Here is a 144,179-nt window from a genome sequence, read left to right as displayed (position 1 = left end):
CAGGACCACACTGTTCTGACTACAGCGGCTTTACAGTGAGACTCCCAACTTCAATCTTGAGTTTCAAGGTCATCGTGACTCTTGGGGCTTTGTGAGATTCTCTAAATTTATGACAGAGTTTTCTATTTCCACAAATATGACTGGAGTTTGGATGAGGGTTTCTTTGAATCAAAGATCTTCAAGAGTCATACCCTTTTCTAAGATGAAACAAGCTTTCGAGAAAGACCCATCTTCAGTTCAAGCGGTATCCCTAACTCAGCTATCAGGCTTCCCTTGCTGGAGAACACTCTTGGTTCTTTTCTTTGTCACTTGTCCCTACATTAATTTGTCTCATAATCACAAGTCAATGACCAAGAGCAATGGGACATCATGTTTCTCTGTTCAGTTTTAGGTACTTGGAAAAAACAAACAAATAAATGTCCATTCAGAGGAGAAAACTTGTTTCTTACAATCTAGTTGTTCCAAGTGAAATTGACTATTATCCTATTGCCAGTAATGGTGGAGGCAGATACTTTTTACCTCAGTTCCCAAACTGATTAAACAAGTGATGGAGTTACCACAACTAACTTAAGTGAATTGGAGATTCCACTGCACTTACAATGGGCAGATTTCCTGAGATGTTCAGAGAAAGAAAGGTATATATTTTGGCTGTTGCCAGAAGCATTTATGGATGCACCAAGTGTAAACGACCAGTAGTACCCCTAAATTTCTACCTAGCACCTCTGTAAGTGGGTCAGGGATTGTACATAATAAAGAATGTAGTGCCTTTGCTAGACTAAGTCCAAATAGTGACGATAGAATGTGATGTGAAAGGAGAGTAGTACTGTACAGTCAGGTGATTTCACTTAGTGATAGCTGTCGAGTTTGTGAAACCGTCAAGGACTTTCTAAACAGATGGACCAAGCTTTAGGACTCTAAATTCAGACCAAGCAACAAAAGGTTTCTGTTTCATTCTGATGGTGGCAGCCAAGAACTTAGACAGTACGTTCAACTTCTCACAGCTACATTCCATTCTACTTTCTCACATAGTAACATGTAAGAATGCAATACAGCTGGGCATGAGGGCACACACTGTCGTCATCCCAGCATTCAAGAGGCCAAGGCAGAAGGATGGTAAATCTGAAAACAAGCAAGACTATACAAAGTGAGTTTGCAGCCAACCTGAGCTACATCAAAAGACCATATCTCAAACACAGACGCTCACAGAATGCATGGCTAAAAGAACAACTGCTCGTTTTCAATTTTGTTTCATTTCCTTTTTATGTGCATTTCATGAGGCCAACCAGCCTCTTCTAGTACATTCTAGATTTAACGAGTCCTTAGTCCATAGGAATAGAGGAAACAGTCACAGCTGCTCGTTTCCAAAGGCGTCATCGGTCAGGAGTTTTGCAGACTCATCCTAGAAGAATCACTTGAAACTAAATAGTCTGCTGAGAGTAGTATGCAGGTCATTTTCCTCTTTCTGAAGCAGCTGATGCTCCAAAACATGGAAGGAAATGCAAGGTAATTTTTTCTGAAGCTTGGTAATATTTATTCAGTCTGTGTGGCAGCCAAGTTGAGAGAGAACACCAAGGTCTTGGATGAGTAAAGTTTTTTCTGTCCTGTGGACTGGCTAACCAAATCAGCTGTTGTGAGCACATTCCTGTGGGGAAGGGGTGTCGATTTCCAGCATAGAAAAGAAGCAAAGAAAAGCCTTTTAGCTCCTCAAAGGTTAAAAAGTGGCTTAGATCACAATGCCATTACAGTGAGACAGGAACAGTATGGGGGTGGGGGGAGCGTTAGGGAGGGGGCAGGAGTTAGAGAAGGGGTTAACAACTATGGCAGAACTAATTTAAATATATCAGAACCATCATAGTGGTCCAGAAGTTGGTTATGAAGACAAAGCCACTGTCCTACAGAGAGCTGCGTTCAAAAGCTACCTCCCTTTATCATCATCATCATTGTCATCATCATCATTGTCATCATTGTTTTGTGTTTATGGGTGTTTTGTCTACATGTATATCTGTGTACCATGTGCATGCCTGGTGCCCTCAGAGTTCAGAAGGCATTGAATTCCCTTAAACTGGGGTTACAGACAGTTGTGAACCACCATGTGTGAACCTGGGTCCTCTGGAAGAACATCCAGTGTTCTTAACTGGCTGAGCCATCTCTCCAGCCCTGAAAGTTAACTTCACTTTCAAGCTGCCATTCAGGATGTCAAAATGAAAAATCTCCGGATACTGGTTTGTTTCCTATGAACTCTAGAAAATTCACCTTGGGTGCTTATGGTACCTGTTGAAAAGCATTTATCCTAAAGAAGGCCAAGAGTTTGATCTAGAAAGTCAAACAAAACCCATGGATTTGTAATGGGATCATACAAGTTAGGCTGCCTAGACTTCAGGTCTTTGTCCTTTCACTTGGACCTGTGTGTGCTGTAAGCAAGTTAATATTTCTAACACAGCAGTCATTTTGACATCTAGGATGTGTGCACCCTCCTGAAGAGTAGAGGTCTGTTTCTCTAATAACCCCATCGAGCAAAATCACCGAGGAGCGATTCCAGGCAGATCATGCACAACTTATGTTTCCTCACAACCATCCTCTAGCTTCCTGTGGACTCTTGATTTATTTGCGCTGTCAAGAAAACACCTCAGTTTCCAGCAGGATGAAGGATGACTGAGCCACCCACTGCCCGGCTGGCACAGGTCCCAGCCACATGGCATCTGTGAAAACATGAGTGATAAAGTTTTGGTTTCCAGTTTCCAGTTTTTAGCTTTTGGTTTTTTTCCTGTCTGTGTATTGGTTGTAGTCCATTCGACCCTCACATTTTAAAGCCATAACTCCAAGAATGGAAAAAAAAACTAAGGAGTCAAGTACTTTCCTTGAAAAATAAAATTATTTTAAAATATTGGTCTAGAAAAATAACAAGCCTCTAAACACACCCCAAGTGGGCTTAGGAAAACAAATTAGATCTTAAATAACCAAAAGCCTCAAGAAGTAAACTTCTTTTATCCAGGTGGCTTAAGGCATACATATGGGGGGATTCAAATTCAAAAATCTGGCAAGGCATGCGCTGTAGCTGGGCGTACATTAATCAACAATTTTTGAACAGTGGTAAGGAACTTGCCAGAATTGTGGTGCAGGTGGTAGGGGAGTAGAGGGGGACTGGGCTGAAGAAAAAAATGAAGAAACATTTCCAAAAAAATACTTGATTGATTCTAGCTAAATAAAGCCTTAGTAGTTTACTTGGAAGACACCACATCTAGTCATCATATCCATCAAACTTATTTATTTACTTTAGCTTTTAAAGACAGAGTTTTTCTCTATATCCATGGCTGTCCTGGAACTCGCTCTGTAGACCAGGCCAGCTTCAAATTCAGAGATCTGCCTGCCTCTGCCTCCCAAGCTCTGGGACTAAAGGTGTGCACCACCACCACTCAGCTTCAGGTTTTTAATTTGTCAGAAAATTTTCAGGTTTGAAAGTATGTTTGAGAACACCAAGGCACCATCTTAGTTTGGAGACATCAGGGAGACTCTAGTTTGGAGTAGTGAATATGAACACACAGGTGTTTCCAAAATTTCTGCCTGCATGTAGTTGACTGTTAGCATCCTACAGGGACAGAGGGGAATATAAACCCCAACATATCCCATCTGGGAGATAAAGTGGGTCAAATCAAGAGTGCTATTCCCTCACAAGTCAAAGGAAAGCCCATGGGGGAAGAGGTCGGGAGCAGTCTGGATGCTGGCCAAAAGAGGGGGAGGAGTCTAGGTTCTCTACAAACACAGATCCACAGAAGTGAGCAGACTTGTTGTCTAATGAGATGAGGTGGCAGTGCTGTCTCTGTCCCCACAAGGTCATCCCACTCCTTCCTCCCAGCATGTTTCGTAGACAGTGTCATCTCATCACACGCATGCCTGAAAACACCAAATAAAATAATTCATGTTTGAAATCTGAGGAGTCAAACACCCCAAGGTCACCCAAAAGAAACTGCAAATAGCATTCACCCCACACACAGAGAATGCACAGTGTGTAGCGCATGTGTAAAGAAGTCATCTGCTGTTCTCTTTTGTTTACCTCAAGTTGTTTGACTCTACAGCATGGAGGCCAACAGCCTTGAATAAAAATCACTTCGGTTTCATTTCATACTTGACCCACAGCAAGCCCCAAGGGTTGCGTGCCTCATTTAATGGCAAAAGAACCCAAGAGCATCAGGAACCCTACCCACATTTACCTGCATTTCCCATCCCAGACTGTCATTCACTTTGACAAATGAGGAAAGGGAAGCGCACACAAAACTGATGTGTTGTAGCTCAGGGTGGTGTTGACCACCAGGAGGTCTCTGTCCCTGGAGAGCAGAGGATATAGAAAAGCAGTCTTCTAGGTGGTTCTTGACCTGAGAACTTCGTCCAAACCCATTGAAGTGCCCAGATACATCTAGAAGTTGAGAGCACCCTGGTTCTGGTTTAGACAAGTTCTGGATTCTGGGAAGGAATCCACCTGGAACTCCCCTTTCATAAATCTAGGATGAATAAATCTCTTTTCTCTGTAGAGTACTCATCTTCAGGCATTTTGGTATAGTGAGAAAAAGCAAGACAGTAGCCATATGCGGTTCATAGAGCAGCACCAACAGATCTGTCGTTGGCATGCTTGCTTTGATTCAGACAAAGGGACCCTTCTGTGGCACAGTTTAAGGGTTCTGCCCTGAGTATCATTCACTGTGACCCTCCTTAGAATGTACATACCCACAGGACCCACCCACTCAGAACCTGACCTCTATACCTGATTCTTGACTATACCCCCAAGGATCCAGGTGCCCTGAATTTCCTGCCCACTGACCCAGAGGGAATTTTCAGAACCTTTGGTAATCTTTTCCATGCCCAGTCCCCTGGAAGCAGACTGTGCACATCCTTGGGCCCAAGAGAAGATCAGGGGATGTTGTCCACAGAAGTGGCTGGTATTCGTGTAGCAGGCTGATGTAGTCAAGTAAGAGGGATGTTCTCTGGGCTGTGCAGAGCTGAATCCCATCCATTAGAAACGAGGAGGTTGAAAACTCTCACGTTTGCCTTTTTCAGCTGATTAGTAAAGTGTAGTTGTCAAGACAAGAGAACACGATACTTCGTTTGACCAATTACTTGATCTGTAATAATTCACAGGCTTTGAATATTTAGACGTAGGATACTGTGGCTCCACTACACTCATGACACAAGCTCTGCAGTTGTTGGAAAAGGCAGCTCAGACTCCAATGCCAGAAGCAGAAGGGCAGCCAGTGCTCGCCAGGTCACCCCACTCCTGCCAGCGTGTTTCTGTTCTCTCCCCAACCTCTCACCTCGAGAGGTTTTCACCAACACTCCATTTTGCTTAAAGCACGGTAGATTCCTGTGAATTATCAAAATGACAGGGGGCTTCTCTAATACAAGCCCTTCTTTTCCACTAATTGTCTCTATCTAGGCTTTTGGAAAGGATTATATTCAATTCATGTTCAACCAGTCTTCATAGTGCTTGTGGGAGCCCCGCAAGGGGGGCTACTCTCTGTGCTCACAGCCTTGATTAGGGGCCCTCTGTGGAGTGTAACCTGCACAGCTGCAGGTCTGGTAAGTGTTGTTCTGACCACTTCCAGCCAAGGGTCTAAGCCCTAGTCAGTCTGGGGACTTCCCTGTAAATCATCACTGTCTAATCATAGGGCTAGGTATTCTGTCTCTGGGGATGCCCACAGCCCACAGGCAGAAGTAGGAGGATTTAGATGGAGAACATAAAACAATGTAAAAGAACGCATCATGCTCAAGCAGGGGCCCTTCCAACCTAGGTTCAGCTGAGACCTCAGGACTTTCCTGGCCTTCTACCAAAGCAACAAGTATATTCCAGGTCTCCACCTGAGACATAAGCTGGTCTAGAACTATCAGTTACACACACACACACACACACACACACACACTTTACATAGGGGCAGATAGAGATCACAAAGAAAGTCACTCATATTCGTTGTTATTATTAATTGGTAACTAGATATTAGGTGATTTTCCTCTTTCTTGTTAATATTTCATGTGTTTCATTATGTATGCTATAAAATACTAGTTTAATATGTGTTACATTAATTTATGCTGTGGAATATTTGTTAAATTATGCAAAGATGTGTTGCATTATTTTATGTTGCATTTGTTTAACTCTGTGAAGCTGTGTTACTTTGCCTGTCTGAAACATCTGATTGATCTAATAAAGAGCTGAACAGCCAATAGCTAGGCAGTAGACAGAACTAGGCAGGGTTGGTAGGTACAGGCAATAAATAGGAGGAGAAATCTAGGCTCAGGAGACGAGGAGCATCAAGAAAAGTGGAAGGAGAGGAGGACTCCAGAGGTCAGCTTCACAGCCACACAACCAATCACAAAGTAAGAAGGGAGGAAATACATATAGAATAAAGAAAGGTAAAACATAGAAGAGAAACTGGTTAAGTTAGTTAGAAAAGCTGACTAGAAACAAGTCAAGCTAAGGCTTGGTATTCATAATAAGTAACAGTAAGTCTCCATGTATTTATTTGGGAGCTGAGTGGCAGTCCCCCAAAGAGAAGAAGGAAAGAAAGAAAGAGGAAGAGAAAGAAAGAAAAAAGAAAAAGAAAAAATCCAACTATATAGACTCAGAGACCCACTCATTTGCATAATCAGGAATCCCAGAAAAACACTAAATTCTAAGCCAAAGGACCTGTAGGGTAAGAAGAGAGACAAAATAAAAAAAATAAATAAACAAAATATTTAAAAATAAAAATGAGATTTAAAAAAAGCCCTGACACAGTATTATGAGACAAGGAACCTCCAAAGATGCCATTGAAAGTTTATTTTCTCTTGACCATCTACCTACTGCTGGGCATGTAACCACCTTTAAGAGTCGTTTGTTTCCCCAGTGACACTCCCTTGGAGAAAACTAAATTTTCATTTGCAAGTGGTTACCAGTTGGAGCTAGCTTCCAGATTAGGGATGAGGGCTTACATACACTTCTCATTTCAGCTCTAGGAGCCCATCTGATGAAGACCCATGGAAGCTGCTTCTGTCTCTGAGCTCCTATGTGCATCTATCCCCTAGATTTAGCGGACCTTGCTTCCTTGGTGTCTTTCTCTTGAACTCTTTCCATCTCCTCTTGTGGGATTCCCTTAGTCCTGAGTGGAGGGATTTGATGGAGGTATCCCCTTTAAGGCTGAGGGCTCCAAGGTCTCTCACTCTCTGCATAGTGTCTGGCTGTGGATTTCTGTGTTTGTTCCCATCTGCTACAGGACAAAGTTTCTCCAATGATGGCTGAGTAAGGTACTGAACAGCAGAATGTCATTAGGAATCATTTTATTGCTATGTTCTTTTAGTAGAATAGTAGTATTTGGTTTTACTCCAGGTCCCTGGGCTACCTATTCCCAGGTTTTTGGTCACCAAAGCAGCCAGGTATGTGTATTTCCTATGTTTAAACAACATATTTTACATGCGTAAGTAGAGGGACACTTGTGCACGTGTGGGAAAGAGTCTAGAAAAGAAGTTCAAATCCTAACACTGAGTACAACATCCATCCTCCAACACCAGGTTAAGGTCTGTGCATCTCCACCCCTGATATGACATCACAAAAACCTCTCGGGTCTCAAGTGACTGAGAACATCAGAATTACACTCAAATTCATCCCAGACCCGCCACTGTAATTATGTGTTGATATTCCCTTCAAAAAGATCGGTAACAAACCACTCTTTAGCTTTTGTGTAAACTGTGTTGGCCTCAGAGTTGCTCTGCCCTTGGGGATTCTTGGAAGTGCTATGAGCACGGACAAGTGGATCCTTCCACAGAGGAACCCTCACGCCAGGTCTCACGCTCAAGTTGGCAGTGGATTTGAAAGTTAAACCTCATTTTTCTTCCATTCAAACTTTAGGGATATCTTCACAGTGTTCTCAAAGAAAATGCTTTCTTTTTAAGCTTTTCCCCTTCTTGTTTGAAAGAAGCCAAAAATTTCTTGACCAAAATTAGTACATTTGTAGTGGAAATGTATAATTGTATAAACGTCCAGCCTTAATTTGCCTCAATACACATAGGGAGAAAAGTCAAGGTCCCAAGCAAACTAATACTAGGTACAAAAGGAAATCTTGAAGTCAGGCCTTACATTATGGAACCTATAGGATTTCCCCATCTGGGGAGAGAAGGCAAAGGGAAGGGGCCAAGAGAGATGACTCAGTGGGCAAAGTGCTGGTGCCAAAAGCATGGGCACCTGAGTTCAGGTCTTAGGACTCACTTAAAGCCAGTCATGCTAGCAAATATCAATAGCCCAGCACTGGTGAGCGGCCACAGGCAGATCTTGTCAATCATCCTACTCAGTCAGTGAGCTCCAGGTTCAATGAAACACCCTTATTCAAGATGATAGATAGATAGATAGATAGATAGATAGATAGATAGATAGATAGATACATACATACATACATACATACATACATATAGATAGATAGATAGATAGATGATAGATAGATAGATAGATACATCGATACACGATACATAGATAAATAGATACATAGATAGATACATAGGTAGGTAGGTAGGTAGGTAGGTAGGTAGGTAGACAGATAAGAATGGGAGTGATAGAAGAGGGCATCGACACAGACATCTGGTTTCTACATGTGCACATACACGTGCATGAGGAAGTGTGCACATGCACACGGGCATAGACATACATATACCACCCCACCCTCATCCCCCACTCACAGAGAAGTAAGAAGTTTTCCAGAAAAGATAAGCTCCATGCTGAAGAGCATGAGACACAGCCATTTGTTTTTCCCAGATCTGTTTAAACAGACAGAGCTGACTGTCAGAGCCACAGGAGGAGCCTGAATAAGAAGCTGTGTTTGGCAACAGCTACTTCTGGATGCAAGCCATAGTCTCCTGCCTGCCCATATCAGACTTTTCAGACAGTGTTTAATCCTTCTGCATCCTGATTCCCTCACTTATAAGATGGGAATTATAGTAGGACGTTTTATAGTTCTCTTGTTTGGGTTGTTCCATTTACCGTAGCGTGCCTAGAAACATTTAGAATACACGTCTCAGTAATCACTAGCTTTTAGCACTCTACCTGGGTGATATCAGCTTCCTGCCATACAGCATGTTCCTATGGGTCAGACTTATTTTCCTGCCTGGAATAACTTAAAAACAGACAAATTCATGAAAGCAAGCTCTCCAAGATAGCGAGCCCCATGTTGAGATGAACAGCAATCCTGAGAGGTGAGAAACAAATGGAGTGGACTAGAACTTTCCTTGCAGAGGGCAGAGTGGGGGACACTGGCACATTGTAGTCTTCCTGAATCAAAGAGACAAAAGTTAAAGTCTGGGGAGGTCGAAGGGGCTAAAGTTTCAGAGCCAAAAACCAGAGAAGTGCTAAAATTAACCATAATTCACCTAAGAAAGCCCAAGAGAAACAGGTCATTTACTAAGAAACTTACCATATTAGTTAATATAGGATAAATGTGTAGCTAGGTTTATGAGACATAAAAAAAGAGAGTGCAAGGTTTATAAATGTGAGGAATGAGAGTAGTTCTATCACTAAATACTTTAGGGCTATTCAAAGAATAATAAGATGTTGACAACAACTTTATGCCAATCAATTCAACAACCAAGATGAGATAAATCACCAGTGCTACATAGGAAGAAATCGGAATAATTCTCTACCCAATATAAAATTTTTATTTGTAGTTTGGAAACATTCTCACAAGAAAGCCCTGGGGCCAGATGCCTTCCATGGAGAGTTTACATAAGAACAATTCAATCCTAGCAAATTCTTCATGAAACTCCAAGAAGAGGGGGTATTTCTCAATTGGTTGTATTAGCCCATTGTGTCTGTATTACTAAAACCAGACACAAAAGAATAATTAACTGTAACTATCTTTCATGAGCATAGAGGTAAAAAATCCCAAACAAAACTTTAGGAAGTCTAAACAAAATGGGGAAAAATAATAGAAGAGGACCAAGTGGGTTTTTGTCTATCCAGGAATGAAGATTGGTTTGACAATCAAAGCCACCAATATAATTCCCCATTTTTATAAACAGAGGGAAAATAAAGGATTGTCTCAACAGATGAAAAAAAACTATGTTCAACTAAACCCTACATGAACATCCATTCTTAACTTAAGCTCTCAGCAAGTTAGAAACATAGGAAACTTCTAAAACATATTTATAAAAGTTCACAGCTAACAATAAAATACTGTTTTCCCTCGAAGGTCAGAAACAAAATTGAGATGCTTAGTCTCGGGTTTGTAGTCAATGGTTGTATTGCATTTACTAAATAAAACAAATACCCACCATCCAGAGGTAAAAAGGAGTTCGTAAAACTCCGTATTCACCAGTAGTTCAGTCTGATGTGCTATAGGGAAATCTTCCTAATAAGAAAGTTGCAATTAGCATGAGGAGGACGGACCATGCCAAATGTTGGCAAGAATATGAAACAGCTGCAATGCTTAAGGTAAAGCGTTATGGTATACTACCTTGTAAAAGAATTCTTGGAGTTTTCACCATCTAGTCTCTGTGTGAACCTAGAGGAAGGGTCCATCAAAAACCAAACTGTAGTATACCCACACAACGAAAACTATTCGGCAGTCAAGTGGATTCACTGTTGATGCACATAATGCATTTAATCTCAGAATAATTATGCTTAGTAAAAGGAGCCACACACCACCAGTACCTATTTTATACTTCTGTTAATATAAAATTTGTGAAAGGGCAAATAAGTTTACAGTAACAGAAAACAACTAAGGGTTTTCCTGGGAGAGTAGGTGTGAGGGAAGGATTATAAAGGATGAGGAAACTTAGGATCCCTTATAGGAATGCCCATTGTCTTGATTTTGATAATACTCTCCTGTGCCCAAATTAATCAAATTGTGTGGTTTAAATGAGTCTAGTTTATTGCTAATTATATCTCAGCAAAGCCGTTTTCTTAAAGATTCAAGTCTACTCATGTATGAAATCAGTCCAGGTACTCAACAAGAACTAAATAGTTAACTTGTGGTGCAGATAACTAATAGAGTAGCACTAATCGATGAAAAAGAATGAATTGCAATCCTATCATTTTGGGAAAAAAGAGATAGAACTGGAGTATGTTATAGAATCAGATATTCAGCTCTTGGGCAATGAGGTTGACCTTAAGAACATTATGTAAAATGAAATAAACATATGCAGAAAGTCATGCACTATCTCTCATTTATAGAAACTTTAAAAAAAGTTTCCTGAAAACAAAAAGTGGTAACTGGAAGAGTACATAGATTAGGATGAGGGAAAAAAGACTAGATTTGATCAGCACATGTTGTGTCCATGGCTAGAACCATCACTGTACACCCCATTAAAATGTGCAACTAATGCTTGTTAATAAACACGCAGAGAAAAATGACTAATTTAGAGCCTATTTAAAGGCCTAAAATCGTTTTGAGTTTGCCTGGTAAAAGATATTTATGCAATTTATTCACTATCAAGGTTCTTTGATTAATTAAATTTGGTCTTTGGCAATTCCATATGTTCTGTTTCCTTTCCCAACTCTCTGCTACCTCTCTCCCACCCTTGACCTACATGAGGTGGGCACTTGGATCTGAACATCAGCCCTATGAAGAGCAGACAGTTCTCTTAACCTCTGAGCCATCTCTTCAGCCACCAGTCTTTTAACTTAGTTTTATAAATTGGTTTTCAGAGTGGTAGCTTCCCATTGCTACTTCATTTTGATTAACCCTCTCTCCCTCCTTGGTTCTCCCATCCCCCTACACCCATCTCTGCTTAAACATTTCCAGCCATTGTATTCTCCCTCTCTACTTTCCTATCCTGTATATTCCGCTAGCTTCCCTCTCTTAAACTGCCCTCCCCATATTTCCATTCTAGTTTCCTGACTTCTACAGGATAAATACATCCAACTAAGCATTTGAGGCTAAGATCCACTCATGAGTAAGAACATGGTGATTTATCTAGCTGGGCCTGGTTTATCTCAGTGTGCATAATTTTACCTGCAAGTTTCATAATTTTGTATTTTCTTTGCAGCTTAATAATGACACTGTGTATAGGAATGTCATTTTCACCATCCATTCAGCAGGCGAGAGACATTTAAGCTAATTCTGCTTCATAACTCTTGTGAAGGGAGAAAAACGGGAGAACAAGTTTCTTGTAGTAGAATATAGACTTCTTTGGTATATGCCCAGGAGTGGTACAGTAAAAATTACAGAAATAGAGATAAACGTATAACTAAAATATTATATTAAATTAATATTTTAAAAATACACCAAGTTTGTCTGGGAAATGAAACTATGCAATTTGTTAATTGTGGTTCTCCCTCCCCTCCCCGCTTCATTTGGGGTTTTGTTTTTCTTTTGAGATAGGGTCTCACTATAGAACCCCGGCTGTCCTGGAACTTACTGTGTAGACCAGGCTAGTCTCAAACTCACAGACATCTGTTTCCTTCTACCTTCCAAGTACTGGTATTAAAGAATCAGTAAAACCAGTCTAACTCGCTATATAACTTTTAATAACAAAAGAAAAAAGAAAAAATGGCCAATTAAAAATAAATCAAACCATCAATAATGGTGTATCAAATCAAAAGGTGGCTTTTTTTTAAGAGAAAAGGGGGAAAGAGAAACAAGAAACAATGGTTGGTTTCTCTCTGCCGTATTTTGAAAGAAAATGGTCTCCAAAGGGAGTGGCACTATTAGGAGGTGTGGCCTTGTTGGAGGAAGTGTGTCACTGTGTGGGCTTTGAGGTCTCTCTATTCTCAAGTTTCACTGAGTGTGACAGTCAGTTGACTTCCTCTCTGAGTCGAGATGTAGGACTCTCAGCTCCAGCACCACATCTGTCTGCACACTGCCATGCTCCCCACCCTGATGATAATTTGGAACTGAGACTGTCCACACACAACCTCAGAGCTTCTCCAATTGGTACCAACACAGTAAGCATGATAAACCTTGCAAGTACTCTTTTTTTAAGACATTTCCTCTAGGTTTTCGGTATCTGCTGAATCTCTTTATTTCAGTTCACTTTCTAGTGCATCCTGCTGGACTTGACATCTTATGATAACTTTATAATATAGACATAAAGCACTAATAGTTTCATACCATAGATTAAAAATTACTGTTTCTATATTCCTACACAGATAATGAAGGAGTATTCAAGACATTCAAAACACATACATCTGTTTCTTTCTCTTCCTTCCATCATCTCTATTTTCCTCTCTTATAGCACAAACATTAAACAGTTATTGTCAAAAGTCCCTGGCACACAAATAAAAGAAATAAAAATTTTCATTTAAATAATAATAATAATTGTTCCACTCATGTGAAAAATGAGTGGTTAACTGCACTTGAACTCCTTAGATGAGGACATAAAGAACATTAAAAGCATCTCTCTCTCTCTCTCTCTCTCTCTCTCTCTCTCTCTCTCTCTCTCTCTCTCTCACACACACACACACACACAGTGAATATTAAACCTCATTTATACTATCTGAAAAACATTTGCCATGGTTATCTGCCTCACTGAGCCTTCAAAGAATTGTAGATAATAGTATATGAAGAACTTGCCAAATGTCATTTAAAATACGTATTTATGTGCATATATATTCGTATGTTACTTAATGATCCAGGGCATAGATCCATTTTTGTCTGAGATTTAATTTCCTCTTGGTTGCCTTGATCTGTCTAATTAATGTAGCCCGTACACATTCCCAAACTCAAAGGATCTGGCAGAGAGTAAATAGAACTTGTACTTTCTTCTTCATCCATTCAGTCAAAGCTGTTATTTGCTATTTGATTCTTTGTTCATCTGGATCATAAATCTTTCTTATTGAAAAGCCACACATGACCTAGAGCCATTCAATCCAGAATTATGTCCTGGCTATCAGCAATCAAAAGGGAAAACCAGATTTTCTGGCTATTGTGGCCGTAAGTAGCTTTGGGGGAGCTCTTAATTTTCAATGAAAAGGAAAAGGGAGCCCTCAAATAATCAACTCTGTGCTAATAGCTATGTTTGGCTTACTGTATGAATCTGCTGAAGGTTGCTACATTTTGCCTGTCATGTTGCTAGATTAAGTTCTGTGATGGTCCATCCTGATAACATTTTCTTAGAATGGTTTATCCTTCATGCATGGCTTGTACCCTGACTTTTCCAGCAAAGAAAGGTAATTAACTTTCTCAGATTTATTTTGTTAGTGCATTGTTCCTTAAAGTTTCCAGTTTGTGCAGCTCATCTCCAGGACCCGTCTCCTAGGTGTGTGGTCCATGGGTCACACAAGAGCTCCCAGAGAAAGGGCCCTTTGCTTGGCTTAGTGCTCTGACGTTGCCATCTTGAAATTCCTCTTTGTTAAGCAAGGGGACCAAATTGTCCTTTAAAATAGGGAGCCCCTTCCCCAATTCCATGATAAATCCTGCTCAGTTGATGCAATCAATCTCTGGAGTTGGGGCTGGGGGCCTGGCTTGTATGGCTTCTCAACCTTCCTCACCCTTTAATCTAGTTCTTCATCATGTGCTGACCCCCAACAATAAAATTATTTTCATTGCTACTTCATAACAGTATTTTGTTACTACTGCTATGAAACATAATGGAAATATCTTATATTCAGAATATTTTATATGTGACCCCTGTGAAAGGGTGGTTCAACCTGCAAAGGTGTTATGGCCCACAGACTGAGGACCACGAAAGGTTAAGAGCACTCACTGTTCTTGTATAGGACCTGTGTTTGGTTCCCAACACCCACATAGCAACTAAGAATCACCTATAACTCCAATTTCCAAGAGATCCATTGCCTTCTGGCCTCCAAGGACATCATCAGATGTGCATACGGTACACATGTATTCGTGCAGGCACTAACACATACGCATAAAATAAAAACAACTGAAATTCAAAAAACCATTAGAGTTTAGGTTAGTATAGGGGATAATAATGGGGACATTTTTGAGTACTCCATATTAGAACACTAAGAATTTTATGGGCACTGATTAATTGGAAACTTGAACAAACCACTATAAGGGGATATTGTGATAAACTTCATTCACTAGGTGGCAAAATTGAAAAATAAAGTGGATCATGTGGTTACCTGGAAACACTATTAACTGTGGAGCCAAAATTAGATGGAAGACTGTCCAGCTTCAGACCTGTAATTCTAAGACATTGAGACTCATGTAGAGAAAGCCCCAAATCACCTGGCTTCTGCAATGCATCTCCTACTCTGCCCCCCAAAACTTAGAAAGTTAAACTTGTTTTGTGCCTCTGTTTCTCTCACTCAACCCCAAGTTTCAGACTCTGAACAGTAGATATGCTATGGGTGTTTTAGTTGGCAAAATTTATAGGGTGCCCCATTTCTTGGATCTATGAAGTGTACCACCTGCAGCCTGTCAATACCTTTGGGGGAGGAGTGAGCCTTCTGGTTGACTTCCTCATTCATACATTTGCAAACCCAAGAGACACTCTCACTTTTTATTTCTTATTTAAGGTAGCCTCAGTTCCCCCAGCTGCTCTAAAAATTGCATTTTTGCCCCCATAAAACTTGCCCTAGAGACATCTAATTAGTTTACCTTCTGTTGGGAATGGGAAACTGACTTCTGAAGACCAATATTTTTAGGCAGAGATGGTAATAAAATCTGGCAGTCAGCATCTATGGACAAAAAAAAGGCAGAAAGGAATTCACATCTTGTAAGGCAAGGCAATAACTTGAGGCCAAAGCATCTATGCACTTAGCAATTTCTTCAAAGTGCTTTTAAAGAAAAGGTGATGCTGCTTAGCTACCCTACAGGAAGAGACTTGATGCTGGGATGGACTGCTGATATAGGTCCAAGAAACCCAAGGAGAGTATATCTAGGTAAAAGAAGCACCTACTATGTGCCCAGTTTTAAACTAGATTCTAGAGATAGAAAGTACCTGAAAAGCAAACAAACAAGGTGCCCTTTGAGTCACTGTGGCCTTTGAGACTCCAGTTGTATTTACAAACAGAATAAAGGGAAGACACCTAGTAGGTTTTACCATGAACCTATAGTTCTAGTTTTGAAGAATTTCTTGTTATAACCCTTAACTGATCTGGGCTGTCTCCTCAGGATCCCATGACAGCTGCCCTGAGATGTCCATTTCTAGCCACCATTCCTAGGCATGTTCTTTGCTTAGGCAGCCATTTGGGAGACAGTCTTTGTTTCTTTCCAGTATGCCCCATAAACAATTGACCATGTCTTTGTGAAGCTGCCATCTACTGCACACAGCGTCTGGGTTCTCCCCAGATAGTCTTGAGGGACAACATTTCCAAAGTCCTGAACAAATGTGAAAGTGCAGCGTCACTCTTCCCTGAGAATCTGGCTAAGCATGATCCTGTGGTTGCAAACATGCCCCCTTCTGGTCAACTCTATGAATCATCCATAGACACAGTCTCCACAACAACTTTATGAGTGAGTGGCCCTGTGTACAACTTCAGGAGGATGCATGTCTCCCAGTAACGTCAGGTGCATCGTAGTACAGGAAGCCTCAGCTGCTCAGTCCAAACCTTCAACAACGTAGGAAAAACTGACACAGGCATTTTTATTTTCTGTGTGTGAATCCAAATTTTAAAGGTGACAATCTGTATTAATGCGGAGTAAGGAAGCCACCAGATGTTTCCCTGAAGTGCTGTATCTCTTCAGTTCAGCCCAGTTCCACAAATGGATGCACTTACCATCACACCCAGCAGGGACTGGGTTTGAGCTTTTAAGGCAAAGCAGCAGCTGTCCGTTTTTTCCAACTTTAAACACTTGCTCTCTGCCACACTCCAAGTCTAGCAGGTCCACAGCATTAATACTGCCTAGCAGTTCTCTCCTTGGTTGTTAGCCATGCTGTGAGCATCTAAAGCTCTGGCTTGTCCATGCTGATCTTGAGCACATTCTCACAAGATAAGAAGATTCAAAACTAGAATGTCCAGTGTGCAAGAAACGTTGGGACCTGTCTCACTCGCATGGAAATCATCAAGCTGTGAAGCCAATGCGATGGTTAGGAAAGATCTGTAGGGAAGAACTCAGTCTCCTCCACCTCCATTCCACTCTCAAAGCTCCTTTTCATGCCACCATTTCAATAGAATCTTCCTTCGCCCTATTATTAGATGTCTAAGATTTCCAACTAAGAATTTATTTAAGACATGGGGGTGAGCTGGATATGATGGCCAGCATCTGTAATCCCAACACTCCTGTGGTGAGACTGGAGGTGGATGCGGGAGAACCTGCCAACAACTCACAAGCCAACTAGCCCAGAGGATGAAGAGGAGCAAACCAACCAGAAGTACCCTTCTTCAGCGAGGTTCTGACTCCAGAAAGTTGATCTCTGACCTAGACAAACACACACACACACACACACACACACACACACACACACACCATACACACACAGTTGCAATAGTAAATTTTTTAAAGGGCTGCAGGTTAAGGGAGTTTGAAAACTCTTGGTCTGGGACCTGGGACAGTGGCACCAAAAGACAGCCAAATGCTACACCCGGTGGGACTGGACACCACTACAAAGAATGAGAAGGAGAAATGGGAAAGACAGGCAAACGGAGTGGTGCACTCTATTGAGAGAGGCAGAACCGTAGATGGTGAAGATCGGCGTTGACTCTGGGCCAAGCCCTCTTCTTGGCATTGGGGAACATGGCAGACGCACTTTCCTGCTCTCGTGGAGCTTGGCTGATGAAGACAAACTTCAGAAAGTCAGTAGTGATAAACAGAATTGACTCGGTGACAACAAATAGACCCAGCACCTTATAGAGAAGCCACTGTGGAGACTGACTTAAGTTCAGATTCGGTTTCCAGCCCTTCCTAGCAGCAGACCAGGTGTAAGAGACGCTAGAGAGGCTGCCACCCACAGCGCTCGGTGCAGGTGGGACAAGGGCCACTACATTGAGCAAGGGCATACTGGAGAGACGGTAGAGAAAGACAAGCGGAACGATTTGAGCACTGAGAGGCAGAAAGGAAGATGTGAGGGCGGGGAGGAGCAGCCTAATGTGAGTAGCTTGAGGTCATGGATTGCCCCAGCCCATGCTGCTGCCAAGGACCATGTCTGGGTCTGTGACCCTGCAGCAGTAGAGGTATGAGTCCATGCCGGTGGCCCATGTTACCACCAAAGTATATGGATGTCCATTGTCTGGGATACCGCCTGGAACCAAACTGATGCCCAAGGGCTGCACAGAGCTGGTCCCGCCCCTCACTAGCTGCAGCACTCAGGAGAGCAACTCGCCTGGGTAGAGCAATAGAGTCGGCCTTGGTGGACTGGGTGCAAGGTGAACCCATTCAACCTCTTGCCTGGGCAGTGTGGGAGAGCTACCAGAGGAGGAGAAAGCAGGAGAGCTGGCCCCGCCCCTTGTTGCCTGGCACTGGCCCCACCCCTCACCAGGATAATGCTGGAGAGCTGGCCCTGTGATGTACATGCATCCACTCTTCCCAGATACTCAGGCAAGATATCCAAGGATCCCTGCTTGGATCCAGTATTAATAGTGTAACAGAAGCCAGAGGCCTGGAACCAAACCAATGACCCATTCAATGAACATTTACAAGCAATGCTATTTGAACCAAAGGGTATACTAAGTGACACACCATGATGCATTGCAGCTTCCAAGACAAGATTGTTTTCTTTTGTTTGGTTTGCTTTTGTTTTTGTTTGTTTGTTTGTTTGTTTGTTTTCTTTTGGGGGGAAGATTGAAAGGACAGTGGATATGAAGGGATGGGAAAAGAATGGGATTGGAGTACATGATGTGAAATTCACAAAGAATCAATAAAAAGTTTTGAAGAAGAAATTCTTTATCTGGCTCAGTCTTTTATATATGTATATATAGTTTATTAATATACATATATTAATATATTAATTTATATGCTTTATATAGTATTAATACATCATATATAATAAATGTATGTTGGTATGTAATAGTTGAATGATCTATATGGATATGAATATATAGACATATATGGATATATACACATATATCATTCAATTATATATATATGTGTGTGTGTGTGTGTGTGTGTATTTCAATACCCACCCATTCTGTCTTGACTTGGAACCAATAAATATCTAACTATGGAAATCCAAAGCAAGGCAAGTTCACTGAAGACAGCAAGGACCTCCAGGTTCATTTATTCAGAATTCCTCACTTCCTCATTTCCTCCTCTCCCTCGTACTGTCTCTTCCTTCCTTCATTACTCTTCCTAACTCACTTTTTCTTTCTTTTTCTCTGGGGTTCTAATACTTTGTTTTGCTGTTTCATCTGTTTTTAGTGTTGCAGATGGGGCCCTCTGTGCTAGGGAAGTGCTTAAACACTGAGCTATACATGGCTAATCTTTTTTCTTTCTTTCTTTCTTTCTTTCTTTCTTTTTTTTTTTTTTTTTTTGGTTTTTCAAGACAGGGTTTCTCTGTATTGTTTTGGAGCCTGTCCTGGAACTCGCTTGGTAGACCAGGCTGGTCTTGAACTCACAGTGATCCACCTGCCTCTGCCTCCTGAGTGCTGGGATTAAAGGCGTGCGCCACCACCACCCGGCTGGCTAATCTTTTAAGATGTATTTTTTTATTTGTGTATATGTGTGATGGGGGTAAGATTTGACTTCTGTCTTAGTTAGGATTTCTATTGCTGTGAAGAGACACCATGATCAGGGCAGCTCTTATAAAGGAAAACATTTAATTGGGGTGGCTGCCTTACAGTTCAGAGATTCAGTCCATTATTCCCATGACAGGGAGCATGGTGGTATGCAGGCAGAGGGGGGCTTGAGTAATAGCTAGGAGCCCTATATCTTGCAGGTCACAAGGAAGGAAATGAGTGTCACACTGAGTGAAGCTTAAGCAAAAGATGTCTCAAAGCCCACCCCCACGATGACACACTTCCTCCAACAAGGCCACACCTACTTCAATAAAGCCACACCTCCTCATAGCGCCACTCCCTTTGGGACCATTTTCTTTCAAGCCACCACATTCCACTCCTTGCCCCCCCCAAAGGCTTGGAGCCACATCATAATGCAAAAGTCCATTCAGTTCAACTTCAAAAGTCCCCATAGTCTATCACAGTCTCAAACTTATTTAAAAGTATAAAGTTCAAAGTCTCTTCTGAGATTCATGCAATTGCTTTCCCTGTATAATCAAAATTAAAAAAACAGATCATATACTTCTAACATATAATGTCACAGAATATACATTACCATTCCAAAATGTAGGGGAGGGAGCATAGTGTGGAAATATTGGACCAAAGCAAGACTGAAAGCCAGCTAGGCAAACTCTAAACTCTGCATCTCCATGTCTGATGTCAAAATGTTCTTCAGATCTCCAGCTCCTTTCAGCTTTGTGGACTGCAACACACTTCTTTCTCTTTGGATGGTTCCACTCCCTGTTAGCAGCTCTCCTCAGCAGGTGTTCATGGCTCTGGTATCTCTAACATCTTGGGGTCAACGAGACAATCAAGCTTCAACTTCACAGCTTCACACAGTGACCTCTCTGGGCCTTCATTCAATGACATTCCTGATACCCGCCTGGCCTCAGAGGATTTCCTTAGTTTGGGGAGAGGTGAAAATTCCATAGCAGATTTCTTCTATACTGAAGCTACCAGGTTCTGCTACTTCCTGGGGCTGGAGCATGGTCCCCTTGTTCAATTGCATCTTCACCAGCTTTCTGATCTTCACTGCCTAAGCTTGGCTGTCCTGAGACATGCTCTGCAGACCAGACTGGCACCAGACTCAGACATCTGCCAGCCTCTGCTTTCCCAATGCTAGAGTAAAGGCATGTGCCACCATACACAGCTCTAAGATTTCTTTAATTCCTTTTCACCATTTGGAAAGTTATCTGGGTGGGGTCTTGTCCTGATGTCACCATTCCCTTTATTCTGTTTCTTTGTCAGTTTATCTCCTTGAACACAGGACTTAGTTCCACTTTCTGGCACTCATTTTTCTCCTCAAATATTTTTTTCTTGCTCAGCTTGCTCCTTTTCACTATATATCTTCATTAGAGTTAACACACACAGAGTCTATACTAGGCTGCTTGGAAATTTCTTCTGCCAAGGGAATTAATAGAAAACACTTCACTTAGCTTCAGGCAGACTCTTAGGACAAGGGCAAAAATCAGCCACTTTCTTCATCAAAATATCACAAGAATGATCTCTAGGCAACATGCTAAAAATCTTTCTCCTTCAGAACCTCTTGCTCTCCGCAGTTCACCAAATCACACTCAGCTCCAGTGTCTTCCATGCTCCCACTAGTGTGGCCCATTAAGCAGCACCTAGAGCATTCAGTTGTTTTTCTAATCCACAGTCCCAAGGTCCATATTACGCCAAACACCAGCATGGTCAGGCCTATCACAGCAATACCCCAGTCCCAGTCCCTGGCACCAACTTCTGTCTTAGTTAGGGTTTCTATTGCTATGAAGAGACACCATGACCATGGCAACTATTATAAAAGAAAGCATTTAACTGAGATGGTAGCTTACAGTTCAGAGGTTTAGTCCATTATCATCATGGTGGCACATGGTGGCATGCAGGCAGACAGGGTGCTGGAGAAGTAGCTGAGAGTTCTACATCTTGTAGGCAACAGAAAGTAGTCTGAGACACTGGACAGTATGCTGAGCATGTATGTGACCGAAAAGCCTTCCTCCACAGTGTTGCACTTCCTCCAACAAGGCCACACCCACCATTCTGACAGGTGTAAAATGGTATCTCAGAGTTGTTTTGATCTGCATTTCCCTAATCAAAAATACCAATGACAGTTTATGCTGGGGAGGATATGAAGAAAAGGGAACACTCTTCCAGTGCTGGTGGGAATGCAAACTTGTACAGCCACTTTGGAAATCAGTATGGCAATTTCTCAGGAAAATGGGAATCAGTCTACCTCAAAATCCAGCAATACCAGTCTTAAGCATATACCCAAAGGCTGCACATACATGCAACAAGGACATCCATTCAAATATGTTCATAGCAGCATTATTTGTAATAGAACCTGGAAGCAAAATAGATGCCGCTCAACTGAAGAATGGATAGTGAAAATTTGGTACATTTACACAATGGAGTACTACATGGCTGAAAAAAACAATGAAATTTTAAAATTCTCAGACAAATGGATGAAACTAGAAGAAACCATCCTGAGTGAGGTAACCCAGACACAGAAAGACAAACATTGTATGTACTCACTCATATATGGATTTTAGACATGGAGCAAGGGACTATCAACCTACAATCCACACCTCCAGAGAAGCTAGCAAACAAGGGGGCCCTTAAGAGAGACAGATATACATGGACCTCCAGAGAAGGGAAAGGGACAAGATCTCTTGAACAAATTTGGAGCATGTGGGGGATGGGGAGATAGGAGAAAGAGAAGGGAAAAGGGGGAGGGGGAGAAGAACATGAGGGACCAGGAAGGTCAATCTGGGGTAAGAACAGAGAAGGAGAGCAAGGAAAGAGCTACCTTAATAGAGGGAGCCATCATAGATTTAAACAGAAATCTGGCACAAGAGAAATCTCCAGGGGTCCACAAGGATGACCCCAACTAAGAATCTTAGCAATAGTGGAGAGGCTACCTTAAATGCCCTTCCCCAATAATGGGATTGATGACTACCTTAAATGCCATCATAGAACCTTCACCCAGTAGCTGATGGAAGCAGAAGCAGAGATTCACAGCTAAGCACTGAACCAAACTTCTGGAATCCAGTTGTAGGGAGGGAGGAGTGATAAGCAAAGAGGTCAAGACCATGATGGAGAAACCCACAGAAACAGCTGACCTAAGCAAGTAGGAGCTCACAGACCCCAGTCTGACAGCTGGGGAACCAGCATAGGACCGAACCAGGCCCCCTGAACATGGGTGTCAGTTGGAGGGCCTGGGAAGTCTATGGGGCTTCTGGCAGTGGAACCAGTATTTATCCCTAGTGCATGAATGGGCTTTAGGAGCCCGTTCCCTATGGAGGGATACTCTCTCAGCCTACATGATGTGACAGACTTTGAAGATTGGAGGCCTCACCCTCCCTGAAGGGTGGATGGGGAATGGGATGGGGGATTTCATGGGGGGGATGGGAGGAAGGGAGGGAGAGGGAACTGGGATTGGTATATAAAATAAGATTGTTTTAATTAAAACAAAAATTACTTTAAAAAATGGTCCCTTTGGGAACCATTTTCTTTCAAACCACCACAGTTTCTGAGTATGCCATACTGCCACCATCATAGCCCAGTTTGAGTTCTAACCTGAAATGAAAAGTGTTATAGATTAACGGCTCTTTTGTAAGATGAGGGACAACCCATGCTCTAGGAGACAGGTCCTTAAGTGGCCAAAGCATCCCATTGCCCCCTGTCCTGCCTCAAAGCATGAAGGAATTGCCTACAGTGTTTAGAAGCACTACTGTTATTTAGAATGGTCATTTTTTTAAAGATTTATTTATTATGTACACAGTTTCTGCCTACACATATGTCAGCTCACCAGAAGAGGGCACCAGATCTCACTTAGATGGTTGTGAGCCACCATGTGATTGCTGGGAATTAAACTCAGGACCTCTGAAAGAGTAAGCAGTGCTCTTAACCTCTGAGCCATCTCTCCAATCCCTGTAATGGTCATTCTTAAGGAGCAAGCAAGTGTGGAAGACCAGAATAAAAAGGGAAATGCATTTCTTTACAGAGAACCTTCTTGAAACTTTTCTTCCTGCTTCACACAGCTTTCCAAGAACAAAATTTGGGCATTCCTCAGAGTTATCTGACTATGGAACATTCTGCTGGATCTGTTCTCTGTGGATACACTTTGGGAAATATTCTAAAAAGCACTTTAAGAATAGCATCAGCCAAGACTGAATGACTCAGAAAAAGAAAAGCAGAAACTGCCTCTTCTCCATTTGGCCTGGACCCTGGTTAGGGGAAAGTCTCCCCTACCCGCCCCCCGGCTCCTTGGTGTTGAAGAAATGGAATTTCATTAAGAGTGAGCAATTCTCAAGTATAACATCAGAGCCAGGATAAGCAGAGGGGAGACATGCTCTAAGAACGTCCCTTTCCCCAGGAAACTGAGAGAATTTTAGTCCCTTCAGAAGTATATCCTAGATACTGGAGTCAAGAGGGGACAGGCAGTCAGACAGCACGTGGTGTCTGGGGCAGAGATGGGGTCAGTGTCCACGTACATTGAACAGCTGATGGTGTTTAGGACTTTTTCCTCAGAACATCTGATGGCCCACCCCGAGCCTGTGATGAAGAAGCAAAAATATTTTCCTACAACTAAAAAATATAAGTCATATAGCGAAGTGGAAAGTTTTTAACCCCATTTCTTCATAATGTGGGTGGATTTTTTTCTTAATACTTTTCCCGTAAAATTGCAGTGTTTCTCTGCAGACGTCAACAGTAGCCCAAGGGCAGCTGATGGAAACTGTGGCAACCAGACCCTGCGTTGGAGCATTTCTCCATAAAATGTCATGAAACGTCTAGATTTGAGTTAAGCCCAATGTGTGCTTATTCCCAGGGTGGCTGTTATCCCTGTTTCTTGCAGCAAAGGTTAGAATTTGTGTTTGAGCGTCCTGGGCTTCATAAACTGTGGTAAATAGAATCCTTTTTCTTTTTCCAATGTAATTTGGCAACTGAGATCATTGTTTTTGATAGCAGAATAATTAGTTAGCTGTTGACGTGCGTTTCCAGGGCCTGTGACAGGTTTGTAGGTCCCTTTTGCAAAAGCTCCGAGCTTTAAGGTCAAAGTGTACTTGAGTGACCACCACAGTGATTTGTCTTTCCCTTTGTCTTTCTGAATTAAAATCTTAAGCTTTGGTAAATGTCAAGTTTAAAAACTCAAACTCTCTGATTAGACATAAGAAAAAGTTCCATGAATTTGGTCAGCTGAGTGTGAAGGGCCTAAGCCCCTATGAAGTCCTAAGGGAGAGATAAGCACAAACCAATGATCATCCTATCGGTGGGTTACCTGAACAAAGATGGCTACAACTGCACCCAGGACCTTTGCAGAGTGGTCTCCGCATCCAGCCCTTTTAGTGTGGTCTCCTCACCCAGGACCTTTGCAGTGTGGTCTCCGCATCCAGCCCTTTTAGTGTGGTCTCCTCACCCAGGACCTTTGCAGTATGGTCTCTGCACCCAGGACTTTTGCAGTGTGGTCTCTGCTCCCAGGACCTTTGCAGAGTGGTCTCCTCACCCAGGACCTTTGCAGTGTGGTCTCCTCACCCAGGACCTTTGCAGAGTGGTCTCCGCATCCAGCCCTTTTAGTGTGGTCTCCTCACCCAGGACCTTTGCAGTATGGTCTCTGCACCCAGGACTTTTGCAGTGTGGTCTCTGCTCCCAGGACCTTTGCAGTGTGGTCTCCTCACCCAGGACCTTTGCAGTGTGGTCTCCTCACCCAGGACCTTTGCAATGTGGTCTCCTCACCCAGGACCTTTGCAGTGTGGTCTCCTCACCCAGGACCTTTGCAGTGTGGTCTCTGCACCTAGGACCTTTGCAGTACATTATGCACCTCCTATCATTAAGAGGTGTATTCTGGCCAAGCAGTGGTGGTGCACTCCTTTAATTCCAACACTTAGGAGGCAAAAGCAGGCAGATCTCTATGAGTTTGAGGTCGGCCTGGTCTACAGAGCTAGTTCTAGAACTGCCAGGGCTACACAGAGAAACCTTGTCTCAAAAAGCCAAAAAACAACAACAGCAACAACAAAAAGTGAAGTATTCTGTTTCTTCAGTTCCTGCATCTGGGCTAGGCTTATTTCCTTAGTTAATGGAACATGAAAGAACTGACAGTGGTCTAGACTTTCAGAGTACCTCTGGCTTTTTCCATCATGAACAACCCAGGATAGGTAAGATAAATTGGTTGAGGACAAACAGTAAGTATTAGAGCCTAAGAAACTCCCCCATCTTACTTTTGAATCTGAATTTTTTATATTTTGATCCATGAATTATTTTCTTAGAATTTCATGCACAAATAGACTGTATTTTATCACCTCTCCTTATCTCCCTACAGCTCTTCCTCTGCCCCCACTACCATATTATCCTCTCAAATTCATGTCCTATTCTTCTACAATTATTATTATATTATGCACCCACACTGAATCCAATTAGTGTTGCCCATATGCACACAGTTCCCTGATAGGAACCAACAGAAAACCTCTGACAAAAGTGCTACCACCATCCACGCCTGTGTATTCATGATTATAGGGATGGGAGTCTCAAGAAAATAAGGCTAAGCCTGGAGTCACATGGGCTGGAAAACTCGGAGTGGCTTTAAGATACAAAGAGCAAATAAGACTCCAAGGAAAGGGGACAGCAGAGCCAGAGGTGAAAGCAAGCTTCTACATCTGAGGTACTAGTCATTACGTGAGGTTTGTGCAGCTGCTCTCATTTCCATAGTACAAGTTCAGGAGACCCCAGATGACATCCAAGTTCCATAACCATTGGGTTCAATCAAGAATTTCCCACTGAAATCTCCCAGCTGGTTCTGTCCAACCCATCCCAGGCCAATGCAAACAAACTACAGCATCCGACCCTGTAGGAGGGACAGGGTGAAAGTCAGAATGAATGTGGGTCATGGTGGGTGTATTTTCCCAGCAGTGTCTGCAATCAGAAACATTTGTAATTCAAGATTTGCATAGCAGTTATATTGGAGACAAAAATCCATTTTGTCACTTCTGGGTAAGTGTAAAGAACACAGATCCTCCATTTGCACTGAGCTGGTTTCTGTTTGCACACCTTCAGAGGACAGGACGTTTCAATCTCAAGCTCTTGTCACTAAGGATAATTGATTATTTCTAATGAGAACAGTATTGATATTAATGAATTTTCATAATTCACTTTTTACTGAAAATACTATTAAGCCAGTATGGGAGTTAGGAATTATAGTCAACTGTGAGTAGTCTGAGATATGAAAACATAATGGATTAGTCACATTAAGAGTTTATTTTTTCATGTAAAAGAAACATGGAGACAGATGGGCCTTCTAGGGATGATGACACGATTCTAGGAAACCCCCACACCTCTTCTATGGTCCTGCTCCATCCTCAGCTGTGGTTTCCATTTTTGGTTCCACTCCTTCCTGGAGGTTGCTAGAAATTCAGCCAGGACAGAAGAAAGAAGGAATGGAGGCAGAGAGAAGAGGAGGGAAGGAAAAGGAAGGGAAGGGAGATGATGGGAGGGGGTAGGGGAGGAGAGGGGAGGGGAATAGAGATGAGGAGAGGGGAGGGAGGGAAGGAAGGGAAGGGAAGGGAAGGGAAGGGAAGGAAAGGAAAGGAAAGGAAAGGAAAGGAAAGGAAAGGAAAGGAAAGGAAAGGAAAGGAAGGGCTTGTCTTTCCCTCTAACTGAACCTCTTCAGAAATCCTCTCCCAGTCCCTTTACAGAGCACAGACACCAGGCTGCAGTCACAGCACGGGAGTCTCCAACACAGAGAGCAGCTGGCTCAGGGTTCAGCTGAAGGGGTGAAAAATTGAGAAGAGAAAGCACCCACTCTCATCTCCCCACTGTAGCTCCTGACTCCTTTTCTGCTGGTGCTTTTCACTGATGTTATTTTACTTTTTCCTTTTTACTGATGTTGTTCAATAGCATCAGTTCTTTTTCAGATAAAACGTATAAGGATGTATTATGGAAGTAGCTAAGTGGGTACCGTGTGCTTGCCTAGCATGCATGAAGACCAGAGTGATTCCCAGCACCACACGGCAGGTATGATGGTGTGAGCCTCTAATCCCAAAATCAGAGAGCAGGCAAGAGGATCAGGAGTTCAAAGTTGCCACATATTGAGTCCAAGCCAGCCTAGGCTACATGTGATCCTGTCGTGGGAAAGCAAAATTAACTAATCAAAATTCCCAGGGAGGATTTAATCACTCCCACATTTTAGAGCATTGAATTTGACAAGCATATAGTATATGCCATTGTGGAACTGCTTTTGACCCACATCATCTCTGGCAAAGTTGAGTTACCTACTACCAAGTACTGAACTTAAAAATTACCTTTAAAAAGATACTCCACTGTCTTCCATTCTGTTGTTGAAAGTCCATCAAAGGTTTACATGCCCTCCATATGTCGCCATGCAGAAGTGCTATGTAACTGTAGGAAAAGGAACCTATGTAAGATTGTTAGGTCTTGGGGGGGTGCCTCCAAAGCAGACTATTGAACCCCAGCCACTTCCTTTTTTATTTTTTGCTTCCTGTTCATGGGATGAGCAGTTCATTCTGCCACATTCCCCCACCATTGCCATCCGTCACTCAACTTGAGGCTCAGACCATTGGTCTGCCCAGTCTTAGGATGGAACTTCCAAAAGTACAAACCAAAAGAAACTTTGCTCTTTGTAAGTTAGTTATCTCAGGTATTTGGTTATAGAGGTGGAAGGCTGACTAACACACACACCATGTGTAGCAAAAGAGTGAAAGTAATGTTTCACAGGATTTGAAAATTCAAACACCCCAGGGAATGTCAATTAAAATAAAACTTATATTCCCCCTGAAGGTAATCACAATTGGATGTTTCATTGTGCACAAATGGGAGGAGGCTAATGTATGTTATATCTGTTCTTTAGGTGGCTCATGAGAAAGCAGAGTAATTTGTTAGGAAAGAATATGAATGAAGCAGAGAGGGGAAGACTGTAAGAGAGGGGCTGGGGATGTATTTCAGTGGAAGGACACTTACTTAGCATGCACAAAGCCCAGAACTTGAGTTTTCAAAAAGATCACAGGAGAAATCAATGGGATTGACTGAGGAATCCCAAACAGGATGGAAAGGCAAGTAAAAGATCTATCTAGCTCAGAAAAATAACAGCGAGACAAGGAAGAGGCCATCACTGGGAGACAGAAGGTCACAGATGTACCCATCTTTCTACCCTGAGTGAGGGAGAGGGCAGCAGCTAGGGACCATCTTACTCCACAGGCTGGTTAGGGCCCTGTGAGGTGAACTTGATAGACAGTAGATAGAATGTTTAGTCCTTCCAGGGTTCAGCATTCCATCTGAGGTCCCAAGTTTCCTGCCATTGGCCTGCAAGACATTCATCCTGTAGAAGAAGTCAAGTATACCCCTTGTTCCTTTGTACAATGTAGACAAATAGGAACCGGACTGTGCTGTGACCATGGCAAAGAAGATGGAGGAAATGTGGGAGGACATTCAACCCTGACCTGTCAAGAAAGGCTAGATCACATACCAATAACCCATAAATCTCAGCCAAGATTCCAGCAGAACCCCCAAAGAGAGAGCGAGGCTAGTGAAATCTCAGAAACATGACTTATGCATCCCAAAAGATGGGTACACAGACTCATGATGCCCATCCTGTACTCAACTGGGTACCAACAATGGGCATGCAGACTCATGATGCCCATCCTGTATTCACTTGGGTACCAAATGATGGGCATGCAGACTCATGATGCCCATCCTGTACTCACTTGGGTACCAAATGATGGGTACAGAGACTTGGAATGTCCATCCCATACTCACTTGGGTACCATCTTGAAGAAGAGTTAGGGAAAGAAGAGATTTAAAATACTTCAAAATTGTTCTCTCAGGCACTGGATCAAACATAAGGGTTAACAATGGGTTCAGACTGGCTTAGTTAGGGTCAGTTTGCTCCCCGAATGAGAGGACTGAGAAGACTCTGTCAGCATGCTATCAGTCCTGTGTCAATAGAGACACTTTCTTATCTGGGTAGACAGAAGCCATCGTGGGTTTGTCAGAACACTAAATTCTAATAACCTAAGGTCTACACATCCTACTTGCTTCTGTAATGATTCTACTGGGTGTCTCATGTAAGGTGTGTATGCTTGACCTTCCTATTACCATTGTACATATGACAAACGAAGGGACCTGAGTCATACACTAGGAAATGGCATGTCTAGAAGGATTTTATGTCTCCAGTCAGTTCTCTGAACTGAACAAGTGAATGCCACAGCGCTGTTCCACCAAGGACTGCAGAGTCAGCCTGCCGTGGGCAATGGGTGCTGCTCTCTAGACACGCTGCCACCCTCACTCCTCCTGAGAGTAAGTGCTGGACTGAGATGGTCATTGTGCCAAGCCCATCTGCCTTTGCCCTCGTCTTCACCCCAAGCATCCGTGAAACGCTGCTAAAGCTCCAGGCCCAGTTTCTCATTTCATTTCATGCCAAAGGCACTTAATTGGCAGCTTTCTCCATCCCACAATGCCTCCCTGTGGCTGCGGTGATGTGATGCAACTAAAATCAACTCTTGAGAAGGCACACACCGACTTGACCTGTAACAATGTTCATTGCTGTTTCTTGTCATTTACTGGAAAACCATATACGAAGCCTTATTGAAGTCAAATGACTGCAGATCCAGGCACACCATTATCCAAAAAGGCGTTTGTCATTTCCTAAGTTAGTTACAAGCCACGTTCAGGATCACAGGAAGCCCCCAGGGTCAGACGGTGTTTCCAACGTTCCAAGATACGAGCTGTGTTCCCTTTGAGGTGGCCTGGGGATCTAGAATGGAAATGATGGTTTCTAAACCAGCTCCTCTTGGCCTGTGGGCCCCAGCTGCTCCAGCTTCATTAGGGTGACTCCTTGAAGCCTTCAGATCTTATTTTACATCAGGCTAAGCCTGGTCCTGATTAAAGTTGTGGTGAGAGCCATATGGCAGTCCGAGAGGGGGAGGCTGGATAACAAGCCTCTGCAGGTTCATGCTGAAAAGAGAGTCCACGAGCTGCCTGGGAGTTCTCCAAGTTGGGCTCCACATAAAACCCAACCTTGTTCCCTGCCTGTGTTCAGATATTGAAGTTAATTGAATTTTTAATTATTAAAAGTGAGAGCAGCCAGGCAAAGGATTTACCAAACAGAGTATTAAACTTTGACTAGGGTTCAGACTCTGCTGCCATCTGTGTTAATAGGAAAATGGAGGGTGGAGCTGTGGCCATTCCTATTTCACTAGGCTTTTATGTCAACAGAGTGGACGGGATCGTGCCTTCGGCTTTTGACTTCCATTAGACTAGACAAAACTCTTGTGCTCGGAAATACTGACATCTGACGTCAAAACTGACTTGCAAGGAGGAATGGAGTCTTACTTCCCGTCATCAGCACCCCAGGCCAGAGCAGATCAGAAATTATACCAGTCACTTGGCTCATGTAGGATGGGGATGCCACAAAAACAGTCTCATTACTGAAGGGAGCGGTATGTGGATCTTTCTTCCCACGGCTCATGAGTCCATCATAACAAAAACAAAAGTGAAGATCCCTTGCCTCATAGTTCTTAGCTTTTTCTTCCTGTCTTATAACCATGTAAGGCATTTCAAGATAGGGCATGACATACAGCAAGATGCCCCTGGTATGTTTTACTGAGGGGAAGATTTGTTTGATTTTTAACATATATTTTATTTTTTAACGTGTGTGTGTGTGTGTGTGTGTACATGTATCTGTGTGTGTGCATGGAGTTACATACAGAGGTCCAGAGAGAGTGTTAGATTCCCCAAGATCTGAAGTTCCAGGTAGTTCTGAGCCCCACAGTGTGAGTGCTGGGAAATGAACTCCAATCCTCTGCAAGTGTCTCAAGCATTCTTAACTGCAAAGCCATTTCTCCCACCCCCATCTGCTTTCCTGTTAATTGACACAGTGACTATCCAACTTTATGAGCACTGTCTGATGTTTTAATGCACATATATTGTATAATGATCAAATCGAATAAATAAGCACATCACTTCAAATATTTATCATTCCTTTGTAGTGAAACATTCAAATACTCCCTTTGGGTTGTTTTAAGGCTACTCGGCCTTCCAAGTGTCTGCTCTCTTCCCCATTTCAAAAATATTATTAAGTCCTTATGCACAATTCTTATTACTTTTCATAAAAACTGTTTTCAATGCATCATGTAGGAAAACTCATCCACCCTCTTAACCTGCACACTCTACTTGCTCCTCTGTTACTGAGACAAGGCACAATCCATGGTTAAAATCTTGGGGTTCCTAGAATTCCCATGTGGTCAACAACTTCCTGCCAGAAAACACAGACACTCAGAGACATTGGGAACAGAGGCTGGCACTAGGAGAAAACACAGACACTCAGAGACATTGGGGACAGAGGGCTGGCACTGGGCAGAATTTCAAGGTAGGAAGTGAGGTGCTCAAAAAGCTCCTTGGCAAGAAAGACTGGTAACTCCCACAGCTGTTTCTCTCAAGTTCCGTGGTTTGTGGTCTCAGTGCATCTATTTAGTATCCATTCTGTATGATTAAATTTAGTTCTTATGAACATCCTATTTCACATCAAATCTTTCTATCTTTCTATTGCCACAATAAGACACCTTGACTAAGACAACTAATGAGAGGAAATATTTATTGAGGCTCACAATTTCAGAGAGAAAGAGCCCATGATAATCATGATAGGGGACACAGTGTTAGGCAGGCAAGCATGGTACTGTATCTGAGAGTCTGAGAGCTCACATCCTGGCCCACAGGCAGGAAGCAGAGAGAGAGACAGAGAGAGAGACAGAGACAGAGACAGAGACAGAGACAGAGACAGAGACAGAGACAGAGAGAGAGAGAGAGAGAGAGAGAGAGCTAACTAGCAATGGCATGGGATTTTTAAACCTCAAAGCTCACTCCCATTGACACACCCTCCTCAACAAGGCCACACCTCCTAATCCTTCCCAAAAAGTTCCACTAGTTGGTGACCAAGTATTCAAATATATGAACCTATGTGGGAGGCATTCTCTTTCAAACCACCCCAGTAAGTCTCTGGGAAGTTATCCAATGTCTCCAAGTTCACAAAGGAGCCATGGGCAGAGCAAGGGTTTCCAGGTATGTGACTTAAATTCAAGATCTGAGAAGGAGTCTACAGATCAAACCACCTGGTACCCAAAAGGTAAAGACTTGGTTCTTGTTCAATGATGGAGCTGTACATGCCTCCAGGAGGCAGGGGTGGGAGTATGAGGCCAGAGAAAGTGAACAGATAGACTGCCACCTCAGAGACAGAGGTCAGGGTTCATGCCTTTGGTTCCACCAGTATCTGCCACTCTACTTCACTGACATCATTTAGATACAGTTGGGATGTATCCCCCAAAGCTCCAAGTCCTGGAATCTTGATCTCAAGCATAGCAGTATCGAGGCAGTAGGACCTCTAATGGAAGACGCAGTGGAAAACAGTTGCTCATGGCAGATGCCCCTTCATGAATGGCTTGATGTTTCCCACAGGAGTGAAGCAGTCTTGTGGGACTGAGAGTATTTCTCAAGAGACTGTGTCTTAGTTAAGGCTTCTATTGCTGTGAAGAGACAGCATGACCATGGCCACTCTTAAAGGAAAACATTTCATTGGGGTTGGCTTACAGGCTCAAAGGTTTAGTCCATTGTCATCACAGAGAGAAGGATGGTAGCATGCAGTCAGACATGGTGCTGAGAAGTAGTTGAGAGTCCTACATCCAGCAGGAAGAGAGAGAGACACTGGGCCTGGCTTGAGCTTCTGGGACCTCAAAGCCCACCCCCTGTAACGCATTTCCTCCAACAAGACCACACCTACAAGGCCATGCATCCTAATCATGCCACTCCCTACGGGTCTGTGGGGGCCGTTTCCATTCAAACCACTGCACTTCCCAAGCTATGTTCCGGGTTGCCTGGGAATAAAATACCCCTAAATCTCTGACATCCTGGGTTTGTCATCATCGTCGTGAAGGGATCACAGCACCCCACATTTGAAGCTTCTGACCTGAGGGTTCACAGATGACATCCCCTCAGAAGCCACTCAGAGAGGCATGGGTAGTTTCGAGAATCATTGCCAAGCAGACTCCCAATACTCCCTTTTTGACACAAGTTTCTCAGTCCAGATACTTCACACAATCAAGGCAAAGCCACCCAGAGCAGTCTTTAGCTTGTTTCCCATGCCAGAGCCTGTGGCGGGCAGTGCATCTTTGTGCTTTTGAATAACGGACCAGACCCCATCCTTCTTGGGCTGGTCCTGAAAAATGCTGGTCTAAGCAGGGACGGAACTGTCCCTGGGAACAGGCGATATCTCCATCTCAGCGCACCCTACTCTCCCGAGTTCCTTGGGACCCTATGCTCCCTAGGGAGCCCAGGAGGTCTGTTGTTCTTAAAGCCCTGAAAGAGGGGAAGTGATGAAGTCATGCCCAGCTGTCTCCTCTCAACCACGTTCAGACACCGTTCTGTTTAACAGCACACTGTCCCTGCTCCTCCCTCAGGGCGCTGGGACTTCAGAGGTCTACAGTCAGGCAGAGCCCTGGAACTGGGGCAGATACTGCAGGCAGAGCGGTGAGACACTGGGGGCATCATGGAGTAGCCCCCGGGGTCTGCTGATTGTGACTGCATATGCACGTGTAAGAGGGACAGAAGAAACACAAGACACCACGGCAGTTGCCTGGAGTTTCCAACAATAAAGAGCAGGCCTCTCACCAATGGGAAATCTTGGAGAAAGACCAGAGGGTGTGAGGAGAGCAGGAGTGGACATCTTGCCATAAAGGATTCAGCCAACAGAGATGCCGTCTCACCCTGGACTCTTGGGGGAGGGTCTAGGTCCTGCCCTGGATGAAATGACAGACTATGGGCACCCCCATGGAGGGCCTCACCCTCCCTGGGGAAACGAGGGGGTGGGGTTGGAGGGAGGGCATGGGAGGAGAGGAGGGAAAGGGAGAGGGACCTGGGATTGACATGTGAAGCAACCTTGTTTCTAATTTAAATTTAAAAATAAAGCCTGTCATATCATTTGGAACAGGGCCTAGGCCCTCCTCTGTGTGTCTACTGAGAGAGTATCACTCTATGTGGAATGGGCTCCCAAAGTCCATTTGTATGCTAGGAATGAATACTGACCCACTACCAGAGGCCCCATAGATTAACCAGACCTCCAAACTAACATCCTCATTCAGGGGGTCTGGAAGAGTTCTATGCTGTTTTCCCAGATATCAGTCTGGGGTCCATGAGCTCCCCCTTGTTCAGGTCAGCTGTTTCTATGGGTTTCTCCAGCCTGGTCTTGACCCCTTTGCTCATCACTCCTCCCTCTCTGCAACTGGATTCCAGGAGTTCAGCTCAGTGTTTAGCTGTGGGTGTCTGTTTCTGATTCCATCAGCTACTGGATGAAGGCTCCAGGATGACATAAAAGGTAGTCATCAGTCTCATTATCGGAGAAGGGCTTTTAAGGTAGCCTCTCCACTACTGCTTAGATTTTTAGCTAGTATCATCCTTGTAGATCTCTGGAAATTTCCCTAGTCCCAGATTTCTCTTTAAACCTATAATGGCTCCCTCTACTATGGTATCTCCTTTCTTGCTCTCCTCTATTCTTCCCCGACTCGATCTTCCTGCTCCCTCATATCCTCTTCTCCAGTCCTCTTCTCCCCTTCTCTTTCTCCTAACTCCCTCTCCCTTCCTGCCATGCTCACAATTAGCTCAGGAGATCCTGTCCCTTTCCCCTTCTCTGGGGAACCCTGTATGTCTCTTAGAGTCCTCTTATCTGAAGGTGTGGATTGTAGGCTGGTGCAGTCCTGTGGCAACTATTCTTGTTCACTTAAAGTCTGACCAGGCAATCCAAGATTGGTCCTGGTCTTAATTCTAATTTTTAAGGTTTTATTTTATCTTGTTTTTATGTGTGTGGGTATTCTCCCTATGTACATGTAAGTGTACCAAGTGAATGCCTGGTGTCCATAGCAGCCAGAACTGGAGTTATAGGCAGTTGTAAGTCATCATGTGGATGCTGAGGACAGAACCCAGGCTCTCTGCAAGAGCAGCCAGCTCTCCTAACTTCTGAGCCCTCTCTCCAGCACCTCATATTTTTCTAACGTTAAAAATCAAAACAGAGGTTGCTGGTGGCCCCGTGGTTGGCATCATACATGCATCTTGGGTTTGTGGAAAGGAGGGGCTTCTTTGGTTCCCACAACTTTGTTGCCATCATTGGCACATTTAGAAATTAATGACTATTTAAATACATTTAACTCTGTGGGAAAGGGAATCTTAACAGAAAGGAGGCTAAGTCAGGCCTCTCAAAGCAAAGTCAGAGTCCTCCTTGGTTTTCAGAGCCTGCAGCATGCTAGTGTTAAGGGTGATCTTAGCTCTTGAATGTAGAGTCAAAAGATACACATTTCGGGACACAGCCAAAGCGTGGACAGCAAAGCTGGGGCAGCAGTCGGAAGGCTTCCATCACCTGTCAGCATCTGTCATTCCCATCCAAGATGTTCTCTTCCAATACGAATGGTGAAGATGCTTTACTCAGATAAGACAGCCTCTGGCTGCTGAATTCCTTCACAGTTTTATTCACTGCTCCCTTAAAAGCTCAAGCATGCTATTTTTAGAGTAATGGCATCTGCACACCAGAGAGTTCAGCTCAATGGTCAGTGTGGGATGTGAGACAGCCCCAGGAATAAGGTGGAAGAGGACTGTGGAATCCATGCCCACAGCCACGTCATCAGACACAGAAGCTGGGCGAGATGCAGTTTCTCCAACACACCACTCTTCAATTTTGAGACAATAGAGATAAGTTACTGATAACGTGTTATTTCGTCGGGGATGGGAAAGTTGTTTCTTGGGACTGATTCTGTTTCCAAGAGGGCTTAATGAACAGACACAAATCACAGTGGGACTCCCCCAGCTGAGCAGAGCTGGTTGGCAGACAACTCACTGTATTCAGAACTCAGAGAGTGCATTCCCATCGTCCCTTAAGATGCTCGCATAGCTCATTATAGATCCCTTCCATTGTTTAACACAGCATTAAAACATTATTAGTTATTGGCATCTAAAGCAACTGCTTAAATTGCCTCACTTAAATTCAAATGTTATTTTCCAAAAGACCCCCCCAAAAAAGGAAGAAGCCCAGTTTGAAGAATGTGACTTAAAGAATTTGATTGTGGGAGCAGGGGTGCATTAGGGGGATGTCTCTTCTTCGATAAGGCTTTCCTAGAACTTTGAAGATGTCATTTAAACCAGTCTTGAAGCTTTCTCCTCTTGCCCAGGTTCATTGCAGGCCTTGGGCACTGTGCAGTTCCAGGGGGCACTTTTCACAGGGTGGTCTGTTGCAATAACACTACTACAACTCTCTGTCTTTGGTTGCAGATTCTCTTCAACAAGAAACTCGGATCCCGATGTATATCAGCTGTATCCCTAAGCAGCTTGGTTAGGGCAACTTCACTTTGCTTTACAGGGATTTGTTTGGGTTTTATTTGGGTTTTTTTCTGTTTCAATAAGACTTCTTTTTTAATTAATATTTTATTAATACTTTGAGAATTTATACAAGCAATGTATTTTGATTATATCTACCCCAACTCCTCCCGGATCTAGTCTCCATTTTTTCCACACTCCACCCCAAGTGTGTCTCTCTTTTTTTTAAACAATCTATGAGTCTAGTTTGTGCTGCTCATACACTCATATACTCATGGGTGTGGGGCCAGTAGTGTGATCAATCTACCAGAGTCCCCTAGAAGCTGCCAACTGTCAAGATCTCTTCAGGGGTCAGGACTCACGAGTCCTCCCCTATCTGTGCTGGATGTTGGCTGGCTCAATCTTGTGCATATTTTTTGTGGGCAACTACAGCTGCTGTAAGCCAAGCTCTACACCTGACAGAAAAGTCGTTTCCAGAACACACAAAGAACTAAAAACATGAAACATTAAGAAAGCAAGCCAATTAAAATAAGGGCATGGAACTGGACAGAGGGCGTCAGAAGAACAAATACAAGTGGCTAAGAGATATTTTTGTAAATGTTCAGCAGAGGAATGTAAGTTAAAACTACTTTTAGATTTCCTCTTACCTCAGTCAGAATGGCTAAGATTAACGAAAGCATTGTGGGGACTGAGGGTGGGGGTGGGGAGGGAGTGGTGAAGCACCTCTTCACTCTGGGAGGGAGTGCAAACTGGTACAGCCTCAATGGAAATCAGAGTGACAGCTCCTCAGGAAACCGGAAACAGGTCTCCAGTATGGCCCAGCTCTGCCCGTGACACATATCCGAAGGACTCCACAATCTACCACAAAGGCACGTGCCATCCATGTCCTCTGCCACTCTATTTACAGTAGCTGCAACATGGAAACAGCCCAAGTATCCATCAGCTGATGAGTGGAGAATGAATCCTTATCTATCCACAGTGGGATTTTACTCTGCTACAAATAAAAGTGCAATTTGTAAATAAATGGATGGAACCAGTCAACTGAGTAGGTAACCTGGATCCAGAGAGACAAATGTCACATGTTCTCACTCATACAGAAAGGCAAGAAAAGCCATGTGACTATGTGTGTACTTTTCTGTCTATGTGTCTGTGCCTTCCAGAGTTCATGCTCACCATGTGTGTGCAGATGCCTTTGGAGGGCAGAAGATGGCATCAGATCGTCTGGAGCTGGTGCTAAGGCAATTGTGAGTCACGGTGTGGGTGCTGGGTATGCAGCTCTGGTCCTCTGCCAGAACAGTAAGATCAAAAAATGATGTCCCAAACATTCCATTGCGTTGCATCTGAGTAAGAACTCTAGGTTGACCCCCCCCAAAAAAAGATAGAAAGAAAGAAGGAAGGAAGGAAGAAAGAAAGAAGAAAGAGAGAAAGAGAGAAAGAAAGAAAGAAAGAAAGAAAGAAAGAAAGAAAGAAAGAAAGAAAGAAAGAAAGGAAATTGCCCCATTCTTGCCCCTTGAGCTTTGGTTTTTGAGGCTTAAGAGGATCAAATGCATAAATCCTTTATCAGGTGTTATGGAATTGTTGCTTACTAAATTAATCTTCTGACACTCTAAATTTTCATACTGACTATTCACCGTCAATATAAGATATTGTTCAAATTTAGTGAGCAGTTAATCCAGGAATGAAGTTGTAGATATTATCTGAGGGCTTGCCAAGCCTCTCATTTCCTAAGCAACAGTGCCATCTAATGGCTTCTCTCACATATTTCCCTGGGAAATTCAGGGGTCACAGGCCTGCAGTTCCTCTAGGAAATCCAGCCCCTTGAATTTCTTCCAGCTGTGGCCTCAGCTAGTTAGGGAGGGAGAGGTCACGCCATGAACTATTACAACTTTGGTTTCCAAACTTCAATGTCACTTTATATTACATTATCACCACAGGCTATTCAATGGAGAAAGGTTAACTTTTGAACAAAGTAACATTAAAAAGAACTGTCATATTTTCAGGTTAAGACAAATAGTTGAATACACTCAGAGGTTTTTAGATTAACAGAGCACTTTCTGTTAATCTATGCAATACATTGGGTCTGTGCCATTCTGTTTGTTGGGTTACTAAAGCCTGGTCTTAGGCCGACCTGTTTATGTGTGCTGGCTAGTTTGATGTCAACTTAACACAGGCTAGAGTTATCTGAAAGGGAAGAACCTCAATTGATAGACTGCCTCCCTAAGACCCAGCTGTGAGGCATTTTCTTAATTAGTGTTCAGTTGAGGAGGGCCCAGCCTATGGAGGATGGTGCTATCCCTGGGTTGGTGGTCCTGGGTTCTGTAACAAAGCAGGTCATGGGAGCAAGCCAGTATGCAGATGGTCTCTGAGCTCCTGCCTCCGGGGTCCTGCCCTGTTTGAGTTCCTATCCTGACGTCTTTTGATGATGAACGGTGATGAGGAAGTGTAAGCCAGATAAGCCCTTTCCTTCCCAAGTTGCTTGGTCAAGGTATTCATCACAGCAATGAAAACCCTAAGACATGCTAATACAAATGCCCTTGGAGACTCTTAGTAAGCTTGGGGAAAACCCAAGAACACATCTCTGGTGTGCAAAACAGGTATTTTTGTCAAGAGCTAATATTTTCATTGAACTCAATGAGTTGGGAAGAATCATAGATCAGATTTATCATACATACAACAAATTTTTTAATGTGTTGATTTTTAATACCCTAAAATTTTAAACTTGGGAATTATTTGAAAATTCAGTAAAATTAATGATTATATGAACCAGGACATATGAGAATCTTTAGTTCATTCATACTTACATCGAAGGTTAGGTGCTGATATCTAAGGGGAAATGGATTTGTATCCAAGAGGGAAAAATTCAAAGAAAATCAGAGAAATTAAAAATGAAGGATGTAAAGGTAGGAAACATAAAGGAAAACATACACGGTGGATAAATTCTGGCATTAGCATTGGAAATAGGGGGAACTTTATTTTATAATAGTTGTTATAATACAGTTTTGCAATGTAGTTAATATATACTATATAGTATATCTAATTGTGTATTATATACTGTTATTTATTATTATATATTGTATAAATATAATATTGTATGTACACACATATATAATAGCATAGATAAGCATGTATAAGGAACACAAATAGGAGATTGTTTATTTGGGTCTTTTATTCAGTAACTGGTTGTATTAGTACATCTTTCGCTACTATAATAAAATACTTTATTGTGACCTGAGGTCTTAGCGGTACAAAGTCTAAGGGACACATGGAGTGATGGTCTTCTTGCTAACAGAGTCCATAGACAGCACAGAGCATCACACAGTGGAAAATAGTGAGGACACATGTGTATGTCTCTTCTGCAGCCACCAGGACTGAATCGCGTCCCCCTAATGACTCTATCACCTAATACTAATCACCTCCCAAAAACCTAACTTCTAAGTATCATAGAATTAAGATTTCACCCCTGAAATGCCTCAAGATGGGTGTCAATTTCAACACACACAACCTCGTAGAACCATTTGTCACCATCATGCTCACTGATCAGTGACTAAGCCAGTGTGTTTAGTAGAAAACATCACTCTGATACTTCATTCACTTGGAAAAGTTAGTACAATGGCCATCAATAGTCAGCAGCATATTTAATTCTGAAATGGGGAAAATGCATCCTAAAGACAAGCATGACCTGGAACGGGGTTTCTAAAATGCTACCCTGCAAGAACTTCGTGAAAAGCTCTCTCCAGCAACTGGAAGTCTTGGAATATCCTGTAACACACCAGCAAAAGCTTCTCAAATGATAGCAAAGGAAGCTTGTTCCATCCTACCACACACATATGACCCACAGGGCTGAGCCAAGACGATTTTATGGCAGGGCTCCAGGACTTGTCCCCTGTAATACTCCAGGGCCTCAGTTTCCCAACCTAAGAAGTGAGTTGCTAAGGGACTTAGTTCACAGTGTGACACTCAAGATCTTCTGGCCATTTCCCAATTACTAAGTAGCTTCTCTAGTACCTTTACAACATATTTTAACACATCATTTCAATACTAAAATTCTAAAAGTGCTATACCCACTTTGTAATTAAATCTGCAATATGTACACTTGCCACGCTCCTCTGTCACTCACCCTGTAGTAGGACAAATCAATGCCCAGTTTTGGTGAATAATTGTTGGTGATACTATGAAAAGTGTGTTCACACTGACCTCTGCTGGACTGTTTTTTCAAGTGTGAAACTGTTCAGTTACATTTCATTGCAATGAGAAAGTTATTCCTATTGTATTTTCAAGGCCACTGCTCATTCCTGTATTAGGGCTAACATGCCATTTTAAATTGTACTTATTCATGTGTTCCTGGGCTCAGAGTTCCATGATCTAATGCAGCTTGTAAATTCTAGTTTCTTCAAAGTTCCATAGCATCTTACCCTTAATTATATGTATGAAGTTTTTCAAAGCAATACCACTAAGAAATCTCCTACCAACTCCAGCCTTACAGAATGATGCTGGCAGCACTCTGTCCACAACAGGACATATTGTGTGCCTAAAAGCAACTTAGAATGATCAGAAAATGCCCTGTAACTTAGAGAGACAACTAGTTGAGCAAACAGCTGTGCTAGTGGGGCACCTTCAAATCGATGTCCTCTGAACTGCTTCTGCCTTCTCGAACTAACTTGTTTAACGATGCCAGGATTATAGGTAAGCTGAGGTCCATTCTCTGGTGTATTTTACCACACTAGTCTACCCTTCCCTTTCATAACACTCCTTCTGTCCCCCACTCTGTGTGTGTGTGTGTGTGTGTGTGTGTGTGTGTGTGTGATGTGTCCATCTATGTGTGTGTGCACATGGATGTGGGTGCTCACATGAACATGTTGAATGAGGAGGCTAGAAGTCAATGTCAAGCGTCTTTCTCATCGTGCTTCCACCTTATTTTTGAGATGAATCTTCACCCGTTTGTCTGGACTGGCAGACCAGGAGCTGCAGCAGTGGGCCTGTCTCTGCTTTCCCAGTAATGGGGAAAGAGATGTACTGTCATGCTAAGCCTCACGGGTGCTAAGATCCAAATTCAGACTCTTAGAGTTACACGGCAAGCACTGTACTGCCTGGATGGAGTTCTCCCCAGCTGAGGCACTCTCCCAGCTGCTCCACAGCTGTGTTCCATGCAGATATATTTGCCTGATAATAATTTTAAATCCTTCAAGTTGACGTGTAGAATTTTCTTTGCTACATTTACTTACTGGGCCTTCCTAGGTGTGTTTTTCTTTCTGAGATGAGGCCATCCTAGGTGGCTCGGGCTGCCCTAAAACTCACTGGCCTTAAACTTTTGGCACTTCTCCTGCCTTAGCCTCCAAGTGCTGAGGTTACAGTTGTATGCCACAAGCCCAGCTTTCATAAGCTATCATTTCTTATGTATTCACATCTCTTTATGACAAGAAAATCACCAAGGAATACAGCTAAATGGGACATTAAACTTCATAGAAATCAGGCCTTTCTCTACATATATATCATCAGCACTATAGGACAAATCCAGGAATACACAACACACACACACACACACACACACACACACACACACTCCCCTCATACAAAGAACCAGAACTGTGTACCAAGAGAAACAGAAGAAAATGAGGCAGGGTCTTACTCTAAAGCAAAAAACATTGGAGCAAGACTGTAGAGTCCACAGATGTGCCTAGCTAATGTGGGGAGCCATTGAGATGATGCAAATGAAAACAGTTGAGCAGGGCCCTAGGGTCTCCTGAACGGGTGAGAGGAGCTGCAATTAAGACAAAGCAAAGCCAGCAGTCTGACTTCCCCATGGGCTGCAGCTCTCACAGGGTCAGCCTGGGGCAGGCTACAGCCAGTATTTACTTGATGAATGTGTGATTGTGGTTCACTTTCGTGGGTTAGAGAAGGAGGGGGGGGCACCACTAACCCTGAGAATCAGGAAGGAAGACATATCAGAGTATAGCACTCTACTGTGATTTTAGTATTAGGGGCTGAGCAATAACACAAAAATTCACACTGACCCAGAGAGCAAAACAAGAGCTTTCCAGCCTTCGACACCCAGATGCCATGAGGACAGACCAGCCTCCTCTGGGTTCACAGACCACAGACACTTCCAAAAGATGCTTCCCACCGTTTGGCTTTCTCTGTGAGGCTACAGCTCAAATTAGAAGCTTGAGAAACGTTAAGTGGCCCAATAGGGTTGAGAACAAATAACTAGACAATTTTTTCCAAATTAGATAACACACATGACTTTGAAAGGGGTGCTTATGATACAGAGGCATTCTCAATATTTGGTAAGATTTTACATAAGACCTTTCATCATACAACACAAGTGACTATTATACAGTTTTAACACACAATTGGTCATTCAGGAATGCTGTAACTGCCTAAGTTGGATAAGACTGGCTTTTAGTTGAAATGTAATCAAGAATGACCCACTATCTCAGAAAGTCACCTCCAAGGGTGACAAGGTGTCTCCTGGTGTTCATAAACAGTCGTAGCCAGTGACGTCACAGGCAGACACTGGGAACACTCAGCATTTAGTGTTTTAATTTTATCTTCAAGGATGGTCCTTGCCCACTCTTTACTGAACGGTTTTATTAAAAGTCAAGACTCTTCAAGCTAAGGCATCCAGATCTGAACTGATCAAATGGTACCTGTGTACAAGAAGAGAAAGGAAAGCAAGAAGGGAGAGGAGGGAGGAGGGAAGGGAGAAAAAACAGAAAACAGAAGGCCTAGTAGTGCTGACACTTAGCTAAAGTACAAAGAGAGAAGCAAGCAAACTGTTCTATGCCTTCAAATTAACATTTTCTTATTGGCTACATGTACCCTGAAGTGAGGGTTGGCGGAGTTATGGATGCCTTGGAAGCCTTTAGAGAGGATCAGGCACTGACACTGTGGTTTCAGGGAGCTAAGGCTGATGCTAACAATAAGAGCATTTATGACTGGTCTGTAAATAAAAGCACTTGTCCTTCCTTTGGGACTCAGCTGGACAATGACTTCTACTGTCACTCCTAGAGTTGCTCTGAAAGATCCCGGTACTTAGGGGGAGAAGTCTCTACCTTTGCAATGGACTTTGTTCAAATGAATGTCATCCTATATGCCTACATCATTGTTTTTATGAAATTAATGGAATTTTCCCCTACAAAATAAGAGGAACTGCTATGGACCTAGAGTTACAAAGGCACTGAGCCAAAGCATTAAACTCTCTGTGCGGAGTGACACACAGAATTGCCTTTTCATTTCATGTTAAGTGAGATCGGAGGCAGACAAGGCAGGTGGATGGAGACACTGAGGAAGCTGGCTGTTCCAATGGGCTGTGGCAAGTGAACGTGGCTGGTGGCTTTAGTATCCTAGGGAGAAAAATGAACAGCTCGTTACTATGGTCACGTTCTTGCACATCCTTCGGAGGTGCTTAAATGAGAAGGGACGTAGCAGTTAAATCTCTCCATGGAGATTGCTCTTCTGTAACTCATGAGAGCAGCCCAGGCGCCACCAATGAAAGGGCCCAGAAATGAAATGAATGGTGCGAGCTGTAATGGAAAGTTATTCCCCAAGAATAGTCATTTTGCTCCAAACTGTGACATAGCACAGAGGATATTTCAAACGCAGAAAACTCACTCCATCTTGACTGTCTCACTTACTTGGCAATGTACATCTTATTGGAGAAGGACTCCGACTTCGAGATATCTGAAAATATGAAAGAGCAATGTGAATTAAACAATATACAGAGCTCAGAGGACAGATTACCTGCACATGGGTGATTCTTAAAACTAGCCAGGGGGGCTGGAGAGCTGGCTCAGCAATTTAGACCACTGCCTGCTGGGGAAGGGTGAGGGGCAGTACGAAGAGGTAAGGGAGGGTGGAGGGCAGGGTGGGAGGGAGAACTGTGGTTGGGATGTAAAATTAAATCAAAACATTAAAATAAAATAAAAAAGACCACTGGCTGCTCTTCCAGAGGAACTGAGTTCAATTCCCAACAACCACATGGTGACTCACAACCATCTGTAATGAGATCGGGTTCCCTCTTCTGTCATGCAGGCATATATGCAAATAGAGCGCCATATACATAAAATAAAGAAATAAATCTTTTTTTTAAAGAAGAGAAGTAAGTGCTCTTTTAAAAGAAAGAAGAAAGAAAGAAAGAAAGAAAGGAAGGAAGGAAGGAAGGAAGGAAGGAAGGAAGGAAGGAAGGAAGGAAGGAAGAAAGAAAGACAGGAGAACAACAGTTTCTGAGAGATAACAACAAAAGCTAACAAAATAAAATATAATAAGATAAAACAAAAGCTAGCCGGTTAGTTGCTCTGAGGCACTGCACCCCATGAGTCTTCCTAGGCTTTTTAAGTACATACACATCTAATTCGGTTTAAATTATATTACTGACTGGAAGTTGGGTTCAATGACTTAGAAAAGAGAAAACATTTAACATAATTAGTAAGAGCTAAAATTATAAAGAGAAACTTTTTAACATAATTAACTAATAAGAGTTAAAATTATGCCACAAGTTCAAATCTCTTTATAAAAGTTCTCATATGTCCAAACCCTGCCCTACCAAGCAAAGTCTGAGCACCCACAAAAGAATGCTTTTCAAATCTTATTATTACCTTCCCTAAGCAGAAACTACCACACTGTGACTTCACCCCTGATACCTGCTACACACTGGTATCCTATTGTAAACTCTTAAATGTGTTAGGTTAATAGGTACTGTCCAAACTGGAATCTGTTCTGTGGGAGTCCTGGCCTTAATCAGGCCCTAAAGACAGACCAACCAAAGTAATTATGTTTCCTCTTAGAGGTGCCTACCCTTATTGAAGGGAGAGATGAGCAGAGAAGGGAAGTTGGCTCAGTTTCATCTTTGAGAATATATGTTATGTCCTCATCTACACTGGGATATATGTGGCTCTCTCTGGGCATAGAATGATAAAGAGAAGAGAGTTCAGACATGTCTCAGGACTCAGTGCAAGGGACACTCCCTCGAATAAAACTTCTACTGAGAATCCAGAGTTCAACCATCTACTAATACTAGTTTCAACTGCCCTCCCCTGTGACGCACCATTTCCTCTTGTGACAGGGAGACATCCCATCATGATGCTCCCAAGATTCCCTTTTTATTTATCAGGTCACTAAATGCATGGTCCTCGTTTTGACCTCCTGTTCATACCTACTCATTTATGTAATAAGTTTTCTAAAACCCCCAAGAGCAAAAGGACTGAGTCCACTGTGAGTCTTCTCCACTTCCCTGGCACTTCTTACGTGGTTTTCCACGTCTGCAGCTTCCATGTTGCTTGCTCACCACCTCCAGGTTTTTACGGGGTAGACTAACTACATCACACCACATCAACCCTCTCAGCTTGATCTGTATCATGACCATCCAGCCAAGTTGTTCAAATTACACTGATCGTCCTATACAGTGACCCATTCATGGAGAAGACCGAATTTGATTGTTTTTATGCCCTCCCCTTCCACCACACACCTGGCCTTTGAGTTGTTTGAGAAGGAACCTAATGGAGGAATAGTAGGCTCAGAGATGATGTTGGGTCTGAGTTATTACGGGACTGTTCTGTGGTTCTGCCGAGGAAGCTCTGCCACCGCACTGCCAGAGGCAATTGGGAGATGTGAGGTATTGCCACCCATAATTCTCCTTCACTGCTCTGTCCTCGAGAACAAGGTCCAACACACATAGAATCTCTATTTGAAGGAACCGTAGATCAGTTGCCTGTCTATCTTGGTCCAGCCCCACAGTCAACAGATGTTAACTAAATGCTGCTTGGTGAGTAAACTAACAGTGATGAGTCACTGTGATATTTTTAGGGAAGCAAATTGAGTTTTCAAAAATGTTTTATGTAATTTATAATGTAAATAGATTAGTGATCTTTCCAAGGATTAATACATGAAGAAACTAATTTAATCTATTCTACTTTGATTTTGGGGACAAATTGATACTTCCACTGTCCTTTAGAAAATATTTCAAGCTAGATTAAGTAAGTCCTCCAAACTCATGTACTAATTTCTATAAAAACCAGGGACCTGTGTTCAGATCTGTGACTCAAATGTCCCATGTCCAGCTGTCTGTTCTTTAACAGCCTGTTCAAGGGTGAAAAGAACAAAACTTTTAAATAAGTCTTTCATTCCTTGAAAGTCCAAAACAGAAAAGTTAAAAAGAGAAGCACTTCAATTTCTTTCTAGAATGTTAAATTTCTTAGCCATAGTGATGTGGGAAAAAAATCACTTAGGGGTTTGTGTCAGGACAAGTTTCTCTTTCTACCTATGGATTTGCAACCACTGCTGTCTCAGGAAAGTATCAATGTAGAAGGTTTTCTGCACAAATGATTAGACAGGACTGTACCGTGCTTAATCCAATGCGGTTACGAGGGCAGATGGGACTTAAACTCCTGCTGCGGCAGCGTGTTACAGGTCGCACAGAACTCCACTAAGAAAAAGAGTCAGAGAAAGAGTCATGAGTTTGTGAAAGTAGATATGGCTTATCACCAGCATGGTCCCTTGTCACCAGTGTGAGCAACACTCCTATTATTTCCTGCAACACATTTGGCAAGAACTTCTCCAGCAGAATCCCATCATAATGAACTTGAGCGAATGCACATTCTGGTGTTTGGAGAAGTGTTTTTATGGGTCAGCTGTTAGATATCCCATTTGCCTTTGCAATTCATGGCTGGCTGTTGACTTTAAGCATCTGCCATGTAAATGAAGCACTGAGGCCGTATACACTACAGAATAAATAAGTCTCACTTGAACACCATGAAAGGCCAGCTACTGAGTCCATAGGAAGAAAATCATACACCAAACTCATGGTAGGTGTGCTGTTTTAAATGTGTTGACAAAAAAGGGCAAAAGCAAGTGTGCCTCTGAGAGAGGAGACCCATAGACAATAACTACTTGACATGATCAATAAAATTGTGACCCTCCCTTCCAAACTGCACTCCATCAGGAAAAAAAAAACTTCTAACAAAGACTGTTAAGGGTAAGAATCCTGTGTCATGAAAACGTTCATCAGAGAGCACGTGTGTTGTCAGGTGGACAAAATCCAACTTTGATAAGCTCAGCTATAGAAACACAAAACATTTTGGGGGATATAGTTTTCACTACAATGGGATTTTAACTTGTAAAACTAACACCAATATTCCAAATAAACTTTTCTGTTCCCCTACTATGTGTAGCCTCAAAGCTCCTCCCCTCTCACTAGTCAGAAAACGGGGACCCAAACTGCCACCTTGGCTTTGCTCTGCACCAAGGGGTTTTCTTCAGAATTCACCTGGTTCTGTCTAAGAAAGGGTGGGGTAAATAATACATCATGGTATATGCTTATCCAAGGTCCCTGTGGTCACAAATCCCAGTATACAAACTCCCCCCCCTCTTCCCTCTCTCTCTCTCCTCTCTCTCTCTCCCATCTCTCCTCTCTCTCTTCCTCTCTCTCTCTCTCCTCTCCCTCTCTCTCTCCTTTCCCTCTCTATTTCTCCCTCTCTCTCCTCTCCCTCTCCTTTTCTCTCTTTCTCCTCTCCCTCTTCCTCTCTCCCCTCACACACACACACACACACACACACACACACACACACACACAAAGACTCCATTTGGGAAGGTTAAATTTTTAAGATGTTCAAACCCATCTATAAACAGGAGCTATAGGAAGCCCCCTTCCAAAGTCAAGAGGCTCCGTTCTCCCCATCCTCTGCAGCATTTTCTGTCATCTTTCCCTTCCCTAGACATCATACCAAGGAGAGGAAGACAGAATACATGCACAATTCCCCCAAATGGAGAATTAGGAATGTCAAAATATCTCCAAGATGGAAAAGATAAATGAGCTGTGGCTAACTCCATCTTTAGACAGAAGAACAACAATGAAGTCACTGCCAGGGAATTACAAAGAATTGTGGTACAGTCCAAAAAATGGACAGCTGTTTTTCCTTCTCCTTTGTATGATAGAATTATCAAACAATTCTATCAACTTCTTTTTATAGAATCTTTGGGTTTATAAATGTTCTCGAACTTGTGAATCAAACACTGGGGATGAATTGTCACTATGCAAGGCCACCGTACAAAAGCCCCTCTCTTGGTGACAGCTTCTCCCTTCATAATGACACAGTCATTCTCCATGAGAGCAGGCCACACGTGATAAAAGACCAGGGGAGCAGTGAAATCCGAGTCATAGCTGCGGCGGTACCTGTGGGAATGCATAAGAGAACAAAGATGGTAAGAAACTGCTTTTCCATGGTAGTGATCAAACCCAGAGCTTTGCACTCTCCCACGGGGGTATGGCCACCAGCTGGAAGCTAAGTGTTTTGTAGCATAACTAAGGGAAACCCAACTGAAAAGTTCGTTCTTGACTAGGCTTACATCTAAACGGGATTCGGATCCTCATTCTGTGGTTGAGGAGATGCACATGTGCTCTCAGAACAGAAACCAGGAACAGCTGGCTTCTGACACAGACTTGCTAAGAACATGTCAACAAACTTCATCCCACCTCTAGTCTTTTCAGAATTATAAGAGCTGCAAGTCTAGAAAATGCTCAGGGTGCTGAGAGGCTGAGGCAGAAGGATTGAGTTTGAAATCAGTCTTATGTAGGTAATAAGTTCCAGGCTAGCTTGAGCTATGTAGTAAGACTGACTATAAATAAATACATGATAGATAGGTAAACAAAGGATAGATGGATAGATAGATGATAGATAGATAATGTTGTTACATTTTTATATAACCTATGGACCTTCTCCTGCATACATTAAGTCACAAATAGATTACTTAGCAATACCTAATACAGTATAAATAACATATGACAATTATTATTATATACTGTTTAAGGGAAGACAAAGAAAAAAAATAGTTGATACATATTCAGACTTTTTCCCTGGTTATTTTCATCCCCTGGCTGGTTGACTCAACAGATAGGAACCTCTAGACACAGAGAGACAACAATAGAATCACATTCAATCACAGTTAGGAACTCTTAATTTTGACTGACCAGCCATCCAGGCACACAAGTAAGTTACCTCTGTTTAAAAGCATGTGACAGAGAAACCCAAGAGTTGTCCACAAACCAAAGTGGGTGACCATCTGAGTGATGATAGCCATACTCCAAAGGAGAAATAAATAAAGATGGAAGGTGGTAAGAATCTCTGTATAGGAAAAAGACCCAACTGCAGGGCAATGTTCAAGCCTCCATTCTGGAGTGGATACTTGTTGGGAACAATGACCTAAAAGACACTAGAAAAGATCAAGAGCATGCGTCACCCCAACCAGAAAGCCCATTCCTGTGGTGAGAGAAAGATGTGTGGTCTTCCTCATCAACAAGCTTGCAGGAATGCTGGGCAGCTGCCTATCCTGACCTATGGCTAAGAGGAAGACCCAGAGTCATATTCCTGAGCACTCACTACACGCCTGGCATCATCCTCACTTCTCCATCTGCTGTAGCTTGGCTACCCTTCTCCAGTCATGGGGAAGATGCACTATTAGCCCCCACCCCTAGAAAGAGAAGAAAACAGAAGAACAGAAAAAATATATACCAATAGCACATATATATCACAATACACCCAAGATCACACAGTGGATAAGTAGAGCCAGGAATTAAATCTAGGCAGCTTGAGGCCAGAACCGGCCTTCTCAACCACTATCTTGGTAATCTCCAGCTATGGATAAGGTCTTGCCGAATCTCAAAGAATGTTCCCGGTTATTTCCACATTGTGTGCTTTATTAGAAGACTATTCACTGTGTGAAATTTGATAGCATCTAATGGTTCTCGACAAGAGCTGGCACATCAGTATGCACGCAATGCAGCCTCCCGAGGCCCATGCTGGAACCACTGCGGAAAACAGCACACACGGTGGTGCAGCTGTGTGCATCCCTAACAAATGTCTGCACGGCTTCTGAGGTTGGTTGTGCACACACCACACTTTGAGAGACCTGGTCTAAATCATGCAGTAAGAATTGGTGTCTCTGAAAGTCAACTTTTGACCTCTGCTGGAGCATCCATTTGCACACGCATGTATATGCCACACACAATATAACTAATAAAAATACAATTTTAACTATGTTTGTATTCACAGAATGCATTTTTTGCTACCAATGATCCAGCCAGGCTCCAGGCAACTCCTTAGGTCTCCCCAAAGCTAATATGTTCAATGAAGAATGAGCCCACAAGGGGGTCCAGATGGTGGTACAGAGACTCTCATGGCATGGGAGTGGCCACTGATTTCTCTACCTAGGGTTCTTTCCCCTTCATCCTCCCAGGGAGCAGACACAGCAAGCATCTTCTAGTGCCTGCGCCTGCGTCTCTTACTTGCAATCATTAAAGACTTCTCCATCGGCCCCAAACGCGATGTCAAGTGGTGGATCTAAGGACTGCATTGCGAAGGCAATGCAGCATATCTCCTGGATGAAGTCACTGAGGACACAGAAGTCAACTTCAGGAGGGAATGAGATCTTGGGGTTGACGTTCATGGCACGGATCACATCCTGAAAAGCAAACGATGGTGTCAATTGGCTAGCAACTTATGGCAAGAAGCTCTGACATCCAGAGGACTCCCAACACCAGTTGTGACTGATGGGAAACAGCATGTGAATGAAAAATAAGTTAATCCAGAAAAGGGTGTAGGTGTGCTATGACGAGAAGGATGCTGGGAAAGAAGAAAACATAGCAGGAACAAACAAGAAAAATCCCTCTTAAAAACTAAAGAGGACCATCATGTTTACTAGTTCATGAGTGTTCATATGGATGTGTGCACATATGAATGTAGGTACATGTGGAATCCACAGGTTAATGATGGATGTCTTCCTCTGTTGCTCTCAATCTATTTTTGAGACAGGGTCTCTCATTGAACTTGGAGCACACTGGTTTAGGTAGGCTGTCAGGCCAGCCAATGAGTCCCAGAGATCTGCCTGTTTCTGACCCCTCATTCTGGCAAGACAGATGTGAGCCACCTCACCCAGAGTTTATGTGTGTGCTTAGATCTTCATGCTTCCACGACAAGCATTTTACCAACAGTAAATTATGAGATGCCAGCCAAAGACTCTGGCTAGTCCCCTGCTGTAGCATGAATAATATAAACCCAGAGACAGATATTGGGGCTCAAGCTGAAGTTCAGAGAACCAAAGCATCTGGCCCCTAGAGAGTGCTCAGACCAAAGGGGTGATCCACCGAACTTCAGATTGCATCTCTATACTGCACTGCTCTCAACCAAGTCTCAGAATCCTAGACTGCTCTGAGATTGCATTGATCTCCTTCTCCTTATATACTCTCTAATGCTGGGATTAAAGGCATAAGCTGTTTCTCTTCTAGACTGATTCAGTCTAATGTAGCCCTGGGTGACCTTGAACTCAGAGAGATCCATCTACTTCTGTCTCCTGGGTCCTGGGGTTAAAGGTGTGTGCCACCACTGCCTGTTCTTTATGGCTAACTAGTGTGACTGGTTTTGCATTCTGATCCTTCAGGCCATCTTCATTAAATCATAGTTTATCACCACACCCTGCTACACTATAGAGTAAGTAAAATAGCTTGCTTTTATCAAGTGTTTACTATGCACCAAGTCTTGTGCTAGACAAATGGCCCGCCTCCTTGACCCTCACAATAACTCTGTGGGATAATGATCCTTGGTGCCCCCCTTTAGAGATTAGGAAACCAGACCACTGAGAGTGTAAATAAATGTGGAAGACAACACAGTAGTCACATGGCAAAGTCAAGGTCAAATCCACATTCATTTGCCGGAGTCCTTGCTCTTAGGAACTAAAATATTTCAACTCCCAATCTCAAAGGCCCACCTAAAGGATGTGAGTAGAAAACTCAGAACATTTCCCCACAGGACATCTGGGTAAGAAGCTAAAGAGATGGTTCAGTGTGTAAAGAGTTAACCACAAGCATGAAGACCTGTGTTCAAATCCCACACCCACGAAAATTCAGGGTGACTGTCTTAGCACTGAAGAGACAGAGACTGAAGGTTCCCTGAACAACCTGGCTAGCTAACGTACCCAAATTGGCAAGCTCAACAAAAGACCTTGACTTAGTAATCTGAGAGTGATCAAGTGATATACTCAGTATCAACCTCTGACATCCACAGATGTGTGTACCCTCACAGACACATGCAGCACACACACACACACACACACACACACACACACATACACTGTTTGCACACCTGCAAAAAGAAAAGCAGCTAATAAGGACTGATTGTGCAGGGTAAATTGGATGCTGTTGTCTTCCACCACACAGACATAATACCAAACAACAGGCAGATTCCTAAATTATCAGTATTCGATATGTCATCACCACATGCTAGTCCTCAAAAGAGACCCAGCACTTACATTAACACTGCTTTGAGAATCATATAGATCAAGATGACAAACGATGTAGTCCAAGACTGTGTTCTCAAAGTCATTTGACCCCACGTGCGATGGTGTCAGCATCTTCCTCACCCGGATCTTGAAATGCCTGAACGCCATTTTAGCTACATGAAAGGCCTCCTGTACATGAAAACACAGCAAGTTTATCTGATGAGGGGAGGAGATGGAAAGACCCAAAGGAAGGAACCAGGAAAGATTCAGAATGCAACATCAAACCGGCGTTCAGATAACATGGTTGGTCAAACGTGGTTTTGACCTGTGACATAATATAAAAACATTTGTAGAAATAGATATGATAACACACTAATTTTAGGACAAGTGAGCATTGTGTTGGTGACTCTGGGTGCAAAAGGCAGGACGATGCAGAACCAAGGACCTAAGTCCTGTGCTGTGGGCACACAGCAGTGGTGTGGTACTGGCCAGCACGTTAAGAGCAAACAGCCTGTTCCAGATTTCTACCACCAACTCAACAAGCCTTTATCCCATACCTGGTATGTGGTAACCCTGATGAGACTTGGTTTCTCAAGCTCTGACCAAATCACTTCAGCTGAATCACAAAGCGGCTTTAACCAGGTCACTCTTCGTTGCATAACCAGAGCCTGGTAAGCTTCTCTTATAAAGAACCAAGTGGTAAATGCTTTAGGTTTCACTTGCTACCATTTCTGTCACTGGTTATACTTTAAAAGTATAAAGCCATCCTTCGTTCTTAGCTTCTGGGCAATGTTTTAGGAACAAGCCAGATGGGACCCGTATACATAGTTTGCTGGCCTTTGACATAAACGAATAGATCCAGGATTTCTGATTGTGTCTGCACTCATACTAGCATGATGCTTTGTATTTATTGTTTCTTCATGTTTGTTGTTATAATGGGATCTCAAGGTGGCATCCACCCACAGGACAAATATATTCCCTTTGGAAACCAACGATTATATTTTTATATATTTTTAATTTGCAGTACTCAAATAGCAGCTTTAGTAACTCATAAATAACTTTGGCAGAAGAGTGAGTGAGTGAATTCATCCTCTAGTTTTCTGTGGCTGGCAGAAGACAAATGAATAATAATCATTTACAACAAAAGCCCTACTATACGCTTGCTCATATAGTCACATACTGCAAAAGGTACACTATCAGTCAGTTTAGCATGGACCCATTTGAGATAGTCCTGTGTTGGGTGATGGACACTGCAATACATGTCTGGTCAACATAAATGTTCATATATGTGATAATTTGCAGTCATGAAACAACAAATAGCTCCTGAGTATATATAATGAAAAGATGGGAAGGAACCGAGGCAGAGGACAGATGGGGAGACTGGAATCCCCCTCTCCCCAGGGACTTCAGGAAACACCGGCCTTTTATGGTTGCACCATTCACTTGGCAATCAACCTCCCACTGCCCCAAGGACCCGAAGTCCAGTTGCAGATGTTGCATTTACCACTGTGGCGATGTAAATGATCCGCTGCACCGTCTCTGCCCTGTCGATACAACGCCGCAGCAAGCACTGGGCGTCCAGGCGGGCCTGGGAATAGGCGTCGCTGAATCGGGACAGGAGAGCAGCTTTGCGAGCCACGCTGGACATTTTGGACCGGTTTGGGGACGGGCTTCTGACCTTGACCACGGCGGTGTTGGGGCTGTTAGACCTGCTGCGGCTGCGGCTGTGGCTGCGGCTGCGGCTGCGGCTGCTGCTATGGTAAGTAGGGCTAGGAGACCGGCTCCTGGCTGACCTGTGGGTGAACGGGGAATCTGCTGGGCAAGACTGTGATTCACTCTTCCCTTGTTCCTAGACTTCCTGAGCTCCTAGGCTTCTCCCCATACATTTCACAGATGACACACTAGCACCATACCACCTCTTATATGTGGTGGGGGGAGAGTATGTGGGGATGACCCAGTGGGAGGCATTTTTGTCTCCAAAGGCCCCCAGAAATGAGAAAGAATACCCATAAATTAGTGAGTTAGAATTCATGAAGCACTTTCATTTTGAGCACTTCATTTTATAGTTTCAGTCACTCTGTGTCTCCAGCTTTGACTGCTGGCCACTTCACAGAGGGGAAACTGGAAGCTCTCAGGACCATCTGGAGGTAAAGCCAACCAAGTGAAGGCTGGAGTTAGCATACAAGTCAAATGCTGCAGTTTCTCAAACTGACCTTGGAGTACTAACACAGCATACAAGTACTTCTCAGGGCCTTATGATTGAAACTGGATTGCTATCCAGAGCAAACTAAACTATTAGATATCAGACTAGTCAGTCCCAAGGCAATGAGGCCCCAAAGAGAAGTCTTACAGACAGAACTATGCAAGGAGCCTGCTGAAGCAGTCATCCAGTCAGAGGACTCTGAGTCAAGACTGCCACCTTCCTTCCTGCTGTTGCCAATTGCCATGGGGCAAATACTTCCACCACTCACACTGACTGTTCAGTACCAGTCAATATAGGTACAGCACAGAGGACAGCCTCCACAAATGAAGGACTCAGGAAACATCTAGGCAAACGGGGAGAGCTGGGAGCCCAACAATGACATCAATAGGGGATGCCAGAGGGGAGAGGGGATTAGAGCAAGTAAGTGAAGACGTAGCTGTTTTGTCTTCACTTAACACTATCTGCCCCATTGTGTTGAATGGAGGGATTTCATGAAAATAGCCTCTGCACGGCCCATCAACAGAGTGAGAGAGGAAAGAAGAAATTCCAGTCAGGTGTGGTGGTTCATACCTAGAGTCACACCATTCAAGATGTTGAGGCAGGAGGATTGCAAAACTCATGTCAATGCTGACTATATAGTGCACTGCAGGCCAGTCTTGGTTACAAAATGGGGCTGTGACTCAAGGGGGACAATGTAGTGCTGTAAGATGAACCACCACCTCCAGTCACTGGACACAGGACTCCTGGGCTTCTGGGGAAAGATCCCCAGCTTATGGAACATTCTTCCAACATGTACTATCCACTGAAGAGCCAGCTCATGCAAGCCTGGTTTTAAGACCAAGACATCACCTTCTTAAGCTCTCAGTCATTTTTCCTGGAAAGAAGGGTGCAGTTGAAGAAAATAACTCTTTTACATACTGAAGCTACCCTGGGGGCTTGATTTCACAGTGTCATCCTCTCCCTACAATCCAGGCTTTAGCTACTAACTAAGGAAGAAAAAGGGAAAAAAACAAAAAGGCAAATGAAAGAATATGTGAGAGTTTGTCAGACCTTCCCTGGAGACCGGACTTTTCAGCAGACAACACAGCTATCTCATCCTTCAGATTTTGGAGATGTTTCTCATAGCCGGACATCACCTCTTGGCTCCGTGGGTCTGTGCCCCGTGGTTCTTGGGCCCGTTTGCTCGAAGTTCGGCGATCAGATTTTGAAGCCTCAGAGCGACGACCCTCTGAGTTCTTATGGCGGGCATCTTCCTGGGCTTGAAGAGTCTTAAGCCTAACAACCAAGACAAAGAAATGGGAATGAGAAAGAAAGGAAATGCTGTGGAAAAAATGAAGTACTTTTTTTAAGAGATAAGGAAGGGATTAGAAAAGGAAGAAGGAGCGTTTCCACTAAAAGAAGAAAGGAAGGAAGGAAACAGCTGGCACCCAGCATACCATCATTGCACAGAAAATTTCCTGTGGAAATATATGTGAACACCTACAATGAGTAAAGAACAAAACCAGAGATAGGGATTCAACCCACTTCTACAGTGGACAAGTGGGAAGCTCCCTGAAGAAAGGCCATGTGTGTGAATCCCCTGGGAACAGTAGAGTATTTTACAACAGGACTCAGCATCACTGCACAAACTTCCAAAACTATTTCACCTTCAGGACATAGTCCAACACTGGTATAACCCCTTTAACCCCCTACCCTCATTAGCTCATTTCTTGAACAGAGTATAAAGGAAGACTGTAAAGGCTAGCTGGGGGTATGGACCTCTAAAAATAATGCAGCACTAAAATAAAAACATTAGAAACAAAACTGACATCTTCATTAAGATCCAAAGTGGTGTGACCACTGTAAAACAGAAGCCAGAGTCCTGAGAACGTGTGGTGGTGAAGATGACAAAAGTGGAAGAGGAAAGAAAATAAGAAGGGATGATTAGGAGGTAGTGAAACCCAGAAGCACTGAAGGATTTGAAGGTGCACTGGAAATGGCAGAAGACAGCTGGGCAGTAACACCCACGAATTCCAGGTGGTGTACCAACCGGGATGCGAGAGATCAACATGAGGCAGGCGGAGAAAGAAGTGGAAACCATAACAGCATCCCGAGAAGTCTTGGGCGTGTCCTAGAAGACTGAAGAGTTACTAAGCCCAGTGATTCAGCAGCAGCTGCAGAGATTCTATGGGTTGTTTATAATTTTTCTTACTGCCTTTTCAGCTGATGTATCTCCTCCTCTGCAGCCACGAGGGATATGGTTGATCTGTTCTTGGTTCCTTCAACATTCTTTCCAGGGTCACCCAGACTGTAAGAGAAATCAGTAACTGAAACCAGACTCTCCCAAATTGGCAGACTTTCCAACTCAAGGCCTAGATTTTCTAGGGAACTCCTGGCCTGAGTGATAAATTCACCATAAACACCTTCAGATTCTCAGCCCTCAGCCCTTGCTGTAGACTTTACAATGGACTCAAACAGAAGCATGCTGGCATCCCTTTGCTCAGTTAAATGCAGAGAGATTACAGAGCTAACCCTAAAAGAACTAACATTAGACAATAAAGGATAAAGAAACTCAGTTCCTCCTACTCCATCCTCTCACATCATCTACCCTGCCCATCCAGTCCCCAGGTAGCCTCTCTATGTAAGCTCTCCATTTTCCACTAAGTACCAATTCCTATTCTCACTGTTTTTCACTGTGGGGCTTCACTTCTTTTTCGAGTACTTTTTCAATATAAAAATAGTCATTTGTCCATCATGGCGGTTAATTATGGTTACCAACTTGATTCTATTAAGAAACACCTTGGAAAGATAGGTGTTTAGAGGTGTGTCAGAGAAGATTAACTTGAGAGAGGGAGAATGACCCTTAATAGAGTCAGAAGCATCCCACCGGATGACTAATGGGGAGGGTGGGAGAGAGAGCCGCTGAAAGCCAACACTCTCCTGTCTCTACTTTCTGATCCATGAAGACATGAGCAAACTGCCTCCAATGGCTCCATTATTCCTTCCTCTCTGTAATGGATTATATCCCCCCTAAACTAAGAGCCAATATAAATGTTTTCCCCTAAGTTTCATCCAGTAAGGTATAGTTGTTAGTTTTATGTCAACTTGACACAAGTCAGAGTCATTTGGGAAGACAGAGCTTCAACTGAGAAAATACACCCATCAGATTGACCTACAGGTTAGCCTGTGGTTCATTCTGATTGTTGATTGCTCTCTGAGTGCCCAGCTCATTGAGGGCTGTGCCACCATTAGGTAGGAAGCCCTTGGTAGTAGAAAAGAAGGCCTGCTGAGCAAGCTACAGGGAGCAAGCCAGAAAGCAGCACTCCTCCAAGGCCTCAGCATCAGTCCATATCTTTAGGGAAACTGCCATGAGTTCCTGCCCTGACTTCCCTGGATTATGTACTACAAGTAAGATTAAATAAGTCCCTTTCATCCCCAAGCTGATTTTGGTCATGATGTTTTATCACAGTAATAGAAACCCTAACTAGGATATCAGGTTTTTTGTCACAGCATTGAACAGTGTAACTAACACCAAAAACTGGTCCTAAAAAAGCAGTGACTTCCTGACCAGAAGGCTCATGCAACTCATTTGTGGGAAGAGTTTGAAGCTGCAGGCTGGAGAACTGTAATCAGAACTTAATGGCTCTCTTGGAGATCCGAGGATCTCCGAGGATCAGAATGGAGATATGAACAGTGTGAACTATAGAGGCATGGACGGTATCCGCTCACATGGTTTCAGACTAACAGAACTTCATTGGGAATTGGAGTAGAGTAGAAGCCATTCATGTCATTCTGGCAAAGAATCTGGCTGCGCTCTGCCCATGCCCTGAGGTTGAATTTAAAAACAGTGCATCATTTGTTTGGCAGAGGAAATTTCAGGACAGCATAGTATCCAGATGCTGTGGCTGTTGCTCACCACACTTGCCAGATTTACAAGTGAAAGGGAATGATGGAGCGTGAAGACAGCAAAGTGTGTCTTTTGCTGAAGAACTGTGTGAACCTGGATAAGGCTGCAAACAGAAGTGTGTAGTTTAGTGGGGAAAGAATTGGACCCAGTTTAAGTCGAAGCCTAGGCAGGGAGAGATTAAACACATTAGCACCTTAAAGAAACTTCGGGTATTGCCTAGAAGACAGGATCCCAACAATAGTTCTCAGCATGTTCATGCAAATTCATTTGAAAGGAGAGTGCCTGAAAAGATAGGGCCTTCGAGGTGCAGAAAAACAGCAGAGTAAGGAAGTGCTTTCCCGGGTTCAGCGAGAAGTCACACAGCACGTTGCACTATGGTCCAAGGGTTCTGGGCTACATCTCAAGATGTGGAAGAACTTTGCATTGCAGGCATGTGAGGTATTAGAATGAGAGAGGCACAATGATAAGACACCAAGGATCCAGAAAAAAAAAACAGTGAAAGCAGGCGATGCGCATCAGGGTTGGTGACAGAGCGCACAAAACTGAGAGCGCAGCTTCTGTTGTGGGAAGACTCCAGAAAAGTGGGGCTGACCCAAAAGCCACTGCAGTCTAGATAATCCCACAAGAACTCCAGATGCCACTCATGGAGCCCAGGGTTTGCTTCAACTGTTAGGTCTGTCTTGCTCTGCTCTGATCTTTCTTGTCTATGCTTCAGTTCACCTTTAAGGAATGGGTACGTTTACTGTGTCACTGTATATTGAAAGTATGGAACTTGCTTTTTTGGTTTGTTTTATATGGGTGGATGGAGCTCCTGGAATCTCAGAAAAGACTTTGAACTTCTGAATAATTCTAGAAGTCTTAAGTCTTTGGGAACTCCTGAAGATGAACTAAATGCATTTTGCCCTTTGAAGTCAGCATGAGGCTATTGGTGCCAGGATATGATATTATGGTTTAAAGTGGTGTGCTTGGGTGTCAGGCTGACTCAAGTTGGATTAGTGATGGTTGCTTTTTTAAATTCTCTTTTTACAGTGTGTGTACTCATTCATGCCATGCCATGCCATGGAGCTGATACCGTCCATGCCTCTATAGTTCACACTGTTCATATCTCCATTCTGATCCTCGGAGATCCTCGGATCTCCAAGAGAGCCATTAAGTTCTGATTACAGAATTCTAGGGCTTTCTCCAGCCTGCAGCTTCAAACTCTTCCCACAAATGAGTTGCATGAGCCTTCTGGTCAGGAAGTCACTGCTTTTTTAGGACCAGTTTTTGGTGTTAGTTACACTGTTCATGGAGGTCAAAGGACAACTTGAGAGAGTCATTTTCTGTCCTTCCAGGCAGGGAACTTAGGTCATTAGGTTTGACAGAAAACACTGTTTAACTACTGAACCATCTCAACAGCTCGTGACAGTTGAATCAACTTGATAGATGGATAATCATCTAAGGCACTCTGTTAGGATCTTATCTGCACAGGGGCTTCCATAGAGGATTAACTGAGAGAGAAAGATATTCTCTAATGTGGACAGCAACACCATATACTTCTGAGGAAACTAGGCAAAGGAAGAAAGCCAGCACAGCATCAATCTTCCCTTTTCTCTTCTGCAATCCTTCAGTATATGAGCAAGAAGCCTCCTGCTGCTGCAGGCAGGAGCTGGTCCTCCTACCATAGGTTCCCTGTCATGGTGGACTATATGGCCTGAACCATCCTGCCTCCTTTACATTGCTTTTCGGTAAATATTTGGTCACAGCGTTCAGAAAAGTAGTTCATACACATACCTCATGGCTCTGTGCTACTGATTTCTATCACTTACGAAGCACAATTTTCCAAATGGCTTGATCAAAATTGATATCCAGGACCCTCTTAACTTGGATCAAGCCACATCATCTTCCTCTGACTAGAGAATTTAAATTTAGCGAGTGGAGATGAGGTGGATAACACTGGATGAAGACCAATGGCTCTCAACAGAGCTGCCATACCATAAGCTACAAACGACATCATTCCTCTTCACCCTCGTCACTTCAAGCAGTGCCTGTCACACACATCTTTGTGAAAGATGAGATAGTAAATGAATGAATAAATAAGCAAACTGTCTACAGAGAGACCTCACAGGTTCACAAAGGATCCACCACATCTGTGGATTGCCTTCTATGAAAGATCTAGGCCGTTTCATCACAGTAATCCTGAGACTAGAGAGTACAAGTCTTTTGGTGAAAAGAAATAGACTAAAAAATAACACTGGGATCCTGTTATGGTTTGAATCTGTAATGTGTGCCAAGAGGTCAAGCGTGGTAGGCTTGACACCTGGTTGGAAATGCTATCGGGAGCACATGGGACCTGCTTGGAAGACACAAAACACAGGAGCACGGCCTTCAGGGGGACACAGACATTGTCCCTTCTTTCTTCGCTGCCCAGTCAGAATGAAATTAGGTATTTTACTTCACTGTGCACTCCCTGCCATGGTATTCTGCCTCATCAGTCCCAAGGTGAAGGGGCCCAGAGACCATGATCTCTGAACCCACGAGCCAAAACAACCATTTCTCCCTCTGAGTTATGTATCTCAGGTAGTTTGTCACAGCATTGGAAATCTGACAAACAGAGATCTTCACCTAGAGAATAAAGCAGACTGAGAAATAAATGTATGAAGAATCTCTACCAACCCCACACAACCCAGGCAACCAACCAGTCGCCACCTAAAATGTGAGCCCACCTCCATCTTGCCCCCCCACTCCACATGGCACCAGACACACCTTCAAGCTCCTTGTGCCCTCTTCCACCGAGTGCCATTCATGTTTATCTCACATCCATGCCATAAGCTACAAACTACGTCATTCCTCTTCCCCCTCATCACTTCAGGCAGTGCCTGTCACACGCATCTTTGTGAAAGATGAGATGGGAAAGGAATGAATTACAAGCAAACTGTCTACAGTCTGAAATGACTTAATATGGCTCTTTGCAGAGTGAAAGTAGCTTGTTCTAATAAAACTTGAATCTTTTACAGATTTTAAAGGTAAATATGGGAGGAAAGATTTTTTATCAAGAGAAACCGAAGAAAATCAACAGTAGCAAAGAAAATGAACCAAGAGGAAAAGTGCAGAGAGAGATGATGAAGTACTTCCCCTCCTTGCATATAGCCCGAATGTACATGTGCAACTACACACAGGCAAGCACAGTACTAATTTCGCACATTTGGATAATATGAGGACTAGATAAGAACTAGAGATACATTCTTGAACTAGAAGCTGCTTTAGTCAGATAAATACATTTTATGTTAATGTTTTGTGATGCACTGATGTGATTCTTTGAGCAAATTTCTGACACAGAGTACCCAGACTCCATCATCTGGAATATCTTAAATAAAAACAGAATAAGAGCCAAAGAGGTACTAAACAAAATGAAGCAAAATGGGGACATGGCAGTAACTGTCTCCATGTGAGCATGAAGGTCTCTGGAAGGAATACCAGTCAATCAGGAGTAATAAAGTAGATGGGACATGTGGCATGAGAGGGTGGGCTGGGTGTTGTTGACATTATTCTTATAAATTTTCATCCTGGAAGCATTTTCCAAAGAAAAAGCCTAAAAAAATAAGCAGCTGGGCATTGGTGGTGCACACCTTTAATACCAGCTCTCGGGAGGCAGAGGCAGGCAGATCTCTATGAGTTTGAGTCCAGGCTGGTCTACAGAGCTACACAGAGAAAGTCTGTCTTGGAGAAACAAAAAACAAAAAAATATGCATTCACCAGTGTGGTGGTTTGAGTAAGATTGACTCCCATTGGCTCATATATTTGAATGCTTAGTCATCGGGGAGTAGCACTACCTAGAAGGATTAGGAGGCGTGGCATTTTGAAGTAGATTCAGCCTTGGTGGAGAAAATGTGCCATAAGGTGTGGGCTTTGAAGTTTTAAAAGCCCAAGCTAGACCCAGTGTCTTTCTCTTCTTGCTATCTGCAGATCTGGGTATAGAACTCTCAGCTACTTCTCCAGCAACATGATGTCTACCTGCATGCTGTCATGCCTCCCACCGTGCTGACACAAGACTATAAACCTCTGAAACTGTAAGCAAGCCCCAATTAAATGCTTTCAGTGATGAGTTGCCATGGTCATGGCCTCTTCACAACAAGAGAACACTGTTGAAGACAACCAGGATTCCTGGTCCTTCTCACCCCTTAAGAGTGGTGGAAGACCCATGTAACACACAAAAGGAAAGCAGGAAATCTTGACCCTACCTGTACTGGCAGACATCAAAATGCAACAAATTCTCAAAGCTTTCCCTTATAACTAGAGAAACCAGAGAGCCATCATTATTTGAAGCAGTTGCTAGGAAACTGAACTGGACAAGCCCTGACTCAGAACCCACAAACATAAGACACTAGTGCCCAGAGGGAACCAAGGCCAGCAAAGACCACAGGACAGTGCAATACCCAAGTGACTCACCTTTGGGATGCCTAAGAATAGAGCAGGGAAGAATCCAAGAGGCAAACCAACTCAGAAGGGAAGTGACTCTTGGAATTTAATAGACACTTTACACAAAGAGTACTGTGATAAACTCATCTAACCAAGAAGTGGCAAATGGATGGATCGGCTAACACGAGCTGAAATACATGAGAATCTTTCAGAGGAACTCAGCTTGTGTGAGTGTACATTTGCCTACTACAGATGCATAGGTGTGTGTACAAGCACACACAGCATCTAGAGTAAAGTATGTCAAAATGATGAACACTGAGCTAACATGACTTTTTTGGGGGTGGTTGCAATAGGGTTTCCCTGTGTAGCTTAGGAGCCTACCCTGGAACTAGCTCTTGTAGACCAGGCCGGTCTCAAACTCACAGAGATCCTCCTGCCTCTGCTTCCAGAGTTCTGGGATTAAAGGTGTGCACCACCACTGCCCTGATCACCTTTATATTTCTATTTCCATTTTATGCATTTGAGAAGAAGATTTGTACTATTTTATTATGCAAATTATTATTAAGCAAAATGGAAGATTTTCCAGGCAGAGAGGAAAAAAGGAAATCCCACCAGAGAACAAGATTGAGTCGCAAAGTATCCATCCTTGACTTTCTCACTGTCCTGCCCATGGTAAGAATGAAGCAGATGCTGTGGGGTGAGTTTCATTGTTTTAATTAAGCATGTCGAATGGTGTCCCATATAAGTTGCCTACCTTCCTCAAGTTCAGACTCAAAGTCTGAAATGTCTTTGCAGTGATTCCATAGCTGAATCTGACTCTTTCCTATTGCCTAACTTTTAAGTATATATACATATATTATTATATATTAGCATACTATGTTATATTATATATGTGTATATATAATAGCTAGTTATTCCAAAACCTTGACTAAGTTTACAGTTCTCTCAGTAAAGCATAAATGCTCCTCTAAAAGAGGATAATAGATAGATACTGTGGGTCTCGACCAGATCTAGAAGATAAGTCATATGTGTAGTAGCATATACCTTTACACCATTAATCCTGTAGCTCAGGAAACAGAGGTAGGTGGATCTCAGTGAGTTCCAGACCAGCCATGGTCTACATATTGGGAAAAAAAACAAATGCAAACCCACTGGGACATAAGCCTCTGGGCATGCTGTGAGGGATTATCTAGATTGGGTAACTGAAGTTGGGAACAGTTGCCTAGCTGCCAAACTGAACAAAAAGGGGAAAGAGCTGAGCCTAGCTTTCATCACTCTCCACCTCTTGACTGGATGCAATGTCAGCAGCTGTTTTCTGATTCAGTCACCATGCCGTCTCCACCAGGATGGGATGCATTTCCCCAAAATAGATCCTACGTTCCTTAAACCACTTCCTATTGGGTCCTCTGTCCCAGTACCTAGAAAAGTGACTGATACTGGGGTCCCTGCTCCACTTATTTTCCTCTTCATCTTTCACTCTCCTTCATCCTCCTCCCCCTGCTACAATTCTCTGATAACAGATTATTATCTAATGGTCTTTAATTAAAATACGAGCTGTTGAGGTAGCAACAGAGATGGAGGTAGAGAACCAAGGATCACAGAGTGTAGATACCCAGGTACCAACTCAATCATTAAGTTCCCCCCACACCTTCTATTGCCTCTCCCTCCCCCTCCCTCTCCTCCTCCCCTACACACACACACACACACACACACACACACACGTGCTATTTACAAATCCCTAATTTTACATGATCCGTTATTCTCTTTCCAAACTTAAAACGTAACTAATTTTAGAACAATTCTGTTTGAAAAAAAGATAACTTGCATTCCTCTTACTCGTCTTGAACCTGGTTTTGTTGACCGTCTGAGACGAATTCAGTATCTAATTGCTGTTGGTCCTGATCCCGAAAACCAGTATCTCTGCCCTTATCTCTATAATACGTGTCCTGGAAAGAAAAGAAAAAGTAGTATGGGCATGAAAAATAACATGGACAGATGACGAAAACCGTACTAAGCAAAAGAAGCTACATACAAAAGATCATGACTCCATTTATGTGAACTTCTACAGCAAGAACCCTCACTGGCTGTTCTGAAGGCAGGCTCAGAGGCTGGTGATAGTTTGTATGTTAGTACAGGAATGAGCTTTGTGTTCCTTGTCCAAAACTCATCTACTGTGGGCTTCACTGTATATAAATTATGACTTGACTTTAAGTGAAGGCTTTAAAACATCCTCCTGCATCATCTCTACTCCTAGAATAAAAAGATTTAAAGCATGCTCCTAAGCAAGAATAACGCCTACAGGAAGTAAAACTCTAATCAGTGTATGTCCTCAAAAAATATTAGTGACAACTGGCATCTCTAGGTTGAGAGAGTTCTTACCATGTGCCAGGCTCTCAGCAAAGCTGTTTTTGTACACCTACTGCGTTTTAAAAATCAGGATCCTACCATTAAATTGGCAAACTTATTGTACCCATGTGGCCAATAAGTATATGGAAACATAAAAATTTACAACTTCCCCAGGTTCTACAGAGAGTGTAGGCTTCTGTCCAGCTTGGTTCTCACCCTTCAGCTCCTGGTTTCTGCTTATAACAGTGCATTCTAAGTGCACCGGTTTTTATTAGGGTCTATACAAAGTCATTTAAACATTTGGAAGTAAAATTACTGGCTGCCATGGTACACGATATGGCTACACACAAGAGTGCATGTACTCCCTCAAAAGTACGTGGATTGGAAGCTTGGGCCCTAATGTGTCCAGGTGAATGGGAGAAGCCATTAGAACATGGGAAACTAAAAGTTCCCATGAGACCCTGGCTAGCTCTCAAGAGAGTCATTATGACAGAAAAAGCCTGGCTCCTCCCCATGTTCTGGCTTCCTATCCTGCAATGTGATCACTTCCTCCCACCCACCAATGTAAACTTGTCCTCCTGCAGGATCACCACAGAAGTCTACATCAAGCTGCTTAGGCTTTCAAACACCAGGAGTATAAAGTAAATACACTTATTTGGATATTATCCAGCCTGGAGGAGCTTGTTGTGACAACAGGAAACATAATGGGACAGATACCTTATATGGTACATATTGTCTTTCCAATCTGTGTTCCAACTGTCTAGAAACTGACACTGTCCTACGGATGTTTCCAGTACCAGGCCTAAGTGAGGACACTCTGCTTAATTTTCCTATCTTGGAAGTTCTAATTTTATTATGCTGCATCGCCCTTGGGCATCCTTACCTGCGCAGAGGGTTCCTTGTTCTCCCCAAGTTTTAACACATTTACAGTACTGAAAGAAGTCTCCAGCAAAGGCAAAAGGCGACCCTTGATTGTTTCCACGCCCTCGGTCTGTCCTCCTAAGAGAATGTACAGGGCAGATCAGTGGGGTGGGGGAGGGATCTCAGCCAGAACACACACACACACACACACACACACACACACACACACACACACACACACACAGCAAACAAGAAAGGAGAGACTTTAAGGGGTGGGGAGGCAGAAGCTGCTTTTACCTTCTTGGGCTGTCACTGTGAGAATCCCGAAGAGCTGTGCCTGCACTTTGGCAACGTTTTCGATGAGTTCGATGCAATAATTTAGATTTTCATCACAGGTATTTTTCTGTAATGTCAAAATAGAAGACATCGTACATTTTCTAGTTACTGGAACCCACTGCAGATAGACATGAATGAGCCTGTGTGGTCCAGGGGCTACCAGGCTCTGACATCGATTGCTGGGCACTACCAGAATCGATACCTCTAGACACACAGCTGGGATTGATCTGTTTGGCCCAGGTGACTCTGTGATTGGGTTCAACTCATGGTCTGGGAAGTGGTAGACATCAGGCCTGGCAGAGAAAAATCTCTTGAGCAGCTCTGTTTCTAGATTTGCAGATCTGCCAGCTAAATGCAGAGGAAGCATTAGGAATCTCCATGGGGAAATGGAGGGGTGTGGAAACACGAGACCCCCCCAGAGCTGTTGACTTGATAAACAGTGGCTCTGAACTGATAGATGGCTGAGGAACCTGCTTTGTGGGTGTTTAAGCCATTGAGGTTTGAGAAACTGCTTTCATAGCAATAATTCTACTCCTGAAAGAAAGGAAAAAAGTCCCCTTATGAATTGAAGAGACTGTTTACACCCCAATACACATGGCTGCCTTATTTATCTGCTGTACCATTCATCTTGTTCATAAAGTTCAGTTTTGAATGCCACGTGTGCCAAGTTTACAACCCCTTTAACAGCAGGAAGGTATTGTGCTGGGATGCGGGTGGGGATATGATGGGGAGCAAGTCAAAAGGAGGCCCGTGGCCACTAGTAGATAGAGGAGAGTAGGGAGTGCAAGGGGCATCAGGTCCACTGGAGAGCTGCTGTCTCCAAAGTTGGGGAAGGTTTCTGAAGTCTGGTTTGGGGGAAAGAGATGGCCCTACTGGATTTGGAACCCTTTCAGTGATGAGGATGGAACACTAGAAGACCATGTGGGCCTCTTGGTTTTTATTCTGCTTTGGTCATTATTTGATGTTCATAGCTAAACCTTGAACTGATTCTGACACTGAAAGAGGGGACAGCACTAGGAACAAGCAATAAATCTAGTGGGTGTAAACTACATAGATGTCAGGACTATGCACAAGTTGCCCAGCCTTGCCAGTTGGGTCTGTTTTCCACTCATACAACAGTGGGGATGATACTATCATGGAAGTGTTAGGAGAAATAATCCAAACAAACCATCCTGCCCTTCAAGAAGTCACAGGTAACTTTGAAGTAGTATGCAGCATCAAAACGAGTCAGGACCCAGGAATCAGGCAGCTCTGGATTCAGATCCCATTGTCCAACAGCAAGATGGATTCTTTTACAAAAGACATGTAATGGGATGCTCTCAGACTTAGGAAGTAACTGACTTTTGGAGCTGACTCAAGCATAGATCCTCAACTGGAAGTGGCTGTGGTTACCCACCATCTGCTTCTGTGCCTTGTCTGGTGTACAAAGAGCCTTTGTGTACACACCAAAAATATTCACACAGGAATATGAGATGTGTCCTAACATGCCCAGCTCCCCACACAGGGGATGCTTGAGCTATACTAGGATCACATTATCCTATTAGCCCCATCATCTGATAAACAGAAAGAATATGGGAATCAAATGTACTCTGTCCAGAGCACAGAGTCTAAGATTTACTCATTCATGAATTCCCGGACTTTCTATCTATATAGGATCTTGGACTGGCAGCCCTCCACGCCTAAGCTACTTTTAAATGAAGTATGTTGACTGCTATGGATGAGCTCAGCGCTGGGGAAAAGGATGGAGACTGCGAAGCAAAGGCTCTATAAATGATCATCTCTGACTGTACCAAGTGTTCTGTATTGGATGTAAGCTAGAGGCAGAACAAAGCAAGCTTTCGGTAGGGGGAGGAGAGGGAGAGCTGGGAAGGGGAGGAGAAGGAAGTAAAAGAGAAGGGGAAAGGGAGAGAGAAGGGCATTTCAAGAGAAGGAGTAACAAGCCGCGGCAGGTGCATCTGGAGAATATGCCTCCTTCACTCAATGGCCCAGCTGAAAGCCTCAATCTACCACTAGGAGGCTTGATGAAAACACCAATAAGACAAGCAAGGTCAGGTCACCTGACAAGGGTCATGGGTGCTCCTCACTTTACAAAACTCTTTTCAGGGACAGATCATGTAGAGTCCACATCACAGGGTGGCTCTGGAGAAGAGGTAGAGGGTGTAGGAGGGTGACTCCAGGGTTTGGAGATGTTAGAAAAGTTAGTCTGAAGGGAAGAGGCTGAGGAACGCTGAATGATGTAGACAAATCAAGGGTCCTTATCATGAATCACACCTACATCAGCCAAGATCCCATTGATGCCAGCATTACCTAGCATTACCTAAGGGTAATGAGTTTGGACTTGGGCAGTTCAGGGTACCTGTAGGACCTTCAGATGGAAATAGAACTGTCTAATAAGAGTCTCTGGCTGAGCCTCTGCTTCCTCCCAGCACTGTGCTAAGACCTTTCAGGGTGATCTTCACAACAATGCTATACATTGGCTACCTTTACTTCAGGAGACTCCCCAACACAGGAAAGTAAAGCTAGGTCATTCGAAGAAAGGCTGATTGGGCTGGGTTCTACACTGGCTCCCACAACCTCATCATGTGAGACATGCATCACACCACAGCACTGCCAAAAACAGGTAGAGTCCAAAACTAGAGAGTGGCAGGAACAGGGGTGTGGCTTGGAATGGGAGAAAGTGGAATTCCACAGAATTGAGATCAGGATGGGCAGAGGGCTCAGGGACCATCCTGCTGTGTCAGGAGCGGGCTGAGGAAGAGAATATAGCTAGTTTAAAGAGCAAAATGATGGCCAAAAAAAAAAGGAAAATGAAGGACCAAGAAAAAAAGGCAACTCCAAAAAAGCAAGAGCAGGATTCTGTGGTGCCACAGTGTCCTTAAGCTCTCAGATACACTTTAGCTGCCTAACAATCAAACTGGAGCCACAGAACTATGGTTATATGACATTTCTGCAGCTAATAGCCATATGGAAGACTGGTTCCAGAGCATCATTTAGCTTGGGTAAGTATACACTATAATACTCACACAACCATAGAATTGCCCAAGGATGCCTTTTTCAAAAGATACGTCCATCATTAAGTCATACACAGCCATGCTTCTGGCAAAGGGATGGTGACTAAGGACAATATGCCATTTAAGAGCAGTACAGGTTTGCCTCCTTCCCCTGCAGCTCTTCCAGATGGCATGATAGAACACCAGTTACGCTCTCCAAAGGGGAACTGAACCAGAGATGAAGAGCTGTCCTCTGAATTTTCAGAAGAGAAGTATCTTTCCCCTTGAGACCTTGAGACCCAAGTTTGTTCATTCATTCCTGCAGCTTGATCTGGCAGTAAAGAGATAAAGAAAAGGATAATGTTCTAAGTTTACTGCTTAGATTGCACACTGTAGAATGCGTTAGTCTGTTGACTGAGGAGCGGTCACAATGGTCAGTGAGTCTGTTTGAATACACCATAGCAACACTGACAGACCTCTGTTTCAACCACAAACACTATTCTAAGTCAGAAAAGACACACCTCAGTAAGATCTCCTTTGTGTACGTTGACATTTAATACCATGTTTACAACTATTAGCGTAGACATCCTTAACGTAAGAAAAAAGTTATATAGAGAGAACTCCTCTCATATTACCAGCTCTTGCCAGTACTCTCACTCACATATTAAATAACCAATCTTCCTGGGGGCTGGGGATCCACTGATAGAATCCTTGCCTGGCATGCACAAATTCCCAATTCTGTCCCTAGCAGCACATAAACTGGGTATGATGGCTCACATATGTAATCCCAGTACATGGGAGGTGAAGGCAGGAAGATTAGGAACTCAAGTTCATCTCTAACTACATAATCAAGTTTGAGACCCTTTTTTGTTAAAAAGAACAAAAAGACAAACAAAATTTATGAATTGTAATGTCCTTGTAACTATTATTTTTACTTTTTAAAAAATTGCATGCCTGTAATCTCAGCACTCACGAGGTTGAGTCAGAGGAATTGCAAGTTAGAAGCTAACCTAGCCTATATATGACAAGACTTTGACTCAAAAGAAAAAATATCATCTATAAAGGATAGAGTATTTACCATTTGCTGCTATAACTCTAGAACACACGCTTTTAGAATCAAGGCTAAGCACATCTAACTCAAGTTAACTCCTTAGTCCACAGGACTTCGAGGGGGAAATAGAGGTATCCTAGGGAGAGGAGGGATCAGTCCAGGGTTGGCCTATCACAGGTAGTGTAACATAAGGTGCATTTCTTGTCTCCAGATGACATCTCCAAGGAGTAGTTGTCATCAGATTTCAGCTCTGCACATAAAGTTATTCTTGCCTTTTTCAGAATTGGCCAATAAAACTATGCAGTTGCTACCCCATAAATTTCCGATATTTAAACACCGTGCTCTCACGTGAACCTTAAAGGGCATCCTTTAAGGTTTCTTTCATCTTGTCTGCTAAATATGCCAGGTTTATATTCTTATATTCTCTTGCCTCAAATTATCACTGAGCCCCAAACCTTCTTTCTAGTTTCCCCATCACAAGACAAGCAGAACAGACAGTATAAGACCTCATCCCAAGTGGTCCTCCTCCTGCATCGTGATTTCAGAGTCTCCCTCTGGCCCTCAAGCAAAGCTGAACTCCTTCTGACATCTGCCCCCAGCTCTCCACCTAGTCTGCCTCATCTCCTTGCCATCTGCCACTTTGAACTAGTCCCGGGCCCCACCAGTTCCATGAGGGGTCCCTACTGCTTGCACATGGAGTCTCCTCTAGCCCTTTCTCTTCTGCAGATGGAGGCTCACCGTTAAGGCTCAACTCCATTAGGGATGGAGTGATGGCTCAGCAGTTAAGAGCACTGGCTCCTCTTCTGAGGACCCGGGTTCAATTCTCAGCACTCACTTGGCAGATCACCACAACCATTGGTTACTCTGGTTTCCGGGGACCTGGTACCCTATTCTGCTGTCTGCCAGTGCTGAACAGTAGTGCACTGACTAAACACTCACACACAGGAAGCAAAAAATTGTAATTAAAAATATATAGCTCTCACCAGCCAGGGCCTACTGAATCATCACATCAGCCCTAAAAAGGATTGAGTTTAAATCAACATGGATGCACATTCATACAACAAGGATATATGTTCAACTATGTTCAGAGCAGCATTATTTGTAATAGCCAGAACCTGGAAGCAACCTAGATGCCCCTCAACCGAAGAACGGATGGAGAAAATGCGGTACATTTACACAATGGAGTACTACTCAGCAGAAAAAAAAATGGAATCTTGAAATTTACAGGCAAATGATGCAACCATCCTGAGTGAGGTAACCCAGTAACAGAAAGACAAGCAGGATATGTATTCACTCATATATGGATATTAGACATAGAGCAAAGGACTACCAGCCTACAATCCACACCACCAGAGAAACTAGGAAACAAGGAGTACCCCCAAAAGAACATATGATCCCCCAAAGAAGGGGAGGGGGACAAGAACCCCTGAACAAATTGGGAGCATGGAGGGGGGAGGAAGAAGGTGGGAAGGGGAGAGGGAAGGAGGGGGAGGAGAACAAGAGGACTGAGGCAGGGGATTGGTAGGGGAGGGCAAAAAAGGAGATGCCTTGATAGAGGGAGCCAGTATAGATTTGGAGAGAAGTCTAGCACAGGGGAAATGTTAGTGGATACATAGGGATAACCTCAACTAAGAATCTAGGCAGTGATGGAGAAGCTGCCTTTGATGCCCTTCTTCTATAATGAGATTGATGACTACCTTGGCTGCCATTCCTAGAGTCTTCATCCAGTAGCTGACCAAAGCAGAAACAGGCACCCACAGTTAAACACTGAGCCATACTCCTGGAATCCAGTTGCAGAAAGGGAGGAAGGATGAGCAAATGAGCCAAGACTGTGCTGGAGAAATCTGTATTAACAGTTGACCTGACCTAGTGAGAGCACAGAGACCCTAGTTGTAAAGCTTGGGAACCAGCATTGGACCGAACCAAGCCCTCTGAATGTGGGTGCCAGCTAGGAGGCCAGGGCAGTCTATGGGACCTCTAACAGTGGAGTCAGTGTTTATCCCTAGAGCACAAATGGACTTTGGGAGCCCATTCCCTGTGGAGGGATACTGTTGCAGCCCAGATACAGGAAGGAGGGCCTGGGGACAGGAAGGAAAGCCTGGGCCCTCCCCCAAATGATGTGATGGACTTTGATGGTCCCCCATGAAGGGCCTCACTGTCCCTGGGGAGTGGGGGGTCAGTGGGGAGTGTGAAAGGATGGGAGGGAGAGGGAATGGGGAGATTGATATGTAAATAAAATAAAAAATCAACATGGAGTAGCTTCTTCCTTGACCCAGAAGACTGCTGGTGCTTTAACATTAAAAATAAACCAACACACACACACACACACACACACACACACACACACACACACACACATTATATTGGGTTTTCAAGACTGGGTTTCTCTGTGTAACAGCTCTGACAGTCCTGGAACTCACTCTGTAGACCAGGCTGGGCTTGAACTCACAGAGGTCTACTTGCATCTGCCTCCCAAGTGCTGAGACTATAGAGGTACACCACCACCACCCAGATAAACCAACATTTTTAAGGCTTAGGGCATAGATTGATGTTTTTAAAGACCATCAGCTGTCCATTCGGAAATGGAGGCAGTGCTGTCTGTGGGTAGTATATAGCTCATGCATACTCTGGACAAGCTTCAACAAGAAGTGAATGACCTCTAGTAGATATTTCATCACCCTACTCCGCACACCATCTAAAACATAGTAATTGATTTTGTTTGACATTTTCAGATCGTAGTTGACTGTGGGTAACTGAAACTCAGGAAGAAGAAAACATGGATTAAAAAGAAGCTAAGGCTTAGTTCACAGGGAAGCCTGTCTTAGAGCACAGTTACCAGGTTTCTGGTGCAAGTGCAGGACTGTCCAAAATAAGGTGGAGGAGGATGAAAGAGAAGGAAACCACACCAGGCGAATGCAAGGAAAGCTAAAGTCATTAGTTGGAAGACAATTGACATCGTGTTTAGGGTTGCTATAAGCTATTTATTCGTTTTCTTTTAAAATAGCTTCCCCCGGGGGTGTGGCTTTAATTGTAAAACATTATGCATGACTTTTTTTTTAAAGTTAATTCTAACTAAGCCAGTATGGATACAATCAGCAAAATCAACCTTCCAAAGAAAATACAATTTACAGCGTTTTAACAAACTTGGTTTCCTACAACTAGCGTTTTAACTAGAGTTTGATGCAGTGGATATTCATCTTAAGGTTTAAACCAAAATTCCCTGATACTAATAAAACCACTTTAGGGGTTACAGGAATGTGTTTAGCAACTGACTCGAATCCAAACCACACATAACAAGATACAGCATGCATCCAGATGTAAATACCAAAACAAGCCCATCTAGATTTTAAAAATCTGAGATTTAGAAAGTAACGTTACAAATTATTGTAATTATTATTACCTAATAATAATTAAATTCCCAACATGGAACAGATTGAGGTGGTAAGACCCAGAAAGGCTGGGAAACATTACTTGGCTTGTTGTAATCACATTCAGACCTAGAACCCAGGCCAACGCCTGAATCCCCAATTCACTTCTCTCCCTGTTGACTGCTCTGTGCTCTAGGTAAAGCCAAGGGCCTCCCATTCAAGGCACTTGCATCGATTGTGAGACAAATTCAGCGTGCCGCTGTTGGAGCCAGGGTGGAGTGGGATTAATAAAATTTGGAGTGTGCTTCTGGGTGTGACAGAATGCTGGTGACACAGTAATTTCTTACAAAAGCCTTGGCAACACCTCCTGGAAGTGTCTCTGGTAACTTCCAGCACGCCAACAAAGGGTGCAACTTTTACAACTGTCTCTTTTCCTATAATAAATCCCAGGTGTAGGTTTAGAAAAGTTCGCTCTGATACGATCCTGGGTGTTGTGAAAAGTGAGAACCTTGAGGAAAGGCAGGGAAAGGGAAGGATGGTGTATAAAATAATTCCAAAGCAGGCAGAGAGAATGGGAGTGGCTGGCAGCCGGACCAAGCCCCTCTGTTGCTAGGGCCACGGCGTCCATGGTTACCTAACCACAGGTTAGCGCTCTGCGGCTGCCAGAATCACCCCACCCTGAATGAAGAGTTCCGATTGACAGGGGACTTCTTCTTTGATCTGGGTAGGAGTCTGAGATCCCCGTTAGGGTCTCTAGAGCTGTGACTTTGCGAAGCGACCTCCAGGACGCCAGCCCGGGTCTAGGCTGTGCGGGGGAATCGAGGCAGGGCGAGCCTGGGGTCTCCCACCCGGACTCACGTTGTAGTCCTTCACCCAGTAGGAGACTTTGTCCGGCAGTGCTCGAAAAGATTCGCTTTTGGCCAGCCTCCTCACGTTTTCTGCCATCGCGCGCTCTTCCGCGCGTCCGTCCGACTCCTGGAGATCGACTAATAGAAAGGACAGGGGCGAGGGGGTGTCCTGGGCGGGACGGTGGGGTGCTGTGGCCGCAGGGGTGTTATCTTCTGCGCAGGCTCAGAACGCAACTGGAGTGTCCATCCTCCCCCTCGGGTCGGACCTGGCAGGGTTCGGGAAGCCGAGGGGGGAGGCGCCCTGAGCCGCAGGCGCCGCGCCTCATCCACTGGCCGGCTCGCTGTTCTAGCTCCCCCGCTGCTGCTCTCCCGCCAGGCCATAAATACCCCGTCGATTATTAAACAAACCTTGACGTGGCGGCCTGCTGCCAGGGACCAGCGGCTCGCGTCGGAGCAACGCCCCGCCCCTCCACCCAGCTCCTGGCCAGCTTGGGGACCTTGGGGATCTGCCGAGACCGCAACAACAACACCACCCCAGCACCCCCTTCCCCGATGGCTCTGCGGACCCAGGTCGAGGGCGCCCAGGCGGTCGGAACTCTGGGGCGTGTGACCCGCTGGAGGACCCTCAAGCCCCAGAGACAGTGGGCGGGGTGAGGGTGGGGGATCCCTGCTGCCTGACTCTGTGCTGGACCTAGACCTGTCAGGAGGACTAGGGGACCGCAAGATACCTAACCTGTGGCGGCATCCCACTCCGGGTGACAGTGCGCGTGCCCAGGAAAGCAAGTTAACTCCGTGGAGATTCTGAGTAGACTTCCATGGCCCTTCCTTAATTCCTCCGCCTCTCAAGTCTTTAATTCTCTCTGTTTGCCTGTGAAACTGGTACTAAAATGTGCGATTTTACTACTTATGTCTTTGTCTTTGTCTTTGTCCCCTGTCCCACTCGGTCTAAGTCAATAGATTTGTTCTCTGTAGAACGACACACGCAGCTTCTAGGTGAGATCCTCGCCCTAACTTCCAGGTCTTCCTTGGCAGGGACAGGTGCAATCCCTAACCAACCTGTGTTGTATGTGGACACTCAGGGACCCCTCGTTGTGCCATACCACGCTTGATCTACTGCTGTCCCTGACAGGATCTTGGAGGTTTGCGGGGGCAAGGAGATCAGGACCTGTATTTCTGTTCAAAGGAAACCTAGCTTTTGCTGCACTTGCATGAAATTGCTTTTAAAACGGAGTTTCCTCAGTGATACAATTTCCCAGTCGGTAGGTGTTTGTAATGCAAGCGCGAGGACCTGAGTTGTTTGGATTCACGCCCCGCCCTCCGCCGCCAGTACATGCGTTTAAAAGGGGAGGCACAGAGACGGGAGACTCCCAGGGATTGCTGGCCAATTCGTCTAAATAATTACTGAACTGCAGGTTCAGGGAGAGACTGTGTCTCAAAAAATAAGGTGAAGCGATTGAAACATCTACACACACACACACACACACACACACACACACACACACACACACACACACCAGAATTTACCGGTGGTATGCTAAGACACTTTATCCTGTATGGAGAAGCACTTCCTTGTCCATTTTAGACAGCATTCGCTAACCGGGGTGGCCTTTGTTCTTACATCAGGATCTTAATTTTGCCCTTTATGCTTTCTTCCACTTAAACAAAAACAATAAGCACCCACCGAAGGAAGAATCAGCTGGTTCAGGTGGAGCTGAAGGCAGAATCCTCCTCTAGGAAGCAGTAAAGTCAAGGTTTCCTGCGGACTGCCAATACAATAGCAGTGTGCATTCTCTCTGGGCAGATCAGAATTATTTTCCTGTACAATCCCTTCATGTAGTTTGCCTAAGATACGAAACAAAAACAGCAACAAAAAAAACCTACAAGAATTGTAATATACCAAAATTTTATCACTATGATACCTAAATAAATATTTACAATAAGTTTAAATGCGGAATAGAAGAGGAAAAATAAGACAGATAAGTTGTATTGACCCCGATGCCCACCTAATCCCAACCAAGGTTTGTGTTATACTTACTTCTACACAGAAGGGATCCCTTCTGTCAACTTTTCATCGCCTCTAGTTCAATGAAATAGCAAATACATGGTTCTGGGGGTCATGGTCATGGGGGGGGCGCTCAGCGCACTGAACACTGCAGAGAGAGGAACAAGGTAAGATCAGTCCCCGCAGATACCCTTCATTCTCTCAGAAGAATGACGTGGTACAGCAGGAAGGTGGTGCCTAGGATGGCTGATATGGAAATGGTTCCTTTTCACACATTTAATAGCATTTACTGGATTTTGATCATGACCCACCCATCTGCCTTCAGTATAAGGTGATTTAAGACTGGCCTCCTGCTCTCTGGGGTCTCACACTCTGCAGCAGACATAACAACCATAGCGCAGGATGTAAAACACTAATAGGACAACTATAGAACTATGGCCATGGTGATTCTTCCTTCCTTGTCTTCTGAGAAGAAGGTGGCATTTAGAACCAGCTCTGTAAGGATAGAGGAGTCTACCAGACACAGGAAAGTGGATGCAGAGACATGAAAGCTACAAGGGTAAGAAGTGTAGAGTCTACTATGACTACAGTGTCAGAAACAAGCCAAGAAGAGCCCTGGGTTTGGCTATGATGAACCTCTTGGGCCAATAGATTGATGTTTATTCTATAGGCAGTGGGAAGGCAGCCAGGGCTACAAATGGAACTGTAATAGATCCCTTCCTATATACCATGTGAGAGGTCCTATAGGAGGTGGGACAGGACTTGGAAGAGCAAATGTGAGGCACAGAGTGATGGAAAGGTGGTCCTTCTCTGGAGTATTGTACGGTGAGTGTTAAAGCAGATCTATGTCAGAGATACTTTGTTTGTTTGTTTTAGTGAAAAAGACCAGTACTCACTCACTGGAGTTATTTGGCATTTATTGTGTATTTGGTTCCTACCATGACCAGGACTTGGAGTAATATGTAACGACATACTGCACCAGTTTGTAAGGATCACACAGTCTGCTTAGGAGAAAACTATGTTAAAAGCAAAATAACAAGACAAAATATTAAGTATAAAGTGAGTGTCATAGTGAAATGGTATAATGCCAGTTAAAACAAGACTGCTGGGAGAATTACAGACATTGCCAAGCACATAGCACCCTCCAAATATTTCCTGAGGGGGAGCTTTCAAATAATATCATTAGAAATGATTCACATTATGCTTGTGGTTGAATGAATGAATTGGTTCTCTTTTTTAAAAGACAAATTGTGGAGGTGGGCGGGTTCTGGAGATTAATAGCTTTGGCTGCTCTTGCAGAGGACCTGAGCTCAGTTCCCTGTACCTATTTGGAGGCTCACAACTGTAACTCCAATCCCAGTGTCTAACACCCTCTCCTCATCCCTACCATCACCAGGCATGCAGGAAGTGCACATCCTTACCTGCCAGCAAAACATTAAAACACATAAAATATCAAATCTCAAAAAACAGCAGCAAAAACAAGACAAAAACAGGACACCCACCCAATAAGTGGTGTCCTGTTAGCAATGAGGAATCCAAGGAAAATACATCTTCAGACAGCCATGGGCCATCTGACTTCAGAAAAATCCATTATCAAAGCACCTATGAGGAGACAGGTTAGGAAAAGCAAGGTGGAGCTTATTATCTTAAAACAGAATGTCAGGCAGCTCTGGAAGACATCTAATAAATCGCATTACTGTGTGTGATTGAGACATAGGCCTTCAACACTGCAAACTGAAACCCCACACAAGATTAGAAACAGAGCACTTATACTACTTACTGACTGGCGCCTCAGAAGGCTCCAAAGAGAATGTGACATTTGATAGGTTCTTGGGGACACAAAGGAGTATGTCTGTCGGAGAGAAAGGAAAAGAACCTTCAGAGCACAGTAAAAAGAGAAACACAGGAACCCAGGACCAGTCCAAAGTCGTATTGTCAAAGTTGATAAGTGGGACTAGAGAGCCAAGCTATTACATAGAGACTGCTAATTCCCAAACCTGTGAGTTGTATTTATAGTCTTCCTGCCTAAAATGTAGCTGCATTATGTAGATGGAGCCAGGTGGCTTCAGCAGTTGGGAAGGAAGACATGAGCAAACAAATTACCACACAGATGCAGCTCTTACCCCAAATCAGACATGAAAAGGGGAAAGGGTTAGAAGTCATTCGTTATGTAACAGAGTGTCTGTTCAAATTCCACAGCCATCAGAAATAGGTGGAGCAGCGACGGGACTGGTTACAAAAGCAAATGACCCTGGGCATAGTACTTTTTTGAAACTATTCATGGCCCGAGGAACAGTTCTTGGACGTTGGATGCTACTCACTCTCTTGTAGTTTTCCTTCCGACTTAATGGATTATTAGAGCACAGAGCAACAAATGTACACCTGTTACCTGCACCTCCGAATGTCTTCCTGGTGCTCACTGTGCGTCAATAGTTAGGTTCCTAAGGATCTAATATGGTCCGCACATCTCCAACATTGTATGGACAGACGATCTGCCCCCCTAATGCCTCAAAGAAAGAGTGCCGGACTTGACAACAGTCTTCCTGGAGGAGTGGTTTGATTTAACTGTCTAACCTCTGTCCGTTCGGTCTGCATCCAAGCCTTGGACGCAAGTACTCTCGATGATGCCCCTCTCCCTCTTAAGTCATCGCAGCTTGGGATGATACAGCATTCCACGTATGAGGAAAGGAAAGGCATGTATTGCATTTTCGAGGAGGACACCCCAGAGCGCGTAGGTCCCTGCCACGCCCATCCAACCCGCAGCAGCTCCAGGTCGCAAGTGACCCACCTCCCCGAATCTGAGCCTGCAGACTCCTTGCCCACTCTGGATTCTTTCGGGGGCGTGGCGGGGTGTGGCCAGCGAGGGTATGAGCCCCACCCCCGTGCCAGAGCGCAAGCGCAGGCTGCAGCGGACCAAGATGGCGGCGGCGGCGGCGGCAGCGGCGGCGACAGAGCAGGTCTGTGAGCCTGCTGAGGCCGAGGGCTTAGGGAGCGGGATGGCCGGGTCTTCCCCACGGAGGGCGGGGACCAGGGCGCGAGGGCCGGGCTCGGGCGGCAGGGCGGGGCGGCAGGGCGGGGCAGCGGGAGCTGTCCGCAGCCAGGATGCTGGCGAAGGCCGGGCGGGAACCTGGACAGCCGGCCGCTCCAGGCCGGTGAGGGGAGCTGTCCCTCGGAGGGAGTGACACGGGTCACCGGCCTGCGCAGCCTGCGCCTGGACGCTGCTCTCCGCAGCGAGCAACCATGCGGGTAAAAATAACATCAGCTGGGGCCGGGAGACTGTCCGACACCAGCCAAGTCGTGGTCAGCTGTTGCCTAGTGTGGATCGCGGCCAGGTCTTGTTTCTGCCATGCCCGATGTGCACACAGCCCAGATTTCCCCTCCCACTTTGGTTTCTCGGAGATTCAGTCACCAATATAAAACTGACCCGTGCCCAGTGGGTTTAAGGTTACTTTTAAGAAATGCATTATCAGATATTTCCTGGCCCTCGTTGTAAGCCTAGAATAGTTGAAAAGGCTTCCCCCTAAATATCAAGCTGTACTTTCGCATGCACATACGTGTGAAATGTGTGAATACTGCCCAGGCGTGTAGTTGCCAGAGTGACGTTATAATAAAGACAGTTTTCACAGTCACTTCTTTATCGTTATTTACCTTTTAAAATAAAAGGTAAGATAGTTTCCCTTTAAAAGTCCCATTCTTCAACATAATTGGAAAACAAAAAGTGAGTGAAGTTGCAATTGGTCTTTAGGGACCATTTTCTCAGGGAGCTAACATTTCAGAGACCTGTTAGGTATGTGTTCCTGGAGGACTCGTTCTAAGGGGTAGAAAAAATAGACATGAAATCTGCCTTCACCTAAAAGTCAATGGCCACACAAACGTGGAACAGTCAGTTGTAACAATAGGCAAGTGCAGATTCACAAAGGAACAAGTGAAGCTGTAAGGATTTGGCGTGAGCTGTAAGGATTCAGCATGAGCTGTTGGGACTGAAGCCATTCCTCAGTTTCTAGTGTATCCCTGAACTAAATCAGCCTCTGAATTAGAGGAGTCTTTGCTGTTGTACAAGTGAGTGCAGCTTGATGCTCCGGGGTCTGTTCTAACCACGAAAAGGTTACAATCATCTGCTCACTTGGCTACCCTAACCAGAGCAGGACTGACTGAACAGAGCTATGGAAAAACACACTTTGGGCTTAGTGATCTGATGTCATCAACTTTATATTTGAACAGGAAGACTTGCTTTTGTGTTTGGGGTCCCACAAATTATGTGACGTATTCTGTTTGGAAGTCATTGTAGACACCTCTGTGGCACAGTCACCGGGTCCTGGCAGTTCTTCCACTTAAGACTTCTCCCCCAGCTTCATCTCCAAAGCCAAGGAAATGTGGGGGCATCTCCTGCTCTTCTATTCCAGTCCTTCTCATGGGGGGGCATGGTTTTGCTTCCATGTAAATGTCTTCAGTGGGGGCTAGCAAGATGGCTTGGAGGACTTGAAGTTCCTGAGTTCAACCTAAGGAACCCAGGTGGTGAAATGAGAGGACCAACTCCCAAAAGTTGCCCTCTGATCTCCACACACATACCGTGGTGCATGTGCCTCCTCTCGAGAATTCTGTCTGTCTCTGTCTCTAAAAGAGTAAAGAAAGAAATGCAGACTAGGAGGAGAGGAGGACTGGAGGAGGGGGAAGAGGAGCAGGGAGAGGAGGAGAAGGAAGATTGGGAGGAGGAGGAGGAGGGAGGGGAAGAAGAGGAAGATTAGGAGGAAGAGAAGGCTACCCCCCCCACCAGCAGCATAACCTCAGTAGCCCCCCTGCCCCCAGGAGAAAGTCGTCTTTCGGGCAGTGCTTTGCTGTTTATCACTCCTCACTTCATTTTCCCGTCATTCGAGTACCTATCCCACCTTAGTTTATCCCTCATTATCTGAAAGCCGGCTTCCCGCTGTCAAGTGTTCCTTTAACATCCAGCATGCTGAAACACATGCCATTTGTGCTCAGAAACCACAGTGACTCCCAAAGACCAGACTCCACAGTCTCAGCCTGGCTCTGCTCTCCACCTTCCTTCTCCCCGTGTTGCCAGACCTGACCACCTGCTCCTCCCAGGTTCCTAACAACTCCAGAGTGCCCCAACTCCTCCTGCATTTGAACTCTGAAACATGTATTTGCCTATATTACTGATTTCGGCACCAGAACCTACAGAGTATGCATGTCATGTAACACACAATGCAGGTGTGTAATACCTTACAAGATAAGGATCATGCTCTCCTATCTTACGTTCCTACTTATTGTGATATTGTTTAAGCATACAGTTCTTAGAATGTGCCTTCTACAATAAGGAATTGTCTCAGAACTCTGAAAAAATATGGAAATTGGACAGTGCTCATTTCTGCTGGCCCTTCTGTGTTTGTAAACATAGGTATGCCCGAGCAAACATTTCATTAACTCTTAGAACAATCATGTTATCATAAATGGTCACATTCAATAGAGTAGGACAGTAAAAGACAAATATTATTATTATTTTAAAAATGTGTCTGACAGCCGGGCGGTGGTGGCTCACGCCTTTAATCCCAGCACTCGGGAGGCAGAGGCAGGCGGATCTCTGTGAGTTCGAGGCCGGGCTGAACCGACAGCCTCTGAAACAATACAGAGAAACCCTGTCTCATAAAAACAAAAAAAAATGTGTCTGACATTTCAGACCTTGGAAAGAGTCCAGTTGCCATCCCTGTGCAAATATATATATTCATGCGACTGCCCCTGAATACTTGGAAAATTGCTGATCTAGAACAATGTAGGCTTTAATTGGTTGTAGTATAAGTAGCAATCTGTGTCAATCATTCCAAATTCTTTTCATTTACATAAAAATATATGATTAAAAATTTAATAAGTCGCTAGTAAAAATAAGATTACCCACTGCAATATGTATGTGTGCCGATGTTGCCCAGAAGTGAGCTGTACCCACTTTGACAGTGGAATGACTGAAAGCAAAGAAAACATGGCTATATATGACAGTAACCTTGACATCCACAGTTCAACCTGACTTGCAACGTATTTGTGGAACATCTGTCACCAGCCAGTGCAGCTTTCTTTAGTGATGAGTATGAACTTAACAAATGCATCAGCAGAAAGATAGCTGTTCCACTCTGTTTGGCTCTTAGCAAAGTTCCAATGGGCCAGTGAAGAAGTCCATGCGGGAAAAGGCTGTGGAGCGAAGGAACGTTAACAAGGAGCATAACAGCAACTTTAAAGCTGGGTATATCCCTATTGATGAAGACCGGCTCCATAAGACCGGATTGAGAGGGAGAAAGGGCAACTTGGCCATCTGTGTGATTGTCCTCCTGTTTATCCTGGCTGTCATCAATCTACTCGTGAGTATGTGGGACAGAGCATTCCTGCCTAACTTACCTTGGGAAATTCGTGTCTTTTTCAGCAAGATCATGGGTTTTGTTTGTGTACTGTGTTTTGGAACGGTCTTTTCTATACATGTTCTATCTCCTATTGGACTTTAGTTAGTGCTTTAACATAAAAAACTAATAGGCGTCTCTCCCCATCTCACAAAAGTAAGTGAAGACAATTTAAAAAAACTTAGTAAGGTATATCCATATATTAATCCCATCTAGAAAAATATTGATGGCTTATCCCCTTAAAGGAATTGTCTTTAATAAAGGTTATGTAAACTCACTGGAAGAGAACTTCACTGGGACGTTATTGCCTTTTTCTCTCCTTAAAAAATACAATTTCATTCAGTGTTCCTTACATATTGATTGTAAAACATAAACACTTTGATAACACTGAAAGTTTGTGTCTTTTAGCCTCAGTCTCCAGTGTCAAAATCTGAAGGCTCTACCTGGCCCATTCTCACTGAGGGGCTGGGCCCTGACCTGTCCTTCCCTGAGTAGTTACTGTTTTGAAGAAGGGACTTCTTAATGCGAGATGGTAGCTCTGGAGGTTAGCATTGGAGCCTGTGACACCATCAGTGAATGGTACCTTCTGTTCAGAGTGAGCCATCGATCCCCCCATGCTCTTGATCATTCCTTTGTACTTCCTGTACTTCTAAAACATTTGTGTCCAATCCCTCACCAAGGGAAGAGCCGACACACACTTTAAAGAAGGTACCATAAATAGCTTTACCGGAAGCATGCATTCTGGATTTATTGTGCCTTATGCATTTGCTTTATCGGAGATTCCTGGCAAGGATGGCAGAATTAAGACAATTCTGTTCTGTTCTCTAAAAACTCACTCAAAGTAACAGTGTCAGGAAACATAAATGTATTTGAAGAGAGTGAGAAGTGGCCAAAATCCTAAGGGAAAGACAGACGTGCGTGTGTGTGTGCGTGCGTGCGTGCGTGTGCGTGTGTGTGTGTGTGTGTGTGTGTGTGTGTGTGTGTAAGAGAAGAACACAAGCTATATTGATAAAATGCCTTGCAGAACCCAGAGTTAGAAGGAAAAGGATTTTATTAATTAAGATCAAGTCAGGGACTGAAATAGATGAATTGTGTGAAAAGTCTGAGGTAGTAAAATCCCCTGCCTCTCACTTCCCAGCCAGCAGCTAACCAATTCTAACCACAACTTGTCCTCAGCTCCAGGCACAACTGCCAGCACCCCAGGTCTGTGAGTGTCAGACACCAGGAACCATTGTACAAGGGAATTTGCATCCTGAAAACAGGGCAGCCTAACACTGAGTTCAGAGGCTCACTTCCCACGCTCCTTTCCTTCCATCTTCTACCTCCAGCTACCTCGACACAGGCTAGAGGAGAACCCCTCTCTGGGGAGTTAAAGCACCCAGAGAAAGAATGCAACACGACAGTGACATTGGACAGGACCGTAAAAAAGAATACTCCCACTGGAAAGCCTGTAGGTCAGGAGGCCCACCCCTCATAGAGTCCTTTACAAGCTTGTTGTGGTACTGAATGCCAGTAGGAGGTGCTGAAGAGACAGGCTAGATGGTCACTCGAGTTCTCTCTGGACGTTTTACAGCTGTGCACTGGGCCAGGGGTCAGTGGATTTGTGAGGTAACTATAATAATTGAAAACTGATAGAGACCAAAATACCCACCATGGGAGAAGCAGAACTCAGGGAGATAGAGAAACATGCAATGAATGGCATAAGACAAAACCCACAAAGCCATGGTGTAAACCTAGTACTTGGGAAGTGGAGGTGGAAGGATCAGGAGTTCAAGGCCAGCCTTGACTACATAGTGCATGAGAGGCCAGCCTGGACTTCATGAGATTCTATCTCAGAAAACAACAACGAAAAGAGCTCTCTGAAACTATAATCAGCTTCTTCTGAGATAGATAATATTCCATCCGTGAAACAAAAATAACATGGCATTTCAAATGGTGCAATGAAATAATGAAGAAGTCATAGGTATTCACATATGTGGTTGGAGAGATGGAGCAAAAAGACCAGGTCCAGAAAAATAAACTAGAAGAGAAAAGCAGAACTGCCATTGTCTGAGAAGCGTGAATTGCAGAACATTTGTTTTACTGAGAAATTTGCAGAAATACAGAAGTATCTGAGATTTAGTTCAATTTTCAAAATAATAAAAATTGAACTATGAAGACATAAATATTAAAAAGAATTACAAGATAATGTTCAGTATGATGGTAAACAATAGTTGTATGGTCATAACAAGTAAATATTGAACACAGTTTGGAGTTGCAAGAGAAAAGACGTAACAGTGAGAGCAAATTCGTATCTGCTAAAATAGGAAGTAAGTGAAGGAAATTGGTGAAGTAAGAAACTCAGTATATATTATTTAGAAATAGGGAGATCAACTCCAGATGGAACAACTGAAAGTGTTGAATGTGGTTGCTTGTCCTTAGGGAACATGACGGGAGAGCAGGAATAAGTAGCGCTGCCATTTTCTGTAGATCAAGCAGTCCAGCTCCTGTTTGTGTGTGTGTTTAACACTTTGGTAAAAATAAATCATTCTCCCAGCAGACCACCAGCTAGTGCGTTCATCTCACCAATTAAACATGTCCAGAGGCCTCACATTTGGACATGATCATTCCTGTTCGCTTCCAGGCGTGTCTAGTATGTGACTAGTAACTACAAACATGTCTCTCTTTCAGATTACTCTTGTCATCTGGGCTGTGATTCGAATTGGGCCAAATGGCTGTGACAGCATGGAGTTCCATGAAAGCGGTCTACTGCGATTCAAGCAAGTGTCCGACATGGGTGTCATCCACCCGCTCTATAAGAGCACAGTGGGAGGAAGGAGGAATGAAAACCTGGTCATCACTGGCAACAACCAGCCAGTAAGTTTCCCCACAAAAGAAAGTGTGTGGATGGAGAGAGGCGTGGACTAGAGTGCTCATGAAAACCTACAGCTGAATGCTGGAAAATACTATCTTCTTGTTAAAATATGCATTATATACACAAACTTATCCATCTTCATAAGTGCCCAATGGTCAGGATATTTAGCTTTGTAGTCTCACTAGAGTTAGGTACTTAATATTCTAGAGTCCCGTGTCCCGTGTCTCATTCCCTCCCACACACACACCCCACCCCACCCCCCCACCCCTGCCTCCAATTCCTGTAAGAGTATGCAGGTCTCTGTTTGCTCTTCCAGTGACAAAGCCATTGTAAAAGCACCTTCCCAGTCGGAAGTCCAGATTCTTGGCATCAGCAAGAGAAATGCTACTCAGTGGCGCATAGGGACCAGTGGCTGCTAAAACACAGGCTTTAACTGAATGACCCTCAAGGGTGTTTCCTTCCCTCCACACTGGCCACCTTAGACCCCAGCCATGCTCCCTGTGACCTGTGTGTTTGTACAGTGGGTCGTGTGTCAGCAAAGGAGTGCACAATTTTTAATTTTCCTCTTCATTTTAAAGTCATACATTATCCAGTCTTAAGGCCAGATGCAGTTACAAGAATTTAAAGTTTGGCTCTTAGCGTCATTTTAGTTTTTTAACCTTACTGTTTTGTAGTATTCTTAAAACTTCGTTTATACATTCTTTGAAAACATACAATAAAGCATTTTTCTGAAGATTGTTTTTCAGCAAGGGACAACCAAGCTGAGTGTAGAAAAGAACAAAACGTCTATCACCAGTGACATTGGAATGCAGTTTTTCGACCCGAGGACACAAAATATTTTATTCAGCACAGACTACGAGACTCACGAGTTTCATTTGCCAAGTGGAGTGAAAAGTTTGAATGTTCAGAAGGCGTCCACTGAGAGGGTATGGTTTATTCTTCCAACATCACCAGCGGGGGTTTGTCTGCAGCTACTCCCTGGGGGATGGTTTAGGCTGCATGAAAAATGTGACCCCAGACCAGCCAAGGGCTGTTCCTAGCCCTGTCCTTAGCCTGTGGGAGCACTAATAAGGACTCTCAGTATGTTAATTCCCACGGTTATAAAACTGCCCTTTATAGCCCATAGTTGAAACTTTTGCTTCTCTGTGATAGTAATTCTCACCTTAACCGACATACCCCTTTCAGCACATGTTTTCATTTTTAGATTACCAGCAATGCTACCAGTGACTTAAATATCAAAGTTGATGGGCGTGCGATTGTTCGTGGTAATGAAGGCGTGTTCATCATGGGCAAAACTATTGAATTTCACATGGGGGGCAATGTGGAGCTAAAGGCCGTGAGTATTGTTTTGTGTGTGAATTTAAGATAATTATTTTGAATAGTAATACACAATTACTGAAAATTATTTTTGTCGTAATTGAGATGTTTCAAAGGGATTGTGAAATGAAAGAAAGTCATAAAATAATTTATAAAATTATTATCTCACTTCTTTCAGAACATGTGCATGTTTATAAAATTTGAAAGGATGTAGTAAAATGTTAACAATATTTATCTAAGAGTGAAAGAATAACATAATTATTGTAAAAGACAGAAAAAAAAACCCAAACAGGCCTTCTGATAGAGAATTCTAAGAGATCAAAATGTGTGTCCCCTGAAGTAGTTGTTATTGTTTAATTGAAGACTACCCCTATCCATTCCCAAGTTTTGTGCCCAAGGCTATGAGGAGAACTGTAAGTAAAGAGGGCCTGTGTTTTACCTGACATCGGTGAGCTGTGAGCTGTGAGGGAGACTCTGTGTCCACTGTGACATTTGCTTTCGGCTTCACTGACTGTAGCTGAGCCCAGCTAGCCTCCTATTCACACTGAGAGGCCATAGAGTCCACCCTTCTTACCAGCTCATAGTTTGGGCCAGAACAGAGTTATCCCACATGCCTCTGGATACCTTGCTCAATGTGCTTATATAAGGCTAAGGAAATGTGTGTTACCAAGAATCACATGACAAAAGTGACCTTAAATCTGAGAACTTAGAGGTCATTCATTTTCCCTCTTCAAAAAAAAATTTCAGTTTTATAATACTTAGAAATAATAAACTTGAGAAAGAAAAGGAGGTGTTTCATTTTAACAGTTTTCTCCCTAACATGCCCAATCCTATCTCTGGATGATAAAGATGAACATAACTCCTGCCAGAGGTATCACAGGCCCGTGAGGAGTTTTTGGCTGTGGTAGGACGCTCTCTGAGGAATGACGAGCAGCCAGGGCTTCAGGTTGCTGTTGACATGAAAGGTCAGAGAAGTGAGGTCTGAGCCCTCTGTATACATACAGTAACATGCCTAAGGTACCGTGTCTTTCATTCTGCCCACCAGAAAATCCTCATGACATTCTGCCTTGTTGATGTGACAAATCTTAATAGTCTGAAGTATTCTACATACTAGTTTCTAGTACTGAAAAGATACTCAGCTTTGTAAATCAGTTGATATCCATAGTTAGATTTAGAGTCTGTAAGCTAATCATTAGAAATAATTTTATTAAAGTATCTTTTAAATTTTATTTTTCACTTTTATTTTTAATTGACATAATACACATATTTATGGGGTGCATTGTATGTTTTGATTCATGTGCACATGATCAGATTTGAGTAATTAATATGCACATTATCTCAGATATCTACCACCTCTTAGATTAGGAACATTCAAAATTGTATATTCGGACTATTTGCATATATAAAAATACTGTTAACTTTAGTCACCCTGTGCTACAATGCATTGAGCATTGCTACATTTTCAAGAAAATAAAACTAAATGACCACAAGATGGCAGCATGGAAACAAAATTTGAAATGGATCCCTTAATACTTGGAACTTTTATTTCAGAATAGCGTTAAGCACTTTATTCTGAAATTTTGGATGCTCACCCAGTAAATTCTATGCAAATTCTCCAAAATGAGTAAAATAAACTCAGAAATATGAAATGGTCCTGCCACAAGCATTTCAGACAAAAGTCGCTGTTCGGTCTGTACATAGCGGTAGCCATTCCTGCCACTTTAAGACCAGCTCCCATTGCTTTAAGCCCCTCCCTAAAGTGATGGCTTCCAGGCCACAAACTGTCTTGACTTTTCCTACGAATTAGGGTCCTTATCCAGCCGCCAGCTTCCCTTCCTCACTTCCACAGCCGCAGGCATCTGAAGTCCCACAAGTGTAAAATTCGAGATCCTGGTTCCTCCCCAAACATGCATTTCTCTCAGTGCCCCGGCCAACAGCCACTGGCATAGCCCAGTTCCACCCCGGGAGCTGCCTGCAGTGCCTGGCAGCTTCATGTGGTGAGACGATTGGACTGTTTGGAGATACAGCCAGCCTCCGGTAACGTTTTTAATGAGACCGGGCCCCTCTAGACCCCAGGCTGGCCTGAACTCAAATCCTGCTGCCTCTCAAGTGCTGGCTGGATCACAATGCTGGGATGTGTGCCACAGTTCCTGCTTCAGAAGGACCTTTTTAAAAGACTCTGTCACTCACCGTTCACCCTTTAAATGGGCTTCCCTTCTAATTCCATGTAAAACCCTAAGCCTGTTCCCTAGTCTTCCCAGTCTGGTCCCTGGTTATTTCTGTGTCTCACATCCTGCTGCTGTCTTTCACATAGCGCCTGTGTGTCATCTACCCTGGGCTCCTTACATGAGGCCCATCTTCACCGTGGGCCTTCCAGTCAGTGTCCTCGCCTAGAGTGCCCTTCCCAATTACCTACATGTCCCCACTTCCGTTCCTGTTGGAGTGTGACCTTCTCAGGCCACCTTGTGCAAAATCAGTCCTCAACCGCTCTCCCTCCACTGTCCCTACACACTGGCCTGTTTGTTGGTTTATTGTCTGCCTGATTCCACTGAACGGAATGTCCCAGTTACACATTTGTCTGCTGTCATACCGCCAGCACCTAGAATGGGGTCTGGCACATGACAGTATTTAGTAACAATTCGCTAAATGTGAGGAGAGGGAGAGCGGAAGAAGGAGAGAAGTGGAAACTTACTGGTCCCTGAAAAGAACGGGTGAAGCGCTTCCCAGCAGGCATGTGGACTGAGTCCAGAACCACGAGCACACAAATAAGGCAGGCGTGGCAGCGGTGTGTGCCTCTAGTCCTACTACGCAGGATGCACAGGCAAAGGACCAGCCAGCCTAGCCTGCTAGCTGAGCTCCAGTTCAGTGAAGGAGACCTCACCACGAAGTACGCTAGAGATCCATTTACAAAGACACACATGTTCAACCTCTGACCTCCATGTGCATGCGTGCGCACACACCACACACACACACATACACACACACACACACACACACACACACACACACACACACACACACACACGGTCTTCAGAGCCTAGAAAATGACTCTAGCTATGAATTTAAAGAAGAAACCCTCAGTTTCTTTGAAAGCCTGATCTAGTAAACTACAGTTTTAATCTTTAGTTGAATTTCTATTAACTAAAATTAGTTTGTCTTAAGAGAAAAATACCCCACACACAATATCAACATTAGTCAGTAACTGAAAGTTCCCTGGAGTCAAAAAGTGAAAAACATTATCCGAGACTGTTACCATCAGCCATACTTTGACTAGTGTTTGCAAGCTCTGTTGCAGGTTTGTTGACTCACAGTAGGGACTGACTTAAACGAGAGTCAACCTTTCGAATCCTTGTAGGAATCTGGTTTTGTGATAGCCATGGTTGTTTTGATCATGACCTTACTCTCTTCTGCCCCCTTTCCCCCTTACTATTTCATAAGTTTTGTCTAGTTTAATAACTTCCTTCTATGCCCATTTTGTGGCGGTAACTAAACCATATTCCTGTCCTTCTAGGAAAACAGCATCATCCTCAATGGAACTGTGATGGTCAGCCCAACTCGCCTGCCCAGTTCCTCAAGTGGGGACCAGTTGGGAGGTGGTGACTGGGTGCGCTACAAACTCTGCATGTGTGCCGATGGCACGCTCTTCAAAGTGCAAGTAACGGGCCACAACATGGGCTGCCAGGTGGCAGACAACCCCTGTGGGAACACTCATTAGAAGCTCCAGCCCCAGGGTCAATATGATCCGATCTCAGCTTGACCTTTTCTTTTCATGAATGCATGTGAACCAGGTTTTGCAGTTTGTGATAACTTGTATTTGAACTGGGGAGCACCACTGTATCTGTTACGTGCTCTCCATATTTAAGGGATTTTTGAGTGCCTAAATTCTAATATGCTTTATTAAGTTGACTGACACTAACAGGACAGTTCTCTAAAATAACTATGAGAAACTAATAAAACCAAAAGTAATCTTGGAGGTGTTTTTAACATTCTACCATCTCTTGTCTAAAGGACAATGGGCTGAAGAGTTAAGGCTCACTGTAAGCAAGCCTTTGGTTATGTCCAGTAAGGAGAGATCCACTAGAGATGTCACTGTCTGTGCTCTGTCTTTTGGCTTTTAATCCAAAGCCACATTTTCACAGACAAGCCATTGAAGAATTTTCCATGTATGAGCTTGTAAGAAACTGTGTTCCTTACTTTTGCACTAAAGAGAATACTGTCATGGGATGTTTACTTAAAATAGTGGTACATGTAGTATCTGCAATGCATAGACATTAAAACCCAATCCCAGTCCTCACTGGTATGTGGTAACAGCAGCTGTCATCACTGGGCCTCTTCTTCCTCAGCTCTGGCCTGGGCTTCTCTAACTATACCACTCAGCAAGTGTTTCAGTGCCAGCTTCACCCATCGGGAAACTGAAAGTCAGAGAGGTTAAGGAACCTGCCTCATACCACATAGTAAAGGATGGACTTGGGGTTGGAATTTAAGTACAGTTTTAAACTAGATGGACCTGATCCAAATGTGTTTCTGCCTTTTATACTCTACACTGAATTTTCAATTATTTAAAATTCTCAAAAGATGGAAAAAGCCTAATTAGGTAAAAATGAAACATGTGTGCTACTCTAGTTAAAATACTAATCTGTCAGCAAAACATGACCAATCACTGTCAGATTTTAAACTATCTTGAGCCAATTCCAAGCTGTCATTCAACAGACAGATCTACTTGGTCTGCTTGCCACATGGGAGCACCTGAATGAGTTACAGAGAGGCCAGTATAGATTTCCTTAAGCCCTGGGGAAACTCGGTGGAAAGGGGGAGCCTAAGCCTCAATAGGCCTTGCTGCCCCAATGCATTTCCTCTAGTGTCCCATACTAGCATCACCCTTTAGAAGTATACTGTGCCTGGAAACTAGTATACACTAGAACAAAGGGTGCTGATGCAGAAGATGGTGCAGGTTATTTTAGCTAGGTATAAAACTTTTATCTCTGCTCCTCATCTTACTGTCTCATTTTAACTATTTATAGCCCTCAAGCCAATTGATTCTTAGTGTATTTTATACTTGATTTGAAAGGAATTTTCTGGTATTACTAAGATACATGGGATCAGGGACCCAGAATACATAGCTGTAAAGTAGACAGCAGGGAGGTATCATGGATCTAGCTACACAGAAGAACACTTGTATTCAGTCATAGTCATTTAGAACTATGTGAATAAGAAAATCAATATATAAAACAATTTGTGTTCAATATTGTCACATTTATGTCAAATGGAGAAACTGAATACCTTATAGATTGTGAACTCAGGCTGAGCTAAGAACTGACTTGAGACCTGACACTAAATGCAGGTTGTAGGTATAAAGAAAGAGTGGTTTATACCTTTGGATATATTCAAGCATTGTTTAATAACTAAAAATGCTCAGAAAAATCATGTTTGGAATTCTCATTTACATGCTTAGTATATTTTTAAATTATACATTTGTTACTTGTTCTTTTTAAATCTGTTTTGAGAATTTCCTTAAATAAATATTTTTTACTCAAACCACAAAACACTATTACTAAGTATTATTTACTAAATGCAATTCATGAACAAATGTATTTTTATATTTCCTTGAAAAACACTTGTGTTTTGATACATCTCTGAAGAGCACTTTATCACGAGAGGACGTCCTGATGTTCTGTGAAGCCAGTGGTGCTTGGGGATGACATTTTAGAATCCACTGCAGGTAGACCCACCGGTGGAGCACTGACCTGGAGGCTCTCCTGTGAAGCCAAGCAAGATCACGTTCTCTTGGTGCAGTGAAGTCAGGGACGGGGGGCGGGGGAGGAGGTGTTCCTGCTCATATGTTCATTTCTTTTTTGGAACATACTACACTGAGAGAATATGCTGCTGCAGCAGCCTTGGGGGAAACAATGCAAGAGGAAAACAGGCAACATTTATTTAAGTAAGAACAACTCTTTAGAGGTGGACATCAATGCAAAGAGACAGAAGAAATAAACGTAAGATTCCTTAGAGATTGTCCAGCATAGGGGAAAATACACAACCCCAAGCAGAGCTGCCAGCCATCATCTGCAATCTTTTAAAATACGTTTTATTGGCAGCCTTTTTGCACTGTAACAGAAGCAAAGTAAACTTTGTATGATAGTTTTAATGATGAAAGGAAGAATTTCTACCTGGTTTGGATAAGTATTTTCTGAGGGGGTTAGAATTGCTGTGTTAAACTTGAAAGAGGAGACCACTGAAGTGCTGGTCATTGTAATCTTCTGAATGATGTAAGAGGGACAAAGTCACAAGCTATGCCACACAAAAATAAAGCTATAATATGTTTCAGATCGATGACCTCTGTTTACAATAAAATTCTGTGAACTTTGCTGTCGGTTTCTTAATGACTTTATTAATGAGCTTCTACTTTAGCACAAACACAGACTCTTAATATAGCTTGAGACCGGGCCACTGTGATCTGTTTTTGTGACCTCTCTGGAGTCAGAAATCTGTGCATTCCCACTTTAAATAGTCTCATCTGTGCCTCGAAGAAGGCTTCTCTCAGTGGCCCAGGAAACGGTGGTGTTCCCTCACTAAGGAAAAAGCCAGGAGAGGAAAGGGTGGGGGCTGACTGCAGAGCTGGGGACATGGGCGGAGCCTCCAGGGCACAGATCTGAAACCTGCACTTGGCTGGATCAGCTGGAGACAGAGCAGTTAGAACTGGCCTAAGGACCCTGAGGTAGGCCTCAGATCAAAGTCCTGTCCTTCCCACATCTCATTACCTGAAGACCTTCACTGTTTCATTCTCTTTTTCTGAATTCTTACAGAAGAATTTATCTTTTCTCTACTTCAGCTTTTCCTGTTACCTTTCTCTGTCTCCAATTATTTCTAACTGCTTCCTCACACCTCAACTTGAATAAGTCTAGTTAAAGATTTACATTCTGCTTAGTTATTTGTACTTTCCTCTGGAATTCTCACTGTTTTCTGATTGTTTTATTTGGGGGGTGGTTTTTGATGTTTTTTGTTTGGTTTTGGGGGGTTAGCCTCACATATAGACTTTTATATGTAATATGATATAAATAATGTTTCTTAAAATTAATTTCTCATTTTCTTTTTTTTCTGAGACAGAGTTTCTCTGTGTAACAGCCCAGGCTGTCCTGGAACTCACTTGGTAAACCAGGCTGGCCTTGAACTTACAGAGATCTGCCTGCCTCTGTTTCCTGAGTGTTCTGATAAAAGGTGTGCGCCCCCACTGCCCAGCTAATACTTTTCATTTTAGAGATAAAATTATCCTAATTTTCCTGCTTTGAATGCAAATCTATTCCAATATCAATCTTTCCACCTTGAAAAGGGCCAGACTATTAAAAAAATCTTTCATTTATATCCCCTCTGAAAGAGGTGTGTTTTTCAAACCCATCATTGTCTTCACTGTTAGAAAGGAATGTGCACATTTATAACTTATGTAATTTTTTGATAATATTACATTAGCTTGGCATCCAATTGTATGCATAATGATTGCAGCTTTGGTGTCAAAGCAATATCTCTCTGAATAGGAAAATGAATTCAGTTTCTGGTATTGCATAAGGGGCAAATTACTCTTTGCTATAAGTAGAGTACCTTTGCAGTCTATGTACCTAAATTTAGATAGCCTCTGAGATATGGGAGAATTGACCTAGTATGAAACAAAAGTTTAGACGTTATAGTGAGAATGTCCTTCATTCTGTGCATTCATTCGTGTAAAGGGCACACCCAGTGACAGACTCCAGAACATCAAAACTGTGAAGCATGGGTGGGGGAGATACTTGCACTCCTTTTGTTTTTGTCTGAACTCTCAAAGCAGAGCGCTAACAAAAGTATTGTGAAAGCAAAGACAAAACATTGGCTAACTTGAGAAAGAGGGGTTCGGACCATAAGACTTGAGATGAGACTTGTATGTGCATGATTCAGACCACAGAGGGCACTGGCATGACCATGGGTTAGGGTCAGATGAAAAACTCATTTGGTGTGAGGGAGACATATACATCCCTTGCCCGGGCCACATCTCCTGGTTACTCCACATGAATTTATCAAACTTAGCTCACCAGAGTAGCTACATTATGAGAAGTTTTGAATGACAGACAACCTTGGGAATTCAGACTAGAGGCAATTAAGGGAACATTTTAAAATTTCGAGGGAGGAAAATCTGCAAGGGAAATGGTATGTTTTGGAAAAAATTAATTCTTTGGAGTTACCTACAAAGTGGGGGTGGGGGTGGGAGCAGGACCAGGAAGCTCAGTGAAGCTATTCTAATGCTTCAGATATGACGGCAGCTCAAATAGCTGGCTTGAGACCAGAAAGGAATGGTGATGTGTGGTTGAGAAAGCTTGCTATTTGTACTCTGGTTTTGTCTTCATGGAGTTTAGCCTAAAGCACATCTCAAGAGCCCGTTTGCCCACCTGTTGCAGTTGCTTTCCTGTGTGTATTCAGCCTTTGAAACTTGTACACACTTATTTCAAAACCTACGGTTGCTACAGTGACATGAAAAAGACTTGACATTTCTGTATTTTCTGACTTCTTCATGGCTTGGGGCAGGACATCCTTTTCATGACCATTTTTATTTTCTGTACATTTAAAAGAATTTTTCAAAGTTGTGTGAAAAGTAGCAAAAGCCATATGAAGATATTGTTCTAGTCAGAAAAAGACTGGAATGTCCGTTGTGTGAGTTGCACTTTCTATTTGTATGAAAGGTTCTCTCTGTAGTGTAACTGTGTGTCATTCATGTCATAAACCACATGACGGTGTTGTAGATAAGTGTAACAGACTTTGCCCTGTGCTGGTGACAAGCGGCAGAGCAGAACAGTTGGACTCACTAGGAAGGAGACCACAGGCTGGAGGATCCTGGGAAGGTGGCGTAGAGGTGAGGCTTTGGAAAATGTGTGTTTTATGAATACCGAGGGGAGGTCTTTCCATAAAATGTACATTCATCTTTTATTCTACAGCTATGGCTTTTGGGGAGTTCCCTTTCAGAGGCCAGTTTCTAAGAAATCAAATGTTCACTTCAGTTGATTGTTAAGAATGTTTCTAAATCTTAAGTTGAAAATGAAGTTTTCTGCTTTTTATTTGCTGCTTGTTTTATTAATTAATTGAATTAATCATTTTACTACCTTTTTCCAGGCATTATGAAAGACTTCTACGTCAGAGTTACCATCACAGTTATAGGTCTTTGCTTTCCGGGAACAGCGACAAACTCACCGAGAAAAAGTGGTGTTTTCCGCAACCCTGAGTACCAGTGGGATGAGCATCTCTTAGCAAACTGGTCTTCTATGAGACACACATCACAGATAGCAGACACCGTGGATGTGAGTTCCCTTTCCTTTCAAGTCTTCTTCCAGTCTCACACGAGAAAAGAATGGCAAATAAAACATCTGGACCTCAGTAACCAAAGCATATCGAAAATGACCCTCAGCCCTCTGGCTCCTTTACATGCTCTGGAAGTACTAAACCTCAGCAACAATGCCCTGCGTTCCCTCTCGCTGGATCTGCCCCGGGCTCGCCCCGCTCAGCAAAGGCGGCACAGAAACAGCTCCCACAGCAGACTGCCCCGTCTAAAGGTACTGATACTGCAGAGAAACCAACTCGGTGGCACTCCTAAAGGTGAGCACTGTTCAATGGCGATGAGACAGAGAAATAGTATGTGGGGAGCTGGTGTTTTATGTCCACAAGAATTCTCTATTTTGCTCAGTTATAAGGGAGCGGCTGAAAAAGCAAAGCGGTTTGACCGAGCAAATACAATTAAGGGCGTTTCCGAGTGGCACTGCCTGGCAGGGTAGAATTTGCAATTAGTGCAGCTTAGTCGCCGACTGCATCCCTCGCATTAATGTTGGATGAGTTTGAGAAGAAACCCTAGGACTTATCTAAGTGCAATATAATGCTCTCTGACATACTCAGTTTTGTTGTTTTTGAGGCAGGGTCTTACTGTGTAGCTCAGACTGACCTGGAACTCCCTATGTAGACCAGGCTGGTCTCAAACAAACAGCAATCAGCCTGCCTCTGCCTTCCAAGTGCTGGGATTAAACATGAGTGCCACCATGCCTGGCTAAGCTATCTATTTTGTTAGATATATGTATTTATTAATATGTGAAAACACTGAGAAATAGTAGATACAGGTATTTTAATATGTAATATTATTCAAATTAAACATATCATGTTTACAATTTTTTTCTTCTTGGAATACATTTTGCCTTTTTTAGTTGTCCTCTAAATGTAGATCAGGAATATCACACTATTCTATATGTGTATGTAAAACCTGCTACTATAAAACCAAAATCAGAATTCCTTGCTGCACCTTAAGCTGGGCCCTGGAGATGCTGCCTTCAGTTTTCTGGAACAGGGGAGTTTCTGATTCTGAGCCACAAGAGGGTGTTTGCAGGAGTGAACACAACAGTCTTAGGTCCTCCTCCCCCTTTCTAAGTCTTGTTCCACAGCTGTAGGAGAATTTTAGCTTCTGTCAGGGCATCAGGGTGTGTGTGTGTGTGTGTGTGTGTGTGTGTGTGTGTGTGTGTGTGTGTGTGTGCAACCTCTTGCTACTGTCCCTTCTCAATCTCTCAGATTGGTGGAAATCCCTTCCCCTTTGTGCTTCTCCAAAGCTCTTTGAGGAAAGCCCTATGGATTCCTTCCTCTGCGGTTCAGGACTCCCAAACCCCTCTGCCTCAGCTTTGCTGGGGACAGTAGCACAGGACCCGCTTTGTCCTAGAATCGGGTCACAGGATTAGCAAGTGAGAGTACTATTCCAGAGTGAAGAGAGATCTGACCCTCCCTCTCAAGGACAGATGTGTTCTCCAGAGGGCTTGCAGCTATGGCTGATACCAATACCTGAATTTCAATTCAGGGCCAAAAGCTCAGTATAGAGTCTGGCCTCTTCCTCTCTGAGGTTAAACTTCTGCCTTCCAGAATGTAAGGGGGAATGGTAAACATGTAGAGAAAACAACAGAAAAACAAAAGGAGCCTCTCCAACATGTGGAATGTGTTAGACCTCTAGTAAATGGTGCTGTCAAGAGAGGAAGGATGCAAACACAGAAAGCCCATGCAATGCATGGATCTGATTGGCTAACACGTATTATCCAGTCCTTTTGTGATTTGCACTCACTACCTGTAGTCAGCATACACTTGAATTTCGCCCAAGTTGGATCCCCTCCAACAGCCCTTGCCATTCTGTGAGGCTGACGGTGCCTGGGCACACAACACTGAACCCCGTCTTGGAGGAGAGGAGTTGATGAGAGTGGCTGCTTGTGGCATTGCCCTGCTTCTGGCCTGTCCTTCCCCCATGGACTCTCTGCTCAAGTCTGTCTAATGATAACATCTAGATGAAGCAGGTGCTGCCTGGCCTATAATCACCATTAACCCATCACAGGTCGTAAGGTCCCTGAGTCAGAAACGCATTTAAATATACCTGTTGGAAGCCGGGCGTTGGTGGCGCATGCCTTTAATCCCAGCACTCGGGAGGCAGATCTCTGTGGATCTCTGTGAATTCGAGACCAGCCTGGTCTACAGAGCGAGTTCCAGGACAGCCTCCAAAACAATACAGAGACACTCTGTCTCGAAAAATGCATATGTATGTATACATATATATGTATATATATATATATACATACCTTTTTGGAGTTTGAATATTTTTAAATAATTTCCCCAAAGGCTCATGTGTATGAACACTTGGTCCTTAGCTGATACCACTCCTTGGGAAAGTTGCAAAACCTTTAGAAGGAAAGAATCTTGCTGGAGAAAGTACATCACTAAGGGAGGGCTTTGGACCCCTGTGTTTCTCAGTTTGGATGCAATGTAGCCAGCCAGCTGCCTCCTCCGGCACCATGCCTTCCCTACCTGTGGCCATGCTTTCTCAACCACAATACACTTTAGCCTCTGGAACTGTGAGCCAAAACCCTTTTGTCCTTAAGTTGCTTTTGCCACGACATCTTATCACAGCAACAGAAAAGAAACGAATCCAGCACCTAACCTACCAGGCATCGTAGCTCAGTGTGCCCTCCCTTAGACATTCTCAGAACACCTATATCAGCAAGTAGCTAGAAGAAAGGCATGCAACATAAAATCTGTTCTCTGATAAAATGTGGGGTACCCCCTGTAATATAGAACACGGCACTGACGGTGTGAAGCCAGAAAAGAAATCGTAACTCAACCCATCATAAATCAAAGGCCCCCATTGAACTGCAAAGATTCAATGAGAAAGGTCCCGCATGCCACTATAATGCAATAAGCCATGCATAGTATGTGGTAGCAATTAAAAGGCATAAAAGGTAGTTTGGAAGCATGAGAGTGACTTGCAAATATTATTTTGTATTGCTCTCTTGGCACAAATTGAGAACAACAGTATGCTGAGAAACAAACAATTACTTTGCTTCTCTCTAAATCTCAAGTTGTCTTTTAGAATGTTAAATAGTTATTGCCATGGATGGGATCCGTAGCCTACTATAATTCATGAGCGAAGAGCTGTGTGTGTCTACTTAGATGTGCTTTGTGCTTTGCTCATCCAGAACAAGAATAAATTAGAAACACCCCAGAAGGTGGCTCTCAAGCAACTAGCCTTGGAGCACACACGGCTTCATAACCCACGACTGTGTCTCTAAACAGTGACTGTTTATGGGACACTCAGAAAAGCTCATTTTTACAATGTTGGAACATCCCATTGACTAATCCATTGCCAGGCATGCTCCAGTGTTGAGTCAGCTGTGACATCAGCAACAAGCTTTGTGTGGAGGAAACACCCTGGTCGGATGCTGGGCAATACAAAAGAGAAGCCAGGCATGAATGTAACCTTAATCATAGTTCTACCTTCCACCCATAACTTTAGAATAGTAATAACTTAAAATCAGTATATTGGTTTTTTAATCCACCTTCCACCCATAACTTTGGAATAGTAATAACTTAAAATCAGTATATTAGGGTTTTTTTAAATTACTGTAGTATACTACCTGAGATAAGCAACTGTAAAGGAAAGTTTTGTTTTAATTCCCAGTTCTGAAGGTTCCAGTCCATGTCAGTCTATTCTGTTGCTTTGGCCTCTTTTAAGCTGTACATCATGACAGGAACACATGGTAAAGGAAGTGTCCGACTCCGTGGTATCAGGCAGTGAGAGAGAGCAAGAACCCCCAGGTCCAACAGTCCCCACCAGGACCATGTCCCCAGTGGCCTCAGACCTGCTGGTAGACACCACCTCTTGAAGGATCCACTTCCTTTCAGTAGCACCAAGCTGGGGACTAAACCGGATGCCTGTCATCTTGGGGACACGTGCCCAGGCCATAGCAGTCAGTATTTTAGGACTTTGAAACAATGAGCTCAGCCTCTAAGTCCTTCATCAAGCAGTATTTTCAGGAAAGCTGGGAACGAACTGGGACAGACACCTTGCGGTGGCTCCCTGGGAGATTGGCAGGTCAGACTGACATGCCCATGCTAACTCACCAGGTTTCAGAGCCCAGAGAGCTTCTGTAGAGACGAGATGGAAGAATAGCTGACATTTGAAATGAGAAGAATTAAGAGAGAAAATCTTGGGTCTTATAAAACAAACACATTTTGCATTCTTTTACCCAGAGACTGCTATTGGGTTATAGAAATACAAATAACCATTATCCTCAAAATCAATTCAATTTCTGAAGAAACAAAATGTACGGATAACGTTAAGCTAAGAGAACAAGATTCTGAGTCACTTACACACCTTGATCACAATAAGGGGTGACATATGAATAAAATGTCCCATCCTAGACCATTCTAGACCCTATGCCAGTTCTTAATACTCTGAACTTGGAGCCATAACTCCAGAACAGAATTATTGCTATGTTATCTGGTTATCACACTTGGGAAGGCATGCAGAAGTTCATAGTTCAAAGACAGTGTTTACTAAGGTGGTGGCTAGACATCCTCTCCTGCCCTTTTTACTTAGTGACGATTTCCAGGAAATCATAAGATCGTCTCTGGCCACTTAAATACTGGATGATTAGATTCCATCCCCTCATAGCCCATATAAACATCAGAATGAAGTTCCGGAGTTAACTCCATTTCCACAGAGTCACTTCCGATTTTTCCTCTCAGCACTGAATTCTTTTTGCTTGGAACACAGACTCTAACTGTGTGGGATGTCCCAGTGGCACCCAGCACCTCACAACTTTTGTTCACTTGACTCCCCATCATCAGTGGCTCAAATAAGAAACACATTGTCCCCATTTAGAACTGCAGCCTGGAAAGGTAAATGAGTTGCTCGAATGATGTAACTCCATCTTGGGAGACCTTAAATAGTCAAGGTCATTTGTACCGACCACACCAGTACCTTAATAAAACAAAATTTACTAAAATTGGAAGAAGTTCGTGACACTGAGATCCATATCCAGGAGACATGTAGCCTTCTTGAGAAATCTTGAGTTGGCTTTATGAGGGAAGTTGAATGAAAACATCTTATATTACTCTGTTTACTTACTAATTGACCTTCAACAACTCACTTAATGCAAGAAAGTCTTATCTCAGAGAATAATGAGTATACAGGATCAGCAAATAATGAGTATCCACACAGATACTATGTAAAGCCTGGAATTCAGAGTGATGTCATCTATAATACCTTAGCACAGTCAGTCACCTTGGTATTGTCGGATTGCTCTGCAACTCTAAGTGTGGGCCCACCCCAGTCTTCTCAGTCCCTGTCACTTCTTTGATTTCAGGCACAATAGAATATTAAAAGCTATATTCTGGCTGGGTGGTGTTGGCACATTTAATCCCAGAACTTGGGAGGCAGAAACAAGTAGATCTTTGTGAGTTTGAGGCCAGCCTGGTCTACAGAGTGAGTTCAAGGACAGCCAGGGCTACACAGAGAAACACTGTCTTGAAAACAAACAAACAAAAATCTTGTACAGAAATATTTTACAGAGAAAAAAGACAAGAATTCAGGCTTTGTAAGGACAAATGCTCATTCTTAAAAAAAAACTGATTGTCTTCAAATACTCAAAGTACTTGTTAATTGCACTGTTGCTATGTTCACAGTTGCATGGGTCTTTATAGTGTTAGAGGACCCTAACCTTTCTTGTTCTAAGCAATCTTGGATCTGTGCTCTGATTCTAAGCCATTCTGGCCTGTAAAAGCCAACCGTCACCATCATCCAGCTATGACCTAGCCATCACCTTGGAAGTTTCTCCATAGCCTTTGTATAATCTGTCTTTCCCATTCATCTCATCATCCCCTCAACCCAGCAAAACACCAGTTTCTCTCCTGGCATTGTAAGCTCACTTGAGCTTCCTGGACATTTATATGAATGCAATCATACAATATAGACAGACCTTGACTTACGATGGTTCAAACTTAATGACTCTTTGGTTTTTACAGTAGTGACAAAGCATTGCACATTCAGTAAAAATTGTACTTTGCATTTTGTTTTTGTTCCCCTGGCACCTTTGATGCATGGTATAGTGTTCTGTATGACACTGGGCAGTGGCAGAGTCATGGCTCCAGTAAGCCTCTTGATCATGAAAGTAAACAGCCAATGACTCTGTATACTGCATTATTAAGACTCTGTATACTGAACTATTAAGCTAGGATATTTGGTAGGTTATTTACATTAAAGGCATTTTTGACATAATATTTTCAGCCTGTGATGTATTTATTAAAATGCAAGGTCTTTGTACATCAGGAAGCATCTGTATGTACTTTTTGTTTTATTCCAGCATCTTTATTTCAGTGTAATTATTTTGATGTTTACTCATATTATCATATATATTAAATTTTTGTTATTTTTCACTGTTGAGTCTAAGTCCATCATTTATCCTTTGATAGATAGGTTAGTATGGGGGAGAGGCTAAATATACTGCAAAGGCGGTGGATAAACCACTAGCAAACACTAAGCAAAAGAAAGGCAAAGTGTGTGTGTGTGTGTGTGTGTGTGTGTGTGTGAGAAAGGCAAAGTGTCTGTGTGTGTGTGTGTGTGTGCACATACATTTGATTCAGGTATTTTCTCTATCACTTTCCATCTTAATGTATTTTTTGTGTGTGCATGTGTATGTGAATGCATGCTTGCACTATGTGTGAGCACACATGTGTTTGAATGCATATGTGTGTGTGCATATGAAGACCCAAGTAGGACACTGAGTGTTGTTCTAGTTTCATTCTGTTGCTTTGATAAAATATCCTGACCAGAAGCAGCCAGGGAAGGAAAGGGTTTATTTGGCTTAAACTTCCAAGTCACATTCATTATTGAGGGAAGTCTGGGTAGGAAGTCAAGGCAGAAATCTAGATGCAGGAACCATGGAGGAATGCTGCTTGGTGGCTTGCTGATAGGCTTATACTTAGCCTAGCTTCCTTATACATCCCTAACTCACCTGTCCAGGTAATGGTGCTGTCCAGAATGGACTGAGCCATCCTACATCAATCAAGACGATCCCTCACAGACCTGTCCACAAACTGAGAGACAATTACCCAGTTGAGACTTTTCTAGTGTGTGTCAAGTGAACAATTTATGCTAAGTATATATAACAAGTGACTTTCCTTGACTGATCGACACCTTACATTAAGGCAGGGTTACTCAGTGAACCTGGGGTTGCTGTTTTGGATAATGTAGGTAGCCAGTGTGCTCTAGAAAGTCTGTCTCCACCACCTCCCAGTTGCTGAGTTTACAGGTGGGATACCAAGCCCATAGGACTTCTTTTTATATGAGGGTCACACTCTGGTCTTCATGATTGTATGACAAATACTTTACCCACTGAGCCATCTCTCTAGCCTCCACCACATTACCATATTTTTTGGGTTTGTCTGTGTATCTTTGGCTGTCCTGGACTTCACTCTGTAGACCAGGCTGGCCTCAAACTCATAGAAATCCACCTGCGTCAGCCTCCTAAGTGCTAGGATTAAAGGCGTGCACCACCACACCTGTCCCTCTACCATAGTTTTTGAGTTAGGGTCTTTCACATAGGCTAGAGCCCACCTTTGTCTAGACTGGACAGCAAGTTGCTGGGACTCACCTGTCTCTGCCTCCTCAGCATCGGGATTGCAGACATGCACCATCATACTTGGCTTTTATGAGAATTCTGGGGATCTGAACTCAGGTCCTTAGGCTTTCACAGCAAGCACAATATGCACTGAGCCATCTCCCAGCCCAGGGTAGTTACAGTATTTCCAAAGACTTCAGAACCAGAACAATCATCAAGATATAGAAGAGTACTGCATAATGATAAGGAGGCTGACTCTTTAAAAAATATATGCAGGGAAAACATTCATACACATAAAATAATAAAATGAGACATAAGTTAGTTCTAGGGCCCAGGCATTGCTGTGACGGAACTGACCCATGCTGTTCGCTGGATGATTATAGAAGACTTTGGGACAGTTGGACGCTTTAAGTTAAGAGGCAATTCTAGTAGGAGCATGGAAGACAGTGCTGAGGGAAATTTGAACTGTGGAGGGCCAGCTCAGTTTCCAAGGGAAATAATATTAGTAAGTAGCCTAGAGACCATTCTTGTATATTTTGGCAAAGAATGTGGCTACTTTTTGCCCTTGTCCTAAAAATCTGTCTGAGACTAAATCGAAGCATTTTGGATTAATGTCATTGGAAGAGCAGATTTCAAAACAGCCTAGTATTGACTGTGTCACATGGTTACTAGTGGTCAGTCTTGTGCAGATCTACAATGAAAAGAAGGAAGTAGGGCAAGGAAAAGTGCAGAGTGTACAGTCTGGGGAGAAAAGGGCACCAGGAAGTGTAATGGAGCTAAATCCAGTGCTCAAGGAGATAAAAAGTTTACAGAAAAGCCTGATGCCAAATGGAATAAAGGGAGTGATGACCACGGGGGAAGAACCCACCCAACTAAGCTTCCACTTGTGAAAAGAAATGAAAGAAAAACGTAAGCAGGAAAGGAAACTGTCCACAATGGAAAAGCTGGTGCAGATACGATTGAACGAGGGCGTCAAGTTCCAGCTCCAACAAGCAGCAGAAAGAACTTTGCAGCTTCAGCCTCATGGATCTGGCTTTGGAGTCAAGGACACAAGAAGGGAGTTGTGGAATCTCCCTCCAAGGCTAAGGAAAGCTGCTGAAGCCAGACATGTGTCAGGGGTGTCCCTGTACGGAGGTCCAGAGAGGCCAATGCATGAAGCTGTGAAGGTGAAGCTTGGATTGCCTTGGAGACCCCGAGATGTGGGAAAGGCCAGAGCTATGGGATACCTGCAGAGGAGAGCTGCTAACAGGGCATGGAATCTGCTCGAGAGAAAGCAGTGTTTTGCAGTCAACAAAGCTGAAAGGAACCAAAAGCACTTTGACATCAGACACAAAGATGCAGAGTTAGGAGTTTGCCCAAATGGTTTTCTATCTTGCTCCGGTCCAGTATTTCCTAGCTATGCTCTCTTTCCTCCACTTAGGAACATATATCCTTTGCCATTGTATGCTGGAAGTATGTGATCTGCTTTTTTCTGAAATTTTGATTTTACAGGAGGTGGTAGTTAAAAGATTCCATGAACCGCAGAAAAGACTTTGAGCTTTAAACAGTGTGGAGACTGACAGACTATGGGAACTTTTGAAGTCTGGCTGATGCAGGTTTGCATTATGATATGGCTACAGTCCTGTGGGGATCCGGGAGTGGAATGTGGGGGTTTGAATAGGAATGGCCTCCCATAGGCTTGTAGATTTAAATGCTTGGTCACCAAAGAGTGACACTATTTGAAAGGATTAGAAGGTATAGACTTGTTGGAGGAAGTGTGTTACTCAGAGGGGGCTTTGAAGTTTCAAAAGTCCAAGCCAGGCCCAGTCTCTCTTTCTCTGCCTGCAGATCCAGATGTAAAACTCTCAACTGCTTCTCCAGCCCTGGGCCTGCAAGCAGGCTGCCATGCTCCCCACCATGATCACAATGGACTAAACCTCCGAGACTATAAGCAAGCCCCCAACTAAATGCTCTCTTTTATAAGGGTTGCTGGGGCCTGGTGTCTCTTCACAGCAATAGAACAGTGACTAAGACACTGAGGGAGTTTTTAAAAGATCCTCGTCTCCTTTTAACCCTCAAGTTCTCTCGGCATCCGTTCATGTCTGCCTGTTCTGTTGTTATGTCTAGTTTTGGGGCACAGTTACAGCGTTATGAACAGTTAAGCAATCCGGGCTTTGATCCAGTTCCTTCCACCCTGTCACCTTGTCTACATGCTTTGTTTATAAATGGTGGGAAGTCCAGGACTTTATGAGCATTAAACATGAAAGACATGTGAAATGCCTAGAGCATAAGGAATGCATGATTAAACAGGAACTTCACATAGTTGTTTCTCTGCCCTTCAAAGCCAGTGTGTGCTCTCCCTCCACTGAGCTGCTAGAAACTTACCCAGTTCAGTTAAGCATTGAGCTATTTTAGGAAGCGTGAATTCACATTTCTAAATAGGCCAGACAAGTATGAGGGAAGTGGCAGCGAACCTGCAGTGCTTTCCCAGTGCTGTCTCTCAGGCCCTCCCTGTGCCGTATGTTTGCACGTTTAAACGTGGAGAACCATTCTCTGCACAAAGAAATGCATTTCCTTTAGAGGATGTGTCCAATTCTAGAGGCTGTTGACGACCGGTCTTCCCCACAAGTCCCACTTAGATGCCTCCTGGAACTGGTTTTACAGTAGAGAAAGAGGTGGGGGACTTGGGAAGAGCTGGGAGATGGTACGCTGGAGTGTCAAGACAGTGGGGCAGCATACACAGACTCAAGGCACACAAGTTTACAAAGATATATGGGAGTATTTCACACACACACACGTGCACCGACTCAAGGCACGCAAGTTTACAATGTAATAGGGAGTATCTCACACACACACATGTGCACTGACTCAAGGAACACAAGTTTACAGTGTAATATGGGAGTATTTCACACACACACACATGTGTTAGCTGAACATCAGCTCTGGCTCGTTTTCATGGCTCTTTAAATATAGTTTCCTTGACCAACTTCTCTATCTCTCTATACATATCTATCCATCTATCTATCTGTCTATCTCGTGTATGTGTGTGTGTGTGTGTATGTGACGTACACAGAATATTCAGAGAAATAATAGCTTTCTACAAGCTCATGCCCCATCTAAAGTGGCAGCCTCCATTCAGCTCTAGCAAAATGGCTTGTATCAGTCAGATCTTTGAATCTTTCCAGAGACATCAGAGATGCAGGCTTTTGTATTGAATCCTTAATGTTAGCTCAATGTTTTTGGATCTCTATGTAGGCCAAACACTGCATCCCAAGCTTTATGAGTTCACCTTATTCTGCACAGAAGAAATTTGATCATTTGATAGTCAGGAGGACAAATAGCCTATTGTACAGTGCGGAGGTGTGAATGATGAACCACTTTGCCTAACAAGTAACTTTTCTTGTCTACGTGTCTTATCTTGTCACCCTCAAAGCTTCTGGGGTAAAGATTTGTCAGCAGCACCAAGTGCCTCCATCATTATCTTTTGATTGATTCATTGCTTTAAAGTTCTCTTGCTTAATCTGTGCCACTCAAGCGAACGTATGACAATCTACATGGTATAACCATTTCAGTTATGGTACCTGCTCTCTTCATAATCAGTCTTGTCATCGATATCTTGCAGACAGTAAGCAAGAAATAAAATTGGTTCTGGAGCCAAACAAACTTGATCTGCCACACAGAAGGTAAAGACTCAGCCCACGTTTGAGAATAGGGCTGAAAAACTTGTGAAATTGCAAGCACCTCCTTGGGAGACCCATCTGGGAATTAAGTTCGCAAGTCTGCTGTGACTGGCACCTCGTTCTCAGTCTTCCTTCTCAGTGCCAACGGGATCTTTTGCGTACTTTCCCAGAACACAGTGAAACACAAAGGCAGAGGCTAAAACTCCATCGGATTCTTGTGCTGGAAAGCACAGTCTACGTGTGATGTCTCTATCTTTGAAATATCCAAAAACACATAGGAAATAGTTATAATACCAATGGTAAATGGTTATGAGAATGGAAATAGCTAAAAATAAGCATGCGTGCATGTGTGACATGGCAGGAGAATTAGAACCCTGAAACTGAAAAGAGGGGACAAACGGGGAAAGGTGACAGATGGATACACTCAACATACAACATACAGTGGCACAAAAATATTCTTATGCAATACAGGACCATGTAGAATGAATATACACAATGAGAATTTTAAAAAGAAGCTATAAAAACTGAATAAGAAACTTGAAAATTGGAGGAATTCATTCACATAAACCTCAGGTTAAATTTCTCCCATGTTATCATCATAGGGAGATCATTTGGTTTTACTCATGCCTGATCAAAGTAACAAACATCCACTCATCGTCTTACTTAATCATGGTTAGAATTATAAAAAAAATTGATTCTCTAATTTAAAAAGAGCACACACTAGACTAGTAAGACAGCTCACCCTGGAAAGAAAGGTGCTTGCAGCCAAGCATGATTATCTGGGTTCAAATCCTGGGGCCCCTGTGGTGGAAGGAGAGAATGGCTCCTGACAGTTATCCCTCTGTCCTCCACACATGCACTGTGCTATCCACAGAAGATAAATAACAATTTAATGTGTGATGGAGATACCAATGTCTATAAAGTTAAAGAAAGCTTTCTCCATATCCTTTTCCCTGTCCCTCAGCCATCCTACAGCAAACTGGAATGACTATTCATAAGTTCATTCACCTGCTTATTTCTACCCACACAAAATACATACGTACATGTTTGTATGTGCATACACCTCAAGAACATTGTCATTATATTCTATGCTATTTTGACTCAATTTTTTTCCTTCCTGCTCACTAATTGGCCTGGTTTCTCTTAAGATTACTTATTTTTTCACACCTTTGACAACTTCCCACTCAAGAGCCATTAATACCTCCGACTTTCCACCACACACTATGTGGCAGCAAATAACACCGGTTTAGGTTTAAATTTGCTTTTCCTTTTCTCAGGACTGTGGAAGCTGAAGTCGCTACAGAGTCTGGATCTGTCATTCAACAGGATAGTTCACATCGGGCTGTCTGATTTTCATAGCTGCCTGCAGCTGGAGAACATCTATTTAAAGAGCAACAAGATATGCGCAGTTCACCCTGAAGCCTTCAAGGGCCTCAACAAATTACAGGTTCTAAAATCTTTCTTATCACTATCTTAACTACACAGACTTGTGGCCAATTAGGAGAGAGGACTGTTTCCTTGTAAGGGTGTCTCCATGTGCAGGGTTGCTAATCAAAGCATGAGAGTCTATTTATGAACTCCTGAAATCTGTTGCTTAGAGAGCAACAACCATGGCCATGGACACAAGCTTAGCAAGAATTCTCAGCAGCAAGAATTCACATTGTTGTAGATGTGGCTGGGTGGATAACAGGCCTGCCTAGAATGCCACCAGCCCTAGGTTCGATCCCCAGCATACATGTGAACTCTGGGGTTGGAGATAGAAGGGGAAGGATCATTAAGTTCAAGTTCATAGCTACATACTTATCAAGCTCAAGGCCAGCTGGCTTGCAGGAGACACTGTCCAAAAAACGAAAGAAAGAAATTGGTGTCCAATCCACATAGAGGGATACTCTCTCAACCTAGACACACAGGGGAGGGTCTAGGCCCTGCTCCAAATGATATGACAGACTTTGAAAATCCCCCATGGAAGGCCTCACCCTCCCTGGGGAGCAAGAAAGGGGATGGGATAGGGGGCCAGTAAGGGGAGGGGAGGAGGGGAGGGAGAGGGAACTGGGATTGACATGTAAAAGAAGCTTGTTTCTAATTTAAATTTTAAAAAGGAAAATAAATAACTAAAAAGAAATTGGTATGTTATGTGTCTAAATCAAATTAAACTCAACTCCAAGATTTTATTTACCAGTTGGCAAGAAATTAAATGTGTTATTTAAGAGTTTGAAACCAGCCGGGTGGTGGTGGCGCACGCCTTTAATCCCAGCACTCAGGAGGCAGAGGCAGGCGGATCTCTGTGAGTTCGAGGCCGGGCTGGACCGACAGCCTCCAAAACAATACAGAGAAACCCTGTCTCGTAAAACCAAAAAAAAAAAAAAAAAAAAAAAGAGTTTGAAACCAGCCTGCTCTATATAGGGAATTCCAGCTCAGCCAGGGTTACAGACTGAAAGACTGTCTTAAACAAACAAATGATGCCATCTACCTAAGCTGCAAGTTCAGTTGGAGGTACCAGGACTCTTGCACAAACTGGAGCATATAAGAGGGTCCTTCTTACATGCTGAGACGTCAGAAGCTCAGTGCCATATGGGTTGCTGCTGGCCAATGACCCTGTAGTTTTCATGTCCAAAACATACATGGGCAGTAAAAATGACAGTGATAATAGTACACACATGTGCTTGTCACATGCCATATGTTATTCTAAACACCACTGACATTCCTAGTGGGCCATCTATGTCACACTTCATAGCTGTGAGTCTTGCAAATTGTTTCCCTCAAAGGAAACTGTAGAACCCCAGAGTCCTGTTCTTGCAAGCACTTTTCTCCTTGTCCTTGCCTTTGGTGAGGACAGTGGGACGGCTCCTGTCAGTGGCCTTCAGACATCTTCCTTTGGAGGTAGTAAGAATCTACCTGGCGTTCTCTGCTCTGTGTAAGAAACACATCTTTATTTTATGGAATATCATCACAAAAGCGACATCCCATTGCTGCCGTTGATAGAGTCAATGGGTTAGAAACCAAATCGCCTCGCCTGCCTGTGCTGGAAGGAAGAGATTGCTTAAGAAGGTAGTATCAAGGGGGACCTCTCTGGAGTCTGTCTGCTTGGCACAAGAACTCACTTCTCTTGGCCCATGCTCTCCATGTCACTAGCAAGACATTGGCAGGTTGTGAAGGAGCCTTCACTAGTGTGTGCTGCTTACGGGTCATCTGTATGTGGAATTTGTCCTGTGTGTCCCTCTCCTGTGCATTTTATTGTGCTTTAGAGTCTTCAAAACTCTAGGGTAAGCTATAAGTCAGCTCTGAGCATGGTTGGAATATAGCCTTAATGGTCAACTCCCCAGAACTGGGAATATTCATAGAGTTCCCTGCTCAGCATTCCCTTCTGTGTGGTTGGCAATAACTCCAAACACTGGCTGTGGACCATGATGAAGATGTTTGGCACCAGGGAGCTGAATATCACAGTGGTCAGCTTTTTCCCTCTGGAAGATGAAGTTCACATTTGCACTGTTGTGTTTGCCTTCCCTGAAGCCAAATGGATTTTTAAAACATAAATCCATCAGCATACTTAAATGGATGAAGTGAGTTTCACTGACACTTCAAATTAGCCTTTCTTTTCTTAATCTTAGCTCGTTCTTGGATACAGTGATTTGTGTAGCAATATGCTACCCATCTCCCAGCCTCCCTGGAATACATGTACCTCTCAAATGCCACAGGGTGGGGATTTCTTTTGCTAAGTTACAATTCTGCTTCCATCTTTTCTCCGAAATTATTCTTCCTGAATTATTTCATTCATTTTCTTTCCTCCGGACTGACTTTCAATTCCATGATTTGTAATTTAAAAAAAAGCTAGGATGTAAAAATACATCAAAAAAGGAAATATCTACCCAGAAAGCATGAGAACAACTCAGTGTGATGCTCACACAAGACACCAATGGGGGAAAGCATCTGTCCCTGGACAACACCAGGCCCAAGGAAAGTGCTTTCTTTCCCTCCTTGTCCTGGCCTCCAGCTCCTGGTTTCAGGGCTTCCCTGATAGTCAAAACTGCATAGCTGCTCAGCACAGGACACTCATACTTGTTAATTTCATAAAAAAGATAGTTTTGCTTGTGATGAAGCATTTGGGTTGTTAGACTTACCTTATCTTAGGAATTTGCATAATCTAAGATTTTTTTCAGAAATTGTCCTTGATCAAGGGGCTGAGCGAAGAGGATTGCCATGAGTTCAAGACCAGCCTGGATTGTATAAAGAGAATTTGACCGTTCTTGGGGAATGGGAGAGAAAATGTCCTGGGTGACAAGAGACCTTTCTAGTTTTCACCCATGTCTTCTTTTTGTTAAAGCAAGGTTGGCGTTCTCTGTTTTCTGATTCTTACTTCTGTTGTCACCTCCAAATGTCTTCTTCACACTAATGTGGTAGCTCAGAGAGGGTATGCTTTGAAGCAAAGACACACAGCTAGGAGGCCAGAAAGCATCACAACTCTCCTTTAATTCGGCGGTTCCATTCATTGTTGTTACTGCTGTTTGGAACAGAGTCTTGAGTAGCTCAGGATGGTCTCAAGCTTGATATTTTGTCTGACCTTTCTCTTCTATCCTCCTGTCTCTACCTCCTAAGCACCAGGATTGCAATGTACCACCACACCCGATTCTTGTTTCCAGACCCCTGTACCAAGTATACTCTGTGTGGGATCCGCTGTGAGAAAGGGGAGCTGTGGAAGTTGTTGGCGGAATCTGAGAAAACATATAAATCACTCAGCAGAATGCCCGGTGCACAGCGCTGCTCTGCATACCTAACATAGCTTGCCCTGCAGTGTCATGCACTGCTGTGCCCAGCTCCAGCATACCCTGGCCTGTCACTTGAGCCACTGAATCATTTCTGTTCCGTGGTTCTCCATGCATTTCTAATTGTGCAGGAGAAATGAGTCTTCTTGCAGATACTGAATAGCCTTAAGTACACAAGAAACCACATACTGCTATCTGAGATTTTCCTGTGTCTTGTGGCCTCATCATTCACATCCTTTGCTATTTCCAAGATGATGATGATATTTTGAGAAATTCTTGGCCTGTATTCAATTCTGAATGATAGTAGCATGTGGGTCTGGAGTTTGCCATGGGTTACATGGTAAATAAAGAATATGAAATGTTTGGATGTCTGAAAAGCTTTTGCAAACATCTAACCCATGGACAATGCTGGGAGATGAGCTCATAGAAAGCAAACAATTGCCAAGATACAGAGGTTTTTGTGGGCAGGTCAGGAATTCAAACCCAGTATTCACTGGTTTTTATGCCAGGCCTCAATTTGTATTGCTTTTGTAGAGCTAAAAATACCTGTGTGTAAGTCCTTATAGTTTTTACCTCACTGTCTGTGTACACAGACTGACCTATATTCACTTCTCTTTGAACAGGTGGTAGATCTCAGAAGCAATGCACTGACCACCCTTGCACCCATTGTGACCATTGCTCTAGAATTACCCCACCTGGAACTTGACTTGGCTGATAACCAGTGGCAGTGTGGCGAGAGCAATGACAACTTCCAAAATGTCACCTCTGCATCCTGGAGGGAGAAGTGGGATGCCATCTGCAACACGGCTGTGGGTGAGTGAGTGGTGGATTTTTCTGAAATAGTTTCATTTGGAGAAGAGTGCATATAAGAAGTCAGTCTCCTTAAAAGCAGTGAAAGTCTCTCCAAAAACAAGGATGCTGGTCCCCACCATCCCAATCCGCCTTGGGCTGAGTCACAGGGCAGTCCTGGTGCTTAACCCTTTGGTTTCTAACAAGTTATTTTTTCCCACATAATCAAAGAAACATGCAAATGAAACAGTTCTTGCTAGAAAAAAAATTTGCCTGGCAGCCCCCAAAATGTAACAAAGTTCATCCCAATTCTTAGTAATTGATTGAAGAAAGGGTTTTTAACATTATTCCAAATGTTTGCTAACCTCTAAAAGGTGACCGTCTGAGTACAGAAGACAAGCACTCAGGCTTCAGAAGTAAAGTTTCATTTGATCAGATCCCCATCGCTGCCCCATGAACGGATTATATCACTAAAGCAGGACGATCTGGGAAGGTTTTATCCCCCTGCTATACTCACTATCCTGAGAACAAGATTCAGGACAAAAGACTTACAATCTGACTGCTTTGGGTTTGCCATTAAGGCAGTGTCATTGCCATGACTACTGAGTTTAGAAGACATCCATGAAGAGCAGAGGGAAGTCATCAGCCAGGACTGTCATTCTGAGTGTGTAGGGCAGCAGAGAAAAGTGGGTGTTTCCTGTTTACCAGAACTGGAGAATAGGGAGGAGCTAATAGTCCAATACAACAAGTAGGGCAGAAGCAGATGCAATAAAGGGTTAGTAGAACATTCTAGCAGATTCAAAGTAGTTGAGGGTGTAGAGGAAGGAAAAGCCATGCGCCAGCCCTCCCATCTGGTGGCTTCCCCCCATGGGCAGCAGTAGGGCAGGAGACCTCAGGAACACAACCTCTTGAGCCTGTGAGAAGCACACCTATGTCTCACAGTCTTGTGGAGATGTATACAGAGCCATGTGCACACTGTAGGCAATGAACAGGAATGAACACACGAATGAATGCATAAATGAATAGTTACCTGTTTCCTGATACATGCTTAAAAACATAGCTAGCTAAAGATTGGGGGGGGGCTCACAGAAGCTCTGAAAGCCTGGTGTTTCATCCCAACATCTGGTCAGTGTGTTTCCCCATCTCCCTGTTGCAGGGAATGAAAAGCCATATTTGGAGACCCCCCAGATCAGAATTTCCAGGGAAGCACACCGTCCTCCTGCTCCGAGTGACGAGAATGGCCTCGTGCAGAGCAAGGCAGAGAGACCCCAGGAAGGAGTGGACGCTCACCTTTCCACTCTGGAGAAGCAGGCACAGGTGGACGATGGTGGTCTCAAGGAGATTCGGCCACAGAAAGAGGCACAGGTGGCCTATGATGACCTCGAGGAGACACAGCCACGGCCCCCCACAGAACTCAGAGACTCCCAGGACGGACATGACGCTGACAGAAAGGAGGCTGACTCCCCAGACCTCATCCTGGCCATCTGCCTGTCCGTGTTCATCACATTTGTGGTGGCCTTCTCCCTGGGCGCCTTCACAAGGCCTTGTATTGACAGGCTATGGAGACAAAGCTGCCTGAGCAAAAGACCTGGCGCCGAAAATGCCTATGCAAATGAGGCTTTCTATGATGAAGTCGAAGCTCCCCGGCGTGTTCAGTGCCAAGGGGCAGAGCTGCGCCAAGCTCCCCACGACCTCAACCTTTATGAGACCCAGAACCCTTCCTGGGTGACAGAGCCAAGTCTATACGATACCATCATGTCAGAAATGGTATCGCAGAGCAGCAGAATGGAGCTCAGTGGTCAACAGAACCCAATGCAAGTCGAGGACAACACTGGGGTAAGAAGTGGCGTCTGCAATGTGCTTCCATATGCCCACGTAACCCATTCTGCTCTCCCTGGACTTCCAAATGCTGATACTCAAGAGTGGATTTCAACAGAACAGGATCACTACGATGTTCCCGAAGAATTACATTATGACACGGTGGCCCGGGAATATTCTCTCCACAAGGGTGTGATGGATGAATCTTCCATTGCTGGCCCTCTGCGAACTGTTCCCAGCCCCATCAATGATGGTGGATGGGACGAATTGCACCTGTCACAGTCAGGAGATGTTGTAGCTCCCGTCTCTAAAACTCTGGTACATACAAACACACAAGGGTCTGGGGAGAGTGAGGAAAGGGGGTGCCCTGAACCTTTGGTAGCTATGGGATCACCGGTAGAATCTTCCCAAGTGAGCTATTCCATCAGCGGGCTGGCCACACAGCAGCCAAGCTTCCAGGAAGCCAACGGTGAGGAAGAGGTGTCAGGTGTCTACGATGAAGTCTTATATAATGGCCCAGGAGATGTAGACCCACCCTCCCTTATGCCAAGATGGGACAGTGACCCTTATGTTACTCCTGCCTCTGAGGAGCCTGTGCTAAGAGATGCTCCTCTTGACTCTCATTATGACTTGGTGACCAATTACGAGTCTGATTCTGACGAGGGCTCTTTGTTTACCCTGAGTTCTGAGGATTCTGAGGATGCAAGGAGCTTGCCCGAGGAACAGGCATCTGTGGAGAATGGTGGGGCTAGTCAGGCCCTCCCCAGCAGGAACTTGGGAGAATACGAGGACAGTGTGGCATCAGCAGGAAGTGATGAGGACATCACTCCACAGAGGATTCTGGAGAAATGTGAAATTCGGGAAGCTCTCTTTGGAAACCTTCTCATTTCTAGTCCAGACTCATTTGTGTGAGATGAATCTGGAAAGTGACTCTAACTCCACTGGCCCTCAGATTATAGCAACCTGGCCTAAGCCACTAGGCTATAAGCTATCCCATCATGAGCCCCCAGGCGTACTTGTATGTGATGGTGGTGTAGGGCTCCAGTCCAAGGTAGTGGACAGCACTACTGCCTTAGCGACCTGGAATTCCCAAATGTGGATCATTCACCGTCACCAAGAAGCCTGCCACCAAAGATAAGTAAACATCGGTAAATAGCCACCTTGTGTGGCTGGGGGATAGAGCTCTGTTGGCGGACTGTTTTCTCAGAATGCACAAAGTCCTGGGTTCAATCCCCAGTACTGTATAAACTGGGCACAGTGGTACATACTGTCATCCCAGAGACAGGAAACAGGGCTTAAACTGAAATGGATTTTTCAGGGTGGGTGATAGGGTGGTCTGACAAACGAGAGCCCTATTGCTCCAACAATCAACTTGAGACAGATGGTAGGTCTACATGAGAAGGCCTGGCTTCCCACTCAGACTCCAGGCTCACATCCCCAACTTCCATTGCCCAGGTCTACATGGATCACCCTGGAACCTAAAAGTCATCATTTTCATTCACAAATATGATCTCCCAAGGTCACTTTTTGAGTCAACATGATCACAGTGTCAACCCAGTAAATCCATTTACAGTTCGTTTGTTTGACTTCTCTTTCATTTCCTGCATCTGTACACCTTCTAAACACAAGTGCCGTGTGAGCTCCTGGCTGTCGGTCTGGGGAGATGGTTGGCAGGCAGTTTGGATCTGGGCCAGACAATTTTCATAGAATTGGGGTTTACATAGAAGATGGAAAGTAATGGAGTTTGGAGGAAAGGCACCAAGAGACTCCCAGTCTACCTCATGGCATCACTGCTAGTCCTCGGGGATCCAGCCCCTCAGTCACTCTCACAAAGGCTTAGACTCTCCTGTCTGTCTTCTCACTCATATTCCTCTGGGAGAGTTCTCAGATGCTGGGCTTCAGCCACACCTACCTCTCTGCAAACATTTTCTATCCCAGCAACTCCAGCTCTGAAATCTTTGCAAGATTTTGTGCTCACCTCCTGTTGCCTATCTACTTTCAAGGTTAATGTACCCACACTGACACTTACCCTGTCCCCTCATCCCCACCACCTACGAGATCTGGTCCTTCACACAAGGACGCCATCAAAATATCTAAGGATTATTCTATTGGTAATTATCTCCACGAGCCCCATATTTAACTTCCTTGTCATTAGGGATAGCCAGTTCCAGGCCCTAAGTACCTGTCAAGTCTATTCCAATTTCCTTATCCATGCTGTCATAATTTTAGTCCTCACTTTGTCATTCCCACCAGATCGGTCACAACATCACACAAACTGCCTTCCACAAACCCTGCATTAGCCAAGAGTCTCCAAAGAAATAGAATCAATATGGCACCTAGAAGGAAAGTTTCCTGTGGAAACTGACACACACGATGATGGGGAACGGAAGTCCCACAATCTGTCCTTTCCAAGCTGGTGCTGTGTAAGCCAGCAATACAGTCCCATCCGAGCAATGAAAGTTAAGAAAATGTGGGTTTGATGTTGTAAATCCCAGTCCGAGTCCAAAGCCTTAAGGACCAGGAGCACTAATGTCTAAGTGAAATGGGAAAATGGCAGTCCCTAAGTATGACAGAGACTTTCTAGTCTCAAGTGGGTTTAACTCAGTGGTCAGGAGCACAGTCACTAAAACCCCGACAGAATCAGTGATATTCCAGGTTCTTGGTGTTGCAAACTCAAAGAGGGAATTTCACAAACAATGGAGAGTAAATTCAACAAGGAGCTTTATTATAAGGAAAAAACGAGTATAGAAAGTAGAGGGAAGCTGGGTGTTGGTGGCGCATGCCTTTAATCCCAGTACTCAGGCCAATCTCTGTGAGTTCGAGACCACCCTGATCTACAAGAGCCTCCAAAGCCACAGAGAAACCCTGTCTGGAAAAAAAAAAGAAAAAAGAAAAAAAAAGAAAGTAGAGGAGCTTTGTCCAGGAGTTAAGACTTTTTGACTGAAGAACTAGATAAGTCTTTGAACTACTGGGCTGAGAAGAAAGAAGATGTGGGCTGACCATCCCAGCTGGCCCAGCTGTAGGTCCCCACAGGATGTCCTTATTTCTCTCCATTATCATGACTGGGTTGAGATTCTGGCACAAGTCTTCAAGGACCGGTGAAGTATTTCATCATGAATAACTTCCGGGCGTCTGGCTATATTCATTAGGTTGCTATGCTATAGAAGACAGGATAAATAAATTCATAAATAACCTAGGACATGAACCAGACCAATGCCTCCTGGTCAAAACCTGTCTGGTGTTTTCAGCCAGGACAGAACAGGTTGATCTGTTTTGGAGGCCCCCACCCTAACTACCTGTCAAGTCTCTATCTCCTCATCTCAAGAGCATGGAAGTGAGAGGCTCTCCCTCCTTCCCTGCCTTCTTGTTCTTCTTGGGCCCTCGGTAGACTGGCTGATGCTGTCCCACGTGTGAGAGAGGCACTCCGCACTGGATCTACTGAATCAATGGCTAAGCTCTTCCTGAGACCGCCACTGGGCACAGCTAGAAGTGAAGAATTGCCTGCTGGCCTCAAAGCATAAAGCCAAGCACCACACTCTCCATCCTGCATCCTCACAGTGCAGACAGGATGGTTGCCGAGATGCAGACAGGACCGTGTGACTTTCCCACCTGCCTGCTTCTGTAAAACTCCAGCTAACTCTGTGCCCAGACCTTTGTCCTTGTCACATCTGCCCAAATCCTCTCTCCAAAGTGTCCAGATGAGCCTCCTTTAGCCGACTAGTATCTACACAGGGTTCAGCTCTTGTGTTACCTCTTTGGGGAACTCTTGGATCCTAGACTAAGTTAGATTTCCCTGTTACAACTCCCATTATACATCATTTTCTTCCACATAGCAGAGACTTATTGTGTGTGCAATTAAATAATTGTATGATCATTGGCTTAATGTCTGTCTGCCCCTTCTATACAAAAAGCTCCTTGAGAACAATAGCAGCAGCAACAACAAAAACCGCAAATCTGTCACCCTGAGAAGTCACACTTAGTAGGTTCTTAATATATGCATTTATTGAATAAATAATAAACGAGCAATCTCTGGAACACAGAATAGGGAGTTCCAGGATCAGGTCCTGCTTCTCACGCAGCTTACCCACTATTACATCCTGCCTGCTCTGACAACCCAAACCAAGCCAGCCAGCCCAAACAAACTGCTCATGGTTACAAACACCAGCCTGTGTCATCCTTTGCTCTTGGCTGTGCTGCAATCTATGTGCGGTGTTGTTCGTCTGGTATTTCTAATCCCTGGCATCTGTCTATTCTTCATTCAAGACTCAGTTGAAAGCATACCTCCTCCATAAGACATTTCCTCCTCCTCCCATCCAGGTAGAAATGACCACTCCGCCCCCACTTGGGCCACCATAGTATAATTCAGGTCTTGTGGAAGCAACAAGGTTTAATGAGGTATGGCCGGAACCTACTCATCTTTTTCATTAGCTGAGCTCCGACTGTTGGTGGATTTTGGTTCCAGTGAGTGTGCACTGGGGTTTCCAACTTCTTGTGACCCAAAACCAATACTTAAACAGAGACACAGGGGTAATAGCAGAAGTGCAGATAGTTTACCAAGAAACAATGTACTTCCAAGACCAGAAAGGGGCCAGAACTGGGAGGATGTTTAGAGGGTCAGTCGCAAACACTGTACAAACTGCTGGGAATTTTTATATCCCAGGCTTTGGGGTCATTCACATAGCATGGGTCTTTTCTGTTCATGCTCTATTTGTTACATATTGGCCTTTGTGGCAAAGAGCCTCCAGTCTCTGTGCCAACTGCTTCTTTAATATGCTAATATCGACCTCACTCTCCATGCAACTCTCCTGCCTCACAACAGTTGGGTATATTCAGCTTCAATAAGGAATCAGTGAAGACGAGGGTCATCTCAGAAGGTGAAAACCTGCTTTCCATCCCAGAAGCACATAGAAACTGTACTTGGGGGCTTGACTCTTTTTGTTTACTTATTTTCTTTTCAACTTCCTAGGAGCTCTCGTAGTGTAGCAGAAACAGCACCAGCATCACAGCTTAGGGCCCCAATTTCCCAGCAAGCCCCTGGTCTTTTGTGAAAACATCTAACCCCCACTCAGTGTGCCTGCTGTCAACTTGAACAGAATTGCTTGACGCAGCACAGGATTGGAAGTCTGCAATTCCAGATTTTGAAACTCCCAAATCTCTGCCCAAGTTCTGTGGAGTCTTTCTCTCGTCTTCCCCCTGATTTTCTCTAAGTTTATGTCTAGTTCTGTTATTCAACAGATGACTTTCAAAGCACCTTAATTTTTTTTCAGATTGCCCTTTTGCATTTCTATAGCAGAACAACAAATTTGCCTCAGCCTAGCAACCTTACACTAGCAGTCCAAGAAGTGCTTTTAAGAAAAGTTTCTGGTATGATTTACCTTCCAAAACTATGAAATAAAAAGCCTTGGCCCAGGGCTGAAACTGCAAACATGAAGCATTCCCATCCTACTTTCTTTGAAGACCAGCAGATGTCATCAGTGATCTGTCCATTACGGCCACCTCCCAGGAATCCTTGGGTTCAGCGAAGTCCCTTGGGGATCTGATTGACAGCATTTTCTCCCCATCCTTTAGATAAGTATCGGGTGTGAGGTCTGGGGCTCCATCTGTCTTCTTATGGGCAGTTCTTTTGAGTGGTCACACAGAGCCAGGGCAAAGTCATCGGAGTAACCAGGACAACCAGAAATGACAGCTGGAAACACAAAACAGCCAATAAATGTAAACCAGCAAACACTTGTTCATACATTTCTGGTCTATTTCAAATTAAAACCCACCCTTCCCAGGGCTACAGGTTGTCCTTGAAGCACCTCCATGTCCAAAGGAAACAATGGCAGGAGGGTTAGAGTATTGTAAATAAAAAGGTCTGATGAAGGTCAACAGCCTTTACTCTAGACTCTGCTGCCAAGTAGAGACAGGTGGCAGGCTTACAGCCGCAGGTGGTGAGGACTCTGTCTGCTAGCATGGAAGGGGGCCCCGTCATTTCATTTTCTGAGAATCTCGTGTTTCCTACAAGTTCAGAAAAGACCTACAGCTACCTACATCTAGTTTTTGCCCAACTCTTGTCCATATTTTATTTCTAGATTCCCACTATAATATTTCTCTAAGAGCTGGAAATTCTAGGTGATGTGGGCGGTGAAGGAGTGACTATATCCTAAGACTCCACAGACTCGCATACTAACTTAACAAATGACAAATGCTCTTCAGTCACCACAGTAGCCAAGGACATCCCAAACAGAAGCATGAAATTGGCTCGGCCTTTGACTATTTCATCTACCTCTGTGTGTGTGTGTGTGTGTGTGTGTGTGTGTGTGTGTGTGTGTGTGTGTGTTCATAAGATGAAATATGAATAGCATCTTTGTTTATTTGAACAAATACAGCCCAGATGTAAGTCTTGTTATTTAAAAAAGAAAATTCTCATTATTTTCCTTTGGCTATCACTACTGACTAGCTTTTTACAGCTCAACATAATTTTAATTAAGCATAATTTTGGTTTTATTTTTAGATGTTCAAATGTTCACAAACAGACCAATAGGCTCCCCCTTATGCTATTTTCTGTGTCTTTCTCTATTATTCCTAAAGCATTATTGCTTTTCCTCAATAAATATTCCAATGTAGTCTAGAGTGTTCCTCAAGAATGGAAATCACTCTCACTCTAGGGAGCTCTGCTTTCTTTTAGTGGAGAATAATAGCTTGGGGTTTTCTACTGTGAAATTTGCATCCCTGAAAAGCCTTGCATTCTGCAAATCACACACTACAAACCAAGGACAGATCAAGTTAAGGAGACTACTGACAGGTGGGCAGTCTCAGAAGCAAGAGAGGAAATCATCTGGGACTACCCTGGCAGGCAGCTAGAGGCTGCCAGAGGCAGCTAGAGGCAGCTAGAGGCAGCCAGAGGCAACTAGAGGCAGCCAGAGGCAGCCAGCGGCCGTACCCATAGATGTACCATGCACAACAACTGGAGCAGGGAGGCAGCACAGTCGGTAGGTAAAGTGCTTTCCACACAAGCCAGCCTGCAGTCCATCGCTGGGCAGAAAGACACAGGAGGACCCCTGGGGCTTGCCAGTAAGGTAGTGCAGATGAAATAGTTAGGTGGAGAGCAATCGGGGAGATACCAGATGTCAACCTCTGGACACACACACACACACACACACACACACACACACACACACACACACACACACCACTGAATGGAATACTGACACAAATGGAGCGGAGCTGTGGGATGCTTGGACAAGGTACACTGATCCAAAAATGTCCTGGCATGGATACCCCTCTGTGGGCTTCCCTGGGGCTCTTGTGTAGATACCCTGAACTAGTCTACATTATGGGAAAGCTTTGTGAAGCTATCAAACCTCCCCTTCTCTACATGTACACCCCCCTGCTCTTCCTGCTCCTGAACCTGAGCTGACCTGCTTCAAACAAAGAATACTGTGGGGATTCTGAGAATATCAGTTTACAGCCTGACCTGGCTGTCTTAAAATGTCCAGAATCAAGCCAGCCACAGTGTAAGGGGTCCAGAGACCCTAAGACAACTAAGGTATAAGGAAGTGCAAACTAGTCCCATGGAAAAAACATAAAGACATCATGTGTCACCAGCCCGAAATTGATCGAGACAGCCTAACTTGGGTACCCAACATTTAAATCATAACAATGGTTTCTGTAGTGGCCACAGATTATTATAGAAGTCAGATAGTTTTAGTAAAAATAAAGTAGGCAGGCAGTGGTGGTGTATGTCTTTAATCCCAGAACTCAGGAGACCAAGGCAGCTGTATCTCTATGAGTTTGATTTGAGGACAGCCTGGTCTACAGAGTGAGTTGAAGGACAGCAAGGTTATACAATGACACCTGTCTCAGGCAAAGAAACAAAAAATAATAAAGTAGTCAAACTCAGTGTAAAACACAGTTCTCATCTCAAAAAACAATAAGACATAGTTTATTCTGAGCCAAATATAAGTAACTATGAACCACAAACCCATGTTCATGATGCATGTTACAATGAAGAAGTGGTTACACAAACTTTTACAGTTACAGAACAAAAAAAAGTCATAGACTGAGGTCTATATATACCAAACACTCCAGAGGGTACATCCGGCAGCTTACAGCAAATCAGAGAAATCCTTGCATAGATTTCACACGTTGGTTGGCAACATGCTTAGCTTTGGGATTGGAGCTCTGCTAAGTTAATACAGTCTTTTCCCTAGTAGTTGGAAGGATTTTAGGTACAGAGGTAAGTAACTGATGGCTATTAAGGATAGCCCACAAGATTCTGGATCTGTAGTATTGGTCTTCCCACAGTCATGAAGCTCTGGCTAGTCAATCAGCTTTATAGAATCTACGTGTGACTTTTTTTCTTTCTGGAAACTTGGGTTTGTGCCATCAACCTCAAAGCTCTGAGAAACAACAATGAATTACTGTTTTTGAAGCTGCTCAGTTTGTTTATGCACAGTTAATCAGAAAATAGGTCAATATTGTTTTGGTTGATCTTGATTGACTAGACGGAATTGCCATGGAGACCAGTGGGGCATATCTCAATTCCCTGATGTGTCTGTGGAACTGTCTCCAGAGATTAGTCATCAAGAGGGTTCTGGTGTTATGACTGGGTTTATTCCACAGTGGATTAAAATGTCTTGGTGTTGTTAGGAAGGGGAAAGAGGAGAGGTGGGATCTTGTCGGAGTCAGCAGGCTAGAGGGGGTACATCCTTTGGGGTTTATGTCTGGCACTGATCCTCTTCAGTATCCCTCTCTGGACTTCCAATTGTGAGGTGAGATGCTCTCATACTGCCACAGTGACTCAGCTCTCTGAGACTGTGAGCCAAACGAATCCTTTCTTCTTAGTTGTTTACTGTAACGAGAGCTTTCTGTCCCAGCTGCTCCTGTGGCCCTTGAGCCCCAAATAAACACACAGATGCTATCTTAGTTATAAATCTGTTGGCCAATGACTAGGGCTCCTTACTGGCTAGTTCTGTCTTAATTATTAACCCATTTCTATTAATCTAAGTATTTCTGCAAGACCTTATCTTACCAGAGAACACCTGGCACATCCTATCCTCCTGGTCCCTCATGGCAATTCTGTATGCCTATGTTTACCAGAATTCTCCTCATCTCCTAGTCTGGCCTATCTTCCTGCCTTATTGGCCAACAATTTTTTATTCATCAACCAATAAGATAAATATTTACACAGAAGGAAATACCCCATCAGTTTACATCAGGTATTTTATCAGAGCAATGAGAAAAGTAACTAATGTAAATATATACTACTAGAGTATTAACATCAGGTATGAGGGCACAATAAACTTGACTGCTGAGTTATGGGACTGAGCTATGATAAAGGTACAGCTGGGAACAGTCTCCTTGACATTCTTAACATTAACATTTATTAAGTTTAGTCTCTGGATTGTTCTGTGATGTACCTAATACAAATTGTAGTTCCTATACCAGACCCAATTTTGATTCCCTTCCTTTTACAATTTGCTAAGCTGCCATGTGTGAAGGCTGCTGAAAAGTGGTGCACTTCCCACTGAGCCATCAGCAATGCTGGTAACTGATTAGAACTTGTGTGTCGTGGAGAGGTTAGAATGTTCCAAAGTCTGGAGCCACTTTACCTGGGAGCATCTTTAAACCTTTAAATAGTCATCGGTTGTTCTCATCTGTACATGGCAAAGCATCTTTGTAACCCTTAGGTAAGTCCTCTGGGATAGACAAACAGAATCCCTAGCTTACAATCAACCAGTGGACTAAGGATGCTGCCATATAGTATCTGAGGCCTAAGTGGATGGATTCCAACTGAGAGAGAGCTGTGTGCTGTCTAGTTTTGTGACAACTTGACACAAGCTAGAGTCATACCCTCAATAGAGGGAAAAAACCCTCAATTGAGACAAAGCCTCCATAATATCTGACTGTAGGCAAACCTGATTTTCTTAATTAGTGAATAATGGGGGAGGGCCCAGCCCATTACAGATGGTGCCTTCCCTGGATTGGTGATCCTGAGTTATATAAGAAAGCAGGCTGAGCAAGCCACAAGGAGCAAGCCAGTAAGCAGCACTCCTCCAAGTCCTCTGCATCAGCTCCTGCTTCCAGGTTCCTGGCCTGCTTGAGTTTCTGCCCTGACTGCCTTCGATGATAGCCTAGGAAGAGAAAGAAACCCTGTCCTCCCCAGGTTGTTAGTGCTGTTGGTGGAGGTACTGTTTCCTAAGACAGGCTGTACAGGCCAATGTTTTCCCAGGTTCAGCTACCCAGGTACTCGGAAACCACTGAGACTGTGGTCCAAGGGGCCCCAGATGCTGCTCAAGTTAACAGCCGGCCTTGGCATTAACCATGTGATTCTGGTTTTGTAGGTGTACAGGGAGAGTTACAGGATCATGAACAATACAGGGCCAGGCAAGGTGAGGCAAGATTAAGATCACTGACCCTGTAAAGCACAATGCTGCGGGGCTGAAGCCTAAGCTGGAACAGAGCCCTGAGTGTTGAAAATGTCAATCATGTGGGATGTCTGTGGAGAAAAGCCATGGGCAATGAGCAGAGTCAACCAAGAGAGAGACTGCCCACGTGGAGTGGGACTGCCCACACTCATTGGACCTCATCCTGCCACCACACACCCCAGATGATGGGTGCAGGACTACGGGATTTAATGTCCATGCTGCTGGGTTTGGGTCTTGCTTTTGTTCAAGTCTCTTTCCTGTTCTCTCATCCATCCCCTTTGGGATGAGAGTATTTACACTGTGACATTATATTCTGGAAGAATTTTATAGGGACTCACAGCTAATATTTTGCCATAAGTCCCAGAAGAAACTGAATTTGTACTTTGCAGAAATATTGAAACTGTTAAGGTTTTGGAGAAGGCCTGAATGCATTTTGCATTATGGGATGACTAAGAACCTTTGGTGACTGGAAGTCGGAAGGATTATGATTTGAATACAGAGTGTGTCCCTCATGTTTTGAATGCATAGCCTCCAGTTGTCAGTACTCTTCGGGAAGGCTATGGAAACTGTGGGGAGTATGGCCAGCAGAGATGGGTCACTGAAGGTGTACCTTTGAAAGTCCCTCAGGTCCCCAGTCCCCTCACTCTCTGCTCCTTATTTGGGACACGATGAAGATGCTCCTTTGTCACCTGCTTCTGTTACCACAGTGTTCCAGTAACCATGGACTGAACCTCTGAAACCACAAGGCAAAGTAAGTCAGACCCATAAATTGTTTGTCTGTGGGTTTTTGGTCACAGCAATACAAAAGTAACTAATACAGACACCAAAGTATCAGTGAAACCTAAACCTGCTTCTGAAGCATATTCCATGCTGTACCCAGAAAGGGTAGGAAAACAATGAAGCTTGGAGTGGGGTGTTGCTTCTTGTTCCTTACAGAACTGTATGGAAATCCTTTACATAATAAATTCAAGGTCATCCCTGGAACCAGTAAGGTGACCCTTAAGCTACTGCAATTCATGTCATGCAACATCTAGATAAGGAACTCACTGGATGTCCTGGCTGTTTTTTGTCAACTTGACACAAACCTAGATATATTGGGGAAGAGAAAATGCTTAACTGATAAAATGTTTCCATAAGATTGGCCTGTAGGTAAGTCTGCAGGGACATTTGCTTGAGTAGTGTTTGAAGTTCGAGAGCCCAGCCCACTGTGAGTGTTGCTGGCCCTAGGTAGGTGGTCATTGTTTGTATAGGAGTTTGAGTACGAAAGCAAACTGGGCAAGTCATGAGGAGCAGGTCAGTAAGCAGCACTCCTCCGTGGTCTCTGTTTCAATTCTTGCCTCCAGCTTCCTCCCTTGAGTTCCTACTTTCTGTCCTAATGCCCACCATCCTCGTTGGGGTGTGACCTAAGAATGTTAAGTCAAACAGATAAGCCCTTTCCTTCCTGAGGTGATTCCAAATAGTGTTTTATCACAGCAATGAAAACCCTGACTAAGAACTAATACACCCTTCTCTTGCCCACTGTACTCCAAAGCCACATACAGAACCAAACTTAAAAAAATGTAGAATTTCATGGAATCTTGTCCATGAATTACTGCTTTCAACTGAAAAATGGTTACACTGTTGCTTTAAGTAGATAAGGAAAGCCTGCAGAAGCCTGCAACACTCTGGTCATTAACACCTTTATCATAACCGGTTCAGGGAAGATGGAGATGGGAAGAATGGACTCAGGAGTTCCCAAAATATCAGCCCAGAGCTTGGTGTAGAGGTTAGCCAGGCTTCCAAATCAGATGGAAAGTTCCACATTTTATTTTTGGGATGCATAACCACTTATGAGTACTTGGTAATTTCCATAAATTCTTTATTTTCTTGTGAAATTAAGCCATCCTCTGTCATGGAGAGATGCCCTTAATACCTAGTGCAATTTTTTCTATCTTTTTTTATATCTTGGTAGTAAATTTTCATTCAAGTTCAATAATTTAATCACTTAGTAATTACCTAAGTACATCTATAAAGAAAACAGAGTTATACCTTTATTGACTGTGGCAATGTTTTATTATCAAAATATTGCTTCCATTCTAAGAGTTGGGGCTTTTTTGCTGGACCACACAGACAGAGTTAACAATACTCCTTGAGGTCACTTGAGACTGCTCTCCTACTGTGTCCTCAACCTGTTTGTTTAACATGACTTGAAGAGAACAGAGTAGCAGCCAACCTCACTTGCCTTGGATTTCCTACATAATCAACATTTACAACCTAAACTAACACACAGCTGCAATCTAAGCTATGTACTCTTCCATGCCCCTGGCCCAAGAGTAATGCATATGCGTTTGAATGTGTGTTATCATCATCATTTGCTGAAAACAGCAAATATAGACAGAAAACAACCTTATAAAATAAGTATCCACCGTAAGTGTTGAATGCAGCATATATTGCTAGATAAACAATTTGTTTGTACAACTGTTTTATTTAGGTCAGTTGTGGTCAGCTGGAGTCAGTAACTCAATCCCTTGTGAAACTCTTTTAAATGTTTCTGTGAGGAGGACCTCATCCCTCCCCAGTGTGATGCTTTCTGTGCTCTTCAATAAAGAGAGAGCAGGGCCCTTTGTTAGGGACAGAACCACTAGACAGCCTTCAAGCAGGCACAGATTCTGACTCATATAACAGACAGAGATGATGGAAAACACAGGGAGAGCTAAGAGAACTCAAATCTTGGTTCCCCTTGACACTAATGTATCATACCCTCTGAATGTATGATAAATGTGTTCAAAGTGACCATAATTGACCATGTAATTTTTTATATTTATAACTGCTGGTGATCAAAGCCAGACCCTCCAGGATGCAAGCAAGGCTAGCAGTGAACCTCTGAGTTATGTCCCCAGTACTATGGACAAGTTTTAGATTTTTCCAGAACTTTTTTCCCCCTCTGAATATACTTTTCTGTCTCTGAAGAAAAGTTTTTATATTTTCTATATATACATATATTTGTATGTTTTTAAGACAGAGTCTTGCTATATAATCCGGAATGGATTTGAACTCATTGTGTAGTGTAGGCTTGCCTCAAATTGAGGCAACCCTCCTGCCTCAGCCTCCTGAGTGCTGGGCTTACAAACGTAAGTAGACACTCCTTATTCATAAATGTTCATAGAGTAAATGTTATAGGCATTCAACAGATACCGATAGAAGATGTACATAACACCCAGGCGAAGGCACACAATGTTAAGTACTTTCCATCTGAAACAATATTATAGGTGTTTCGTGACCCTTCGAGCACTTTGTCAATATGATAATTGCCTCCACATCAATTCATAAGTGCTTGTCACATCCCCTGGGTACCCTCTTCACACCCTTCAGCGGTTAAGAAATGAGGTTCTGATGCTGGCAGGTGGCAAGGGATGTGAGAATTATGCAGAGGATAAGAACACATTGCCTCTGCCCCTCTGTTCCTGACTCGCCCATCTGTTCTTTCTCAGAGCTGATGTAGGACCTGAACTGACACTGAGGAGGTATTATTCTGGCTTGGAGCAGCTCCTAGTGGAACAGTGACATCAGTCCGATATAACCAGCCGCTGACAAGCACCTGTTCTGGAGATGAGGAATCTGAACCACCGACTGTAGCATTTTCCGCCCAGATCACCTAGTTAGCTCTTGTTTCCAACCAGAATTCCCTTGGAGTCGGGAGAGTTGCAGGGGAGCATCAAATGAGTCTACCCCTTATCCTCACAGCCACTGCCCTTGCTGCTTGCCTGCCCACTGGACCAGGTGATTTTAAAAAGACTCTTTGCAGGATGTCACAGCATGCTGCAGACACTATCTGTCTGGAATAAGCAGCTATCTGTGGTGGCAGATGGCCCTGATTGTCTCCTCGCTGTGACAGCTGGCTAAGTCTTGCAGGTGGATTTCATCCACAGTTCCCAGCCTGAAGCATCATGTTCCTGCCATCTGAGATGACCTTGCGGAGCCCACCCATTTCAAATGCCAGGGCTGCTTCTGCCCACTTCCCCTCCTCCCCTCTCCAGCACTCCCGTCCAGTCACAGAAAGTCCTGTGGCTCACTCTCTCCTGCTTCCTGCAATTCGCCACTATTGGCTTTCTCCAGGCTTACCTGGGCACAAATTGTGCCAGGCAGCAGCCATGACCATGAATAACGCAGCAATCGGCCCTTCCCTTTTGTTTTTAGCAGCTCGTGTGCTTACTCTGAAATTGTTGCTGTCTTCAGCAGTCTCAAAGCAGCTCTCGGAGGTCCTTTCTCTCTGTCTGTCTCCTTATCCAGCTCTCTGCCAGCCCAGCAGGACTGGCTCTACCCATCAGGCCTTGCTCCTTTCCAAGGAAAAGACAGAGCAGATCAGAGGATGCTGAGAAAGAAAGATGTCCCATCAATTCTCTCCTGTTTCCTGAGGGAGATATTTGGCCAACAGTGCTGGCTGCAGCTATGGTTTGGTTTGGTTTTTTAATTTGTGCTGCCAAACTTAGCAAATAAAAATACAGGCTTCCCAGTTAGGTTTGCATCTCAAATAAACCATACTTTCTTAATATTAAGCGTGTGCCATGCACATTATATCATGAGAGGCTTATCTGAACCTTAAACTCAGCTTTGTGATCTATATTTATCTGGAAACCCTATTTTAATATTCAAACAAATAAATGGGGTGGGGGACCTCTTTCTTGCAGTGTGAGGACTTTTTCTGCATTTGCAGTGAGGGTGGAGGGAAGGGAGGGTCATGAGCTTCCCTTGCTGCAGGAAAGAAGTATGCAGCTGTCGGGAGAGTTGCAGAAATGCCTCTTCAGAGTCTGAGCAATGACTTACACAGTAGTGAAAGCAGAAATTCACTCCCACCCAGACCCAGGGGAGGGGGGAATTTTAGAATATCGAGTCCTCCCTGCAATTGCCAAGGAAAAACCAAAATGTGACAAAACAAAATACTTGTAGATATGATTTGGTCTCTTGCCTAGAAGCAGAGTTACTCAGAGAGAGAGGATTAGGTAAAACTTGCACAGTTTGCAAAGAGCTTTCCCGAGAGCCTCCCAGTCTATTAAGTTCTAACTCAAAGACATCAGAGTCCATCCTTGACCTCCCTGTGGACCTCATGGCTTCAAGATGCATCCGCTTTGATTCTGGCTGACTCAGCAAGCTAGAAGGGATTACCTTCCTCCATTCTATTCACTATGCAACCCATGTAAAACTATACTGTCTGAGCAGGGATATAGCTCAACTTGGTAGAGTGCATGCCTAGCCTGCAGGAAACCCTGATTCAATCCTCAGCACTACATTAACTTGGAGTGGTGGTGTATGCCTGCAATCCCAGGATTTACATGCCTGTAATTGTAGTACTCACATGCCTGCAATCCCAGCACTTAACATGACTCTAATCCTGGCATTTAGGAGATGTAAGATTAGAAGGTTAAGGTCACCCTTGGCTAAATGAGAGCCCATTTCAAAGAGAAAAAGGAAAACCCTACACTACCATAAGCATTTCTCTGGCTTGCTAAATTGGGTGCACACATGCAGGCAAACCCTCCAGTATTTAAAAGTCAATCAAGCTAAACACCTCTAACATGCATGATGTCCTACGTCCACAATGCCCCTGAAACCTCAGGATGGGGGTGGGATGTGAAGGAGTCAGGATGTAAGGACTGGACCAAGCCAGTATCTCCAGAGAGCTTTGATTCTTAGTGTGTGTGGAAGACACACCCCACAAATCCAGGCATGTGCTGTGGAGGGAGATCAGCTTCAGGTTTGGGAAGGAATGAGGGAAGGGGAGTAGGAATGAATGAGAGACAAGGGAGGTGGAAACCCATGTGCAAGACTGCTGCCCATATTTTAATATAATTCATGGATTTATGCAGAAGGAATGCCAGTGTATTGTTTAAACCATACATCTAAATAATAGCAGTGAAATTGCATGCAGAAGAAAATGGGCTACAGGCCCACATGGGTCACTAAATAGAAAATCAATTTGCAAAATCATGAAAAAAATTCTATTTACATTTAGTTATGAGGACCCAACAACTTAGGACAACCTAAATCTACAGATGGAGGCATGGAGAAATTCTGTTCTTTGAACATGTAATATTCTGAAACTCAATACGTGGGCAAAATACAACACACTGGAAGAAATTAAAATGTACATTCATTTGTATATGAATAAGATTACCATTAAGCAAGACATAAAGTAATTCCTTTAAGGGCACTGTGAATCCTGATCCCTGAGGCAAACTCACAGATGACCTTTCTTATGCTCCATTAAATCAGCAGAGACAAATATTTTCCACTGGGCAGCCTGAGCGAGCTGCGGCCCGACAGAAAACCTTCTAACTCCACGTTCCCCTTAGCCCACGATGCTCTTTGCTGGTTGCCCTGCCATCTCCACGCTGGCCTTATCATTTGCTGTTCCCTTCGGTGCAACACTGGTTCCTCTCTGTTCCTGGAGCGTGGCAATGGCTTCACCCTTTGCAGTATGAAGTGTATCGTCTGCCATTTCTGCTTATGGTTTCCTTCATGCATGTGTGTTCATGGGAGCTAGCGAATGTTCATGTGTGGGGTTTGTATATGTGTGTGCATGTGGAGGCCAGAGGCCAACCTTGATGTTATTCCTCAGGTCCCCTACTTTGGTTTTTTGTTTGTTTTGGTTTTTTTGTTTGTTTGTTTTTTGAGACAGAGTCCCTCACTGGAACCTGGGACCCTCCAATTATGTGAGGCTGACCAGCAATCCGCAAGGATTTTCCTGACTCTGACTCCGATGTTCTGGGATTACAAGCTCCTGTACCACACATGGATGGGGATCCCAGGATTGAACTTGGGTCCTAATGTCTGTGGGGCAGGTGCCTTATGAAATGAACGCCTGCTGCAATCAAATGCAAAGCTGGTTTTATACTGTGATGAAGATTGCGGCTCACATCTCACCTCTGCCCATGGGTCTTCCTCTTCTACCGTGTCCAGGACAATAAACCCCAAAGCATTGTCCACCAGCTGGTGTTTACTGTCTTCACAATGCCCAAAGTGATGGACACTCTCTTCAGTGACTTCCCAATACGGACAAAACTTTTATGTACTGTAGCAGACATAAATAAGTAAGCCAGCATTCCCAGACTCAGGATAGTGACTGACACACAGTACTTACTCAATTCATATTTAATGACTGAACAAATAAACTTTGAATAGGGATAAACCAAATGGAAACGGCACTTTTCATTGGCCCAGGGAACCCAGAGAGGAGGGAGTCTGCTTCTTCTACACTTAGTTGTTCTCTACTTGGGGTGGTTTCACTTCCTTCCTTATGTTCGTTCCAGGAGAGCAGCCTGGACCAGGGATTCGAGCCCCACATTCATTGGATGTTCACTAAGGGTTTGCAGGGAATTACATGGCAGTCACCTCTCTCAACAGCATCACCAAGGGCTGGATTCAGAGTGTCTTCCATTGACCCAGGAAGACTTAGGTCCTTTATGCCCAGAACACAGAGCTGTTGAGGAGGGAGGTCGTGAAGAGATGGAGTGAATAGTTGGGTAGCTGCCCGTTTCAGGCATGGAGAATTGTGGGAAGTGGGAAGAAGAAGGAGGAGCAGAGAGTGAGGTGCGGATCAGAAGAAGACTGGGGGGCTCCATGAGAACCCAGGGTTGGTTGTGCTGTAGCTACCTCAGAGGCTACACACACTCAGCAGCCTGGGCAAGAACAGCCCCAGTACAGCTGAGGAGACTCAGTAGCATGTGTGATAAGGAAACTGGAGGGCAGGCTGCAGGTTCCCAGGGCAGCCATTTGTTCTTCCTGATAATGCAGCTTGGACTCAGGCAACCCTGCAATCAATGACCCAACCAACAGGTTAGCCAGGGCAAGTTTCAGACCTTACAAAGTTGAGACAAGGGACCGCTGATTTCAGCCAGAGGGTGACGAAGGGATGAACAGCAACGGACAGTCCAGAGGTCCTTCCTGTACCACCATGCCTGAAGATCCCTCTGCACAACAGCCCCTCAACAAGTGTGGCCTCCATCCTCAGACCTGAGGGGCAAATGGAGCATGGTGAAAATCACAGAGATAATGTCATCCTGGTGAGACTGTCCCAGCAGTGCTGACAGACGGCCAATTAACTTTCAATTGACAAAAAGTTTGAATAAAAAGCTGACAATTTAGATGGGAAGAGCTAGGAGCCAGTTTTCCTTGCCCAGCCTAAGTTATCTTCGCTACCCCCATGTGATGGGAATCGGGAAGAAAATATACATGAAATAAAGAGACTTTGCTCTGCTGGTCTGAGTGGCGAGTGTGATTCTGTGGCTCTGTTGTGATCCACCCAAGAAGAGATCCTTAGCTCTAGACCAATATCACAGAGATTAGGGGTCCTGAATGGCCCTGGGCAGATAGAAAGTGCTGTGCAGATCTGCTACTTGGTATGGGGCTAACGCTTTGCTTCCTATGTCTGTCTGTCCTGATCCATGACTGTAAGTCAGGGGCTGCAAACTACAAATGCCTATGAGGACCAGACAGGTAATAGAGGTAGGTAAAGCCAGCCAGACAAGAGTCTGGGGGCTCTGCCTCGTCTACACAGGATGGTGACAGTCTGCATCTGGAAGACGGGAAAGGCAGTGTCTCCACACTGGGTTATATTTACCATGTATTAACAAGTAGCTGATCTCACTTGCAGTTCCCAGTATCCCTGTGAGGGAGGTGCTGCCATTGGCCCTATTTTAAGATGAAGAAAAAGACTGGAGTTATTTCCCCCCTTGGGGGCCAAAGAACTTGACCATGGTCCCACAAATAGGAAGTGACAGAGCTGGGATTCAGACTCAGGCAGTCTGGCACCAGGGCACACTCGACCATAGCAGTGTGCACACTTTATTAGTGCCCCTCTTTAGTCAGAGATCAAAATGTGTGTGTGTGTGTGTGTGTTTCCCCAAATAGTCACAGCACGTTTAAACTCGCAGTTTCCTTTAAAGTAGCCAAGTTGGGATACCTGAAAACTTCTTTTCAGACAGAATTTCCATTGCCTAAAATACTGTCTTCTGTTAGGACACTTTCAAAGAGGTCTACCAATCACCTAGATTGTTTTGCAGATATATCTTGCTTTCTGGTGAACCTGGCATTTCCCGGCATGTTCTTGTCATCTTCCCCAGATGTGGCTCTGAATCACTTCCAGCTATTTTCAGACTTTGCATCCATTCTGATTGTGTAGTGTTACACTGCCTGGGAAGTCATGGGGGAGTGGGGGTTGGTGTTTGGAATCCATTGAGCTTTGCTCAGGGCCTTCAAGGCAACAATGTTTGAAGATATGCATCAATCCACCTGTTCATGTTTTCATTAGTACAAAAAAGAAAAAAGAAACAGTAAGAATGTAAGTCTCCATCTCATTAATTTTACCTGGGATGGAGAGTCTGGGTCACTCTGTGAAATTATCCCTTATAAATTCTGTCCTATGAGATCATTCATCTTTTATTCTAGTGCTAAGAAATGTCCACTAGGTACAGAAAGCTTGAAGAAAATGAGGCCCACAGTAGGGCAGCATCTGTAAAACAGCAAAAACCTGCAAAGGAAGATCATGCCCAATAGGTCACCTCTCCAGGCTCTTGCTGTGTTGGTGGCTGTGTGTGACGTCATGGTACTGGAAGCATCTGTCCTATGCAGTTTCCCTGTCACTCCTGTGACCTGGAGCACATCCCAATATAGTTACAAGCTGCACAAGAAATGTGGTTTCTGTAAGCAATTGAAGAACGGAGAAATGTGAAGAGAACCTGAGAAAGAATCCATGGATGGATCCTGGATGGATCCTTCTACGACTTCTAGCCTCACTGGAGGTGGGATGGAAAGGGAATGGTGTTACCTTGGGGTTGCCCGTGTCTATCCCATAACCACCGAAGATCAAAGCTGTGAGGAATAGCTTTAAACCAGGCAACCTATTTATCATTCTGTCTCTTTTGAAATCTGTGTTGGAATAAGTTCATTTTCTCCCTATCAGTTTTCTCTGAATTTTTGTTTATTTGTGTGTGTGTTTGTGTGTGTGTGTGTGTACAAGCGCAGATATGTGTGTAGGAATGCATGCAGAGATCAGAGGTCAACCACATATGTCATCCCTCAGGCTCTACACACCTTGATTTTTGAGACTGAGCCTCCCCCTGGCTTGGAGATCTCCTAGTTGTCTAGGCTGGCTAGCCAGTAAGCCCCAGGGACCCACCCATCTCCATCTCCTCAGCACTGAGGTCACAAGCACATGGCCGATGACACAGGCATCTTGATGTGCATCCCAGGCATTAAACATGGTCCTCCTGCTTGCAAAGCTAACACTTTACCAAGGAAGCTGCCCCACCCCCACCTCTCTCTTCCTAAACATTCTCTTTTGATCCCTGAAGATGCTTGAGCATCTACTACTCTTTCCTGCAGAGTCCCTCTGCTTTTTTCCTGTAAGTGTCTAAATTTGAATTCATAACATAAAATTTGTCTTTCATCTTAAAGAGGTAACAATGATATCAACTTTTTTTACTTAGGAGTGTGTGTGTGTGTGTGTGTGTGTGTGTGTGTGTGTGTGTGTGTGTTCCTGAGACAGGATTTTATTGTGTAGTTCAAGGATGGCCTCAACCTCAGAGAGATCCTCCTGCCTCTACCTCCCGAGTGCTAGGAGTAAAGGTGTGCAACACTGTGCCTGACCAAGTAAGAATATTTTTTCAAAGATCACCTAAAATTGCCATGAAACAAACTTTTTTAACTTAACAGAACAGGGAAAATGAGGAGAAAAGGAGGAGGAAGAGGAAGAACCAAAGCTGCCAGGTGTGGTGAAACATACTTGTAAACCCAACATTCGGGAGGCAGGTGGATCTCCAGTTCAAGACCATCCTCAACGACATAGTGAGTTTAAAGGCAGACTGTCTAAAAATGAGAGAGGGGGATGGAGAGTGAGAGAAATAGAGAGTGAAAAGGTGAGAGCAAGATCGAGAGAGAAAGAGAGAGGGGGGTATGCTCCATGTCCTATACAAAATGTTGCTGTCCATAGGGTCTGCCCACCACAGAAAGGAATAATCAAGTTCATGAAGACAGAGGAAAATTGGTGATTAGTAGCATCCCGGTAAGGAGAGAACTCAGAGATATTTAGTGGATGTAGAGATTTGGCTTCTCAGTGTGAGAAGGTTCTGGAGAACCACTGCCCAACAATGTTGTGTGTAGATCACCACAAGTCCAAGCAAATAAAATAAAATAAATGAAACCACCAACCTCCTTTTAAAAAAGCCTTACATGAATATGTCACATACCTCAGCAGACTGGCAAACCTTTCTTGACACATGGGCACTGCCCCAGGGCCTGCTTGGGAACATTTGGAGCAAAAGGCTTCATGCCTATGATGCAGGCTTACAAAGGGACAGAGCAAGGCAGCCTGACCTTACCCATAAAGGAGCATGGTTGTCAGGGCAGCTCTGGGAGGAGCCTTGGTATGTGTCCCAGGCAGGAGAGCCTGTCAGTCTCTAACCATCCTGGTCTCCAAGGACTGTGAACATGGGAACATGTGATTTCATAGACAGATGACAAACGAAACTCTACTCTTCTAAAATCTAGGCACAAATCAGCTGAAAGGGTGCTTGCCCCCTCCTGGCAAAGGGATCGAGCCACTGAACCAGGTGCCCCACCATTGATGAGAACCTTTCTAGGGGAGAGGAGGCTGTGCATGGATGCCAAAGTGTTTCACCATTGTCAGGACCGCTGGGGTCATAATGGTGAATACCAACCCTGTTTTTGCTTCTTAACTGAGGTCCTTCTGAAAAGTTCCCAGCTGTGGACCAAAAGCGTAGTCTGCTCTAGCAGGTTGGCGAGAGAGAGTGGCCTGAAAAAAGGCATCAGGGATGATGAAGGGGGAACAGTCAGCAGCTAGCCTAGCTGGAAATCTGGGGAAGAGCAAGCAAGTCACAGCAAGGGTGTGGCCAGGGAGGAGGAACTGGACCGAGAAAGTGGAAAAACACTTCTCCTTATCCTCTTTCCAAGGGCACTGGCGCAAGCCTGCCATAAATAATTAACCCCACAAACTTTTAAAGTAAGGGCAGCCACCGTTTCCCACCACCACCACTCCAGTGGAGCTTATGCGGAGCTGTAAAGCATATTTTGGAAGCCAGGAAGCCAATAAAATAGCTGGTTGCCTCAGGGGAAAGTTAGCATTCACACACATTCAGCTCAACAATGCCCCGGCATCCCGGGGTTATAGTTTCAGTTGGGGTGACCAATCTCCCCTTCTTCCAGAGAGAGGTAAGCACAGTGATGGGGGGACGACAGTCACCTCAAAAGCCAGCTGTGGGTGGAACTCAGTGTTAGGGCACTTGCCTGGCATACTCAAGGTCAACCACAGCACACAACAAGAAAAGAACAGACATACTCTACAAAAGTGCAAAGAACCTGCCTCAAGGCCTGGGTGGTAGGTGGAACACTTTCCATGGAGAAGCCCTGGGTTTCATGGATCAAACTTGCCGACACTGAAAGGCACTGAGGAGGGTGTACCACGCATACCGGCGTCATACTTTGCTGGTAGTTAAACAGAGGCAAGTAGAAGGCACCATATTGCCAGAACAGCACAGAATTAGTAGAGGACCCAAAAATAGAATCGAGTGTCCTGCAGTAGCAAAGCAGTCTGGTCACGCTGGCGTGATACCCACCTTCCTGTCATACATATTCCCTCTCTTTGTTTGATTCGTGCACAAGACTCGTGGTTTCAGATAGGACTATAATATAGTTGGGCTTGAGAAAACTATCACAGGCAACAGGAAGATGTGGGGAAATGGACATAAGGGGGACTTCCTAGAGCATGGCAGGGCCCTCTGCGATGTTTGTTGGATGAATGAAATGAGTGACGGGTTAGAGTGAGAATAGCGTGGAGGTTGACTTGGTCTGCCCAGGCTGGTATAACCAAGTATCAGTTGGGTAGTTTAAACAGTTCTGGCAAATTTCCTGTCTGGAAATGGCTACTCTCCCTCTGTAGATAATGCCACCTTCTATGGGGTTTCACAGTGTTGAGGGGCTCCGACTCATTCATGTCAGAGGGTAATCCTGACACCCCGCAAAGTCCCCACCCATGATTACAACAGTGGGATCAAGTCTTATTGCAGGCATCAGGGTGGAAGGAGTGCTCAGGTATAGCACACCCTCTGCCCACGCTTCGTGGCTGCGGGGCAGGCATCCTGTACTGCTCACGGCAGCCATCGAGGGTAGACACCGTGCTCATCCCGTTCTATGAATGGGAAACATTCAGAGGCAACGGGCTGCTGGAGGACACTTGACAGTCAACCTGGGGAAAAGAAATTCTGACTTGTCGTGCTTGCTAAGTCTCAGTCTAGATAGGATTGCATTGCTGTGATCTGTTGAAATACTTATGTCAGGGCACCACCTGAAGTTGGGGTAGCACAGGGAAGCACATTTAAGAATGAGTGATAAAATCTTGGGTTTGGCCTGGGGAGATTGCTCAGTGGTTAAAGAACATCCCACAAATTCGTGACCACTAGAATTCAGATCCCTTAGATTCCAAGTCAAAAGCTGTGTGGGCATCGCAACTGCTTGTATTTTTAACCTCAGGGGACAGACGCAGGGATACTGAGAGCAAATTGGCTAGCAAGACTAACCATATTGGGGAGCTCTGAGTTTGATTAAGAGACCCTTTCTCAGTGATTAGTTTGGAAGAGTAAAGAAAGATGATTCATACATATACAGGCATATGTATACCCCCCCCCACACACACAGAAAAATAGAAAAGGTTTATTACTTACAGATTCCAGGAAGAGGAGAGAAGCGTGCCTTTGGAGATAGTGGATGAGAGGGGTACATCTGAAATCGTGCCCTTAGCTGGTGGGTGGGGACTGAGACAAGAGAGATAAGCAGGAATCTCAGGGCTAAAGCCTTCACTGGGGGCAAGACCTTGCCTAAGTTGGTTCCTGTGACAGGGCTAGATTAGTTAACTTGCCTGGAACGTGGGATAAGTAGGGCTGAGTTCACCTGGCTTGAAGCACAATAAGGTGGACAAGCTGGTGACGCCATAGCTTTCTCTACATAAAACATCTCTTGAGGTCGCTGGGTTAAAGATCAGGTTTTGGGTAAGTCTTCCAAAGTCAAGTACTATGAGCGTGTGGCATGATTTCCAGATCCTTGCATATGCTGCTGCACTCAGCCTTGGTGACTTAGCAAAAGCCTTGGCTTGATTGAGGCCATGGACACCTGGTTCTTGGGTGCTTGGTTTAACATCCGTGGAATTCCATGTGACTCACTAGAAAGAGCTTTGGACTACATTCTAGTCACAGTCCTGACCAGTGACCTAGAGTGACCTTGGTTCCAGAACAATGCACTTGTTTTTGTTGCACAAAAATGGACTAAATCATTGCCAAAATCCTTCCTTGTCCTAAAAGGTTATGATCCTATGACGTCTAAATATTTTCATTTGCTAAGTGATGCACTCCAGGCAGAAGCCGATGAAATGAAACTAAGTTGCAAATAAAGCACCAGTAACAAGAAACATTTGCGCCTGGAGAGGTGGCTCAGAGGTTAAGAGCACTGACTGTTCTTCCAAAGGTCCCGAGTTCAATTCTCAGAAACCACATGGTGGCTCACAACCATCTGTAATGAGATCTGGTGCCCTCTTCTGGCAGAACACTGTATATGTAATTAATAAATACATCTTTAAAAAACAAGAAACATTTGCATGAAGCAAATGCTTTGCCCATTGTGAAGATTAAGCAGGGCTCCCATCTGAGCTACTCTATAGTGCATAGCCTAAGGCATTCCCCCTGCACCTTGTCCTGACTGACCCCGTCGTGTAAGGCAGCAGTATGACCCATCGTGAGTCTGGATGCTCAGCAGAAAGACTTCATTTGTTGTTTGTGTGAGTGAATAGTCACTATCTCCCCAGCACAAGCCACAAGCCACAAGATATAGGCTGATCAATACCACTCACACAAATTAACTATGACGGCTCAGGAATGGATGGACACAAGCCATGCCTATAATGGTGTTATCCCCTCATACGGGAATATAAAAGAAGGAATTCCTCAAGATTGAGGTGTGGCAAGAATACTGACCCATCACCCAGTCATTCATCACAAGCCTCATGAAAAAAAAAAGCCACAAGAAAAGGGCTGCTGCCTCTGGCTCTGTTGGGAGAGGCAACAGCCATGTAGTCTAACTGAGTGTCAGGAACACGATGCTCTCATCTCTGTCCCAGGCAACTTCCTTGGGGTCCTGTTACCAAGGAGCTGCTTGAGGGATGGAGTGGCATCTTTCCCAGCATCTGACTGCAGAGGAGGCTGACTCCCTCTCTCAGAGTTCCTTGACCATGACACCGGTGAGCTACCAGTGAGCGCTTGGTAGTCCCGTGAGATGGCATGCTAGGCTGCTCTCGCAGCACCTGCTGACTCCTCTACATCGCATCGAATATCTCAGTGGCGGTCTTGCACACCTGATGGAGTCCAGAAACAGCTGCTCTGTTCATGCCTGCTCTTCCTCAGAAACACCCGCCTTCCTTGGATTTCAAGTCAGCTGTTGACCTTGCAGCCTGGACCTTCTGACAGGCTCAGGAATAATTGAATTTGACGATATTTCTGGCAGTTCATCACTTACCGTAAAGTCTCCAAATGTTCAAGAACATGCCCACCACAAACCAACAGAATAAAATGAATCAATAGGAAACGTAAATTGGAGAACGGATGAACAATTGGCAAGAGAAAGCTCTTGGATAGTAACGCGGGCAGCGGACCAACCGAGAGCCATGGCGCAGATGGCTGTGGGGTTTCATTGAAAGCCTTTTGTGAATTATGCAATTCGTGGAGCCCCATTCACATTATTTTGAGACAATGATGGCAAAGCTGTTGAAAGGATAGAAAATGGCATTTATCACTAAGCCATGAGCAGTGAGTGAAAGATCTCAGTTACATAGTGTTGGTTCACTGCTGCTGTTTGGGGACAGGGTCAGCCACTAAGACCAGGGTTAGACCCCTGTGTTAGCCTGCAAAGAGCCCTTTCATTTACTGGAACTAAACATAATGGTACAAGCTCCGAGCATGCCAATCATTTTAGTCTCCTGTCCTTGCTTTAACCTCCATGACCTTAACCCGAGTAGGTTTAAGAATGGGTGGGCTCCTGTAAGAACATGTGTAGGGCCCCCGGATGACACCCTCAGGCTTCCTTTGATGGAGGGTAACCCTGCTACAGGTGATCAATCTTCGTCTGCTGTTTTTAACCTCATCTGTGCTTAATTCAGCTTTGCTCTCACAGAGATGGAAACCCATCTTTGGTTCCAGCAGTATCACAAAAGAGCCTAAATCATGAAGAGAATCTGAGTCAACTCTTGTCCAAGAAACTAATGTTACAAGCCAAAGAAGTACTGGATCTTGTACACTTGGAATTTCTAAGCCTCTGTTTTATTGATGATTGAAAAAAAAAAAGAAGTTGGACTTGCTTGTTACACCAACTCAGCATGTTAAGGTATTCTTAAAATTGGTTGTTGCACAATTAAATTGCATGAGATGGGCCATAAACGGCAGATCTTGTATGTTGAGATCATTCCCAGGCAATGCTTACAAGAGACTGTGTGACCAGCCAAGCTTCATTCTGGAGAATAAACGCTCAGCTATCTGCTGGTGCCCAACTGTTATCTGGGTTGGAAGCAGAGTTCTCAGCCAGCCTGGCACCACGAGCAGCCTGAGCAAGGAAGGCCCTGCTGATGGATGACTTCTCTCAGAACTTTCTCTAAGCAAACGTTTCCAGAAACATGGGCCCACACAAAGAAATGAGTCAAAATCATCTGGTGACAGTCCATCATCTAGCAAACTCCTCGATTCAGTTTCTTAGACAATCATTTGAAGACGTCATTAGCTGCTAAAAGATGAACCAACCAAGGGAATGTGAAGCTTTGGGGGCGAAGAATGTTACTAATGTCTTAGACTGGGAGAATTGTCCAAATCTTTGCCACTAGTTCCCACATTCCTGTACTGGCCCAGCAGCACATATGAGAAATAGGAGTGGAAAGCAGACAGTCATTAATTTCACATAATATGGACCAATAAAAGCTAAAAAGTTCAGACCAGAAGAACCTATGTGGGGAGTTTGCACAGAGGGGAGTCTGACAGTGAAACTCTTCTCTCTTCCCAACTTATGCAGAAGTCTGTGTGTGTATATGTCTGTGTGTCTGAGTGTGTCTCTGTGTGTATGTGTGTCTGTCTGTGTGTATGTGTCTATGTGTATCTGTGTGTGTGTCTGTGTCTCTATGTTTGTGTGTGTATGTGTGTCTGTGTCTATATGTCTGTGTGTATGTGTCTGTATTTGTGTATGTGTTTGTGTGTGTGTCTATGTGTGTCTGTGTATGTGTCTGTGTCTATATGTCCATGTGTGTGTCTATGTGTGTCTCTGTGTACGTGTCTGTGTCTGTGTCTATGTGTGTGTGTGTGTGTGTGTACGTGTCTGTGTCTGTGTCTATGTGTGTCTATGTGTGTCTCTGTGTCTGTGTCTGTGTCTATGTGTGTGTGTGTGTGTGTGTGCACCTATAAAAAGCAGGTAGAAGGTGTTACATGTCCTATCACCCTCCACCCTATTCCTTTGAGAGAGGGTCACTAAACTTGAAGCCCGCTGTTTCTGCACCCCCAGCTCTGAGCCACGTGCAGTGTTTTTACATAAGTATTAGAGATTTGAACTCTGTTGCTCATACTTGCATACTAAGTGCTCTTACTCACTAAGCCGTCCACCCAGCCCCTAGTCAGTGTCATAAACAGAAAAGTGCTTTGCAAAGAGAGGACTCTATGACCATTTAGAGCTGGAATGTCTACCTAATTTAAAGGTTTTCTATGGTTGTATATATTATATCCATATATAA

General features: G+C 43.9%; 3 protein-coding genes and 3 long non-coding RNA genes across 14 annotated transcripts; 3 read left to right on the top strand and 3 right to left on the bottom strand.

The window, feature by feature from the left end:
• Positions 1–40,058: 40,058 nt before the first annotated feature.
• Positions 40,059–75,852, bottom strand: Spata18 (spermatogenesis associated 18). 9 transcript variants are annotated; one of them, XR_005877784.1, is made up of 15 exons: positions 75,471–75,852; positions 67,165–67,270; positions 66,890–67,005; positions 65,497–65,606; positions 57,568–57,663; positions 56,427–56,651; positions 54,678–54,966; positions 53,204–53,362; positions 51,186–51,361; positions 48,953–49,076; positions 47,247–47,330; positions 46,374–46,493; positions 45,704–45,806; positions 44,545–44,590; positions 40,059–44,253 (listed from the first exon to the last, which is right to left on the bottom strand). XR_005877784.1 is itself a non-coding variant. In XM_040747202.1 (13 exons), the coding sequence occupies exons 1-13, from the start codon at positions 75,555–75,557 to the stop codon at positions 44,246–44,248; spliced, it is 1,626 nt and encodes a 541-aa protein (XP_040603136.1). In that variant the 5' UTR covers positions 75,558–75,852; the 3' UTR covers positions 40,059–44,245. The 9 variants fall into 9 exon arrangements, 2 of the variants coding, with proteins under 2 accessions (XP_040603136.1, XP_040603137.1); XR_005877788.1 differs by lacking the exon at positions 46,374–46,493 and having other exon boundaries at positions 48,903–49,076; XR_005877783.1 differs by lacking the exon at positions 45,704–45,806.
• LOC121140842 lies at positions 75,237–76,360 on the top strand. Its single transcript, XR_005877790.1, has 2 exons — positions 75,237–75,336; positions 75,837–76,360. It is a non-coding gene; the product is annotated as an uncharacterized LOC121140842 (long non-coding RNA).
• A 781-nt stretch (positions 76,361–77,141) lies between these two features.
• Positions 77,142–80,366, bottom strand: LOC121140841. The gene is made up of 4 exons (XR_005877782.1): positions 80,251–80,366; positions 79,243–79,314; positions 77,496–77,610; positions 77,142–77,302 (listed from the first exon to the last, which is right to left on the bottom strand). It is a non-coding gene; the product is annotated as an uncharacterized LOC121140841 (long non-coding RNA).
• A 14-nt stretch (positions 80,367–80,380) lies between these two features.
• Sgcb (sarcoglycan beta) lies at positions 80,381–91,731 on the top strand. Its single transcript, NM_001281674.1, is given in 6 exon segments — positions 80,381–80,419; positions 83,600–83,809; positions 86,516–86,701; positions 87,434–87,625; positions 87,904–88,035; positions 91,528–91,731. Coding segments are annotated over 6 exon segments (963 nt in total).
• A 3,490-nt stretch (positions 91,732–95,221) lies between these two features.
• Lrrc66 (leucine rich repeat containing 66) lies at positions 95,222–117,542 on the top strand. Its single transcript, XM_013121046.3, is given in 7 exon segments — positions 95,222–96,888; positions 97,146–97,625; positions 109,878–110,047; positions 113,984–114,173; positions 115,306–116,875; positions 116,877–117,025; positions 117,028–117,542. Coding segments are annotated over 6 exon segments (2,646 nt in total). The 5' UTR covers positions 95,222–96,888; positions 97,146–97,150; the 3' UTR covers positions 117,120–117,542.
• A 1,005-nt stretch (positions 117,543–118,547) lies between these two features.
• LOC121140840 lies at positions 118,548–130,664 on the bottom strand. Its single transcript, XR_005877781.1, has 3 exons — positions 130,572–130,664; positions 121,343–121,653; positions 118,548–119,125 (listed from the first exon to the last, which is right to left on the bottom strand). It is a non-coding gene; the product is annotated as an uncharacterized LOC121140840 (long non-coding RNA).
• Positions 130,665–144,179: the final 13,515 nt, after the last annotated feature.

This window comes from Mesocricetus auratus, unplaced genomic scaffold (genome assembly GCF_017639785.1).
Source record: "Mesocricetus auratus isolate SY011 unplaced genomic scaffold, BCM_Maur_2.0 Super-Scaffold_100006, whole genome shotgun sequence".
NCBI classification, from domain to species: Eukaryota; Metazoa; Chordata; class Mammalia; order Rodentia; family Cricetidae; genus Mesocricetus; species Mesocricetus auratus.
The sequence above is the reverse complement of the archived record's forward strand: the minus strand, read 5'-3'. Positions and strand labels throughout refer to the sequence as shown.

Coding starts and splice junctions, on each gene's coding strand:
- Spata18 (XM_040747202.1), bottom strand. CDS start 75,557: ATGGCAGAAAACGTGAGGAGGCTGGCCAAAAGCGAATCTTTTCGAGCA. Junction 53,363..54,677: donor TCATTTACATCGCCACAGTG/GTAAATGCAACA, acceptor TTTCATGTACAG/GAGGCCTTTCATGTAGCTAA. Junction 49,077..51,185: donor GAAGTCTTTAATGATTGCAA/GTAAGAGACGCA, acceptor GCATTCCCACAG/GTACCGCCGCAGCTATGACT.